The sequence below is a fragment of the Oncorhynchus mykiss genome, chromosome 22 (assembly GCF_057628025.1).
Source record: "Oncorhynchus mykiss isolate SJ-2025 chromosome 22, ASM5762802v1, whole genome shotgun sequence".
Classification (NCBI taxonomy): Eukaryota; Metazoa; Chordata; class Actinopteri; order Salmoniformes; family Salmonidae; genus Oncorhynchus; species Oncorhynchus mykiss.
In genome coordinates this window covers 58,175,591-58,299,118 of record NC_143043.1, presented here as the reverse complement: position 1 = coordinate 58,299,118, position 123,528 = coordinate 58,175,591, and the positions used below count along the sequence as shown (strand labels likewise).

General features: G+C 42.0%; 1 protein-coding gene across 1 annotated transcript; it reads right to left on the bottom strand.

The window, feature by feature from the left end:
• Positions 1-2,666: 2,666 nt before the first annotated feature.
• On the bottom strand, positions 2,667-78,503 carry trpm2 (transient receptor potential cation channel, subfamily M, member 2). Its single transcript, XM_036959447.2, has 33 exons — positions 78,206-78,503; positions 61,209-61,377; positions 60,805-60,985; positions 49,160-49,326; positions 46,371-46,551; positions 45,994-46,055; positions 45,025-45,225; positions 44,806-44,908; positions 43,706-43,827; positions 41,571-41,942; positions 37,112-37,279; positions 36,513-36,645; positions 30,302-30,447; positions 29,752-29,864; positions 29,121-29,225; positions 28,803-28,884; positions 28,470-28,619; positions 28,156-28,274; positions 26,880-27,012; positions 21,249-21,420; positions 15,594-15,774; positions 14,191-14,372; positions 12,375-12,507; positions 9,753-9,840; positions 9,572-9,659; positions 9,280-9,446; positions 8,654-8,715; positions 8,382-8,411; positions 8,204-8,290; positions 7,347-7,425; positions 7,048-7,149; positions 6,231-6,347; positions 2,667-4,399 (listed from the first exon to the last, which is right to left on the bottom strand). Exons 1-33 carry the CDS (start codon positions 78,370-78,372, stop codon positions 4,274-4,276), a joined length of 4,488 nt encoding a protein of 1,495 aa, XP_036815342.1. The 5' UTR covers positions 78,373-78,503; the 3' UTR covers positions 2,667-4,273.
• Between the last annotated feature and the right edge of the window lie 45,025 nt (positions 78,504-123,528).

Sequence of the window (123,528 nt, the reverse complement as noted above, 5' to 3'; positions counted from 1 at the left end):
CTACTGTCTCTATTATATTATGACAGACCAGCTAGACCTACTGTCTCGATTGTATTGTGACAGACCAGCTAAATCTACTGTCTCTATTATATTTTGACAGACCAGGTAGATCTACTGTCTCTATTGTATTATGACAGACCAGCTAGATCTACTGTCCTGATTGTATTATGACAGACTAGCTAGATCTACTTTCTCTATTATATTATGACAGACCAGCTAAATCTACTGTATCTATGTCTCTATGTCTCTATTATATTATGACAGACCAGCTAAATCTACTGTCTCTATGTCTCTATTATATTACGACATACCAGCTAGATCTACTGTCTCTATTATATTATGACAGACCAGCTAGACCTTCTGTCTCGATTGTATTATGAAAGACCAGCTAGATCTACTGTCTCTATTATATTATGACAGACCAGCTAGATCTACTCTCTCTATTATATTATGAAAGACCAGCTAGACCTACTGTCTCGATTGTATTATGACAGACCAGCTAGATCTACTGTCTCTATTATATTATGACAGACCAGCTAGATCTACTATCTCTATTGTATTATGACAGACCAGCTAGATCTACTGTCTCTATTATATTAAGGCAGACCAGCTAGATCTACTGTCTCTATTGTATTATGACAGACCAGCTAGATCTACTGTCTCTATTATATTTTGGCAGACCAGCTAGATCTACTGTCTCTATTATATTATGACAGACCAGTGTCTAGCTGTGGGCTAGTTGTCTAGTGATATTGGTGTCTAGTTGTAGGCTAGTTGTCTAGTGATATTGGTGTCTAGCTGTAGGCTAGTTGGCTAGTGATATTGGTGTCTAGCTGTAGGCTAGTTGACTAGTGATATTGGTGTCTAGCTGTAGGCTAGTCGTCAAGTGATATTGGTGTCTAGCTGTTGGCTAGTTGTCTAGTGATATTGGTGTCTAGCTGTGGGCTAGTTGTCTAGTGATATTGGTGTCTAGCTGTGGGCTAGTTGTCTAGTGATATTGATGTCTAGCTGTCGGCTAGATGTCTAGTGATATTGGTGTCTAGCTATGGGCTAGTTGTCTAGTGATATTGGTGTCTAGTGATATTGGTGTCTAGTTGTCTAGTGATATTGGTGTCTAGCTGCAGGCTAGTTGTCTAGTGATATTGGTGTCTAGTGATATTGGTGTCTAGCTGTAGGCTAGTTGACTAGAGATATTGGCGTCTAGCTGTATTGCTAGTTGTCTGGTGATATTGGTGTCTAGCTGTAGACTAGTTGTCTAGTGAAAATGGTGTCTAGCTGTAGGCTAGTTGTCTAGTAATATTGGTGTCTAGCTGTAGGCTTGTTGTCTAGTGATATTGGTGTCTAGTTGTCTAGCGATTTTGGTGTCTAGCTGTAGGCTAATTGACTCGTGATATTGGTGTCTAGCTCTTGGCTAGTTGTCTAGTGATATTGGTGTCTAGTTGTCTAGTGATATTGGTGTCTAGTGATATTGGTGTCTAGCTGTAGGCTAGTTGTCTGGTGATATTGGTGTCTAGCTGTAGACTAGTTGTCTAGCGATATTGGTGTCTAGCTGTAGGCTAGTTGTCTAGTGATATTGGTGTCTAGCTGTAGGGCAGTTGTCTAGTGATATTGGTGTCTAGCTGTAGGCTAGTTGGCTAGTGATATTGGTGTCTAGCTGTAGGCTAGTTGACTAGTGATATTGGTGTCTAGCTGTAGGCTAGTCGTCAAGTGATATTGGTGTCTAGCTGTTGGCTAGTTGTCTAGTGATATTGGTGTCTAGCTCTTGGCTAGTTGTCTAGTGATATTGGTGTCTAGTTGTCTAGCGATTTTGGTGTCTAGCTGTAGGCTAGTTGTCTCGTGATATTGGTGTCTAGCTCTTGGCTAGTTGTCTAGTGATATTGGTGTCTAGTTGTCTAGTGATATTGGTGTCTAGCTGTAGGCTAGTCGTCAAGTGATATTGGTGTCTAGCTGTTGGCTTGTTGTCTAGAGATATTGGTGTCTAGCTGTAGGCTAGTCGTCAAGTGATATTGGTGTCTAGCTGTTGGCTTGTTGTCTAGAGATATTGGTGTCTAGCTGTGGGCTAGTTGTCTAGAGATATTGGTGTCTAGCTGTTGGCTTGTTGTATATTGATATTGGTGTCTAGCTGTGGGCTAGTTGTCTAGAGATATTGGTGTCTAGCTGTAGACTAGTTGTCTGGTGATATTGGTGTCTAGCTTTGGGCTAGTTGTCTAGAGATATTGGTGTCTAGCTATAGGCTAGTTGTCTAGAGATATTGGTGTCTAGCTGTAGGCTAGTCTTCTAGATATATTGGTGTCTAGCTGTTGGCTTGTTGTCTAGAGATATTGGTGTCTAGCTGTGGGCTAGTTGTCTAGAGATATTGGTGTCTAGCTGTTGGCTTGTTGTATATTGATATTGGTGTCTAGCTGTGGGCTAGATGTCTAGAGATATTGGTGTCTAGCTGTAGGCTAGTTGTCTAGAGATATTGGTGTCTAGCTGTAGACTAGATGTCCGGTGATATTGGTGTCTAGCTGTGGGCTAGTTGTCTAGAGATATTGGTGTCTAGCTGTAGACTAGTTGTCTAGTGATATTGGTATCTAGCTGTAGTCTAGTTGACTATTTATATTGGGGTCAAGCTTAAATGATTCAACACTACTGCGTGGATCGTGATGCCACAGAAATACGGGGTGTTTCTCTCATTTGGAAGCTTTTATTTTCATATTTACCACTGTAAAACATATTTACCACTGCATTTGAAAGAAATAGGAGAATATTGAATTAGCATTATTTAGAGAATTCCCCTCCCCATAGTTTGACATTTGACATCAGAATTTAGGGGAGTTAACATCGCTGAGCCCCCCATAATTCCCACCTTGACTATGTGCATATGTTTTCATTATGGGCTAACTGGTCTAATCGAGTTTGCTTGCTTATATCTGATACGTCAGTACATTGTGGTGGATGAATCAGAATTAGTTGGGTAACATAAATAAGATGTTTTATTTACATAATATGCTTATTCGAGATACTTGTCATTAGAATGTTTCCCTTTGGACTATAGGGTTGGCAGTTGCACTTCTCAGCTAGGGCTCAGTCACTTGGGGCCCAGAGAGGGGAGAGATCAGGCTTGTCTTCATATGTGAATGTATCTGTTAAACCATCTGGTGCTATGCAGAATATCAGAAGGGGAGGAGGACAGAATGGAACATTGTCTTCTTCTTCTTAAACCATGTGAAGGGATGGCGTGATTAATGGGGAACCAATTAATTGTCTCCACAATGTCTGTACGCCAGTCACTCTCTCCTTTTCCCATTGGGGGGAGGAGTATGGCAGTGTCTGGAACCATTGTATGTCCCCTCTGATGTTGCCCTTATCTTGACCTAGTATATGACCTAGAGGCTCACTCCCCTCAGTGAGCTTGTCCAGGAGTGGGGGATTCTTGAGATGGGAGTATCTAGAGTTGACAATTGATATATGCCATTGGATGAGTTGGTGTTTTTGTACTATGAAGTAGCAGGAACGAGATTAGAACCTCGTCTTAGAGAACAAACTGAACAATAATTTATAGCTAATGCTATCTGGCTATGGGATACTCCTTTCTAAAATAAAAAGCCCTTTGTGAAGAGTGGTTTGTCATGTAATTGAGAGGGGTGGATCTTTGCTATAAAAGATCTCAGTTGCCATTATGTTGACACTCTCAACTTTTCATTAGAGAATCGTTGAAAGTCAAATGCTATTGCAAAAGCTTAGTAAGTATTATTAAAGGTGAAGTTTAAGTATAACTCTGACTGGTGTGTGGTTTGTAACTCTCCTCATTTGGTAATACAGGAAATTAATCTACCACAACATTCTGTCCTCTTTTAATCTGAACTTCCACAGTATACACTACATTACGGTATATGTACTATTAAGGCCTATCAAATATATACATATAGTATCTCACAGTGAAGGAAGACATATTTACAAACAGTTCGCTACATCCGCAGTAACATCTGCTAAACACGTGTATGTGACCAATAAAATGTGATTTATATATAGTCCTCCTACATGTCTCATACATTATTATAACTCAACAGTACTCTAACCAGTACAGTGTATCTCAACAGTACTCTAAACAGTGCAGTGTATCTCAACAGTACCCTAAACAGTACATTGTGGGTCCTCTTTCTAGCTAAAAGGTCCTCTGGTGCAGCTAGAAGGTCCTCTGGTGCAGCTAGAAGGTCCTCTGGTGCAGCTAGAAGGTCCTCTGGTGCAGCTAGAAGGTCCTCTGATGCAGCTGGAAGGTCCTCTTGTGAAGTTAGAAGGTCCTCTGGTGCAGCTCGGCCACCCGTCTCAGAGCATCTCTCTGGTAAGAACACATCCTGGTCCTGCTATTCACCTCCGTCCACCGGACCAGCTCCACACAGCCCACGGTATTCTCAGCCTGGAGGGGAGAAAACATATAGTATTCATACTACACGTTACAGTACTAACCCACTGGACCAGCACCACACAGCCCAGACTACTAACTCTAAACCACTGGACAAGCACCACACAGCCCAGACTACTAACTCTAAACCACTGGACCCGCACCACACAGCCCAGACTACTAACTCTAAACCACTGGACCCGCACCACACAGCCCAGAATACTAACTCTAAACCACTGGACAAGCTCCACAGCCCAGACTACTAACTCTAAATCCCTGAACCAGCTCCACAGCCCAGATTACTAACTCTAACCCACTGGATCAGCACCACACAGCCCAGACTACTAACTCTAAACCACTGGACCCGCACCACACAGCCCAGACTACTAACTCTAAACCACTGGACCCGCACCACACAGCCCAGACTACTAACTCTAAACCACTGGACAAGCTCCACAGCCCAGACTACTAACTCTAAATCCCTGAACCAGCTCCACAGCCCAGATTACTAACTCTAACCCACTGGATCAGCACCACACAGCCCAGACTACTAACTCTAAACCACTGGACAAGCACCACAGCCCAGACTAATAACTCTAACCCACTGGACCAGCACCACAGCCCAGACAACTAACTCTAACCCACTGGACCAGCACCACAGCCCAGACTACTAACTCTAACCCACTGGACCAGCACCACACAGCCCAGACAACTAACTCTAACCCACTGGACCAGCACCACACAGCCCAGACTTCTAACTCTAACCCACTGGACCAGCACCACACAGCCCAGACTACTAACTCTAACCTACTGCACCAGCACCACAGCCCAGACTACTAACTCTAACCCACTGGACCAGCACCACAGCTCAGACTACTAACTCTAACCCACTGGACCAGCACCACACAGCCCAGACCACTAACTCTAACCCACTGGACCAGCACCACACAGCCCAGACTACTAACTCTAACCCACTGGACCAGCACCACAGCCCAGACTACTAACTCTAACCCACTGGACCAGCACCACACAGCCCAGACTACTAACTCTAAATCACTGGAACAGCTCCACAGCCCAGACTACTAACTCTAAACCACTGGACAAGCACCACAGCCCAGACTACTAACTCTAACCCACTGGACCAGCACCACACAGCCCAGACTACTAACTCTAACCCACTGGAACAGCACCACAGCCCAGACTACTAACTCTAACCCACTGGACCAGCACCACAGCCCAGACTACTAACTCTCACCCACTGGACCAGCACCACAGCCCAGACTACTAACTCTAACACAACACCAGGGGAAGTAAGGATAGGATATAGCATGTTGTAGGGGATGTGTTGTGGAGTATGGTGTTCTGGAAGGATAGGATATAGCATGTTTTAGGGGAAGTGGTGCCATGTGTGTGTTCTGGAAGAATAGGATATATCATGTTTTAGGGGAAGTGTTTTGGAGTTTGGTGTTCTGTAAGGATAGGATATAGCATGTTATAGGGGAAGTGTTGTGGAATATGGTGTTCTGTCAGGATAGGATATAGCATGTTAAAGGGGAAGTGGTGTCGTGTGTGTGTTCTGTAAGGATAGGATATAGCATGTTAAAGGGGAAGTGGTGTCGTGTGTGTGTTCTGTAAAGATAGGATATAGCATGTTATAGGGGAGTGGTGCCGTGTGTGTGTTCTGTAAGGATAGGATATAGCACGTTATAGGGGAAGTGGTGCCGTGTGTGTGTTCTGTAAGGATAGGATATAGCATGTTATAGGGGAAGTGTTGTGGAGTATGGTGTTCTGGAAGGATAGGATATAGCATGTTATAGGGGAAGTGGTGCCGTGTGTGTGTTCTCACCATGCGGTTGATATCAGCCATCAGTAGACTTCTCCTGTCTAGATGGATGTTCAGGACTGTAGTTTCTACCCAGGCATCGTCTGTGTTCCTGACGTCGTCTACGTAGCCCTCATGGACCTGCAGGACACAGGTACAGCAACTGACCTCAGCTATCACCAGTATCCCTGCACTGGTATTGACCAGTATATAGTGTTTTCGCTGTTTTCTGACTTAGGCCAGGATTCAATCAGATCGCTGGTTATAGTCATTACAGCTTTTAAAGGCATTATTCCCACGTTAGCGGAGACTGCATTCACGGTAAATGCTGCATTTGTCAGCTCATTCTGAAATGACCTTTTCATTTCTAAGGCGGAAACGCTTCAGCAATACAGATTGAATAGAGCACTCAGTGTTAGTTCTGTAATAGATTGATTGAATAGAGCCCTCAGTTTTAGTGCTGTAATAGATTGATTGAATAGAGCCCTCAGTTTTAGTGCTGTAATAGATTGATTGAATAGAGCCCTCAGTTTTAGTGCTGTAATAGATTGATTGAATAGAGCCCTCAGTGTTAGTGCATTCCACCGTGTTGTATCCACCTGCTGTATCCTGTGCACATGACAAATACACTTGGACTTGTTTGAATTTGATTTGACTAGCACAGCTACTAACTAGAATAGTAACATGAGAGACTGTCATTGTAAAGTAATATATTTATTACATTAACGGTTTGGTGCTTGTAGTATACAGTAGAATCTGTGGTCATGTTTCATGGTACCACAACTACCACTGACAGTAGCTATAGGGCTTTTATTAAGCTTGAGGAGCCAGTCAGGTGTACCTTGGTTACCTCTACCACGTTAGTTTTTATCCTGTCATAGATCTTCTGTCCCATAATCCTCAGTAATCTGTCTGGCAGGGGCTCGTCTGATTGGACAGGACCCTTGAAGGAAACAGAAGAGTTTGTCAGTAGGAATCAACACTCTCGGATTTAAGTTCATGTCATAGAACCTCGATCTCCAAGCATCCTCAAATAGAGCATAAAGATGATTATTTCATTATTTGTCGACTAGGTAAAAGGATATTTATCAAAGCACACAAGAGTCCACATACTGTACATTCTGTCCATTCTGTACTCACCCCAGGTAGTGTCCAGAGCCCATCCTCCTGGTCCCAGACCGCCAGGAACTCCAGAGCAGATCTCCCACTGTCTCTCCACCTGTAGATCATCAACAAAAGGTTATTATAATATTATAAACTATTAAAGCAGAGCTCTCAGTAGATCAACAACAACAGGTTATTATAATATTATAAACTATTAAAGCAGAGCTCTCAGTAGATCAACAACAACAGGTTATTATAATATTATAAACTATTAAAGCAGAGCTCTCAGTAGATCAACAACAACAGGTTATTATAATATTATAAACTATTAAAGCAGAGCTCTCAGTAGATCAACAACAACAGGTTATTATAATATTATAAACTATTAAAGCAGAGCTCTCAGTAGATCAACAACACACTGAAACAACACTCTATCCATCCACACACTATCCATCAGCTACATGCACTACTATTGACCAGGGCCCATAGGGCTCTAGTTAAATGTAGTGCACTTCTATTGACCAGGGCCCATAGGGCTCTAGATAAATGTAGTGCACCACTATTGACCAGGGCCCATAAGGCTCTAGTTAAATGTAGTGCACTACTATTGACCAGGGCCCATAGGGCTCTAGTTAAATGTAGTGCACTACTATTGACCAGGGCCCATAGGGCTCTAGTTAAATGTAGTGCACTACTATTGACCAGGGCCCATAGGGCTCTAGTTAAATGTAGTACACTACTATTGACCAGGGCCCATAGGGCTCTAGTTAAATGTAGTGCACTACTATTGACCAGGGCCCATAGGGCTCTAGTTAAATGTAGTGCACCATTTAGGGAAAAGGGTGCCATTTGGAATGCATGATAAGCTGTTATCTATCTGTGGAGCCTCGTACCGTGTGAGGACAGGGTCCAGGATCAGGTTTGGACCCAGACAGGTCAGTGCTCCTCTTCCTTTCATGCCTGTCCTGCCTCCTGGGTTTCTACACACGTTAGATATGACTGATATTAGGCAACAAAACACATTGATTAAAAGATGGTTATAAGCTGTTTCTACGTGTTATGTCTTCATACCTGTAACGCTTTACAGAATCAGGTTCTGATCTGAGGGCGGAAAGCAGAGTGGGATACAAAAGACACAAATAATGTAATGTGGTCCCAGAGGAAGAATTACACTGTGGATTCCTCATCTATCTGCTCCTGACCCAAACAACTCACCCATCTGTCTGATCCTGACCCAAACAACTCACCCATCTGTCTGATCCTGACCCAAACAACTCACCCATCTGTCTGATCCTGGCCCAAACAACTCACCCATCTGTCTGATCCTGGCCCAAACAACTCACCCATCTGTCTGATCCTGGCTGTCTCCATTCAGAACAGGAGGATTGTAAAGGATGAAGTCAACCTGGAACAGAGGAGATGTATTTACTGAAACCATTATAAACACATAACAATATCATTAGAATGATATGTTCAACTGCAGTAACTCAGCTGTGTCTGAAATAGCTCATATTCCTGTACAGTGCCATATGTGCTCTGGTCAAAAGAAGTGAACTATAGGAACAGGGTGCGATTTCAAACACAGCCTTAGTAACTCTACTGTGAGGTAACATAATAAGTATATAGGTAATATTAGTCAGGCACCTCCCAGGGCACCTTCTCCTCTAGGAGTTATAATATTAGTCAGGCACCTCCCAGGGTACCTTCTCCTCTAGGAGTTATAATATTAGTCAGGAACCTCCAAGGGAACCTTCTCCTCTAGGAGTAATACTATTAGTCAGGCACCTCCCAGGGCACCTTCTCCTCTAGGAGTTATAATATTAGTCAGGAACCTCCAAGGGAACGTTCTCCTCTAGGAGTAATAATATTAGTCAGGCACCTCCCAGGGCACCTTCTCCTATTAGGTAATTTAAGTCAGGCACCTCCCAGGGCACCTTTTGCTCTAGGAGTTATAATATTAGTCAGGCACCTCCCAGGGCACCTTCTCCTCAAGAACAGGGAAGCGAGGGATGGTACTGTCAGGGTAGTCCAGACGCCGGGCGTTGACATGGTAAAATGTCTTCTCTCTCTCTGTCTTCTCCTGTCTATGGGGTTCATTGGGTTCACTTTCAGACCTCTTCAGCTTACCAGGTGAGGCTAGATAGATTACACATAGGACAACATGTAAATACAGCTATCTATCTACAGTATTTACTGTATATACGGAAACAGAGTCCAGTGAGAAGGGGAATAATGTTCTACTCCAGAAATCAGGACCTCACCCAGCTGTGGAGCCTCCTCTTTAGAGTGTAGACCCTGAGCTTTGAGGGTGTCCATGATCCACTGGAGAGCTCTGGCTGACTGGGAGACCTGGAGAAGTGATAACAATAGTCCTGAATGTGTTTAAACCGTTATAAACACAGTAAGTCAGAGTGATGGGTAAAGTGATGTGGGGGTCAATACCTGCTCCTCCAGTCTGGTCAATCTATTCACTAAAGCAACCGACCCTGTGGCCTCCTCCCTCTGTAGCAGCTCTGTTATGGTGCAAACCCTGGGGACGAAGACACTGAATCACACAGATCCTAACCCTGGGGACGAAGACACTGAATCACACAGATCCTAACACTGAGGACGAAGACACTGAATCACACAGATCCTAACCCTCGGGACGATAACACTGAATCACACAGATCCTAACCCTCGGGACGATAACACTGAATCACACAGATCCTAACCCAGGGACACACACACACACTGAATCACACAGATCCTAACCCTGGGGACGAAGACACTGAATCATACAGATCCTAACCCTAGGGACGAAGACACTGAATCACACAGATCCTAACCCCGGGGACGAAGACACTGAATCACACAGATCCTAACCCTGGGGATGAAGACACCGAATCACACAGATCCTAACCCTGGGGACGAAGACACCGAATCACACAGATCCTAACCCTGTGGACGAAGACATTGAATCACACAGATCCTAACCCTGAGGGGTGACAATGAATCACACAGATCCTAACCCTGGGGACGAAGACCTTGAATCACACAGATCCTAACCCTGAGGACGAAGACACTGAATCACACAGATCCTAACCCTGAGGGGTGACAATTAATCGCACAGATCCTAACCCTGGGGACGAAGACACTGAATCACACAGATCCTAACCCTGAGGGGTGACAATTAATAACACAGATCCTAACCCTGGGGACGAAGACACTGAATCACACAGATCCTAACCCTGAGGACGAAGACACTGAATCACACAGATCCTAACCCTGGGGGGACACTGATTTTTTAAATTGATTTATTTCACCTTTATTTAACCTGGTAGGCCAGTTGAGAGCAAGTTCTCATTTACAACTGTGACCTGGCCAAGATAAAGCAAAGCAGTGCGACAAAAAACAACAACACAGAGTTACACATGGAATAAACAATAAACAAGCCAATAACACAATAAACAAGTCAATGACACAGTAGAGAAAAGAAAGTCTATATACATTGTGTGCAAAAGGAATGAGGAGGGAGGCAATAAATAGGCGATAGGAGCGAATAATTACAATTTAGCAGATTAACACTGGAGTGATAAATGATCAGATGAACATGTGCAGGTAGAGATACTGGTGTGCAAAAGAGCAGAAAAGTAAATCAATAAAAACAGTATGGGGATGAGGTAGGTAGATTGGATGGGCTATTTACAGGTGAACTATGTACAGCTGCAGCGATCGGTTAGCTGCTTAGATAGCTGATGTTTAAAGTTGGTGAGGGAAATAAAAGTCTCTAACATTAGCGATTTTTGCAATTCGTTCCAGTCACTGGCAGCAGAGAACTGGAAGGAAAGGCGGCCAAATGAGGTGTTGGCTTTGGGGATGATCAGTGAGATATACCTGCTGGAACGTGTGCTACGGGTGGGTGTTGCCATCGTGACCAGTGAACTGAGATAAGGCGGAGCTTTACCTAGCATCGACTTATAGATGACCTGGAGCCAGTGGGTGCACCCGTGACAGGCTCGGAAACCGGATTGCACAGCGGAGAAGGTACGGTGGGATTCGAAATGGTCAGTGATCTGTTTATTAACTTGGCTTTCAAAGACCTTAGAAAGACAGGGTAGGATAGATATAGGTCTGTAGCAGTTTGGGTCTAGAGTGTCTCCCCCTTTGAAGAGGGGGATGACTGCGGCAGCTTTCCAATCTTTAGGGATCTTGGACGATACGAAAGAGAGGTTGAACAGAATAACACAGACCCTAACCCTGGGGGGGGCACTGAATCACACAGACCCTAACCCTGGGGGAGACACTGAATCACACAGATTCTAACCATGGGGGGGAAACTAAATCACATAGATCCTGACGCTGGGGGGGACACTAAATCACATAGATCCTAACCCTGGGGGGTGTGGGGGTCCCAGAATCACACAGACCCTAACCCTGGGAGAGACACTGAATCACACAGATCCTAACCCTGGGGGAGACACTAAATCACATAGATCCTAACCCTGGGGGGTGGGGGGGACACAGAATCACACAAACCCTAACCCTGGGGGAGACACTGAATCACACAGATCCTAACCCTGGGGGAGACTCTGAATCACACAGATCCTAACCCTGGGGGGGACGCTAAATCACATAGATCCTAACCCTGGGGGGTGGGGGGGGACACAGAACCACACAGACCCTAACCCTGGGGAGACACTGAATCACACAGATCCTAACCCTGGGGGGACACTGAATCACACAGATCCTAACCCTGGGGGGGACACTGAATCACACAGATCCTAACCCTGGGGGGGGACACTGAATCACACATATTCTAACCCTGGGGGGGACACTGAATCACACAGATCCTAACCCTGGGGAGTGGGGGACGACGACACTGAATCACATAGATCCTAACCCTGGGGGGTGGGGGGGGACAGAATCACTGGAGAAGTCCTCATTTTCAACCCTACGTGTCAGGCTGTTTGCGCATTCAACAGGCCAGACAAGACCAGTTGGGCTGCAGTTGGAACAGAGTAGTACCCAGGTTGGTCATGTATTGCAGAAAAGACACTTCATAAAAACAGAGCAATAAGTTACTTGTCAGCGGTGTCTGTGGTACGTTGCTCCATGCTCTGGCTCTGCTGCTGTCTGCAGGAGAGAAGGTAGTTATCCTTCATAAAGGATTCCCACGATAATAACTCTTCCTCCTCCACCTCAGGCAGCCTCTCCTCTGGAAAAGAGAGGAGGAGAGTGGAGAGGAGAGAAGAAAGGAAAGGAAGAGAGTGGAGAAGAAGGGAGAAGAGTGGAGATGAGGAGAGAGGAGAGTCAAGAGGAGAGGAGAGAAGGTGTGTGGAGAGGAGAGTCAAGAGGAGAGTCAAGAGGAGAGGAGAGAAGGTGTGTGGAGAGGAGAGTCACAAAGAGGAGAGGGGAGAGGAGTGAGGAGAGGAGGAGAGTGGAGAGGATAGGAGGAGAGTGGAGAGGAGTAGAAAAGAGAGGAGAGGAGGAGAGTGGAGAAGATAGTGGAGAGGAGTGAGAAGAGGAGGAGAGTGGATAGGAGAGGAAAGGAGAATGGTGGAGAGGATAGGAGGAGAGTGGAGAGGAGAGGAGGTGTGTGGAGAGGAGAGTCAAGAGGAGAGTCAAGAGGAGAGGAGAGAAGGTGTGTGGAGAGGAGAGTCAAGAGGAGAGGAGAGAAGGTGTGTGGAGAGGAGAGTCACAAAGAGGAGAGGGGAGAGGAGTGAGGAGAGGAGGAGAGTGGAGAGGATAGGAGGAGAGTGGAGAGGAGTAGAAAAGAGAGGAGAGGAGGAGAGTGGAGAAGATAGTGGAGAGGAGTGAGAAGAGGAGGAGAGTGGATAGGAGAGGAAAGGAGAATGGTGGAGAGGATAGGAGGAGAGTGGAGTGGAGAGGAGGTGTGTGGAGAGGAGAGTCAAGAGGAGAGTCAAGAGGAGAGGAGAGAAGGTGTGTGGAGAGGAGAGTCACAAAGAGGAGAGGAGAGAGGAGTGAGGAGAGGAGGAGAGTGGAGAGGATAGGAGGAGAGTGGAGAGGAGTAGAAAAGAGAGGAGAGGAGGAGAGTGGAGAAGATAGTGGAGAGGAGTGAGAAGAGGAGGAGAGTGGATAGGAGAGGAAAGGAGAATGGTGGAGAGGATAGGAGGAGAGTGGAGAGGAGAGGAGGTGTGTGATGATGAGAGTGGAGAGTAGGAGAGTGGAGAGGAGTGAGGAGAGCAGGAGAGTGGTGATGAGAGAGGAGAGTGGGAAGAACAGAGGAGAGGAGGAGAGAAGGAGAGTGGAGAGGAGAGAGTGGAGAGGAGAGAGTGGAGAGGAGAGATGAGAGGAGGAGAGAGTGGAGAGGAGGAGAGTGGAGAGGAGAGTAGAGGGGAGATGAGAGTGGAGGAGAGGAGGAGATGAGAGAGGAAAGGAGGAGAGTGGAGAGGGGGAGACAAGGAGAGTGGAGAGTGGGAGAGTGAAGAGGAGAGTGGAAAAAACAGTGGAGAGGAGGAGAGACGAGAGGAGATGAGTATAGTGGAGAGGAGGTGAGTGAATAGGAGAGTGGAGAGGAGAGGGTGCAGAAGAGAGTGGAGAGGAGAGGAGGTGTGTGGAGAGGAGAGGAGAGAGGAGGAGAGTGATAATGAGAGGAAGAGAGGAGAGTGAAGAGGAGAGAGGAGGAGAGTGGAGAGGAGAGGAGGAGAATGAAGAGGAGAGGGAAGAGGAGAGATGAGGGGAGTGAAAAGGAGAGAGGAGGAGAGGAGAGACCATATGAAATAGAATAGACTGTATAATATATTTAGGACAGAAGAAAGAGCTAACCAGCTTAACAGTTTGAAGGCAGGTTTCCTGGACACAGACGAAGCCTTGTCTTGAAAGTGACTTTTAGTCCAGGACTAGGCTTCATTTGGATTTTATATATTTCAGGACTCACTGAAGGCTCTGTAACTATTGGGGGGTCTCTGCAGCACTATGCGTCTGATGAAGAGGAAGATGTGGGAGAGGAGGATGAGTGGAGGGGGGGCAGCGGGTCGGCTGTGGTACTCCTTGATCAGTTCATACCGCTGGAATTTCCAGATGGTGTCTGTGTTATCCTGAACCTCCTGGAAAGTATAGCTGGAGGGTGGAGAGGAAGGGGAAGAGGAAGAAAAGAAGAAGAGTGAAACACAGACAATATGATAGAAAGATGATAGAAAGTGCAGAGATTGATTATTGAAAGGATGGATGGATGGATGGATGGTGGATGGATGGATGGAGGAAAGGGTGGATGGAGGAAGGGATGCAGGGAAGGATGGATGGATGGATGGAGGAATGGAGGAATGGATGGATAGAGAAATGGGTCGGTGGGTGGGTGGGTGGGTTTGGTGGGTGGGTGGGTGGGTGGGTGGATGGATGGGGGAATGGATGGATGGAGGAATGGATACATGGCTGGATGGATGGATTGATGGCTGGATGGATGGATTGATGGCTGGATGGATGGATGGATGGATGGATGGATGGATTGATGGCTGGATGGATACATGGATGGATACATGGATGGATACATGGATGGATGGCTGGCTGGCTGGCTACCTGGCTGGCTGGCTGGCTGGCTGGCTGGCTGGCTGGCTGTCTGGCTGGCTGGCTGGCTGGCTGGATACATGGATGGATGGATGGATGGATGGATGGATGGATACATGGATGGATAGAGAAATGGGTTTGGTGGGTGGGTGGGTGGGTGGATGGATGGGGGAATGGATGGATGGAGGAATGGATACATGGCTGGATGGATGGATTGATGGCTGGATGGATGGATTGATGGCTGGATACATGGATGGAGGAAGGGATGCAGGGATGGATGGATGGATGGATGGAGGAATGGAGGAATGGATGGATAGAGAAATGGGTTTGGTGGGTGGGTGGGTGGGTGGATGGATGGGGGAATGGATGGATGGAGGAATGGATACATGGCTGGATGGATGGATTGATGGCTGGATGGATGGATGGATGGATGGATTGATGGCTGGATGGATACATGGATGGATACATGGATGGATACATGGATGGATGGCTGGCTGGCTGGCTACCTGGCTGGCTGGCTGGCTGGCTGGCTGGCTGGCTGGCTGGCTGGCTGGCTGGCTGGCTGGCTGGCTGGCTGGCTGGCTGGCTGGCTGGCTGGCTGGCTGGCTGGCTGGATACATGGATGGATGGATGGATGGATGGATGGATGGATACATGGATGGATACATGGATGGATACATGGATGGATGGATGGCTGGCTGGCTGGGTGGGTGGATGAGTAGCTGGATGGATGGATTGATTGATCGTTTGATTGATTGATTGATGATTGGAACCTACTTGAAGATTGCTATGAGCAGGTTGAGCAGCAGTATGTTGGCAAACAGCAGGTAGACACACAGTAGGATTATAGTCAGCCACTCAGGGAAGGCAGGCATCTTGTCCTCGTTAAGAATAGGACATTTAGGCTTTTGAGACTCTGTACCATTTACACTGCAGGCCTTGATGTCAAACAGGGCATCTGAAGCAGATAGAGGACCCAACATGGATCAATTACATCGATCAACATCAAGTGTGTCAGTCTGTTTTGTCTCTCCTCAAATCAAATCAACTTTTATTTGTCACCAGAAAGTTACAGGTGTACAAATATCATACCCCGAAGGCATGCTAAACTCTCACCATTACAATAACAGGGGAAGTTAGCATTTTATATCATACCCTCAAGACACGCTAACTTCTCATCATTACAATAAGAGGGGAGGTTAGCATTGATATCATAACCCCAAGACATGCTAACCTCTCACCATTACAATAACAGGGGAGGTTAGCATTTTATATCGTACCCCCAAGACATGCTAAACTCTCATCATTTCTGCCCATATCAGATATGTCTATGTCCTAGGAAATGTTCTAGTTACTTGAGTAGCCTGGTCCACATTAGCCTATATCAGCTCAACCGTCCCGCGGGGGGAACACCTACCCCGTAAAGGATAATCATGGTAGCATCCACATTAATGTAGAAGTGTTATTTACCATTGATTTCCATTGGGCACAAAATAATCTGAGACCAAAACAAACAGCAAATGCATCCAACAAGTTAGTAGACTCTAAACGTTTTGGGATGGAGATCATTTTTTAATTTTACCTTTATTTAACCAGGCAAGTCAGTTAAAGAACAAATTCTTATTTTCAATGACGGCCTAGGAACAGTGGGTTAACTGCCTGTTCAGGGGCAGAACGACAGATTTGTACCTTGTCAGCTCGGGGATATGAACTTGCAACCTTCCGGTTACTCTAACCACTAGGATACCCTGCCGCCCCATCATACAGCCCTATGGAAAAAAACAGGGGCTTTCACACAAGGCACAGTGTTATATTCCATGAAGCGAGCATAAAAGGCACTTGGCTAGTTTGGGAGTTCTGCATCGCTGGGCAACTCACGGCTGGGTTTCCCTTTATAATCCAATATCATCTACAAGCGTCGGAGCCGGTGTAATTGGATTCCACCTTCCTCCTGTATTATCCTTCTGCATGTTTGATGTCTCAGCTTTCTTGCATGTGTCCATGTCCATGTTTCCGTCCTTGTAAGCGGTAGCCTTCAGTCCAGTGTGATATTGCCTGTAATCTATGGTTTTTGGTATAAATACGTTGTTATAGTCACTGTGGGGACAACATCATCTATGCACTTATTGATGAAGCCTGTGACTGATGTTGTAAACACCTCAATGCTATCAGACCAATCCCAGAACATATTCCAGTCTGTACTAGCAAATCAGTCTTGTAGACTCGCGTCTGCTTCATCGGATTGAGCTGATTCCTCCTGTTTGAGCTTGGTAAACAGGAAGCAGGAGAATGGAATCATGGTCAGATTTGCCGAAGGGAGGAGGGAAGGCCTTGTATGCAATTCTGTGGGTAGAATAAAAGTGGTCTAGTGTTGCAGGAGACGTTAGTAAAAATGAGGTAGAATGGTTTTAAGTCTCCGCCCACCAGAAATGCTGCCTCTGGGTGAGAGGTTTCTTGTTTGTAAGCCAAAGTGGTGTTGGCTTGTGGAGAGATGTAGACAGCTGTGATAATTACAGATGAGAACATTCTTGGTAGATAAAAGAGTCTACAGGCAAAAGCTCCAGATTTCTTTCACACTGGAAGCAGGGCACCAGATGTTGTTTATGAAGAGGCACACCCCTCCCCCTTTGGACTTGCCCGAGGCCTCCTTTATCCAATCGCGCCGCTGCATGGAGAAACCACTGAGTTCTACGTCCAACTTCTTATGGAATTGTCATGTTTGGCAATGGAGTTGGCAAGAGCACAAACATCTGGACCAGGCTACTCAAACAGGAGCACACACACACCTGGACCAGGCTACTCAAACAGGAGCACAAATACACCTGGACCAGGCTACTCAAACAGGAGCACAAACACATCTGGACCAGGCTACTCAAACAGGAGCACAAATACACCTGGACCAGGCTACTCAAACAGGAGCACAAACCCACCTGGACCAGGCTACTCAAACAGGAGCACAAATACACCTGGACCAGGCTACTCAAACAGGAGCACAAACCCACCTGGACCAGGCAACTCAAACAGGAGCACAAACACATCTGGACCAGGCTACTCAAACAGGAGCACACACACATCTGGACCAGGCTACTCAAACAGGAGCACAAATACACCTGGACCAGGCTACTCAAACAGGAGCACAAACCCACCTGGACCAGGCTACTCAAACAGGAGCACAAATACACCTGGACCAGGCAACTCAAACAGGAGCACACACACACATCTGGACCAGGCTACTCAAACAGGAGCACAAATACACCTGGACCAGGCTACTCAAACAGGAGCACAAACACATCTGGTCCAGGCTACTCAAACAGGAGCACAAATACACCTGGACCAGGCTACTCAAACAGGAGCACACACACACCTGGACCAGGCTACTCAAACAGGAGCACAAATACACCTGGACCAGGCAACTCAAACAGGAGCACAAACACACCTGGACCAGGCTACTCAAACAGGAGCACAAACACATCTGGACCAGGCTACTCAAACAGGAGCACAAACACATCTGGACCAGGCTACTCAAACAGGAGCACACACACACCTGGACCAGGCTACTCAAACAGGAGCACAAATACACCTGGACCAGGCTACTCAAACAGGAGCACAAATACACCTGGACCAGGCTACTCAAACAGGAGCACACACACACACCTGGACCAGGCTACTCAAACAGGAGCACACACACACACATCTGGACCAGGCTACTCAAACAGGAGCACACACACACACATCTGGACCAGGCTACTCAAACAGGAGCACAAACACATCTGGACCAGGCTACTCAAACAGGAGCACAAATACACCTGGACCAGGCTACTCAAACAGGAGCACACACACACACCTGGACCAGGCTACTCAAACAGGAGCACAAACACACCTGGACCAGGCAACTCAAACAGGAGCACAAATACACCTGGACCAGGCTACTCAAACAGGAGCACAAATACACCTGGACCAGGCTACTCAAACAGGAGCACACACACACACCTGGACCAGGCTACTCAAACAGGAGCACACACACACATCTGGACCAGGCTACTCAAACAGGAGCACAAATACACCTGGACCAGGCTACTCAAACAGGAGCACACACACACCTGGACCAGGCTACTCAAACAGGAGCACACACACACCTGGACCAGGCTACTCAAACAGGAGCACAAACACACGTGGACCAGGCAACTCAAACAGAAGCACAAATACACCTGTACCAGGCTACTCAAACAGGAGCACACACACACATCTGGACCAGGCTACTCAAACAGGAGCACACACACACACCTGGACCAGGCTACTCAAACAGGAGCACACACACACACCTGGACCAGGCTACTCAAACAGGAGCACAAACACACCTGGACCAGGCTACTCAAACAGGAGCACAAACACACCTGGACCAGGCTACTCAAACAGGAGCACAAATACACCTGGACCAGGCTACTCAAACAGGAGCACACACACACCTGGACCAGGCTACTCAAACAGGAGCACAAATACACCTGGACCAGGCTACTCAAACAGGAGCACAAATACACCTGGACCAGGCTACTCAAACAGGAGCACACACACACCTGGACCAGGCTACTCAAACAGGAGCACAAATACACCTGGACCAGGCTACTCAAACAGGAGCACACACACACACCTGGACCAGGCTACTCAAACAGGAGCACAAATACACCTGGACCAGGCTACTCAAACAGGAGCACACACACACCTGGACCAGGCTACTCAAACAGGAGCACACACACACCTGGACCAGGCTACTCAAACAGGAGCACAAACACACCTGGACCAGGCTACTCAAACAGGAGCACACACACACCTGGACCAGGATACTCAAACAGGAGCACAAACACACCTGGACCAGGCAACTCAAACAGAAGCACAAATACACCTGTACCAGGCTACTCAAACAGGAGCACACACACACATCTGGACCAGGCTACTCAAACAGGAGCACACACACACACCTGGACCAGGCTAGTCAAACAGGAGCACAAACCCACCTGGACCAGGCAACTCAAACAGGAGCACAAATACACCTGGACCAGGCTACTCAAACAGGAGCACACACACACACCTGGACCAGGCTACTCAAACAGGAGCACACACACACACATCTGGACCAGGCTACTCAAACAGGAGCACACACACACACCTGGACCAGGCTACTCAAACAGGAGCACAAACCCACCTGGACCAGGCAACTCAAACAGGAGCACAAATACACCTGGACCAGGCTACTCAAACAGGAGCACACACACACACCTGGACCAGGCTACTCAAACAGGAGCACAAATACACCTGGACCAGGCTACTCAAACAGGAGCACACACACACCTGGACCAGGCTACTCAAACAGGAGCACAAATACACCTGGACCAGGCAACTCAAACAGGAGCACAAATACACCTGGACCAGGCTACTCAAACAGGAGCACAAACACATCTGGACCAGGCAACTCAAACAGGAGCACAAATACACATGGACCAGGCTACTCAAACAGGAGCACAAATACACCTGGACCAGGCTACTCAAACAGGAGCACACACACACCTGGACCAGGCTACTCAAACAGGAGCACAAATACACCTGGACCAGGCTACTCAAACAGGAGCACAAATACACCTGGACCAGGCTACTCAAACAGGAGCACAAATACACCTGGACCAGGCTACTCAAACAGGAGCACAAACACATCTGGACCAGGCTACTCAAACAGGAGCACAAATACACCTGGACAAGGCTACTCAAACAGGAGCACAAATACACCTGGACCAGGCTACTCAAACAGGAGCACACACACACCTGGACCAGGCTACTCAAACAGGAGCACAAATACACCTGGACCAGGCTACTCAAACAGGAGCACAAATACACCTGGACCAGGCTACTCAAACAGGAGCACAAATACACCTGGACCAGGCTACTCAAACAGCAGCACAAATACACCTGGACCAGGCTACTCAAACAGGAGCACAAATACACCTGGACCAGGCTACTCAAACAGGAGCACACACACATCTGGACCAGGCTACTCAAACAGGAGCAGAAACACACCTGGACCAGGCTACTCAAACAGGAGCACAAATACACCTGGACCAGGCTACTCAAACAGGAGCACAAACACATCTGGACCAGGCTACTCAAACAGGAGCACAAACACATCTGGACCAGGCTACTCAAACAGGAGCACAAATAGAAAAACATAAAAAATAGAAAGACATTTTAAAATAGAAAGACAGCTGCATAGACGATAGGACGGTTGCTATTCATCTCGCACATAATTTGATCGTGCTTCTACATTTGCATTGCTTGCTGTTTGGGGTTTTAGGCTGGGTTTCTGTACTGCACTTTGTGACATCAGCTGATGTAAGAAGGATATAAATATATTTGATTGATTAATTGATTGATCAGTTGACTTACTGTCGATGTTAGAGGGCATATTCCCGAAGATGATAAGGTATGGTTCGTAGATGACGCCCCGGACGATCCAGTCCAGTCTGTCCTCATTGTGGATGAGGATGCCCTGCTTAGCAACGCCGTATGCTACCACCCAGATACTCAGCAGGAACATGAAGAAGAACATGTCCAACATCTGGAGGAGAGGAGAGAGATAACAAGTAGTTTAACACTACATGATGGTCCATAGCAGTCAATTTTACGAGGGGTATTCAAGTAAAATGAGCCATAAATGTTGTTTTTAAGGGATGCATTCAGTATGTTTTTACATACTGGAATGTTCAATTGAACGCAAACGGTGCTTTACTGAACGACCAGTTTAAAAAAGTGGTTGGTTGGGTTGTACAGGAACATTCTGTGGAAACGTGTTGTTGCAAACCATTCAAAGGCGTAGGAAACGTTCAAGCGTACTGAACACACCTCTGCTGTCTCTCTCTCTGTTAAAACGTCTGGTTTCAGAGACCGTCAGAACAGAACTTGAATGGCAGTCTATGGCAGGAGCGGCAAAAACAGATGTTGTTGTTTATTGGCTGATCTCTCAGTCCATCACCATCTTCTAGAACCTCCAACTCTTTGTGGATTTCAAAGAGCGATCAGAGCAAGTAATGGGCTAAACAAGGAAGTGGGTTCGGGAAATTAAAAAGTATGTATCTCAGAAAAAAGTTTGTACATTAAAACTTTACATGCCCAAACTCAGAATCATCTAGAAGAAGATGACACTACAGCGGCCGTTTTACTGACCAATTCTGCTATTTAGTGTAGTTGTTTTTTATGTTGATCTTAACTTTTTTTGTACATCATGTCTCCACCATATTTTCCTATTAACAATAACAGCTTCTGGACATCAGAAAACCACTAACCTCGATTTGGTTGAACTAGTCAGCAGCTCTGGGCGTCCTGCTTTACACCGGACCAGGCCCTAATCCATCCTAAGAGGAAGTGGTGGTGGTGAAAAAGAGGCAGGCGAGGCGGCCTCCTAACAAGATTATGTCGACGAACAAATATACCATTTTTGCCCTCTTTTTCTTTTTTCTTTAGGAATGTGTAACGGTTTTCTTGAGTCGAAGGAGAGGCAGACCAAAACGCAGCGTGGTTATTATTCACGGTTCTTTAATAAAGAAACTATACATGAATAGACTAACAAATAAGAAATGTGAAAAAAACAAAACAGCCCTATCTGGTGCAAACACAGAGACAGGAACAACATATCGATACCGAACTTAGCGTGGACACCCGTTTGACATAGCGTGCTGCAGCCCAGAGCTCCTCAGCTCACTTGATCCACCAACCTCAGCCTTCCAGTGACTTGGATTACAGGCACATGCCACTGCACCCGGCAACGCTGGAGAGGAAGGCTCTGGCAGCGCTGGACTGAGTAGCTCTGGCGCCTCTGGAATGAGGGGCTCTAGACTGAGGGGCGGGAGCTCTGGCAGCGCCGAACGGAAGACTCCGGCTGCGCTGGAGAGGAGGAAGGCTCTAGCAGCGCCGGAGAGGCGGGAGACTCCGGCAGCGCTGGAGAGGAGGAAGGCTAAGGCAGCACTGGACAGGCGGGAGACTCCGGCAGCGCTGGAGAGGAGGAAGGCTCCGGCAGCGCTGGACAGGCGAGGCGCACTGCAGGCCTGATGCGTGGTGCTGGCACTGGTGGTACTGGGCCGAGGACACGCACAGGAAGCCTGGTGCGGGGAGCTGCCACCGGAGGGCTGGTGCGTAGAGGTGGTACTGGATAGACCGGACCGTCTGGAGGTGGTACTGGATAGACCGCGCACTGGAGCTCTTGAGCACCGATCCTGCCCAACCTTCCCCTGTTGAATGCGCCCGGTTGCCCTGCCAGTGCGGCGAGGTGGAATAGCCCGCACTGGGCTATGCAGGCGAACCGGGGACACCGTGCGCAAGGCTGGTGCCATGTAAGCCGGCCCAAGGAGACGCACTGGAGACCAGATGCGTAGAGCCGGCTTCATGGCACTTGGCTCGATGCTCACTCTAGCCCTGCCGATACGCGGAGCTGGTATGTACCGCACCGGGCTATGCACCCACGGTGCCTGCCCGGTCTCTCTCGCCCCCCAGTAAGCACAGGAAGTTGGCACAGGTCTCCTACCTGGCTTCGCCACACATCCTGTGTGCCTCCCCCCCAAGAAATGTTTGGGGCTGACTCTCGGGCTTCCATCCACGCCGCCGTGCTGCCTGCTCATACCAGCGCCTCTCCGCCTTCGCCGCCTCCCAGCTCTTCTTTGGGGGGGCGATATTCTCCAGGCTGTGCCCAGGGTCCTTTTCCATCCAACTCATCCTCCCATATCCAGTACTCCTCGCGCTGTTCTTTAATAAATAACCATGAATAATAACCACGCTGCATTTTGGTCCGCCTCTCCTTCGACACAAGAAATCCGTTACAGAATGTAGTTAAGTAAAAAAATATATAAATAGTCAAGTAAAGTGAAGATATCCCAAAATACGACTTAAGTAGTATTTTAAAGTACTTTTACACCACTGGACATATAATATCTCAAAGGTTTATCCATGTTTATCCGTCTAGGCCGATATCAAGAATTTTGAACATTTCTTCCGCAAAAACAATCAAGCGCTATGTTGAAACTAGCTCTCATGAGGACCGCTACAGGAAAGGAAGACCCAGAGTTACCTCTGCTGCAGAGGATAAGTTCATTAGAGTTACCAGCCTCAGAAATAGAAGCCCAAATAAATGCTTCACAGAGTTCAAGAAATAGACACATCTCAACATCAGCTGTTGAGGAGACTGAGTGAATCAGGCCGTCATGGTCACATTGATGCAAAGAAGCCACGACTAAAGGACACCAATAAGAAGAAGAGACTTCCTTGGGCCAAGAAACCTGAGCAATGGACATTAGACAGGTGGAAATCTGCCCTTTGGTCTGATGAGTCCAAATGTGAAATTTTTGGTTCCAAGCGCTGTGTCTTTGTAAGACGCAGAATAGGTGAATGGATGACCTCCGCATGTGTGGTTCCCACCGTGAAGCATGGAGGAGGAGATGTGATGGTGTGGGGGTGATTTGCTGGAGGCACTGTCTGTGATTTATTTAGAATTCAAGGCATACTTAACCAGCATGGCTACCACAGCATTCTGCAGCGATGCGCAGCTATGCGCCATCCCATCTGGTTTGCGCTTAGTGGGACTATCATTTGTTTTTCAACAGGACAATGACCCAACACACCTCCAGGCTGTGTAAGGGATATTTTAAAAAGAAGGAGAGTGATGTAAGTGGCCTCCCCAATCACCTGACCTCAACCTAATTGAAATGGTTTGGGATGAGTTGGACCGCAGAGTGAAGGAAAAGCAGCCAATAAGTGCTCAGCACATGTGGAAACTCCTTCAAGACAGTTGGAAATTCATTCCAGGTGAAGCTGGTTGAGAGAATGCCAAGAGTGTGCAAAGATGTCATCAGAGCAAAGGGAAGAATCTCAAATATAAAATATATTTTGATTTATTTAACACTCTTTTGGGAACTAGTTAAAAAAGCTAAATCAGATTATTATGTTAATACAGTATCTGAATGTACAGGGAACCCAGCTAAATTCTGGAAAGCTGTTAAATCACTGAAGTGATGTGTCTCCTCTTCTCTCCCATAATAAATTAATTTTGATTCTGGCCCAATTACTGACAAAATGTATATCATTAATGCATTTAATCATCATTTTATCTCTGCAGGCTTTATGTTTCAATGTATTTCAAAGCCAGCTCTTGAAAAGAGTAGTTTGGATGTAGATGGTGAAAATTCACTGATAAAGAAGTCCTGGATGCTTTGTTAACATTAGACATGATAAGATCCCCAGGGGCTGATCATTTGGAGCATCTCTTATTACTGGATCAGTAGCCAACATTTTTTATTTAACATTGTTATCAGGAAGGCATTCGACACTGTTGATCATTATCAAGAGTAGGCCTGGGATATACAGCCTATTTATGGTTTCAGAATTACCTTAGTGACAGAACTCAGGCCATATTGATAGATGGGGATAAACCTGAATTATGTTAGCGACAGAACTCAGGCCACCTTGGTAGATGGGGTTTAATCTGAATTATCTTTGCGATAGAACTCAGGCCATCTTGATAGATGGGGTTAAATCTGAATAATTTTAGCAACAGAACTCAGGCCATCTTGATAGATGGGGTTTAATCTGAATTATCTTCGCGACAGAACTCAGGCCATCTTGATAGATGGGGTTAAATCAGAATTTCTTGAGATTCAAAAGGTGTTCCTCAGGGTTCGATAATGGGTCTATTATTGTTCACGTTGTATATTAATGACATAGGAAACACTGTTAAAACTTGTAACATTCATCTCTATGCAGATGACAGAGTTATGTATTCCTGTGCCACCTCGGTGCAGCAGGCCATTTGTGAACTTCAGCATGACTTTAATTCAATTCAGAAATCACTTACAGATCTTAAATTAGTGTTAAATATAAGTAAAACCAAGCTCATGCTTTTCTCTAGGTCACGGAATGTTGACCCTGAGGACCTGCATATCTGTTCTATGAATGGAGGCCACATTGAGCTGGTTTCTCAATATAAGTACCTGGTTGTCTGGATTGATGACAAGTTGTCCTTTGTAATGCATATAAAACACCTGACTAAGAAGCTAAGATTGTTTTTTTATATCGAAATAAATCATGCCTTATACCCAGACTACACCGCTTGCGTCGCGTGCACGAGAGTTGCAAAATAAATTTAGAAATCTATGTTACTCAATTATTGCACCCACACTGCTTGCACGCGTCAACGAGTGTCTGCGTTGCCAAAGGATAAAATAGAAGTCCTTTCTATTTCTGATGCAGATCGCGCTGCAAGTCCTGCCTCTCCTCATTGGTTTATAGAAGCACGTACCCACGTGTCATCTCCTCATTGGTTATACCCACGTGGGTGATTGAAAGATGAACTGTGTTGCCGGTCGTCGTAGTAATACTATGAAGGTTTAGATGCCGATCACCATGTAAGTACAAAGATGAAAAAGCCTGGAAGGAGGAGAGATGACTATAAAGAATTCGGTTGACCGTTTTATGTGCGGATTAATTGCCAGAGTAGAGGACCTTGTGTATTTCAGGTAAAATAACAACTCAATGTTTATATCCCAGGACAAATTAGCTTGCAACAGCAAGCTAGCTAAATAGGACAAATTAGCTAGCAAGTGCAAGCTAGCTAGCTAAATTGCCATAAATGTTTAATGCTTTTCGACCTGTCCCCAAATTTAATGTAATTGGTTCAGAGTTGGTTTTGATATTTGAATCTGCGTGTTGTGGTCGCGTTTGGTGTAGGGGGACAAAATAATTGTATGCACGATGGCGCACGCGCGCAGCCGTTTTGGGTTCCGTGTTAGTATTAAATATAGAAGAAAGATTGTTCAAACCACGCTTCTCCCTGTATTGGATTTTGGTGGTATTGTTTATATGCTGCACAACCTAAAACCCTTGGTTGCAATCTACCATTCAGTATTATGTTTTATCACAGGGGAATATTTTAGGACTCATCATTGTAGTCTGTATAAAATGTAGGATGTAAACTCTCTGTCTGTAAGAAGAGAACACAATAACATGAAGTTAATGTGTATCAATCCATCCTCTCACCATTCTCCTGACGATGATGATCTTGGGGCCCAGAGTTTTACTGATGATGAATATGGCCATGAGACGAAGACAGAAGATGATGAAGTCGATACACAGGATGACCTTCCCTGCATAGAACAACCTGGTGGTCAGTCTGCAAGTGAAATATACAGTAGATCAGTAGTATGAGATCATCTCTTGATAGACATTAACACTGGAATCCTTAATGGTGAAACTGCCACGGCCATTTGCTGTGTTACATTGCTACTGCACATGGAGCTGTTTCCCCACAGTGGAGTCCATCTTTAACGCTAGCTAGCGTTTCCTACAGTGGAGTCCATCTTTAACGCTAGCTAGCGTTTCCTACAGTGGAGTCCATCTTTAACGCTAGCTAGCGTTTCCTACAGTGGAGTCCATCTTTAACGCTACCTAGCGTTTCCTACAGCAGAGTCCATCTTTAATGCTAGCTAGCGTAACCCTACAGTGGAGTCCACCTTTAAAGCTAGTTACCGTTCCCTACAGTGGAGTCCATCTTTAACGCTAGCTAGCGTAACCCTACAGTGGAGTCCATCTTTAACGCTACCTAGCGTTTCCTACAGCGGAGTCCATCTTTAACGCTAGCTAGCGTAACCCTACAGTGGAGTCCACCTTTAACGCTAATTACCGTTCCCTACAGTGGAGTCCATCTTTAACGCTAGCTAGCATAACCCTACAGTGGAGTCCATCTTTAACGCTAGCTAGCGTAACCCTACAGTGGAGTCCACCTTTAACGCTAGCTACCGTTCCCTACAGTGGAGTCCATCTTTAACGCTAGCTAGCGTAACCCTACAGTGGAGTCCACCTTTAACGCTAGCTAGCGTTTACTACAGCGGAGTCCATCTTTAACGCTAGCTAGCGTTCCCTACAGTGGAGTCCATCTTTAACGCTAGCTAGCGTTTCCTACAGTGGAGTCCAACTTTAACGCTAGCCAGCGTTCCCTACAGCGGAGTCCATCTTTAACGCTAGCTAGTGTTTCCTACAATGGAGTCCAACTTTAACGCTAGCCAGCGTTCCCTACAGTGTAGTCCATCTTTAATGTTAGCTAGCGTTCCCTACAGCGGAGTCCATCTTTAATGCTAGCTACCATTCCCTACAGTGGAGTCTAACTAGCATTCCCTACAGCGGAGTCCACCTTTAACGCTAGCCAGCGTTCCCTACAGCAGGGTCCATCGCAAATGTTAGCTACCATTCCCTACAGTGGAGTTCATCTTAGCGAGCGTTAGAGGAAGAAGAACATGAGGAAGAGGAGGCAGCTCACCTGAAGGCCAGGCCGATGATGAAGAGCAGTATGGACAGAAAGTCTAGAATGTTCCACATGTCATTAATGTACATATCAGCCTTCTTACGGAACCCAAACCCATCTGGGTCATGGAACAGCTGATGGCACAAACAACACATAGTTAATACTGTAGACACATTCATCTTCTAACGTCATACTCGTTTGGCCAATTTATTTAGACTTTAAGTAGAATAGGATGTGTGTGTGTGTGTGTGTGTGTGTGTGTGTGTGTGTGTGTGTGTGTGTGTGTGTGTGTGTGTGCGTGCGTGCGTGCACAGGACATTGTGTCTCACCTGTCGGACCTCCTCACAGACCAATGAGATGAGCCAGACATAGAGAAGCCCCTCCCTCCAGGAGGGCGTGGTCTGGAAGTCGATCATCAGCACCACAGAAAACAGCAGCAGGAAGCTGAAGTAGGACAAGATGTTCCAGTAGAACTTCACCTGTGGGGAGAGGTCAACAGAGGTCAGGGACCAGGTAAGGTTTAACAACAACAGTAGAACTTCACCTGTATGGGGAGACATCAACATAGGTCAGGGGTCAGGTAAGGGTTAACAGCAACAGTTGAACTTCACCTGGAGAAAGATGAACAGAGGTTAGTGTTGAGGGGTTGGGTAAGGGTTTACCTGAGGAGAGGTGAAGAGGCTGACCAGCCGGGTGGAGACTGTCAACGGCTTCAGACCCAGAGGGATCCTGGCAGGGAGGTCACTGAGGGGGCAGACGGCAAAGGTGAGATGTCAGGAGGGAGAGGTCAGGGGTGAGGTGTCAGGTAAGTGTTTATAGCTGCAGAATGTAACTCAATTTGCATCAGAAATGTCAGCCTTTGTCCTTCTAGTGCACTACTTTAATAGGGAATAGGGGGCCATCTTGGAAAGACCCCCAGTCTACTATTATAGGGAAGAGGGGCCATCTGGGACAGACTCTCAGTGTATAATCAGACTCACTGTACAGGATACTTCCTCCTGGTGCAGGCCTGGCTTCCTGTTAATGACTCCATGGTGAGCAGCTCAGCACTCCTCTCTGCCTCTCTCTGGATGGACTCATCACGCCTGGGGGATTAGAGAGGATATTACTCATCCAGACCCAGAACATGTTCAGTGTTTAGTCATTTATACATCCAGTTAGATTCACTTCCCTGAGTGAGCAAGATGGCAGTTCAGTCTTCTACCATTGGGTGTTGCTGCAGCCATGTGGTGTGCCTGAGGTTTTACGACAATCTCTCTCCTCACCCAGACTCTGTCCTCCTATCTCTGGTAAACCACTACATTGTTACAGAGCTGTGGCCAGCAGTACCTACCTGAATCCCAGTAAGCCAGTGTAGATGAGCAGGAAGAACAGCATAGAGTAGCACCCTCCACAGAGGGGTTAGTGGACAGAGGTTAGTTACCTGAATCCCAGGAAGCCAGTGTAGATGAGCAGGAAGAACAGCACAGAGTAGCACCCTTCACATAAGGGTTAGGGGACAGGGTTAGGGGTTAGGGGCCGGGGTTAGGGGACAGGGTTAGGGGCCACGGTTAGGGGCCTGTGATAGAGGTTAGGGCTTAGGGGCAAGGTTAGGGATCAGAGATTAGTTACCTGAATCCCAGGAAGCCAGTGTAAATGAGAGGGAAGAACAGCATACATAGCAGCACCCTCCACAGAGGATTGTCCGCCGCCAGCTCCCCACACCAGATCTGGGTCAGGAGAGCCTGCGGGAAACAGAACGGAAGACTCAGGACCAGATCTGGGTCAGGAGTGCCTGGGGGAGACAGAACAGACGACTCGGGACCAGTTCTGGATCAGGAGAGCCTGGGGGAGACAGAACAGACGACTCAGAACCAGTTCTGGATCAGGAGAGCCTGGGGGAGACAGAACAGACGACTCAGGACCAGTTCTGGATCAGGAGAGCCTGGAGGAGACAGAACAGACGACTCAGGACCAATCACAGAAACAGTGCTACACAACACGCATAAGGGAACACCTGCTTTAGAAACCGTTTAATCCACTTCTACTCCACTAGATCTCACAAGACGTGAGGCAGTGTAAGGAAAATATTTGAGAGAAGTGTAATTAATTAAATACAATTCAAAAGGCTAGTGATAATATAACTGGAGTTACCTGAACCCCATAATGACCTTTGACCTACCTGAACCCCAGAGTGAGCAACAAAGCTCTTGTCATCAGCCTCCAGAGCCAGCCTCAGACAAGTGGTTTGACCCCAGGATGAAGAGATCCGGATTAGCATCCTCTGGGCACGCTCCTCATCACAGCAGTGGCACTCACTGAACACACCTGCGACAACACACACGCACACAGGACATACACTGAACACACCTGACAGACAGGACAAGACCACTCACGGAACACACCTAAGAGAGACAGGACTTGGTCACTCAGTCTCACCACAAGATAACAGGACTGACAGATGGGAGAATAATTTGTAAAATAACAAAGTCTGCTCATTAATTTCCAGTGCTTGACTTGGACTGAAATAGATGTCAGTACTCATTTTTGGTGCCGGTAAAATGTATATTTAGGTGCAGGGCCCAGTTGCATAAAACCCTTCAGAGTTTACCTTAAAAACCTCTTACTTCTACCCCCTCCTTTTTCGAACATTCTGTTAAAAATCGCGCAACTTTTCAGCGTCCTGCTACTCATGCCAGGAATATAGTATATGCATATGATTAGTATGTGTGGATAGAAAACACTCTGAAGTTTCTAAAACTGGTTAAATCACGGCAGTGACTATAACAGATCGTGTGTTTCATTGAAAAACGCAAGAAAAACTGCTCTCTGAAAGCTAAAAATAATTTCCATAAGTCACTTCCACGAGTTGTTAAAAGAGGACAAAATTTAATAACGACCTGCATGCAATTCATACAAATTCCACACGATGTCGCCATTGTCGTCATTTTCAATTGAATTAATTGTTGGAAAATCCATCTATCTGGCATCCGTTTCTTCCAGTCTTCACCCGGATGTTGTTAATGTAGACATTGGCAGCCATTGATTTGCAAACAAGGAGCTATTGAATAGACATCGCCCTGTAATCATTTTGATAGATTATAAACGTTTACTAATACCTAAAGTTGGATTACAAAAGGATTTCGAAGTGTTTTGTGAAAGTTTATCGTCAACTTTTTTAATTTAAAAAAATTACGCAGCGTTTAAAAACGATGTTTTTTTCTGAATGACACAGCTTCCATACAAAGCTATTTTGGGTATATATGGACCAATTTAAACGAAAAAAAGACCCAATAGTGATGTTTATGGGGCATATAGGAGTGCCAAGAAAGAAGCTCGTCAAAGGTAATGAATGTTTTATATTTTATTTCTGCGTTTTGTGCTGCGTCGGATAAGCGGAGTCTCTGTTTACGTCGCATTCAGGCATTTTCAGGTGGTGCATGCTATCAGATAATACCTTCTCATGCTTTCGCCGAAAAGCGTTTAAAAAATCTGACTTGCTGGCTAGGTTCACAACGAGTGTAGCTTTAATTCAATACCCTGCTTGTGAATTTTGATCAAGGTTTGAGTTGTAACGAGTACATTTAGCATTTAGCGTAGCGCATTTGCATTTCCAGGTGTCTACTTGAGACATCTGCGTCTCAAGTAGAATCAAGAAGGAAGGAATTACCTTAATAACTACATGAGTGGAACAATTCATGTATTATGGATTGATTGTTTTGATTGTTGTTATGCTAATGGTGACATGGGTAAAGAATTTGTGTACCAAAGACATTGACACTTTCTCAGCATGTCCTGGTGAATGAAGAGGGCGAACTCTGATCCTGAGAGTGAAACTGACCTATATCCAAATTGCAATTTTTGATGATAATGATAATACTCAGGAACTGTAGCAAGTTTATGCTAATGAGACATAGAGTCCATGGGCATTGCCTTATAAATAGTGAGATCATGATGCTTGTCCTGGGTCATGTTCATTAGGCACTAAAAGGAATAAATCTTATTAAACCTGGAGTCACTACCTGGATTTATCCAACAAGATATGCTAATATTAGTTTCGACAGATGGTGCTATAGGGATGGAAATGGCTGTTTCCACCATGCTAACCAATGGGAGTATGTTCAGTTTCAACATGATTTGTTTCGTACTGATGAAAAATGTGCTCTGACTTAAATTGCTGAGAATTTCTTAACAATATTTTAATGTCTTATTAAAGCTTGTAATTTTCTTTTAAGTTGAGAGAAGTCTCAAAATGGGGGATTGTGGTAGAAAAATTACAACAATGTTTAAAACTGTTTATGCATAGAATAGGTATGATGAGTACTCTCTCATCTGTGTCTACGGGACTGAGTTGGGCCTCTGGGGCTTGAACTGACAGTTGACTTGGTGATAAAACCTAAAGACTGCCTTCCATAGACAAGATGTGGTGGGTCTAACTGAGATAGAGAGAGCGTGGAGGAGTAGAACAAAACTCTCATTGTTCCTAATCATCCTGGCCGGGTTAGGGGTTAAAACAACACTAGGTGCAGATAACCACGAGATGAACCCAAAGTGACTTGTGATGCCCCCTGATCTGCATGGGAGGGGTGGAACCAGCCATGACCGAACATTTTTTATGCTATATAAGAACCAGGATTCCTCTGGGAGGTTAAGCTATGTTCCAATCCCAATACCACAACACACACTACAGACGGTCGACCAGCTTAATTATTAGCAGGCTTCAGGTAAGACCCAAGTGCAGACTGTTTTGAAGTGCAGACTGTTTTGAAGTAACAATGTTTATTGCAACAACAGGGGAAGGCACACGACAGGTCAAGACAGGGCTTTCTCCTATAGAGCTCAATTTTTATGTAATGGTCTGCCTACCCATGTGAGAGACGCAGACTCGGTCTCAACCTTTAAGTCTTTATTGAAGATTCATCTCTTCAGTAGGTCCTATGATTGAGTGTAGTCTGGCCCAGGATTGTGAAGGTGAACGGAAAGGTACTGGAGCAAAGAAATGCCCTTGCTGTCTCTGCCTGGCCAGTTCCCCTCTCTCCACTGGGATTCTCTGCCTCTAACCCTATTACAGGGGCTGAGTCACTGGCTTACTGGTGCTCTTCTATGCCGTGCCGAGGAGGGGTGCGTCACTTGAGCGGGTTGAGTCACTGACATGGTCTTCCTGTCTTGGTTGTGCCGGCCTAGCCCTGTCGAGCTGCATCGGCTCGAGAAGAGGGAAATTGGCAGTCTCCGGAGGCTCTTGGAGGGACTCGGGTAAGGTCGGATCATCTTGAGGACGTAGACGACAAGGACTTCATCAGATGCAAGGTGGGATCCCTGATTGAGGGATTGGAACCACAATCTGATCTCTTCTCCTACGTTCCCGTAGCCGACCATCGATCAAAACAATGCTTCTGGGTCGAACAGGTTCCAGGTTACTACTCTGCTAGCGTGCGGAACTCCACCGCATAGTCTGCCTGAGGGAGTCCTGCCGAAGTAACTTCCGGGTAGCCTCTCTCCCGGACACTGGAGTCTCAAACTTAACTCACCTCCGCCACGAATACCTCCAGACAGAGGCAGACGGCGGATTGTTGCTCCCACACCACCAGGCGAGTGCCCTCCCGGACATCAGCGTAATAATGTACACTATCTTCGAGCAGTCCAAGGGGAATGAAGAAGGCTGCAGCTCGAAACCAAGTGGGCACTGGGAGAGAAAGGCCCAGCAGGTTTTGGAATCTCCATCGTAGTGCTCCGGGGGAAGTAAGAGGGTCCCGGGAAACCGGGATGACGGTGTTGGTAGGCAACCCATGGAATTGGTCCTGCAATGCGTCCGATGTAAAGTCATGACGTTCGGCCTGAACCCTTCCATTAACAGCGAAGCAACTCCTTGTGTCTATTATTGATGGCTCCTTAGGAAGAGATGGCAATGCGGAGCTGGTCCAAGTCTGCTGTGTCAGTCATGGCCAGTTCGTACTATCAGGTTTCAGGTGAGACCCAAGTGCAGACTGTGTTGAAGTAACAATGTTTATTGCAACAACAGGGGCATGCAAACGACAGGTCAAGACAGGCAGGGGTCGATAATCCAGAGTGCTGCAAAGGTACAGGACGGCAGGCAGGGTCAGGAGCAGAGTGGTCAGGCAGGCGGGCTCAGAGTCAGGACAGGCAAGGGTCAAAACCAGGAGGACAAGAAAAAGAGACACTGGGGAAAAACAGGAGCTGAGAAAACGCTGGTTGACTTGAACAAGCAAGACGAATTGGCACAGACAGACAGAAAACACATAAATACCCAGAGGATAAGTGGGGAAGATGGGCGACACCTGGAGCGGGTGGAGACAAGCACAAGGACAGGTGAAACAGATCAGGGCGTGACAATTATTGCAATAATGAATCAATGTTAAATAAAGATTGATTGTTTGAATAATTGTCCAAATCTCTCTCAGTGTACATGAATTTCCACTACACTGTGCTGCACTATACCATCGGTTCATACAGACAGTATGTCTCAGTGCCGTATTGTGTGTCTGTGCTGCACTATACCATCGGTTCATACAGACAGTATGTCTCAGTGCCGTATTGTGTGTCTGTGCTGCACTATATCATCGGTTAATACAGACAGTATGTCTCAGTGCTGTATTGTGTGTCTGTGTTGCACTATACCATTGGTTCATACAGACAGTATGTCTCAGTGATAGAAATAGAATCAATAGAATGGGCGTCCCCATTCACGTTAATGATGGCATAATGGGTGGACCGGCGGCCATTGCGAGTGTACCCATAGGCGCAAAGCACAAAGTAAATGCTAGGTTCAAAATATACAGATTAAACCTGCACTGCGTAACTATGTGTGTACAGATGTTATTGGAGACTGCTTATTGGACCGTAAGTAGCTACAGGAGGGTAGTGTGTACATCACTGGGGCTTCCTGCCATCCAGGACCTCTATACCAGGCGGTGTCAAAATTGTCAAAGATTCCAGCCACCCAAGTCATAGACTGTTCATTATGCTATCGCACGGAAAGCAATACCGGAACGCCAAGACCAAAAGGCTCCTTAATTAATAACAGCTTCTACCCCCAAGCCATAAGACTGCTGAACAGTTATGGAATGGCTACTTGCATTGGCCCCCTTATTTTATTCGGATTTATTCTTTGCACTGACTACTTGTTATTGTTATCTTATTGTGTTACTATTTTTCCTTTAGTTTATTTTGCAAATGTTTTTTATTAAAAAAAAACTGCATTGTTGGTTAAGGGCTCATGCAGTTAATTCAGAAACTATTCAGACCCCTTGACTTTTTCCACATTTTGTTACATTACAGCCTTATTCTAAAATTGATTCAATCAAAAATAATCCTAAAAATGTATTCACAATACTCCATAATGACAAAGCGAAAACAGGTTTTTCAAAATGTAGCATATTTTTAAAACATTAAATATTATTTACATAAGTATTTAGACCCTTTGCTATGAGACTCTAAATTGAGCTCAGGTGCATCCTCTTTCCATTGATCATCTGTGAGATGTTCCTACGACTTGATTGGAGTCCACCTGTGGTAATTCAATTGATTGGACATGATTTAGAAAGGCACACACCTGTCTATGTAAGGTCCCACAGTTGACAGTGCATGTCAGAGCAAAAACCAAGCCATGAGATCGAAGAAATTGTCCGTAGAGCTTAGAGGCAGGATTGTGTCGAGGCACAGATCTGGGGAAGGGTACCAAAAAAACTATGCAGCATTGAAGGTCCCCAAGAACACAGTTGCCTCCATCATTCTTAAATGGAAGAAGTTTGAAAGCACCAAGGCTCTTCCTAGAGCTGGTCACTCAGCCAAACTGAGCAATCAGGGAAGAATGGCCTTGGTCAGGGGGGTGACCAAGAACCTGTTGGTCACTCTGACAGAGCTCCAGAGTTCCTCTGTGGAGATGGGAGAACATTCCAGAAGAAAAACCATCTCTGCAGCACTCCGACAATCAGGCCTTCATGGTAGAGGGGCCAAACGGAAGCCACTCCTCAGTAGAAGGCACATGACAGACCATGAGAAACAAGATTCTCTGATCTGATGAAACCAAGATTGAATTCTTTGGCTTGAATGCCACATCCGGAGGAAACCAGGCAGCATCCCACAGATGTATGATGGTGGCAGCATCATGCTGTGGTTATTTTTTCAGCATCAGGGACTGGGAGACTAGCAGGATCAAGGGAAAGATGAACGTAGCAAAGTACAGAGATATCCATGATGAAAACCTGCTCCAGAGCGCTCAGGACCTCAGACTGGGGCAAATGTTAATATGGACAGTATGTCTTAGTGTGTCGGCTACTGTAGCGATGGTTAATAAGGACAGTATATACTATTGTGTCGGCTACTGTAGCGATGGTTAATAAGGACAGTATATACTATTGTGTCGGCTACTGTACCGATGGCGTGTCTCTCATAGTGTTTGGCCAGTTCTCTCATCTCCTCCGCCTCATCCTCCTCTTCCGCTCCTTCCTCAGCCAGCTTCTTCAGGATCTTACTAGCGGCTAGAGCTGCTGACGTACAGTCCCGGGACTGCACACAATGAACAAACATGTTAAGAGTAATAATATTTATTTCTCTAATCATATATTCTTATTTAGTCTGTTTCAAGCATTTTGCTTTAACTGCAGAATGAATACTTTGGGACAACTGGATAACTAGATAACTGGATAACTGGATAACTAGATAACTGGATAACTAGATAATTAGATAACTGGATAACTGGATAACTAGATATCTGGATAACTGGATAACTGGATAACTGGATAACTAGATAACTGGATAACTAGATAACTGGATAACTGGATAACTGGATAACTGGATAACTGGATAACTAGATAACTGGATAACTAGATAACTAGATAACAAGATAACTGGATAACTGGATAACTGGATAACTGGATAACTAGATAACTAGATAACTGGTTAACTGGATACCTACACCATACAGTCAGTTCCATATTTAGACTGCCCTGCACTGGTTCCTAACCTACTCTACCTGCTCCCAGGCGATCTCAGCCAGCTCTTTCTGGTTCTGCAGGATGGCCCAGAGGAAAAGGTCTCCGCCTGGGTCTCTGAAAGTCTCCTCTCCCCTTTCTGAATCTCTCCCTGGTCCTCTGTCTGGGTCTGGTGAGGCCTGGAGCTCCAGCTGCTCTTTAGGTGGCAGCTAGCACAGAACAGATAGGTGGGTCAGTAGACAGCACAGAACAGATAGGTTGGTCAGTAGACAGCACAGAACAGATAGGTGAGTCAGTAGACAGCACAGAACAGATAGGTGGGTCAGTAGACAGCTAGCACAGAACAGATAGGTGGGTCAGTAGACAGCACAGAACAGATAGGTGGGTCAGTAGACAGCTAGCACAGAACAGATAGGTGGGTCAGTAGACAACTAGCACAGAACAGATAGGTGGGTCAGTAGACAGCACAGAACAGATAGGTGGGTCAGTAGACAGCACAGAACAGATAGGTGGGTCAGTAGACAGCACAGAACAGATAGGTGGGTCAGTAGACAGCACAGCACAGATAGGTGGGTCAGTAGACAGCACAGAACAGATAGGTGGGTCAGTAGACAGCACAGAACAGATAGGTGGGTCAGTAGACAGCACAGAACAGATAGGTGGGTCAGTAGACAGCACAGCACAGATAGGTGGGTCAGTAGACAGCACAGAACAGATAGGTGGGTCAGTAGACAGCACAGCACAGATAGTTGGGTCAGTAGACAGCACAGAACAGATAGGTGGGTTAGTTAGTTAGGTTAGTTAGTTAGGTTAGTTAGTTAGGTTAGTTAGTTAGTTAGTTGGGTTAGTTAGATAGGTTAGTTAGGTTAGTTAGTTAGTTAGGTTAGTTAGTTAGGTTAGTTAGTTAGTTAGGTTAGTTAGTTAGGTTAGTTAGTTGGGTTAGTTAGTTAGTTAGTTAGTTAGTTAGTTAGTAGGTTAGTTAGGTTAGTTAGATATGTTAGTTAGGTAAGTTAGATAGATATGTTAGGTTAGTAACATATTCTGTTTCACGGAATCATGGCTCTCTCCAGATATACTGTCCCCGTCCATATATCCAGCTAGGTTCTATGTACATCGCGCGGACAGGAAGAAAGAAGTCTCCGGGAAAAAGATAAGTGGAGATGTATGTTTTATGATTAACTGCTCATGGTGTGGTTGTGGTAATGTACAGGAACTCAAGTCCTTTAGTTCACCTGACCTGGAATACCTCACCATCAAATGCTGACCGCAACACCTTCCGAAATAATTATCTTCGGTCAACGTCACAGCCGTGTATATTTCTCCTCAAGCCGATACCACGACATCTCTCAAGGAACTACACTGGGCTTTGTGCAAACTGGAAACCGTATATCCCGAGGACGTACTTATTGTAGCGGGGAACTTTAACAAAGCAGATCTGAGTAAATGCTACAGAAATTTTATCAAAACATCGCCTGCGCTACTGGTGCCTCAAAAACTCTCAACCTTTGCTACTCATGCAAAACACCAGTCTCAATGTCAACAGTGAAGAGGCGACTCCGGGATGCAGGCCTTCTAGGCAGAGTTCATCAATTAGCCTTTTAAAATGTTCACCTTGGATTAACTAACACAACGTGGAGTGATTGTTGCTGTTAATGGGCCTCTGTACACCTATGTAGATATTCCATAAAAAATCTGCCGTTTCCAGCTACAATAGTCATTTACAACATTAACAATGTCTACACTGTATTTCTGATCAATTTGATGTTATTTTAATGGACAAAAAAACAAGTTTTTCTTTCAAAAACAAGGACATTTGTAAGTGACCCCAAACGTTTCAACAGTAGTGTGTGTATGTACATAAAAATATATCACTCCTGTCTCCGACAGGGTCTCTATTTTTTAATTCCATTCTTTTACTTTTCAGATTATTTTACTGAACTGTTGGAGCTAGGAACACAAGCTTTATGCTACACCCGCAATCACATCTGTTAAATATGTGTATGGACCAATCATATCTGTTAAATATGTGTATGGACCAATCAAATCTGTGAAATATGTGTATGGACCAATAACATCTGTTAAATATGTGTATGGACCAATCACATCTGTTAAATATGGACCAATAACATCTGTTAAATATGAGTATGGACCAATAACATCTGTTAAATATGGACCAATAACATCTGTTAAATATGTGTATGGACCAATAACATCTGTTAAATATGTGTATGGACAGATAACATCTGTTAAATATGTGTATGGACCAATCACATCGGTTAAATATGTGTGGACCAATCACATCTGTTAAATATGTGTATGGACAGATAACATCTGTTAAATATGTGTATGGACCAATCACATCTGTTAAATATGTGTATGGACAGATAACATCTGTTAAATATGTGTATGGACCAATCACATCTGTTAAATATGTGTATGGACCAATCAAATCTGTTAAATATGTGTATGGACCAATACAATTTCATTTGATTTTGATTTGATTAGGTGGACAGCTATAGAAACCAGACACATATAGTCTCTATAAAGTATATCTAGCCGGCAGCTACAGAAATCAGAGACATGTGACTCACCAGCTGGATTCGGTCTTTGAAATTGTGTTTTTTTACATTGGATAAAAGTAGAGACTCAGCTACAAAATGGTATACCATACACTGCGTTTGATGAACAATGGGAAAGTAATTCTGCTTTGAATGTTGATCAACTTGTAAACACACTTTTGAGAAAATGGCCTTTGAATGTTTTGATACCTAGTGAGCTACCGAGCTCTTCTTTGTCTACACCCATTCAGCATTGTTCAAACCCCCTTAAGCTTTAGCCCAACCCATCTTGTTTCGCTCTCGAAGGGCACACTCGACGCTCTGGCCGATGATTTGTTTACCTCTGGATAACAGGAAAACAGCCTAACCAGCTCTGCTGGCAACAATTTCATTACTCTTTTTTGCCGACGTTTACTGACACCGGCCATATTCAATGGTTGTTGTACACTTTAGCTTAAGACGTGTAGCTACCTAGCTAGGTAAACAATGAACCTAGCTAGGCAAACAACGTGTGAGATCACACACGTCACGTAACATTAGCTAACGAGCCAGCCAGCTAACGTTATCTAGTTAAACAATAATGAACATAGTGCCAAATCACGTATTGACTACACTGCATGAATCTGCTGGGAGCTAACCAACCAGGTTCAATGTTAGCTAGCTAACATTAGGCTCTAACTAGCAAAGCGAACGGCTCCAGGATACGAATAATAACATCATACACAACGTTAGCTAGGGAGCCATCCAGCTAATGTTAGCTAGCTAGCTAACAATACACTTTAGCTTAAAACATGTTGCTAGCTAGCTAGGTAAACAATGAGCCTAACTAGGTAAATAACGTGTAAGATCACACACGTCACGTAACGTTAGCTAATGAGCCAGCCAGTTTACGTTAGCTAGTTAAACAACAATGAACATAGTGCCAAATCATGTCGTTACTATCTTACATGAATCTGCAGAGAACTAACCAACCAGGTTCAATGTTAGCTAGCTAACATTAGGCTCTAACTAGCAAAGCAACCAGTTCTGGGATACGAAAAATAACATCATACACAACGTTAGCTAGGGAGCCAGCCAGCTAACATCAGCTAGCTAGCTAACGGCACACTTTAGCTTGAAATGAAACCACTTTGTCAAAATTATAAACGTGTAATATCTGAAAATGTAACTAGCTAACGCTAGACTATCTTACCTTTATACATCATCGTGCATGATGGACGCGTCTCCCTGTCATGGATGCCATGCCATGGTTGCCCTTAGTTTGAAGATGTAATTCCAGAGACATGTGTTTCCTCCATGTCTTTAGCTATCATAATCTAATTCCACTGATTTAAAAACTTGATCCTCCAGAAAGTGGAGAGCAACACTTATACAGCTCCACTACACAATACATTTTTTTTAAAGCCACGTTTGACAGGATTACCAATACAGACTGACTAGCTCAAATAGACAGAAGCCTTCTGTATGGCAGATCAATCCGAACTTCTCTCGGCATGTCCAGCACACTCATAATCTCAGCCAATCATGGCTAGTGAGAACGTTGTTGTCTTTTTCTGTGGCTTAACCAACAAGGCTCGTCATTTAACAATTTTATTCGTATTTACAGATGGCATACAACTTTGATATTAAGGCACATGAAAGTTCACATGTTCCAGAAGGCATTTTTTTGATAAAATATACATTTAAAAAACATTCAAATGGCTCTCTTGTGAAGTCATTACTTGCGACATACGCCTAGTTTTCTGAAACGGGTCACATATAGTCTCTATAAGGTATATCTAGCTAGCTGCTACAGAAACCATAGACATATAGTCTCTATAAGGTATATCTAGCTGGCAGCTACACGAGACATCTAAATAACTGGCCACAATATTATGACCCCACACCAGATCCACTGCTTCTGTCACCATGGCGATGCTGTCTGACACAGTTTGATACTCACTGTGACAGCGACATCCTCCTTGGGCTCCTTTGGGTACCTGGTGGAGTGCAGGCCAGGCAGGGGGTAGAGGGGCTGGGTGAAACTGCCCAGTAGGTGGCGTATCTCATCCGAGACGTGACTGAGAGAGATGGTCCTCCCTGCAGCACCCCGAGGACTCAGGGTCTGACTACGTCGACTCTTCTCGGTCTGGATGCGCTTGGCTAGGCGGCGTAGGAAGAAGCAGGAAGTGGGCAGCTGGGTGTAGAGGTCACACAGAGTGGTCTGGTCCCCCAGGAACTCTCTCAGACACACTCCGTTCTCCAGGAGCAGCCGGACAAATTGCGGCTTGTGGCCCAGCAGGGCTGAGAACATGGCCTGATGCAGGTCACTGGACTGGACAGGAGAAGAGTGATTTCTTCAACATGATAATACTGTAATCTTGGAATTACCTTTTAAAATATTACATTTTGTCTATTACCATTGACTCAGGCTGTGCAGGTAGACTGTGCAGGTAGACTATGCAGGTAGGCTGTGCAGGTAGGCTGTGCAGGTAGACTATGCAGGTAGACTGTGCAGGTAGACTGTGCTGGTAGACTATGCAGGTAGACTATGCAGGTAGGCTGTGCTGGTAGACTATGCAGGTAGACTGTGCTGATAGACTGTGCTGGTAGACTATGCAGGTAGACTATGCAGGTAGACTGTGCAGGTAGACTGTGCTGGTAGACTATGCAGGTAGACTGTGCTGGTAGACTGTGCTGGTAGACTATGCAGGTAGACTATGCAGGTAGACTGTGCTGGTAGACTATGCAGGTAGGCTGTGCTGGTAGACTGTGCTGGTAGACTATGCAGGTAGACTGTGCTGGTAGACTGTGCTGGTAGACTATGCAGGTAGACTATGCAGGTAGGCTGTGCTGCTAGGCTGTGCTGGTAGAGTATGCAGGGAGACTATGCAGGTAGGCTGTGCAGGTAGCCTTTGCTGGTAGACTATGCAGGTAGGCTGTGCAGGTAGACTATGCAGGTCGACTATACAGGTAGGCTGTGCTGGTAGGCTGTGCAGGTTGACTATGCAGGTAGACTGTGCAGGTAGGCTGTGCTGCTAGGCTGTGCTGGTAGACCATGCAGGTAGGCTGTGCAGGTAGACCATGCAGGTAGGCTGTCCAGGTAGGCTAGTATACATGACAACATTATTATTGATAAGAATATTGGTATTTGTCAAACGGCAAGCGTCAATCGTCATGTCACCAGAATAAGACCCTTGATATTGATTAGAAAGGACTGGATCATTAAGCCGATCACCGTGCACTACCACCCTGTGAAGTTCATCAAGCCCATCACTGTGCACTATCACCACCCTGTGAAGTTCATCAAGCCCATCACTGTGCTCTTTCACCACCCTGTGAAGTTCATCAAGCCCATCACTGTGCACTATCACCACCCTGTGAAGTTCATCAAGCCCATCACTGTGCACTATCACCACCCTGTGAAGTTCATCAAGCCCATCACTGTGCAATATCACCACCCTGTGAAGTTCATCAAGCCCATCACTGTGCACTATCACCACCCTGTGAAGTTCATCAAGCCCATCACTGTGCACTATCACCACCCTGTGAAGTTCATCAAGCCCATCACTGTGCACTATCACTACCCTGTGAAGTTCATCAAGCCCATCACTGTGCAATATCACCACCCTGTGAAGTTCATCAGTTATTTCATCTGTAGCCTAAAAAAACTGCATGGTTTCCCCAAACAAGTTGTAGTGGGAGGACCACACAACATATCATCTCGTGACTTTACTTCCCTATGCTGGTTATTATATTATGATATTTAATAATATATATATTATTATTATATCAACATTTGTATATAAAGGATTTCCATTTCTCACATTATTAATTTTACTGACACAAAAAGATCCCAACATGTCAAATGAACATATTTATACAATTGTACTGAAACTTCCTGTTTCCATCACAGCTGTGACAGTATGACTTCACTCGCATAACAACTGTGTATCTAATTTTATTTATTTTTTAGATCAAATGGTATCCAATTCTATAGTTATGACCTTCTATCATTGCAGTAACTCCCCAAAGGGCTTGGAAGAGCCTCACTGCTTCTTTTACACACGGCTCTGATTGAAAGTTAGTCGAACCTACCTTCCACTGGCTATCCTCAGTGAAGATGTCAGTCTTAGCGATGTCCACTCTGTTCCAGGCTACGGCTAGCTCCAGTTGTCTCTCCCAGCGCTCCATCCCAACAGACTCACTGCTCCTGTTGGCTGGGAGGGGAAGAGGAGAAGAGAGAGAGATAAACCTGGATTAGAACTAGGGCTGTGGTGTTTCCCGGAAGTCTAGACCTTATAACCAAGGCAACCTGGTGCTGATCAGGTTGCGTGTGCAGTTCTAAACTGATATGGAAACCATTCTTCCAATGTGGAATTTAGAAAGTGACTTACTCTGCATAATTTAGCCGTAATGCGAATCCTTAGAGCTTAATATGAGACAGCATTAGTCTGGTAATATGTGACCCCGTGATGCATCAGAATGTCCAGATGAGGCACTCAGATTCTTCTAGATGGCGACGAATGAGACTATTTACAGAACGTCTCAGTCTGAGAGACATCCTAAACTCAATCATCTACTTCAGGAAGTGTCAAGAAGAGTCTAAGCTTTCAACATTAACACACTGTCTGGAAACCAAGCGGACAAAGTGCTGCTCATGTACTCAGCATTAGTAATGTTACTCTGTGACTCAGCAGAATAACCTGTTATTCTGAGGTACTCAGCATTAGTAATGTTACTCTGTGACTCAGCAGAAGAGCCTGTTATTCTGAGGTACTCAGCATTAGTAATGTTACTCTGTGACTCAGCAGAATAACCTGTTATTCTGAGGTACTCAGCATTAGTAATGTTACTCTGTGACTCAGCAGAATAACCTGTTATTCTGAGGTACTCAGCATTAGTAATGTTACTCTGTGACTCAGCAGAAGAGCCTGTTATTCTGAGGTACTCAGCATTAGTAATGTTTCTCTGTGACTCAGCAGAAGAGCCTGTTATTCTGAGGTACTCAGCATTAGTAATGTTTCTCTGTGACTCAGCAGAAGAGCTTGTTATTCTGAGGTACTCAGCATTAGTAATGTTTCTCTGTGACTCAGTAGAAGAGCTTGTTATTCTGTGGGACTCAGCATTAGTATTGTTACTCTGTGACTCAGCAGAAGAGCCTGTTATTCTGAGAAGCCACAAGGCCTGGTTGTTACCTTTGAGCAGCGCCTGGAGAATGGCCACATCAACATCATCGTGGTTGTCTTCACTCATACGGAACACTGTCAGTAGCTGAGGCATCCTGATGATGTCCTGAATCTGGAATAAAGGAATGAAACTTCATTATAAAGTATTCCTTTTAAGAAGGAGCTCCATGTATTTACTAACCATGTGAAACCAGAATGACCGGCTGGTTTAACAAGGCTATGTGTTACCTTCTTTGTCCATTCTATGATCTTGAGCTCTGTGAAGGAGTCATACTCTGGACCGAAGAACTGTTTCATTAGCTGGTGGATGACAGACAGGGTAACCTTGGTAACGGGGAGACCAGCCACATGGGCGACGACGTCCGCAAGTCTCCCTGACCCTTCCAGGATGACACAGGGGGTCCTGTTCAGCATGGCACCGTAGATGGTCTGAGGTGGGGTGATGCGTGAGATGAGAGGTCAGGGGTCTAAGGTCACGGTGCACGAGACCATCCAGTCAGAAGAATACGCTGAAGAAACTAAAGGAATGATTCAACTACTGGCCTGGTCCCCCATTCAGCAACACACACATGATACTCACACTGAGAGTGCCTGGTCCCCCATTCAGCACCACACACATGATACTCATACTGAGAGTGCCTGGTCCCCCATTCAGCACCACACACATGATACTCACACTGAGAGTGCCTGGTCCCCCATTCAGCACCACACACATGATACTCACACTGAGAGTGCCTGGTCCCCCATTCAGCACCACACACATGATACTCACACTGAGAGTGCCTGGTCCCCCATTCAGCACCACACACATGATACTCACACTGAGAGTGCCTGGTCCCCCATTCAGCACCACACACATGATACTCACACTGAGAGTGCCTGGTCCCCCATTCAGCACCACACACATGATACTCACACTGAGAGTGCCTGGTCCCCCATTCAGCACCACACAGAGAGTGCCTGGTCCCCCATTCAGTATCACAGTCTGATGATACTCACACTGAGAGTGCCTGGTCCCCCATTCCGCACCACAGACTGATGATACTCACACTGAGAGTGCCTGGTCCCCCATTCAGTATCACAGACTGATGATACTCACACTGAGAGTGCCTGGTCCCCCATTCAGCACCACAGACTGATGATACTCACACTGAGAGTGCCTGATCCCCCATTCAGCACCACACACATGATACTCACACTGAGAGTGCCTGGTCCCCCATTCAGCACCACACACACTACTGGGATCCTCACTCCACTCTCTGGAGGAGACAGACAGACAGACAGACAGACAGACAGAGGTACTCTGCTTAACTATGTTTCTTGAACTGCATTGTTGGTTAAGGGCTTGTAAGTAAAGCATTTCATGGTATTCGGTGCATGTGGACATTTTGATTTGATTTGATAGACAGAGTCACACAAACACAGACGGGGGACTGACAGCAGACAGCACTGTGAATTACTGACAAACGGTTGATGTGATTCTCATGTTTCTTTAACAAGGACACAAGCACAGAAAGATTAGAGAGAGAAAGAGAGAGAGATATCGATCACAATCAGAGCCCCTCAAGTCGTACCTCTGTTTCCCAGAGGCTGCTGGGAGATTAGTCTCTCTAGCCGGGAGCGTAGTTCTATCTCGACTCCGTAGCATCCGTGTGTTCCATCATCCACCAGCAGGAAGTGGGAGTGGTTGTTGTCCAGACAGGAGAGGTGACCCTGAGACTGCATGTCCAGAGAGTAGTGGGCTGGGAACCGGCCCTGGAGAGTACATTAGAGGTTTGGGGTTAGGGAGGGTTAAGGGTAGAACAGCCCCTGGAGAGTACAGTAGAGGTTTGGGGTTAGGGAGGGTAGAGGTTTGGGGTTAGGGTTAGGGAGGGTTAAGGGTAGAACAGCCACTGGAGAGTATAGTAGAGGTTTGGGGTTTGGATTAGGGAGGGTTAAGGGTAGAACAGCCCCTGGAGAGTACAGTAGAGGTTTGGGGTTAGGGAGGGTTAAGGGTAGAACAGCCCCTGGAGAGTACAGTAGAGGTTTGGGGTTAGGGATAGGGAGGGTTAAGGGTAGAACAGCCCCTGGAGAGTACAGCAGAGGTTTGGGTTAGGGAGGGTTAAGGGTAGAACAGCCCCTGGAGAGTACAGTAGAGGTTTGGGGTTAGGGATAGAGAGGGTTAAGGGTAGAACAGCCCCTGGAGAGTACAGCAGAGGTTTGGGTTAGGGAGGGTTAAGGGTAGAACAGCCCCTGGAGAGTACAGTAGAGGTTTGGGGTTTGGGTTAGGGAGGGTTAAGGGTAGAACAGCCCCTGGAGAGTACAGTAGAGGTTTGGGGTTTGGGTTAGGGAGGGTTAAGGGTAGAACAGCCCCTGGAGAGTACAGTAGAGGTTTGGGGTTAGGGTTAGGGAAGGTTAAGGGTAGAACAGCCCCTGGAGAGTAGAGTAGAGTAGAGGTTTGGGGTTAGGGAGGGTTAAGGGTAGAACAGCCCCTGGAGAGTACAGTAGAGGTTTAAGGTTAGGGAGGGTTAAGGGTAGAACAGCCCCTGGAAAGTACAGTAGAGGGTTTGGGTTAGTGAGGGTTAAGGGTAGAACAGCCCCTGGAGAGTACAGTAGAGGTTTGGGTTAGGGAGGGTTAAGGGTAGAACAGCCCCTGGAGAGTACAGTAGAGGTTTGGGGTTTGGGTTAGGGAGTGTTAAGGGTAGAACAGCCCCTGGAGAGTACAGTAGAGGGTTTGGGGTTAGGTAGGGTTAAGGGTAGAACAGACCCTGGAGAGTACAGTAGAGGTTTGGGGTTAGTGAGGGTTAAGGGTAGAACAGCCCCTGGAGAGTACAGTAGAGGTTTGGGGTTAGGGAGGGTTAAGGGTAGAAGAGCCCCTGGAGAGTACAGTAGAGGTTTGGGGTTAGGGAGGGTTAAGGGTAGAAGAGCCCCTGGAGAGTACAGTAGAGGTTTGGGGTTAGGGAGGGTTAAGGGTGGAACAGCCCCTGGAGAGTACAGTAGAGGTTTGGGTTTTGGGTTAGGGAGGGTTAAGGGTAGAACAGCCCCTGGAGAGTACAGTAGAGGTTTGGGTTAGGGAGGGTTAAGGGTAGAACAGCCCCTGGAAAGTACAGTAGAGGTTTGGGGTTTGGGTTAGGGAGGGTTAAGGGTAGACCAGCCCCTGCAGAGTAAAGTAGAGGTTTGGGTTAGGGAGGGTTAAGGGTAGAACAGCCCCTGGAGAGTGCAATAGAGGTTTGGGGTTTGGGTTAGGGAGGGTTAAGGGTAGAACAGCCCCTGCAGAGTAAAGTAGAGGTTTGGGGTTTGGGTTAGGGAGGGTTAAGGGTAGAACAGCGCCTGGAGAGTACAGTAGAGGGTTTGGGTTAGGGAGGGTTAAGGGTAGAACAGCCCCTGGAGAGTACAGTAGAGGTTTGGGGTTTGGGTTAGGGAGGGTTAATGGTAGGGAGGTGTTATAGGAGGAGGGTTGAATGGAGACAACTTGTATCAGACAGTGTGTCTGTCCTCTTGGCCTTTGAAGTGTCTGGATAAGAGGTGATTAGATTCCACCATATTGTCTGCGTGGCTCTAACCATCGAAAGGTTAGGACCTAAAGGAAGGGTAGAGAGTGATTTGGGAGCTACTCTACAACTCTCTCGCTCTCTCGTCAACTCATATCTCAGCTGTATAACTCAATTCAATTTCAATTCAATTTAAGGGCTTTATTGGCATGGGAAACGTATGTTAACATTCCCAAAGAAAGTGAAGTACATAATAGACAAAAGTGAAATAAACAATAAAAAATGAAAAGTAAACATTACATTCACAAAAGTTACAAAATAAGAAAGACATTATGAACAAATAGTTAAAGAACAAAAGGAAAAATAAATAAACATAAATATGGGTGGATTTGCAATGGTGTTTGTTCTTCACTGGTTGCCCTTTTCTTGTGGCAACAGGTCACAAATATTGCTGCTGTGATTGCACACTGTGGTATTTCCCACTAGACATGATTGGCTGAGATTATGAGTGTGCAGGACATGCCGAGAGAAGAGTTCGGATTGGTCTACCATACAGAAGGCTTCTGTCTATCTGAGCTCGTCAGTCTGTGTTGGTAATCTTGTCGATCCCGGCTTTCTTTAAATGTGTAGTGGAGCTGCATAAGTGTTGCTCTCCACTTTCTGGAGGATCAAGTTTTTAAATCAGTTGAATTAGAGTATGATAGCTAAAGACATGGAGGAAACACCTGTCTCTGGATTACATCTTCAAACTAAGGGCAACCATGGCATGGCATCCATGACAGGGAGAAGGCGACCATCATAAAAAGAGCTCTCTCTCACTCTCTCTCCAGTTCATAATTATCTCAGGGCCACATCCTTGTCTTATACAAAATAACTCTTTCTCCAGTCCTTACCTCAAGGTGTACCAGGGGTCTCCTGTTGTGTATGGCTCCCCAGGTCGCCACTCCAATGGCCACGATTTGCCCCTCCATAGAGCCACTACTGAGGACATATTCCCTCACCGCCTGGCCTACATGCTTCATCACACCTGCATGGGTGCCACCTGTAATGATCCAGGCACCTATAACGAACACAGGTTAACAAGTTACAGATTAACTATGCTCCAGCACAGACCACAGACCACAGGCCATGACAACAGGCCATGACAACAGGCCATGACAACAGGCAACAGGCATGACAACAGATCAGATCATGACAACAGACCACAGACCATGACAACAGACAACAGACCACGACAACATACCACAGACGATGACAACACACAACATGCCATGACAACAGACCACAGACCATGACAACAGACAACCGACCATGACAACAGACCACCGACCATGACAACAGACCACAGGCCACGACAACAAAGCACAGGCCATGTCAACATAACATAGGCCACAACAACAGACCACAATGCCATGTCAACAGACCACAGGCAAAAAGCCATGACAATAGACCACAGACCACAGGCCATGACAACAGACCACAGATCACAGGCCATGACAATAGACCACAGATCACAGGCCATGACAACAGACCACAGACCACAGGCCATGACAACAGACCACAGGCCATGAAAACAAACCAAAGACCACAGGCCATGACAACAGACCACAGGCAACAAGCCATGACAACAGACCAAAGGCCGTGACAACAGACCACAGGACATGACAACAAACCAAAGACCACAGGCAACAGACCATGACAACAGACCACAGACCATGACAACAGACCATGACAACAATCCACAGACCATGACAACAGCCCATGACAACAGACCACAGGCCACAGGAAATGACAATTGACTAGAAGCCATGAAAACAGACCACAGACCATGACAACAGAACACAGAACATGGCAACAGGCCATGACAACAGAACACAAGCAACAGGCCATAACAACAGACCACAGGCCACAACAACAGACCACAGGCCATGACAACGGACCGTGACAACAATCCACAGACCATGACAACAGCCCATGACAACAGACCACAGGCCACAGGAAATTACAACTGACCACAGACCATGACAACAGACCACAGGCCACAGGTCATGACAACAAACCACAGGCCATTGACAACAGGCCATGACAACAGACCACAAGGTCATGTCAACAGACCACAGGCCATGCCAACAGACCACAGGCCACAAGCCATGACAACAGACCACAGACCACAGGCTGTGACAACAGACCTCAGGCCACAAGCCATGACAACAGACCACAGACCATACAACAGACTACAGGCCAGGATAACGGACTATGACAACATTCCACAGACCATGACAACAGGCCATGACAACAGACCACAGGCCACAGGAAATGACAACTGACCACAAGCCATGAAAACAGACCACAGACCATGACAAGAGACAATAGGCCATGACAACAGACTACAGACCATGACAACAGACCACACGCTATGCCAATAGACGACAGACCACAGGACATGACAACAGACCACATACCATGACAACAGAACACATAACATGGCTACAGGCCATAACAACAGACCACAGGCCACAACAACAGACAACAGGCCATGACAATAGACAAGAGACCATGACAACAGACAACAAACCAAAGACAATGACAACAGAGCACAGGCCATGACAACAGACCACAGGACATGACAACAGACCACAGGACATTACAATAGACCACAAACAAGAGGCCATGACAACAGACCACATACCATGACAACAGACCACAGGCCATGAAAACAAACCAAAGACCACAGGCCATGACAACAGACCACAGGCCACAAGCCATGACAACAGACCAAAGGCTGTGACAACAGACCACAGGACATGACAACAAACCAAAGACCAGAGGCAAACAGGCCATGACAACAGACCACATGCCATGACAACAGACCAAATACCACAGGCCACAGGCCATGACAACAGACCACAGACCATGACAACGGACCATGACAACAATTCACAGACCATGACAACAGCCCATGACAACAGACCACATGCCACAGGAAATGACAACTGACTACAAGCCATGAAAACAGACCACAGACCATGACAACAGACCACAGAACATGGCAACAGGCCATGACAACAGAACACAGGCCACAGGCCATAACAACAGACCACAGGCCACAACAACAGACCACAGGCCATGACAATAGACAAGAGACCATGACAACAGACCACAGGCCATGACAGCAGACCACAAGCCATGACAACGGAACGTGACAACAATCCACAGACCATGACAACAGCCCATGACAACAGACCACAGGCCACAGGAAATTACAACTGACTACAAGCCATGAAAACAGACCACAGACCATGACAACAGACAATAGGCCATGACAACAGACCACAGGCCACAGGCCATGACAACAAACCACAGGCCATTGACAACAGGCCATGACAACAGACCACAAGGCCATGTCAACAGACCACAGGCCATGCCAACAGACCACACGCTATGCCAATAGACGACAGACCACAGGACATGACAACAGACCACATACCATGACAACAGAACACAGAACATGGCTACAGGCCATAACAACAGACCACAGGCCACAACAACAGACCACAGGCCATGACAATAGACAAGAGGCCATGACAGCAGACCACAGGCCATGACAATAGACCACAGACCATCACAACAGACCACAGACAACAGGCCATGACAACAGACCACAGGACATTACAATAGACCACAAACAAGAGGCCATGACAAAAGACCACAGGCCATGACAACAGACCACAGGTCATGACAACAGACCACATACCATGACAACAGACCACAGGCCACAGGCCATGTCAACAAACCACAGACCATGACAACAGATTACATGCCATGACAACAGACAAAATACCACATGCCACCGGCCATGACAAAAGACCACAGACCATGACAACAGACCACAGGCCATGACAACAGACCACAGAACACAGGCCATGACAATAGACAAGAGGCCACGACAACAGACCACATGCAGTGACAACAGACCACAAGCCATGACAACAGACCACATGCCACAGGCCATGACAACAGACCACAGGCCATGACAACAGACCGCAGGCCATAACAAGAGACAAGAGGCCATGACAACAGACAAGAGGCCATGAAAACAGACCACATGCCACAGGCAATGAAAACAAACCACAAACCATGACAACAGGACAAAGGCCACAGGCCATGACAACAAACCACAAACCATGACAACAGACCACAGGCCACGACAACAGACCACAGGCTATAACAACAGACAACAGGCCATGACAACAAACCACAGGTCACAGGGCATGACAACAGACAATTGGCAATGACAACAGACCACAGGCCATGACAACAGACCACAGGCCATGAAAACAAACCACAGACCGTGACAAACAGAACACAGGCCATGACAACATACCATAGACCATGACAACAGATTACATGCCATGACTACATACAAAATACCACATGCCACTTGCCATGACAAAAGACCACAGACCATGACAACAGACCACAGGCCATGACAACAGACCACTGGCCATGACAATAGACAACAGACCACAGGCCATGACAACAGACCACAGGCCACGACAACAGACCACATGCCGTGACAACAGACCACAAGCCATGACAACAGACCACATGCCACAGGCCATGACAACAGACCACAGGCCATGACAACAGACCGCAGGCCATGGCAACATACCAAATACCACATGCCACAGTCCATGACAACAGACCACAGACCATGACAACAGACCACACGCCATGCCAATAAACCACAGACCACAGGCCATGACAACAGACCACATGCCACAAGACATGACAACAGACCACATACCATGACAACAGACCACAGAACATGGCAACAGACCATGACAAGAGAACACAGGTCACAGGCCATAACAACAGACCACAGGCCACGACAACAGACCACAGGCCATGACAGCAGTCCACAGGCCACGACAACAGACCACATGCCGTGACAACAGACCACAGAACATGGCAACAGGCCATGTCAACAGAACACAGGTCACAGGCCATAACAACTGACCACAGGCCACGACAACAGACCACAGGCCATGACAGCAGACCACAGGCCATGGCAACATACCAAATACCACATGCCACAGGCCATGACAACAGACCACAGACCATGACGACAGACCACACGCCATGCCAATAGACCACAGACCACAGGCCATGACAACAGACAACATACCACACGCCACAGGACATGACAACATACCACATACCATGACAACAGACCACAGAACATGGCAACAGACCATGACAAGAGAACACAGGTCACAGGCCATAACAACAGACCACAGGCCAAGACAACAGACCACAGGCCATGTCAGCAGACCACAGGCCATGACAACATACCACAGACCACAGGACATGACAACAGACCACAGGACATGACAATAGACCACAGACCACAGGCCATGACAACAGACCACAGGCCATGACAACAGACCACAGGACATGACAATAGACCACAGACCACAGGCCATGACAACAGACCACAGGACATGACAACAGACCAGAGGACATGACAATAGACCACAGACCACAGGCCATGACAACAGACCACAGGACATGACAACAGACCACAGGACATGACAACATACCACAGACCACAGGACATGACAACAGACCACAGGACATGACAACAGACCACAGGACATGACAATAGACCACAGACCACAGGCCATGACAACAGACCACAGGACATGACAACAGACCACAGGACATGACAACAGACCACAGGACATGACAACAGACCAGAGGACATGACAATAGACCACAGACCACAGGCCATGACAACAGACCACAGGACATGACAACAGACCACAGGACATGACAACATACCACAGACCACAGGACATGACAACAGACCACAGGACATGACAATAGACCACAAACAAGAGGCCATGACAACAGACCACAGGCCATGACAACAGACCACAGGACATGACAATAGACCACAGACCACAGGCCATGACAACAGACCACAGGACATGACAACAGACCACAGGACATGACAATAGACCACAGACCACAGGCCATGACAACAGACCACAGGACATGACAACAGACCACAGGACATGACAACAGACCACAGGACATGACAACAGACCAGAGGACATGACAATAGACCACAGACCACAGGCCATGACAACAGACCACAGGACATGACAACAGACCACAGGACATGACAACATACCACAGACCACAGGACATGACAACAGACCACAGGACATGACAATAGACCACAAACAAGAGGCCATGACAACAGACCACAGGCCATGACAACAGACCACAGGACATGACAATAGACCACAGACCACAGGCCATGACAACAGACCACAGGACATGACAACAGACCAGAGGACATGACAATAGACCACAGACCACAGGCCATGACAACAGACCACAGGACATGACAACAGACCACAGGACATGACAACATACCACAGACCAAAGGACATGACAACAGACCACAGGACATGACAATAGACCACAGACCACAGGCCATGACAACAGACCACAGGACATGACAACAGACCGGAGACCATGACAACAGACAACATACCAAAGACAATGACAACAGAGCACAGGCCATGACAACAGACAACAGACCACAGGCCATGACAATAGACCACAAACAAGAGGCCATGACAACAGACCACAGGCCATGACAACAGACAAGAGGCCATGACAACAGATCACAGACCATTACAACAGACAAGAGGCCATGAAAACAGACCACATGCCACAGGAAATGAAAACAAACCACAGACCATGAAAACAGAACACAGGCCACAGGTCATGACAACAAACCACAGACCATGACAACAGACCACAGGCCACAACAATAGACCGCCAGCTACAGGCCATGACACCAGACCACAAGCCATTGCAACAGACAACAGGCCATGACAACAGACCACAGGCCACAGGCCATGACAACAGACCACAGACCACAGACCACAGGACATGACAACAAACCAAAGACCACTGGCAATGACAACAGACCACAGGCCATGACAACAGACCACAGGCCATGACAACAAACCACAGACCATGACAACAGAACACAGGCCACAGGCCATGACAACAGACCACATACCACACGCCACAGGACATGACAACAGACCACATACCAAAGACAATGACAACAGAGCACAGGCCTTGACAACAGACAACATGCCAAAGACAATGACAACAGACCACAGGACATGACAATAGACCATAAACAAGAGGCCATGACAACAGACCACAGGCCATGACAACAGACAAGAGGCCATGACAACAGACCACAGGCCATGACAACAGACAAGAGGCCATGACAACAGACCACAGGCCACAGGCCACAGGCCATGACAACAGACCACAGACCACAGACAATGACAACAGACCACAGGCTATGACAACAGACTACAGGCCATGACAACAGAACACAGGCCACAGGCCATGACAACAAACAAAGATCATGAAAACAGAACACAGGCCATGACAACACACCACAGACCATGAAAACAAACCACATACCATGACAACAGAACACAGGCCATGACAACAGAACACAGGCCATGACAACGCACCACATACCATGACAACAGAACACAGACCATGACAACAGGCCACAGGCCATGACAACAAACCATAGACCATGATAACAGACAAGAGACCATGACAACAGATCACAGACCATGACAACAGACAAGAGGCCATGAAAACAGACCACATGCCACAGGCCATAACAACAAATCACAGACCATGACAACAGACCACAGGCCACAACAATAGACCGCTGGCTACAGGCTATGACAACAGACCACAAGCCATTACAACAGACAACAGGACAAGACAACTAACCACAGGCAACAGACCATGACAACAGACCACAGACCACGGCCCATGACAACAGACCACAGACCACAGACCACAGACCACAGGACATGACAACAAACCAAAGACCACAGACAATGACAACAGGCCAAAGGCTATGACAACAGACTACAGGCCACGACAACAGACAACAGACCATGACAACAGAACACATGCCACAGACCATGACAACAGACCACATACCACACGCCAAAGGACATGACAACAGACCACATACCATGACAACAGACCACAGAACATGGCAACAGGCCATGACAACAAAACACAGGTCACAGGCCATAACAACAGAGCACAGGCCACGACAACAGACCAAAGGCCATGACAGCAGACCACAGGACATGACAATAGACCACAGACCACAGGACATGACAACAGACCACAGGACATGACAATAGACCAGAGACCATGACAACAGACAACATACCAAAGACAATGACAACAGAGCACAGGCCTTGACAACAGACAACATACCAAAGACAATGACAACAGACCACAGGCCATGACAACAGACAAGAGGCCATGACAACAGACAAGAGGCCATGACAACAGACCACAGGCCATGACAACAGACAAGAGGCCATGACAACAGATCACAGACCATGACAACAGTCAAGAGGCCATGAAAACAGACCACATGCCACAGGCAATGAAAACAAACCACAGACCATGACAACAGAACACAGGCCACAGGCCATGACAACAGACAACATACCAAAGACAATGACAACAGAGCACAGGCCTTGACAACAGACAACATACCAAAGACAATGACAACAGACCACAGGACATGACAATAGACCAGAAACAAGAGGCCATGACAACAGACCACAGGCCATGACAACAGACAAGAGGCCATGACAACAGATCACAGACCATGACAACAGACAAGAGGCCATGACAACAGACCACAGGACATGACAACAAACCAAAGACCACAGACAATGACAACAGACCACAGACAATGACAACAGAACACAGGCCACAGGCCATAACAACAGACCACAGGCCATGACAGCAGACCACAGGCCATGACAACAGACCACAGACCACATGACATGACAACAGACCACAGGACATGACAATAGACCAGAGACCATGACAACAGACAACATACCAAAGACAATGACAACATAGCACAGGCCATGACAACAGACAACAGACCACAGGCCATGACAACAGACCACAGACCACAGGCCATGACAACAAACCACAGGCCATGACAACAGACCACAGGCCACAACAATAGACCGCCGGCTACAGGCCATGACAACAGACCACAAGCCATTACAACAGACAACAGGCCATGACAACAGACCACAGACCACAGGCCATGACAACAGACCACAGGCCACAGGCCATGACAACAAACCAAAGACCATGACAACAGACCACAGGCCATGACAACAGACCACAGGCAATGGCAGTAGACCACAGACCACGACAAAACCCCTTAGACCACAGGCCACGACAGCAGACCACAGGCCATGACAACAGAACACAGACCATGACAACAGACCACAGGCCATGACAACAGAACACAGGCCACGGGCCATAACAACAGACCACATGCCATGAGAACAGACCACAGACAATGACATGGCCTATGGTCTGTTGTCATGGCCTGTGGTCTGTGGTCATGACCTGTGATCTGTTATCATGTCCTATGGTATGTGTCACGGCCCCTCTGCAGTGCAGGGTCGTTAGTGATTGGTGCCACCTGGGCTCAGGGTATTTAAACTGCTTCACTAATCTCTCTCTCTCTGCTCCTCCAGGTATGATCCTGTTTTGTTTGTTCCTTTGTAGTTTTACGTAGTTTTCACTCAGCAGATTCACGCATCCCTGCACTTTACATACACCCTACATTATGATACTTTCACACTTTCACACCTTTCACACCTTTTTCTTTGTTTAAAGTCAATAGTTTTTGGTTTATAATAAAGAACCTATTTGATTGGCCTATACCTGTTGCGTTTTTGTAAGCTGTTTTTTTCTGGATCAAACGCGCTTTATAAATGGACATTTTCTATATATATGGACGGAATTAATCGAACAAAAGTACCAATTCTGATGTTTATGGGACATATTGGAGTGCCAACAAAACAAGCGCGTCAAAGGTAATGCATGTTTTATATTTTATTTCAGCATTTTGTTTAGCGCCTGCTATGCTAGTTCATTTGTTTACTGCTAGTGCAGATGGTGCATGCTATCAGATAATAGCTTCTTATGCTTTCGCCGAAAAGCATTTTTAAAATCGGACATGTTGGCTGGATTCACAACGAGTGTAGCTTTAATTGAGTATCTTACATGTGTGATTTAATGAAAGTTTGAATTTTATAGCATTTTATTTGAATCTGGCGCTCTGGCGCTCTTCCCCCAGCTATTGGCTAGTTGAGACGCTAGCGTCTCCCTATCCATAAGAGGTTTTATGGCTCTTGTGTTTGGCACCTGTGTTGGCAGCACCAAATTTTGGGAAACCTTTCAAATTGCAGGTAGACGCCAGTCAAATCGGTGCTGGGGCTGTGCTTCTCCAGGAGAATGATAACTATGTTGAGTGTCCAGTCAGTTTCTTCTCCTGGAAATGTAATAATTATCAGAAAAACTATTCTGTAATTGAAAAGGAGGCTTTAGGTCTTATTTGGGCTTTACAGCACTTCGAGGTCTGTTGGTTCTGGTTTGACACCTTTAACTGTGTTCACTGACCACAACCTACTTATTTTTCTGAGGTCCTTGCAAAATCCCAACCAGCGCCTGATGCGTTGGGCTTTGTTCTTGCAACCATTCAACCTTGATATTAGACACATTAGTGGTAAGGATAATATCATTGCTGATGCTCTTTCCCGTACTCCTTTAACCTAGTTTGTATCTTCTCTCTGCTGACCCCTACAGGCTGTCTGCGCCTCTTTCCTCTTAAATTGCTCCCCAGGTAACAGGGCTGCCGAGTTTGAGGGGCGGACAGTCAGCTGGGGGACACGGGGCTACTGCTAGGAGCCGGGACTGGTATCCTTTTTTTCTTCTTTTTGGGGAACTTTGGATTGTTTTGAATATGTTGGGCTGGAATTTGGGTTGAGGGTGGGACCCTCATTTTAAGGAGGGGGGTGTCACGGCCCCTCTGCAGTGCAGGGGCGGTTCCCAGAGGAGGGTCGTTAGTGATTGGAGCCACCTGGGCTCAGGGTATTTAAACTGCTTCACTCAACACTCTTGTCTCTCTCTCTCTGCTCCTCCAGGTATGATCCTGTTTTGTCTGTTCCTTTGTAGTTTTACATAGTTTTCACTCAGTCATTCACACACACAGATTCACGCATCCCTGCACTTTACATACACCCTACATTATGATACTTTCACACCTTTCACACCTTTTTCTTTGTTTAAAGTCAATAGTTTTTGGTTTATAACAAATAACCTTTTTGATTGGCCTATACCTGTTGTTCGTGTCCCCTCATTTTTGCCACAGGCTATGAGGCGGCCTGTGACATATGTGATCTGTTAGTAAGCACCTCACCCTGTCCATAGCAGATCATCTGGACCCATTGCAGTTGGCCTATAAGGCACAGAGGGGGATGCTACCCTGACCTTGGTGAACATGGTGGCTAGTCACCTTCAACATGCAAAATCATATCATCACAGAGGGGGACTGGGGATGCTACCCTGACCTTGGTGAACATGCTGGCTAGTCACCTTCAACATGCAAAATCATATCATCACAGAGGGGGACTGGGGATGCTACCCTGACCTTGGTGAACATGGTGGCTAGTCACCTTCAACGTGCTAAATCATATCATCACATTTTATTCAGCTTTCAATACAATGCAAATCCACACACTGCTGAAACGACTACTAGACCTGAATGTCAACGGAGGCCTGGCAGGTTGGATCAAGGACTTTATAACTGACAGCCCACAGAGGGTGTGTCCTCTCTCTGATGAACTGACCTGAACACAGGGGCCCCCCAGGGGTGTGTCCTGTCTCTGATGAACTGACCTGAACACAGGGGCCCCCCAGGGACGTGTCCTCTCTCTGATGAACTGACCTGAACACAGGGACGTGTCCTCTCTCTGACCCTGAAAACAGGGGGCCCCCTGGGGTTGTGTCCTTTCACTGTTGTTCTCTATCTACACTAATGAGATTAATATCCGAGGAAACAATGTGAGCCTTTTTAAGTACGTGGATGACATGGCTCTGGTAGGACTCTTTATTAAAGATGCTACGTCAGATGGGGACAGCGATTTTAAAAGAGGCCATAACAACAGACCACAACAACAGGCCACAGGCCATGACAACAGGTACTGACAAAAAACTAAAGCAGCTTCTGCAACAGTACAGCTTCTGTCTAGGTGTGCCCAGAGCAGGGCTCGAACCAGGGACATTCTACACACAACAGCACTCGCCACCCAAAACCAACAGAAGACAGAACCAAAAGTCTGCTACCGGGAAGATAATACGTTCAGGCTTACTGCACCTATAAGGCCAACAGGTCAACATGTAAGTGATACTTGCAAGAGCAGTGTGAAGTTTTTGATTTTCTTTGAGGCTTACTGTGGCCTAAACTAAATACAATTCCGATCAAATATTGCAGGACCTATCTTGTACCTGTAGTTTAGAGTCAGGCAGTCAGGCGAGTCTGTTGTTACCTGTAGTCAGGTCAGTACTGTACCTGTAGTCTGTGCCACTTTAATGAGGCCCCTGCGGAACAGTGCTGTGAGGTGAGGTTTCATGTAGAAGTTCTTGGCCCCTCCGGTGACAGAGATGAGCAGATTGGGAGGAGGGAGCTTCCACTGTTCTGTCAGCAGCTGGTACAGCAGGTCTGGAGAAGTGTCTGAGGAGACACGCACGTACTGGAGAACAGACAGAACGGCACAGAAGACAGACAGACACACAGACACACAGAAGGGCACAGACAGCAGACAGACAACAGACAGACCGACAGAGAGACAGACAGACACAGAACGGCACAGACAGACAGACAGACAGACAGACAGACACATCCATGTATTAACACACAAAATAACACAATGAATAAATCTTAACAAGGATTGACAGAAATTCAGATATTTATACCTTGCCAATCTTCTGTCCAAGGCCACCGAACCAGATGTCTCCATAAGCGTCAGTAGGGACCTCGTGTACGTGTCTGTGTCTGTCCCATGTCTCTCCCAGGTAGTTCTCGGGTTTGATAGAGTCATCAACATGGTGGATCCTCTGGTGACCACACTTACAGATCCCCTTACTGTGGCAGGCAAACAGTACAAAAAAAATAATTTGACAACAAGTCATTAGATAAACTCTCATTAAAAAACAGGTTATTATAGAACATTTCATTAGAGAAAATTTCATTAGAGAACCAATCATTAGAGAACATTTCCTTAGATAACCAGTCAATATAGAACCAGTCATTATAGAACCAGTCAACGTAGAAACTGTCATTATAGAACCAGTCATTATAGAACACATCATTATAGAACTAGTCATTATAGAACCAGTCATTATAGAACACGTCACTATAGAACCAGTCAGTAGAGAACCAGTCATTAGAGAACCAGTCATTAGAGAACCAGTCATTATAGAACCAGTCATTATAGAACACGTCATTAAAGAGCCAGTCACTATAGAAATAGTCAATATAGAAACCATAATTCGCGAACCATTAATTAGAGAACCAGTCATTATAGAACCAGTCATTATAGAACCAGTCAATATAGAACTAGTCAGTAGAGAAACAGTCATTATAGAACTAGTCATTATAGAACCAGTCATTATAGAACCACTCATTAAAGAAAAACTCATAATAGAACCAGTCATTAGAGAACAAGTCATTAGAGAACCAGTTTTTACACATCCACTCATTAGAGAAACAGTCATTATAGAACCAGTCGCTATAGAACCATTCATAATAGAAACAGTCATTAGAGAACCATTCATTATAGAAACAGTCATTATAAAACCATTCATTAGAGAACCAGTCATTGCAGAACCAGTCATTATAGAACCAGTCATTATAGAACAACTCATTATAGAACCAGTCATTATAGAACCATTCATTAGAGAACCAGTCATTACAGAACCAGTCATTATAGAACAACTCATTATAGAACCAGTTATTATAGAACCAGTCATTAGCGCACATGTCATTAGAGAAGCAGTCACTATAGAACCATTCATAATAGAAACAGTCATTAAAGAATCATTCATAATAGAACCATTCATTAAAGAACAAGTCATTAGAGAACCAGTCATTATTGAACCATTCATAATAGAACCATTCATTAAAGAACAAGTCATTAGAGAACCAGTCATTATAGAACCAGTCACTATAGAACCATTAATAATAGAAACAGTCATTAAAGAACAAGTCATTAGAGAACCAGTCATTATAGAACCAGTCCCTATAGAATCATTCATTATGGAACCATTCATTAGAGAAGCAGTCATTAGAGAATCAGTCATTAGAGAACCAGTCATTACAGAACCAGTCATTATAGAACCAGTCATTTGAGAGCCAATATTTATAGAACCAGTCATTACAGAACCATTCATTATTGAAGCAGTCATTATAGAACCAGTGATTACACAACCATTCATTAGAGAAACAGTCATTATAGAACCAGTCACTATAGAACCATTCATAATAGAAACAGTTATTAAAGAATCATTAATAATAGAATCATTCATTAAAGAACAAGTCATTAGAGAACCAGTCATTATAGAACCAGTCACTATAGAATCATTCATTAGAGAAGCAGTCATTAGAGAATCAGTCATTAGAGAACCAGTCATTACAGAACCAGTCATTATAGAACCAGTCATTTGAGAGCCAATATTTATAGAACCAGTCATTACAGAACCATTCATTATTGAAGCAGTCATTATAGAACCAGTGATTACAGAACAAGTCATTAGAGAACAAGTCATTAAAGAACCAGTCATTATAGAACCCGTCATTATAGAACCATTCAAAAAATTACCAGTCATTAAAGAACCAGTCATTACAGAACCATTCATTAGAGAATTAGTCATTATAGAACCATTCATTATAGAACCAGTCATTACACAACCATTCATTACACAAACATTCATTATAGAACCAGTCAATAGAGAACCCATCATTAGCGAACATGTCATTAGAGAACCAGTCATTACAGAACCAGTCAACATAGAACCAGTCATTATAGAACAACTCATTAGAGAACCAGTCATTACAGAACCAGTCAATATAGAACCAGTCATTATACAACAACTCATTATAGAACCAGTCATTATAGAACCAGTCATTACACAACCATTCATTAGAGAAACAGTCATTAAAGAACCAGTCAAAATAGAACCAGTCAAAATATAACCATTCATTAGAGAACAAGTCATTATAGAACCAGTCATAATAGAACAACTCATTATAGAACCAGTCATTATAGAACCAGTCATTATAGAACCAGTGATTATAGAACCAGTCATTATAAAACCAGTCATTACACAACCATTCATTAGAGAACCAGTCATTATAGAACCAATCATGATAGAACCAGTCATGATAGAAGTAGTCATTAGAGAACCAGTCATTAAAGAACCAGTCATTGTAGAACATGTCATTATAGAACCATTCATTATAGAACCAGTCATGATAGAACCAGTCATTACACAACCATTCATTATAGAACCAGTCATTACACAACCATTCATTAGAGAACCAGTCATTAAAGAACCAGTCAATATAGAACCATTCATAATAGAACCAGTCATTTTAGAACCAGTGATTATAGAACCAGTCATTATAGAACCAGTGATTATAGAACCAGTCATTATAGAACCAGTCATTACACAACCATTCATTAGAGAACCAGTCATTAAAGAACCAGTCACTATAGAACCATTCATAATAGAAACAGTCATTATAGAACCATTCATAATAGAACCATTCATTAAAGAACAAGTCATTAGAGAACCAGTCATTAAATGACCAGTTACTATAGAACCATTCATTATAGAACCAGTCATTATAGAACCAGTCATTATAGAACCAGTGATTATAGAACCAGTCATTATAAAACCAGTCATTACACAACCATTCATTAGAGAACCAGTCATTAAAGAACCAGTCAATATAGAACCATTCATAATAGAACCAGTCATTAGAAAACCAGTCATTATAGAACCAATCATGATAGAACCAGTCATGATAGAAGTAGTCATTAGAGAACCAGTCATTAAAGAACCAGTCATTGTAGAACATGTCATTATAGAACCATTCATTATAGAACCAGTCATGATAGAACCATTCATTAGAGAACCAGTCATTAAAGAACCAGTCAATATAGAACCATTCATAATAGAACCAGTCATTTTAGAACCAGTGATTATAGAACCAGTCATTATAGAACCAGTGATTATAGAATCCGTCATTATAGAACCAGTCATTACACAACCATTCATTAGAGAACCAGTCATTAAATAACCAGTCACTATAGAACCATTCATAATAGAACCAGTCATTATGGAACCATTCATTATGGAACCATTCATTAGAGAAGCAGTCATTACAGAAACAGTCATTATAGAACCAGTCATTTGAGATCCAGTATTTATAGAACCAGTCATTACAGAACCATTCATTATAGGAGCAGTCATCATAGAACCATTCAAAATATAACCAGTCATTAAAGAACCAGTCAATATAGAACCATTCATAATAGAAGCAGTCATTACAGAACCATTCATTAGAGAAGTAGTCATTATAGAACAGTGAGAATGTGTAGGTTGATATTTAGCCAACAACCACTTAGGTTAAGATTCTTCCGCTAGTAGCTGCGGGGGGGGGGGGGGGGGGGCTGTTGGCCGGGGCTGGGGTAGCCAGGAGGAAAGCATGGCCAGCCGTAGAGAAATGCTTATTGAAATTTTCGATTATCATGGATTTATCAGTGGCGGCAGTGTTACCTAGCCTCAGTGCAGTGGACAGCTGGGAGGAGATACTCTTGTTCTCCATGGACTTTAGTGTCCCAAAACTTTTTGGAGTTAGAGCTACTGGATGCAAATTTCTGTTTGAAAAAGCTAGCCTTTGCTTTACAATACTGATTGTGTTGGTTCCTGACTTCGCTGAACAGTTGCATGTTGCGGGGACTATTCGATGCTAGTGTAGACCACCTCAGGATGTTTTTGTGCTGGTCAAGGGCAGTCAGTTCTGGGGTGAACCAAGGGCTATATCTGTTCTTAGTTCTACATTTCTTGAAAGGTGCATGCTTATTTAAGATGGTGAGGAAATTACTTTTAAAGAACGATTAGGCATCCTCAACTGACGGGATGAGGTCAATATCCTTCCAGGATACCCAGGCCAGGTCGATTAGAAAGGCCTGCTCGCAGAAGTGTTTTAGGGAGCGTTTGACAGTGATGAGGGCTGGTCGTTTGACCATGGACCCATACGGGATACAGGCAATGAGGCAGTGATCGCTGAGATCCTGATTGAAAACAGCAGAGGTGTATTTGGAGGGCAAGTTGGTCAGGATAATATCTATGAGGGTGCCCATGTTTACAGATTACGGTTGTACCTGGTGGGTTCCTTGATGATTTGTGTGAGATTGAGGGCATCTAGCTTAGATTGTAGGACTGCCGGGGTGTTAAGCATATCCCAGTTTAGGTCACCTAACAGAACAAACTCTGAAGATAGATGAGAGGCAATCCATTCACATATGGTGACCAGGGCACAGCTGGGACCTGAGGGGGGTCTATAACAGGCGGCAACTGTGCAAGCTATCTCTGCAGTATATTGCAACTCCTGCCCCTTTGGCAGTTCTATCTTGATGAAAATGTTGTAGTTGGGTATGGAAATCTCAGGATTTTTGGTGGCCTTCCTAAGCCAGGATTCAGACATGGAAAGGACATCAGGGTTGGCAGAATGTGCTAAAGCAGTGAGTAAAACAAACTTAGGGAGGAGGCTTCTGATGTTGACATGTATGAAACCAAGGCTTTTTGGTTCAACAAATGAGAGCACCTGGGGACACACAGGGCCTGGATTTACCTCCACATCACCCGAGGAGCAGAGGAGGAGTAGGATGAGGGTACGGCTAAAGGCTATCAAAACTGGTCGTCTCATGTGTTGGGGACAGAGAATAAAAGGAGCAGATTTCTGGACGTGGTAGAATAGATTTAGGGCATAATGTGCAGACAGGGGTATGGTGGGGTGCGGGTATAGTGGAGGTAAGCCCAGGCACTGAGTGATGACAAGAGAGGTTGCATCTCTGGACATGCTGGTTATACTGAGTGAGGTCACCACATGTGTGGGGTGGGACAAAGGAGGAATCTGAAGCATGTAGACTGGGACTAGGGGCTCCACTGGGAACTAAAAACAATGATAACTATCCTAAACAGTATACAAGGCATATTGACATTTGAGAGAGACATAAAGCGAGGCATAAAGTAATCACAGGTGTTGATTGGGAGAGCTAGCTAAGACAACAACAGGTGAGACAACATCAGCTAAATCAGCTAAGACAACAACAGGTAAAATGGCAGTGAATGGGCAGAGAGGGTCGGTTAACTACACACAGGGCCTGCGTTCGCGGCTGGGGCCGACAGATAAACAAGGAATAAACAGAAAGGAGTACCGTGATTAATGAACAGTCCAGTAGGCATCAGCTATGTAGCCAAGTGATCATAGGGTCCAGTGAACAGCAATAGATGGAGCAGGGAAGCCGCGGCGTACTCGTTACTACGCTAGCATGCGGGAGACACAGCGTTTAAAGTTAGCAGGCCGGGGTAATTAGAAGCGTCTGCTCCGACGTCTGGCAACGGCCGGTTGAGGGCACAATGGATGGACTTACGTCTGCGGACCAGTCGTGGTGGTACGGCGGGGCGTTGTGTTGACAGAGGGGCCGGGCCAGATGACGAAAGAGGTATTGTAGTTGTAGTAATTTAGTTTACTAGATGCGCCTGGCTCACGGCTAACTGGTGCTAGCTTCGGGACAGGAGCATTAGCCACTATAGCCACTCGGTAGCAGCTAGCTAGCAGCGATGAGGCGTTGCAAAGGTCCAGAGCTTACGGCAAGTATCCGGTGGAGTAGCCGTGTTCGGGAGGCATCGGCTGGTTAGCCGGGTGATCACAGAGTTGGCTGGGAGGTGGGCCTGGCTCAGGGCTAGCTTAGGGGCTGGGTCACACGGTGGCAGCTAGCTAGCTGTGATGATCAGGAGTAATGGTCCAGGGTTTACGGCAGGAATCCGGCATTATAGTGGAGAAAAACAGTCCGAGGCTGTTAGGTATTATCCAGGCTAAAAAAAAGGGTTGGTGCCTGTGCAGAAGGTAAAGACCACTAGCAGTGGCTAACAATGACTAAATAGCTAGTAGCTAATTAGCTGGTTAGCTTCTGATGGAGGCTCTGGCTATAAGGTCTAAAAGAAATAGCAGGTCCATGTCTCATTGAGTGAGGGTTAGGGTTAATTTAAAATAGTGAGAGATTGAAAATAAATTTAAATATATACAAAAAAGACGAAAAAATACAAAAAGTAAAAGAGAGGACAAACCACGTCTGCACTGCTACGCCATCTTGGAAATAATATAATTAATTGATACTTAAAGGTTGATTGTTTGAAGAAATTGAAAGACTCTTCTCCCTTACTTGATTAGGATTTCCACGACAATACGCACACGTACACATGGATTTTGTGTTGTAGATATGTGATAGTGGAGTATGGGCCTGAGGGCACACACTTAGCGTGTCGTGAATTCTGTAAATAATGTATTGCAATGATTTTAAAATTGTATAACTGGCTTAATTTTGCCGGACCCCATGAAGAGTAGCTGCTGCCTTGGCAGGAACTAATGGGGATCCATAATAAACCCCAGGAAGAGTAGCTGCTGCCTTGGCAGGAACTAATGGGGATCCATAATAAACTCCAGGAAGAGTAGCTGCTGCCTTGGCAGGAACTAATGGGGATCCATAATAAACCCCAGGAAGAGTAGCTGCTGCCTTGGCAGGAACTAATGGGGATCCATAATAAACCCCAGGAAGAGTAGCTGCTGCCTTGGCAGGAACTAATGGGGATCCATAATAAACTCCAGGAAGAGTAGCTGCTGCCTTGGCAGGAACTAATGGGGATCCATAATAAACCCCAGGAAGAGTAGCTGCTGCCTTGACAGGAACTAATGGGGATCCATAATAAACCCCAGGAAGAGTAGCTGCTGCCTTGACAGGAACTAATGGGGATCCATAATAAACCCCAGGAAGAGTAGCTGCTGCCTTGGCAGGAACTAATGGGGATCCATAATAAACCCCAGGAAGAGTAGCTGCTACATTGGCAGGTGGGGATCCATAATAAACCCCAGGAAGAGTACCTGCTACCTTGGCAGGTGGGGATCCATAATAAACCCCAGGAAGAGTACCTGCTACCTTGGCAGGTGGGGATCCATAATAAACCCCAGGAAGAGTACCTGCTACCTTGGCAGGAACTAATGAGGATCCATACTAAACCCCAGGAAGAGTACCTGCTACCTTGGCAGGTGGGAATCCATAATAAATACAAATACAGTACAGTTTAATCCTCTAACCCAGTGTACAGAAAAGTAGAATAATCTAAACCAATGTACTATGCAATAGGCGCAGTAGGGCTGGAATTTGATGTTCTTGCTCTTGAGAGAGATCTTCCTCCTGGGTTCCTCCCTTCCGGGTTCCTCCCCGGCTTCTCTATTTAAGTACATGGTCGTGGGATTCAGCCTTTAATGACCCTCCTTGCGTTCACACCTTCTTTACGCCAGAGACTGTTGCTGAGATTGGCCTTTTCTACAATTATACTGTACAATGGCTAAGAGGAGTATACTGTAATAATGAAGGGCACTAGCACAATCCCAAACACTGCAGGATCTGATCGCCGCCACCCAGACCTCAGATGGGGTGGCTTCCATACCCACCTCCCTCGCTGCAGGGACACTCCTCCTACAGCATGCACAATCAGTCAGCTTCCCTGAGGAGCTTAAAGCGCTGAAAGCAGGTAAAGAAGTGGCGAAGGATATGCGTCTTCTCTCTTTTGTCTCAGAGTATGACCAAATATTCAAAGTGACCAGAGTCAGAGGGAGGCTGCACCAAGCAGGAATCTTGGATCCCGATGCTATCCATCCAATTATTCTTGACTCCAGACTCCCTATTACCAACCTCCTCATCAAGAGTTATGGGGAGATGAGGCGGAAGTACTGGATATTTGGAGGACGAGGAGCCCCCACCAATACGCCTGCATGGAATGTCAGAGATGGCGGCTGGAGCAACTGTGCCCAAAATGGGCTTCCTCAAACCCCCCATCTGGTCAACAGGAGTAGATTGCTTTAGGCCCTTTTACGATCAAGCAAAGTCGTCAAGTAGAGAAGACCTGAGGCATTCTTTTCCAGTGCTTGACAACTAGATGCGTCCACCCGGACCTACCGGAGAGTTTGGATACTGAAGCCTTCCTCTTGGCCCTACGGCGGTTTATCTCCTGATGGGGGAAACCCTAGGAGATCCTGGCTGACAGGGGCAAAAACTTCAAGGCAGGAGATGCCAGGTTGGATTAAGCCTTCCAAGCCATGGAACCAACCCTCCAGGATCAACTGATGGACCAAAAATCTCATTCAAATTCATCACTCAAGGAGCTCCTCATTTTGCAGGAACATGGGAGACGGCCTTGTGAGTCTTCCCAAGGGATCAAACTGTCACTGAAACTGTCTTGCAGACTGTCCTGATAAAGGTGGAAGGGATACTGAACTCCAAACCCTTGGGATATCTCTCTTCAGACATCGCTGACCCAGATCCAGTCAGATCAAATCTGCTCTGGATGAGACGCCTCAATTCCTCAAGCCATGTATGCTGATACTAACCTCATAGGCAGACGACAGTGGCGGCATAGCCAGATCTTGGCTGACCATTTCTAGACACGATTCATTCGGGATTACCTACCAAGCCTACAGCACAGAGGGAAATGGCAGAGAGAAATGGCCAGCCTAGACACTGACCAAGTAGTAATGATAGTGGACCCTTAACTGCCTCAAGCTTCCTGGCGGTGGGCCATATTACCAAGACCATGCCTGGGACAGACAGCCGTGCGAAATCAGTGGAGATCCAGGTAAAGAAACTGGCCAGTTGCCTAACTAATTCCTCTCCCTGAGATGGAGCGATGAGCCTTTTGAAGAGTGTGGAATTCAACACATTCCGGGTTGGCTATAGAATGGCCCATGGAGTTAGTGGAATTACCCTTTAATTCATGAAGAACGGCCCATGGAGTTAGTGGAATCACCCTTTAATTCATGAAGAATGGCCCATGGAGTTAGTGGAATCACCCTTTAATTCATGTAGAATGGCCCATGGAGTTAGTGGAATTACCCTTTAATTCATGAAGAATGGCCCATGGAGTTAGTGGAATCTTTAATTCATGGCCACTTGCACAGCTGGGCCCGAACACTTTAATTAGGTCAGGTGGAAATGTCTAAATGACCTAAATGACAGACTGAAAAGAGGGAAGCCTGTACACAGTAAAACTATTCCAAAACAAGTTCTAATCCTCTAACCCAGTGTACAGTATAATCCTCTAACCCAGTGTACAGTACAGTATAATCCTCTAACCCAGTGTACAGTACAATCCTCTAACCCAGTGTACAGTATAATCCTCTAACGCAGTGTACAGTACAATCCTCTAACCCAGTGTACAGTACAATCCTCTAACCCAGTGTACAGTATAATCCTCTAATCCAGTGTACAGTACAATCCTCTAACCCAGTGTAAAGTATAATCCTCTAACCCAGTGTACAGTACAGTATAATCCTCTAACCCAGTGTACAGGATAATCCTCTAACCCAGTGCACAGTATAATCCTCTAACCCAGTGTACAGTATAATCCTCTAACCCAGTGTACAGTATAATCTTCTAACCCATTGTACAGTACAATCCTCTAACCCAGTGTACAGTATAATCCTCTAACCCAGTGTAAAGTATAATCCTCTAACCCAGTGTACAGTACAGTATAATCCTCTAACCCAGTGTACAGGATAATCCTCTAACCCAGTGCACAGTATAATCCTCTAACCCAGTGTACAGTATAATCCTCTAACCCAGTGTACAGTATAATCTTCTAACCCAGTGTACAGTATAATCTTCTAACCCATTGTACAGTATAATCCTCTAACCCAGTGTACAGTACAATCCTCTAACTCAGTGTACAGTACAATCCTCTAACACAGTGTACAGTATAATCCTCTAATCCAGTGTACAGTACAGTATAATCCTCTAACCCAGTGTACAGTATAATCCTCTAACCCAGTGTACAGTATAATCCTCTAACCCACTGTACAGTATAATCCTCCGACCCAGTGTACAGTATAATCCACTAACCCAGTGTACAGTATAATCCTCTAACCCAGTGTACAGTATAATCCTCTAACCCAGTGTACAGTATAATCCTCTAACCCAGTGTACAGTATAATCCTCTAACCCAGTGTACAGTACAATCCTCTAACCCAGTGTACAGTATAATCCTCTGACACAGTGTACAGTATAATCCTTTAACCCAGTGTACAGTATAATCCTCTAACCCAGTGTACAGTATAATCCTCTAACCCAGTGTACAGTATAATCCTCTAACCCAGTGTACAGTATAATCCTCTAACCCAGTGTACAGTATAATCCTCTAACCCAGTGTACAGTATAATCCTCTAACCCAGTGTACAGTACAATCCTCTAACACAGTGTACAGTACAGTATAATCCTCTAACCCAGTGTACAGTACAATCCTCTAACACAGTGTACAGTACAATCCTCTAACCCAGTGTACAGTATAATTCTCTAACCCAGTGTACAGTATAATCCTCTAACCCAGTGTACAGTACAATCCTCTAACCCAGTGTAAAGTATAATCCTCTAACCCAGTGTACAGTATAATCCTCTAACCCAGTGTACAGTATAATCCTCTAACCCAGTGTACAGTACAATCCTCTAACACAGTGTACAGTACAGTATAATCCTCCGAACCAGTGTACAGTACAATCCTCTAACCCAGTGTACAGTATAATTCTCTAACCCAGTGTACAGTATAATCCTCTAACCCAGTGTACAGTATAATCCTCTAACCCAGTGTACAGTATAATCCTCTAACCCAGTGTACACTATAATCCTCTAACCCAGTGTACAGTACAATCCTCTAACCCAGTGTACAGTACAGTATAATCCTCTAACCCAGTGTACAGTATAATCCTCTAACCCAGTGTATAGTACAATCCTCTAACCCAGTGTACAGTACAGTATAATCCTCTAACCCAGTGTACAGTACAGTATAATCCTCTAACCCAGTGTATAGTATAATCCTCTAACCCAGTGTACACTATAATCCTCTAACAATGTGTACAGTATAATCCTCCGACCCAGTGTACAGTATAATCCTCCGACCCAGAGTACAGTATAATCCTCTAACCCAGTGTACAGTATAATCCTTTTACCCAGTGTACAGTATAATCCTCTAACCCAGTGTACAGTATAATCCTCTAACCCAGTGTACAGTATAATCCTCTAACCCAGTGTACAGTATAATCCTCTAACCCAGTGTACAGTACAGTATAATCCTCTAACCCAGTGTACAGGATAATCCTCTAACCCAGTGTACAGTACAGTATAATCCTCTAACCCAGTGTACAGTACAATCCTCTAACCCAGTGTACAGTATAATCCTCTAACGCAGTGTACAGTACAATCCTCTAACCCAGTGTACAGTACAATCCTCTAACCCAGTGTACAGTATAATCCTCTAATCCAGTGTACAGTACAATCCTCTAACCCAGTGTAAAGTATAATCCTCTAACCCAGTGTACAGTACAGTATAATCCTCTAACCCAGTGTACAGGATAATCCTCTAACCCAGTGCACAGTATAATCCTCTAACCCAGTGTACAGTATAATCCTCTAACCCAGTGTACAGTATAATCTTCTAACCCATTGTACAGTACAATCCTCTAACCCAGTGTACAGTATAATCCTCTAACCCAGTGTAAAGTATAATCCTCTAACCCAGTGTACAGTACAGTATAATCCTCTAACCCAGTGTACAGGATAATCCTCTAACCCAGTGCACAGTATAATCCTCTAACCCAGTGTACAGTATAATCCTCTAACCCAGTGTACAGTATAATCTTCTAACCCAGTGTACAGTATAATCTTCTAACCCATTGTACAGTATAATCCTCTAACCCAGTGTACAGTACAATCCTCTAACTCAGTGTACAGTACAATCCTCTAACACAGTGTACAGTATAATCCTCTAATCCAGTGTACAGTACAGTATAATCCTCTAACCCAGTGTACAGTATAATCCTCTAACCCAGTGTACAGTATAATCCTCTAACCCACTGTACAGTATAATCCTCCGACCCAGTGTACAGTATAATCCACTAACCCAGTGTACAGTATAATCCTCTAACCCAGTGTACAGTATAATCCTCTAACCCAGTGTACAGTATAATCCTCTAACCCAGTGTACAGTACAATCCTCTAACCCAGTGTACAGTATAATCCTCTGACACAGTGTACAGTATAATCCTTTAACCCAGTGTACAGTATAATCCTCTAACCCAGTGTACAGTATAATCCTCTAACCCAGTGTACAGTATAATCCTCTAACCCAGTGTACAGTATAATCCTCTAACCCAGTGTACAGTATAATCCTCTAACCCAGTGTACAGTATAATCCTCTAACCCAGTGTACAGTACAATCCTCTAACACAGTGTACAGTACAGTATAATCCTCTAACCCAGTGTACAGTACAATCCTCTAACACAGTGTACAGTACAATCCTCTAACCCAGTGTACAGTATAATTCTCTAACCCAGTGTACAGTATAATCCTCTAACCCAGTGTACAGTACAATCCTCTAACCCAGTGTAAAGTATAATCCTCTAACCCAGTGTACAGTATAATCCTCTAACCCAGTGTACAGTATAATCCTCTAACCCAGTGTACAGTACAATCCTCTAACACAGTGTACAGTACAGTATAATCCTCCGAACCAGTGTACAGTACAATCCTCTAACCCAGTGTACAGTATAATTCTCTAACCCAGTGTACAGTATAATCCTCTAACCCAGTGTACAGTATAATCCTCTAACCCAGTGTACAGTATAATCCTCTAACCCAGTGTACACTATAATCCTCTAACCCAGTGTACACTATAATCCTCTAACCCAGTGTATAGTACAATCCTCTAACCCAGTGTACAGTACAGTATAATCCTCTAACCCAGTGTACTGTACAGTATAATCCTCTAACCCAGTGTATAGTATAATCCTCTAACCCAGTGTACAGTATAATCCTCTAACCCAGTGTACAGTATAATCCTCCGACCCAGTGTACAGTATAATCCTCCGACCCAGAGTACAGTATAATCCTCTAACCCAGTGTACAGTATAATCCTTTTACCCAGTGTACAGTATAATCCTCTAACCCAGTGTACAGTATAATCCTCTAACCCAGTGTACAGTATAATCCTCTAACCCAGTGTACAGTATAATCCTCTAACCCAGTGTACAGTATAATCCTCCGACCCAGTGTACAGTATAATCTTCCGACCCGGTTTACAGTACAGTATAATCCTCTAACCCAGTGTACAGTACAGTATAATACTCTGACCCAGTGTACAATACAGTATACTCCTCCGACCCAGTGAACAGTATAATCCTCTAACCCAGTGTACAGTATAATCCTCTAACCCAGTGTACAGTACAATCCTCTAACCCAGTGCACAGTACAATCCTCTAATCCAGTGTACAGTATAATCCTCTAACCCAGTGTACAGTATAATCCTCTAACTCAGTGTACAGTACAATCCTCTAACCCAGTGTACAGTATAATCTTCTAACCCAGTGTACAGTATAATCCTCTAACCCAGTGTACAGTATAATCCGCTAACCCAGTGTACAGTATAATCCTCTAACCCAGTGTACAGTATAATCCTCCGACCCAGTGTACAGTATAATCCTTTAACCCAGTGTAAAGTATAATCCTCTAACCCAGTGTACAGTATAATCCTCTAACCCAGTGTACAGTATAATCCTCTAACCCAGTGTACAGTACAATCCTCTAACCCAGTGTACATTATAATCCTCTAACCCAGTGTACAGTATAATCCTCTAACCCAGTGTACAGTATAATCCTCTAACCCAGTGTACAGTATAATCCTCTAACCCAGTGTACAGTATAATCCTCTAACCCAGTGTACAGTATAATCCTCTAAACCAGTGTACAGTATAATCCTCTAAACCAGTGTACAGTATAATCCTCTAACCCAGTGTACAGTACAGTATAATCCTCTAACCCAGTGTACAGTACAGTATAATCCTCTAACCCAGTGCACAGTACAATCCTCTAATCCAGTGTACAGTATAATCCTCTAACCCAGTGTACAGTATAATCCTCTAACTCAGTGTACAGTATAATCCTCTAACCCAGTGTACAGTACAGTATAATACTCTGACCCAGTGTACAATACAGTATACTCCTCCGACCCAGTGAACAGTATAATCCTCTAACCCAGTGTACAGTATAATCCTCTAACCCAGTGTACAGTACAATCCTCTAACCCAGTGCACAGTACAATCCTCTAATCCAGTGTACAGTATAATCCTCTAACCCAGTGTACAGTATAATCCTCTAACTCAGTGTACAGTACAATCCTCTAACCCAGTGTACAGTATAATCTTCTAACCCAGTGTACAGTATAATCCTCTAACCCAGTGTACAGTATAATCCGCTAACCCAGTGTACAGTATAATCCTCTAACCCAGTGTACAGTATAATCCTCCGACCCAGTGTACAGTATAATCCTTTAACCCAGTGTAAAGTATAATCCTCTAACCCAGTGTACAGTATAATCCTCTAACCCAGTGTACAGTATAATCCTCTAACCCAGTGTACAGTACAATCCTCTAACCCAGTGTACATTATAATCCTCTAACCCAGTGTACAGTATAATCCTCTAACCCAGTGTACAGTATAATCCTCTAACCCAGTGTACAGTATAATCCTCTAACCCAGTGTACAGTATAATCCTCTAACCCAGTGTACAGTATAATCCTCTAAACCAGTGTACAGTATAATCCTCTAACCCAGTGTACAGTACAGTATAATCCTCTAACCCAGTGTACAGTACAGTATAATCCTCTAACCCAGTGTACAGTATAATCCTCCAACCGAGTGTACAGTATAATCCTCTAACCCAGTGTACAGTATAATCCTCTAACCCAGTGTACAGTATAATCCTCTAATCCAGTGTACAGTATAATCCTCTAACCCAGTGTACAGTATAATCCTCTAACCCAGTGTACAGTATAATCCTCTAACCCAGTGTACAGTATAATCCTCCGACCCAGTGTACAGTATAATCCTCTGACCCAGTGTACAGTATAATCCTCTAACCCAGTGTACAGTATAATCCTCTAACCCAGTGTACAGTATAATCCTCTAACCCAGTGTACAGTATAATCCTCTAACCCAGTGTACACTATAAACCTCTAACCCAGTGTACAGTATTATCCTCTAACCCAGTGTACACTATAAACCTCTAACTCAGTGTACAGTATAATCCTCTAACCCAGTTTACAGTATAATCCTCTAACCCAGTGTACAGTACAGTATAATCCTCTAACCCAGTGTACAGTATAATCCTCTAACTCTAACCCACGATACGATATGTATACGATTCTCACAATTCTACTGTGCCTTCAAAAAGTATTCACATCCATTGACTTTTCCAAAAAGTATGTTTTGTTACAAAGTGGGATAAAAATTGATTTAAATCTATATTTTTGTTAACAATTTACAAAAAAGACTAATGTCAAAGTGGAAGAACATTTTTAACATTTGTAAAACATTTATGAAAAATAAACACTATTTTCTTTAAGTATTCAACCTCCTGAGTCAATATATGTTACAATCACCCTTGGCAGTGATTTATAGCTGTGTCTTTCTGGGTAAGTTTTTATTTTCTAAATTCTTCAAGCTCTGTGAAATTGTTTATTGATCATTGCTAGGCAACCATTTTCAGGTCTTGCCATAGATTTTTAGGCAGATTTAAGTCAAAAGTGGAGAGTGGTATTCAGTAATGTGTTGTATTGAATTTTCCCCAAACATAACACTTTGCATTCAGGACAAAAAGTTAATCGCTTGCCACATTGTTTGCAATTTTATTTTAGTGACATTATTCTGTACAGGTGTCTTTCTTTTCACTCTGTCATTTAGGTTGTGGAGTAACTACCATGTTGTTGACCCATCTTTGTGCTTGAATCTGTGTTTGAAATTCCCTGCTTGACTGAGGGACCTTACAGATAATTGTATGTGTGGGATATAGAGATGAGGTAGTCATTTAAAAAATAATGCTAAACACTATTATTGCACACAGAGTGAGTCCATGCAATTATGTGACTTGTTAAACAAATGCTTACTCCTTACTTCATTTTGGCTTGCTGTAACAAAGGGCTTGAAAACTGATTGACTCAAGACATTTAAACTTCACATTTTTTATTAATTTGTAAATATTTCTAAAAACATAATTCCACTTCGACATTTTGGTGTATTGTGTGTAGGCCAGTGACAAAACATCTAAATGTAATCCATTTAAATACAGGCTTTAACAACTGAATGTGGATAAGGTCAAAGGGTGTGAATACCTACTGATGGCCACTGTACATACAACCCCTGTATATGTATTGTGACTCGATACTGTGATTTTATCGCAATTTGGAGTTCCAAACATATTGCTCACCACGTGTCTGCTGCAGAGGGACAAGCGAGCCATGAGCACATTAGTTTTCATCAGTCATTGGAAATAACATTGTAAAAAGCCTCCCTTTTTAAAAATAAGATGGAGAACAAGCTATGAAGGAAAAATACTGGAGTTTTGGTGCAGCTACAGCCAGCCAGTTCAAAACTAATATTATTCTCAAACAATACGATACCATATATTGTCAGAAATAATATCCTGATACGTAACTGCATAGATTTTTCCCCTATCACTATCACCCAGTGCATAGTACAGTACAGTATTTTCCTCTAACCCATTGTACCGTAGCCTACTTTACCTGTCATCGTCGACGTAGAAGCAACACTCCTTCTTCCTGATGTTGTCTTTGATCCAGGCGGCAAGGGAGCGCTGGGTGGATGTAGAGAGAGAGAGCTTCGAGGTTTTAGCTGCGCTGACGGCCAGAGTCTGAGCCAAGCTGGGCTCCAGCAGCAGAGACTCCCCCATCCTGAGAGAGAAGACAGCGAGGCAAGGAAACAGCTCACTGTCGGCTGGGGCTGGGAGAGAGGAGAGAGCTTCTGCAGTCCGCTACTGTGCCTCCAGCCTAGCTCTCAGCACTGCATTAGTGATGTCACTACAGCTAGACTATAGTGGTGGTGATGCTGCGTAAAGCTGGATTCACACCAAGCAGCTACAGTACTATACAGGAGAATGCTGGAATCACACCAAGCAGCCACAGTACTATAGAGGATAATGCTAAAATCACACCAAGCAGATACAGTACTGTACAGGATAATGCTGGAATCACACCAAGCAGCTACAGTACTGTACAGGATAATGCTGGATTCACACCAAGCAGCTATAGTACTATACAGGATAATGCTGGAATCACAACAAGAAGCTACAGTACTATACAGGAGAATGCTGGAATCACACCAAGCAGCCACAGTACTATAGAGGATAATGCTAAAATCACACCAAGCAGCTACAGTACTATACAGGATAATGCTGAAATCACACCAAGCAGCTAAAGTACAATATGCTACTATACAGGACAGGAGGCAGCTACAGTATGCTACTGTAGAATAGTTTTATTATATTTATTTTAGTACCCCTAACCCTAACCCTACCCCTAATGCTACCCCTAACCCTACCCCTAACCATAACCCTACCCCTACCCTTACCCTAACCATAACCCCACCCCTACCGCTAACCCTACCCTTACCCCTACCCTACCCCTACCCTTACCCTTACCCCTAACCCTACCCTTTAGAGGACACATACAGGCCTAAAGGTCATCACTCAATATCCAGGAACAGGCCTCTATCTGGGCATGACTTTACACACACAAGCCTATTGGCCCACACACACTACCCGGGTTACAGGCCTCTCTCTCCGGGCATGAGAGGACACATACAGGCCTAAAGGCCTTAACTCCCTATCTGGGAACAGGCCTCTCTCTCCGGGCATGAGAGGACACATACAGGCCTAAAGGTCATCACTCGAATTTCCGGGTTACAGGCCTCTCTCTGGGCATGAGAGGACACATACAGGCCTAAAGGCCTTAATTCCCTATCCGGGTTATAATAGAGACAGAAGATCTAGCTGGTATGTCATAATATAATAGAGACATAGAGACAGTAGATTTAGCTGGTGTGTCATAATATAATAGAGACAGTAGATCTAGCTGGTCTGTCATAATATAATAGAGACATAGAGACATAGATACAGTAGTATTAGCTGGTCTGTCATAATATAATAGAGACAGTAGATCTAGCTGGTCTGCCATAATATAATAGAGACAGAAGATCTAGCTGGTCAGTCATAATACAATAGAGACAGTAGATCTAGCTGGTCTGTCATAATACAATCAAGACAGTAGATCTAGCTGGTATGTCATAATATAATAGAGACAGTAGATCTAGCTGGTCTGCCATAATATAATAGAGACAGTAGATCTAGCTGGTCTGTCATAATACAATCAGGACAGTAGATCTAGTTGGTCTGTCATAATACAATAGAGACAGTAGATCTAGCTGGTCTGTCATAATATAATAGAGACATAGAGACATAGATACAGTAGATCTAGCTGGTCTGTCATAATACAATCGAGACAGTAGATCTAGCTGTTATGTCATAATATAATAGAGACAGTAGATCTAGCTGGTCTGTCATAATATAATAGAGACATAGAGACATAGATACAGTAGATTTAGCTGGTCTGTCATAATATAATAGTTAAAGTAGATCTAGCTGGTCTGTCATAATACAATCAGGACAGTAGATCTAGCTGGTCTGTCATAATACAATAGAGACAGTAGATCTATCTGGTCTGTCAAAATATAATAGAGACAGTAGATTTAGCTGGTCTGTCATAATACAATCGAGACAGAAGGTCTAGCTCGTCTGTCATAATATAATAGAGACAGTAGATCTAGCTTGTCTGTCATAATATAATAGAGACAGTAGATCTAGCTGGTATGTCATAATATAATAGAGACAGAAGATCTAGCTGGTATGTCATAATATAATAGAGACATAGAGACAGTAGATTTAGCTGGTGTGTAATAATATAATAGAGACAGTAGATCTAGCTGGTATGTCATAATATAATAGAGACAAAGAGAAAGTAGATCTAGCTGGTCTGCCATAATACAGTAGAGACAGTAGATCTACCTGGTCTGTCATAATATAATAGAGACAGTAGATCTAGCTGGTCTGCCATAATATAATAGAGACAGTAGATCTAGCTGGTCTGTCATAATACAATAGAGACAGTAGATCTAGCTGGTCTGCCATAAAAAAATAGAGACAGTAGATCTAGCTGGTATGTCATAATATAATAGAGACATAGAGACAGTAGATCTACCTGGTCTGTCAAAATAGAATAGAGACATAGAGAGTAGATCTAGCTGGTCTGTCATAATATAATAGAGACAGTAGATCTAGCTGGTATGTCATAATATAATAGAGACATAGAGACAGTAGATCTACCTGGTCTGTCAAAATAGAATAGAGACATAGAGAGTAGATCTAGCTGGTCTGTCATAATACAATAGAGACAGTAGATCTAGCTGGTCTGTCATAATACAATAGAGACAGTAGATCTAGCTGGTCTGCCATAATACAATAGATATAGTAGATCTAGCTGGTCTGTCATAACATAATAAAGACAGTAGATCTAGCTGGTCTGTAATAATACAATCGAGACAGTAGGTCTAGCTGGTCTTTCATAGTATAATAGAGACAGTAGATCTAGCTGGTCTGTCATAATATAATAGAGACAGTAGATCTAGCTGGTATGTCATAATATAATATAGACAGTAGATCTAGCTGGTATGTCATAATATAATAGAGACATAGGGACAGCAGATTTAGCTGGTCTGTCATAATATAACAGAGACAGTAGATCTAGCTTGTCTGCCATGATATAATAGAGACAGTAGATCTAGCTGGTCTGTCATAATACAATAGAGACAGTAGATCTAGCTGGTCTGTCATAATACAATCAGGACAGTAGATCTAGCTGGTCTGTCATATTACAATCAGGGCAGTAGATCTAGCTGGTCTGTCATAACACAATCGAGACAGTAGATCTAGCTGGTCTGCCATAATATAATAGAGACAGTAGATCTAGCTGGTCTGTCATGATACAATAGAGACAGTAGATCTAGCTGGTCTTTCGTAATATAATAGAGACATAGTGACAGTAGATTTAGCTGGTCTGTCTTAACATAATAGAGACATTAGATCTAGATGGTCTGTCATAATATAATAGAGACATAGAGACATAGATACAGTAGATTTAGCTGGTCTGTCATAATATAATAGAGAAAGTAGATTTAGCTGGTCTGTCATAATACAATCAGGACAGTAGATCTAGCTGGTCTGTCATAATACAATAGAGACAGTAGATCTAGCTGTTCTGTCATAATATAATAGAGACAGTAGATCTAGCTGGTCTGTCATAATATAATAGAGACAGAAGATCTAGCTAGTCTGTCATAATATAATAGAGACAGTAGATCTAGCTGGTCTGTCATAATACAATAGAGACAGTAGATCTAGCTGGTCTGTCATAATACAATCGAGACAGTAGATCTAGCTGGTCTGCCATAATATAATAGAGACAGTAGATCTAGCTGGTCTGTCATAATACAATAGAGACAGTAGATCTAGCTGGTCTGTCGTAATATAATAGAGAAATAGAGACAGTAGATTTAGCTGGTCTTTCTTAATATAATAGAGACAGTAGATCTAGCTGGTCTGTCATAATATAATAGAGACATAGAGACATAGATTTAGCTGGTCTGTCATAATATAATAGAGAAAGTAGATCTAGCTGGTCTGTCATAATACAATCAGGACAGTAGATCTAGCTGGTCTGTCATAATACAATAGAGACAGTAGATCTACCTGGTCTGTCAAAATATAATAGAGACAGTAGATTTAGCAGGTCTGTCATAATACAATCGAGACAGTAGGTCTAGCTGGTCTGTCATAATATAATAGAGACAGTATATTTAGCTGTTCTGTCTTAACATAATAGAGACAGTAGATCTAGCTGGTCTGTCATAATATAATAGAGACATAGAGACATAGATACAGTAGATTTAGCTGGTCTGTCATAATACAATCGAGACAGTAGATCTAGCTGGTCTGTCATAATACAATAGAGACAGTAGATCTAGCTGGTCTGTCATAATACAATCGAGACAGTAGATCTAGCTGGTCTGTCATAATACAATAGAGACAGTTGATCTACCTGGTCTGTCAAAATATAATAGAGACAAAGAGACAGAAGATCTAGCTGGTCTGTCATAATATAATAGAGACAGTAGATCTAGCTGGTCTGTCATAATACAATCAGGACAGTAGATCTAGCTGGTCTGTCATAATACAATAGAGACAGTTGATCTACCTGGTCTGTCAAAATATAATCGAGACATAGAGAGTAGATTTACCTGGTCTGTCATAATTTAATCGAGACAGTAGATCTAGCTGGTCTGTCATAATACAATAGAGACAGTAGATCTAGCTGGTCTGCCATAATACAATCGAGACAGTAGATCTAGCTGGTCTGTCATAATATAATAGAGACAGTAGATCTAGCTGGTCTGTCATAATACAATAGAGACAGTAGATCTAGCTGGTCTGTCATAATACAATAGAGACAGTAGATCTAGCTGGTCTGTCATAATACAATCGAAACAGTAGATCTAGCTGGTCTGTCATAATACAATAGAGACAGTAGATCTAGCTGGTCTGTCATAATACAATCGAGACAGTAGATCTAGCTGGTCTGCCATAATATAATAGAGACAGTAGATCTATTTGGTCTGTCATAATACAATCAGGACAGAAGATCTAGCTGGTCTGTCATAATACAATAGAGACAGTAGATCTAGCTGGTCTGTCATAATATAATAGAGACAGTAGATCTAGCTGGTATGTCATAATATAATAGAGACAGAAGATCTAGCTGGTCTGTCATAATATAATAGAGACAGTAGATCTAGCTGGTCTGTCATAATACAATAGAGACAGTAGATCTAGCTGGTCTGTCATAATACAATCGAGACAGTAGATCTAGCTGGTCTGCCATAATATAATAGAGACAGTAGATCTAGCTGGTCTGTCATAATACAATCGAGACAGTAGATCTAGCTGGTCTGTCGTAATATAATAGAGACATAGAGACAGTAGATTTAGCTGGTCTGTCTTAATATAATAGAGACCGTAGATCTAGCTGGTCTGTCATAATATAATAGAGACATAGAGACATAGATACAGTAGATTTAGCTGGTCTGTCATAATATAATAGAGAAAGTAGATTTAGCTGGTCTGTCATAATACAATCAGGACAGTAGATCTAGCTGGTCTGTCGTAATACAATAGAGACAGTAGATCTACCTGGTCTGTCAAAATATAATAGAGACAGTAGATTTAGCTGGTGTATCATAATACAATCGAGACAGTAGGTCTAGCTTGTCTGTCATAATATAATAGAGACAGTAGATCTAGCTGGTCTGTCATAATATAATAGAGACATAGAGACATAGATACAGTAGATTTAGCTGGCCTGTCATAATATAATAGAGAAAGTAGATCTAGCTGGTCTGTCAACATATAATAGAGACAGTAGATCTAGCTGGTCTGTCATAATACAATCGAGACAGTAGATCTAGCTGGTCTGCCATAATATAATAGAGACAGTAGATCTAGCTGGTCTGTCATAATACAATAGAGACAGTAGATCTAGCTGGTCTGTCGTAATATAATAGAGACATAGAGACAGTAGATTTAGATGGTCTGTCTTAATATAATAGAGACAGTAGATCTAGCTGGTCTGTCATAATACAATCGAGACAGTAGATCTAGCTGGTCTGCCATAATATAATAGAGACAGTAGATCTAGCTGGTCTGTCATAATACAATAGAGACAGTAGATCTAGCTGGTCTGTCGTAATATAATAGAGACATAGAGACAGTAGATTTAGATGGTCTGTCTTAATACAATAGAGACAGTAGATCTAGCTGGTCTGCCATAATATAACAGAGACAGTAGATCTAGCTGGTCTGTCATAATACAATAGAGACAGTAGATCTAGCTGGTCTGTCGTAATATAATAGAGACATAGAGACATAGATACAGTAGATTTAGCTGGTCTGTCATAATACAATCGAGACAGTAGATCTAGCTGGTCTGCCATAATATAATAGAGACATAGAGACAGTAGATTTAGCTGGTCTGTCTTAACATAATAGAGACAGTAGATCTAGCTGGTCTGTCATAATATAATAGAGACATAGAGACATAGATACAGTAGATTTAGCTGGTCTGTCATAAGATAATAGAGAAAGTAGATCTAGCTGGTCTGTCATAATACAACCAGGACAGTAGATCTAGCTGGTCTGTCATAATACAATAGAGACAGTAGATCTAGCTGGTCTGTCATAATATAATAGAGACAGTAGATCTAGCTGGTATGTCATAATATAATAGAGACATAGATACAGTAGATTTAGCTGGTCTGTCATAATATAATAGAGACAGTAGATCTAGCTGGTCTGTCATGATATAATAGAGACAGTAGATTTAGCTGGTCTGTCATAATATAATAGAGACAGTAGATCTAGCTTGTCTGTCATAATATAATAGAGACATAGAGACATTGATACAGTAGTATTAGCTGGTCTGTCATAATATAATAGAGAGAGTAGATCTAGCTGGTCTGCCATATATAATAGAGACAGAAGATCTAGCTGATCTGTCATAATACAATAGAGACAGTAGATCTAGCTGGTCTGTCATAATATAATAGAGACAGTAGATCTAGCTGGTCTGTCATAATACAATCAAGACAGTAGATCCAGCTGGTATGTCATAATGTAATAGAGACAGTAGATCTAGCTGGTCTGCCATAATATAATAGAGACATTAGATCTAGCTGGTCTGCCATAATATAATAGAGACATTAGATCTAGCTGGTCTGTCATAATACAATAGAGACAGTAGATCTAGCTGGTCTGTCATAATATAATAGAGACATAGAGACATAGATACAGTAGATTTAGCTGGTCTGTCATAATATAATAGAGAAAGTAGATCTAGCTGGTCTGTCATAATATAATAGAGACATAGAGACATAGATACAGTAGATTTAGCTGGTCTGTCATAATATAATAGAGAAAGTAGATCTAGCTGGTCTGTCATAATATAATAGAGACATAGAGACATAGAGACAGTAGATTTAGCTGGTCTGTCATAATATAATATAGACAGTAGATCTAGCTGGTCTGCCATAATATAATAGAGACAGTAGATCTAGCTGGTCTGTCATAATACAATAGAGACAGTAGATCTAGCTGGTCTGTCATAATACAATAGAGAAAGTAGATCTACCTGGTCTGTCATAATATAATAGAGACAGAAGATCTAGCTGGTATGCCATAATATAATAGAGACATAGAGACAGTAGATTTAGCTGGTCTGTCATAACATAATAGAGACAGTAGATCTAGCTGGTCTGCCATAATATAATAGAGACAGTAGATCTAGCAGGTCTGTCAAAATACAATAGAGACAGTAGATCTAGCTGGTCTGTCGTAATATAAAAGAGACACAGAGACAGAAGATTTAGCTGGTCTGTCTTAACATAATAGAGACAGTAGATCTAGCTGGTCTGTCATAATATAATAGAGACAGTAGATCTAGCTGGTCTGTCATAATACAATAGAGACAGTAGATCTAGCTGGTCTGTCGTAATATAATAGAGACACAGAGACAGTAGATTTAGCTGGTCTGTCTTAACATAACAGAGACAGTAGATCTAGCTGGTCTGTCATAATACAATCGAGACAGTAGATCTAGCTGGTCTGTCATAATACACTCGAGACAGTAGATCTAGCTGGTCTGCCATAATATAATAGAGACAGTAGATCTAGCTGGTCTGTCATAATACAATAGAGACAGTAGATCTAGCTGGTCTGTCATAATACAATAGAGACAGTAGATCTAGCCGGTCTGTTATAATACAATAGAGACAGTAGATTTAGCTGGTCTGTCATAATATAATAGAGACAGTAGATCTAGCTGGTCTGCCATAATATAATAGAGACAGTAGATCTAGCTCGTCTGTCATAATACAATAGAGACAGTAGATCTAGCTGGTCTGTCTTAATATAATAGAGACACAGAGACAGTAGATTTAGCTGGTCTGTCTTAACATAATAGAGACAGTAGATCTAGCTGGTCTGTCATAATATAATAGGGACAGTAGATCTAGCTGGTCTGTCATAATACAATAGAGACAGTAGATCTAGCTGGTCTGTCGTAATATAATAGAGACACAGAGACAGTAGATCTAGATGGTCTGTCATAATATTATAGAGACAGTAGATCTAGCTGGTCTGTCATAATACAATAGAGACAGAAGATCTACCTGGTCTGTCAAAATATAATAGAGACAGTAGATCTAGCCGGTCTGTCATAATACAATAGAGACAGTAGATTTAGCTGGTCTGTCATAATATAATAGAGACAGTAGATCTAGCTGGTCTGTCATAATATAATAGAGACAGTAGATCTAGCTGGTCTGTCATAATACAACAGAGACAGTAGATCTAGCTGGTCTGTCGTAATATAATAGAGACACAGAGACAGTAGATTTAGCTGGTCTGTCTTAACATAATAGAGACAGTAGATCTAGCTGGTCTGTCATAATATAATAGAGACAGTAGATCTAGCTGGTCTGTCATAATACAATAGAGACAGTAGATCTAGCTGGTCTGTCGAAATATAATAGAGACACAGAGACAGTGGATTTAGCTGGTCTGTCTTAACATAATAGAGACAGTAGATTTAGCTGGTCTGTCATAATATAATAGAGAAAGTAGATCTAGCTGGTCTGTCAAAATATAATAGAGACAGTAGATTTAGCTGGTCTGTCATAATACATTCGAGACAGTAGGTCTAGCTGGTCTGTCATAATATAATAGAGACAGTAGATCTAGCTGGTCTGTCATAATACAATAGAGACAGTAGATCTACCTGATCTGTCAAAATATAATAGAGACAATAGATTTAGCTGGTCTGTCATAATACAATCGAGACAGTAGGTCTAGCTTGTCTGTTATAATACAATCGAGACAGAAGGTCTAGGTGGTCTGTCATAATATAATAGAGTCAGAAGATCTAGCTGGTATGTCATAATATAATAGAGACATAGAAACAGTAGATTTAGCTGGTCTGTCATAATACAATAGAGACAGTAGATCTAGCCGGTCTGTTATAATACAATAGAGACAGTAGATTTAGCTGGTCTGTCATAATATAATAGAGACAGTAGATCTAGCTGGTCTGCCATAATATAATAGAGACAGTAGATCTAGCTGGTCTGTCATAATACAATAGAGACAGTAGATCTAGCTGGTCTGTCTTAATATAATAGAGACACAGAGACAGTAGATTTAGCTGGTCTGTCTTAACATAATAGAGACAGTAGATCTAGCTGGTCTGTCATAATATAATAGGGACAGTAGATCTAGCTGGTCTGTCATAATACAATAGAGACAGTAGATCTAGCTGGTCTGTCGTAATATAATAGAGACACAGAGACAGTAGATCTAGATGGTCTGTCATAATATTATAGAGACAGTAGATCTAGCTGGTCTGTCATAATACAATAGAGACAGTAGATCTACCTGGTCTGTCAAAATATAATAGAGACAGTAGATTTAGCTGGTCTGTCATAATACAATCGAGACAGTAGGTCTAATTTGTCTGTCATAATACAATCGAGACAGAAAGTCTAGCTGGTCTGTCATACTATAATAGAGACAGAAGATCTAGCTGGTCTGTCATAATATAATAGAGACATAGAGACGTAGATAGAGTAGATTTAGCTGGTCTGTCATAATACAATAGAGACAGTAGATCTAGCCGGTCTGTCATAATACAATAGAGACAGTAGATTTAGCTGGTCTGTCATAATATAATAGAGACAGTAGATCTAGCTGGTCTGTCATAATACAGTCGAGACAGTAGATCTAGCTGGTCTGTCATAATACAATAGAGACAGTAGATCTAGCTGGTCTGTCATAATACAATCGAGACAGTAGATCTAGCTGGTCTGCCATAATATAATAGAGACAGTAGATCTAGCTGGTCTGTCATAATACAATAGGGACAGTAGATCTAGCTGGTCTGTCGTAATATAAAAGAGACACAGAGACAGTAGATTTAGATGGTCTGTCTTAACATAATAGAGACAGTAGATCTAGCTGGTCTGTCATAATATAATAGAGACAGTAGATATAGCTGGTCTGTCATAATACAATAGAGACAGTAGATCTACCTGGTCTGTCGTAATATAAAAGAGACACAGAGACAGTAGATTTAGCTGGTCTGTCTTAACATAACAGAGACAGTAGATCTAGCTGGTCTGTCATAATATAATAGAGACATTGAGACATAGATACAGTAGATTTAGCTGGTCTGTCATAATATAATAGAGAAAGTAGATCTAGCTGGTCTGTCAGAATATAATAGAGACATAGAGACATAGAGACAGTAGATTTAGCTGGTCTGTCATAATATAATAGAGGAAGTAGATCTAGCTGGTCTGTCATAATACAATCAGGACAGTAGATCTAGCTGGTCTGTCATAATACAATAAAGACAGTAGATCTACCTGGTCTATCAAAATATAATAGAGACAGTAGATTTGGCTGGTCTGTCATAATACAATCGAGACAGAAGGTCTAGCTGGTCTGTCATAATATAATAGAGACAGAAGATCTAGCTGGTATGTCATAATATAATAGAGACATAAAGACAGTAGATTTAGCTGGTATGTCATAATACAATAGAGACAGTAGATCTAGCCGGTCTGTCATAATACAATAGAGACAGTAGATCTAGCTGGTCTGTCATAATACAATCGAGACAGTAGATCTAGCTGGTCTGCCATAATATAATAGAGACAGTAGATCTAGCTGGTCTGTCATAATACAATAGGGACAGTAGATCTAGCTGGTCTGTCGTAATATAAAAGAGACACAGAGACAGTAGATTTAGATGGTCTGTCTTAACATAATAGAGACAGTAGATCTAGCTGGTCTGTCATAATATAATAGAGACAGTAGATATAGCTGGTCTGTCATAATACAATAGAGACAGTAGATCTACCTGGTCTGTCGTAATATAAAAGAGACACAGAGACAGTAGATTTAGCTGGTCTGTCTTAACATAACAGAGACAGTAGATCTAGCTGGTCTGTCATAATATAATAGAGACATTGAGACATAGATACAGTAGATTTAGCTGGTCTGTCATAATATAATAGAGAAAGTAGATCTAGCTGGTCTGTCAGAATATAATAGAGACATAGAGACATAGAGACAGTAGATTTAGCTGGTCTGTCATAATATAATAGAGGAAGTAGATCTAGCTGGTCTGTCATAATACAATCAGGACAGTAGATCTAGCTGGTCTGTCATAATACAATAAAGACAGTAGATCTACCTGGTCTATCAAAATATAATAGAGACAGTAGATTTGGCTGGTCTGTCATAATACAATCGAGACAGAAGGTCTAGCTGGTCTGTCATAATATAATAGAGACAGAAGATCTAGCTGGTATGTCATAATATAATAGAGACATAAAGACAGTAGATTTAGCTGGTATGTCATAATACAATAGAGACAGTAGATCTAGCCGGTCTGTCATAATACAGTCGAGACAGTAGATCTAGCTGGTCTGTCATAATACAATAGAGACAGTAGATCTAGCTGGTCTGTCATAATACAATCGAGACAGTAGCTCTAGCTGGTCTGCCATAATATAATAGAGACAGTAGATCTAGCTGGTCTGTCATAATACAATAGAGACAGTAGATCTAGCTGGTCTGTCGAAATATAATAGAGACACAGAGACAGTGGATTTAGCTGGTCTGTCTTAACATAATAGAGACAGTAGATCTAGCTGGTCTGTCATAATATAATAGAGACATAGAGACATAGATAGAGTAGATTTAGCTGGTCTGTCATAATATAATAGAGAAAGTAGATCTAGCTGGTCTGTCAGAATATAATAGAGACATAGAGACATAGAGACAGTAGATTTAGCTGGTCTGTCATAATATAATAGAGGAAGTAGATCTAGCTGGTCTGTCATAATACAATCAGGACAGTAGATCTAGCTGGTCTGTCATAATACAATAGAGACAGTAGATCTAGCTGGTCTGTCATAATACAATCGAGACAATAGCTCTAGCTGGTCTGCCATAATACAATCGAGACAGAAGGTCTAGCTGGTCTGTCATAATATAATAGAGACAGAAGATCTAGCTGGTATGTCATAATATAATAGAGACATAAAGACAGTAGATTTAGCTGGTATGTCATAATACAATAGAGACAGTAGATCTAGCCGGTCTGTCATAATACAGTCGAGACAGTAGATCTAGCTGGTCTGTCATAATACAATAGAGACAGTAGATCTAGCTGGTCTGTCATAATACAATAAAGACAGTAGATCTACCTGGTCTATCAAAATATAATAGAGACAGTAGATTTGGCTGGTCTGTCATAATACAATCGAGACAGAAGGTCTAGCTGGTCTGTCATAATATAATAGAGACAGAAGATCTAGCTGGTATGTCATAATATAATAGAGACATAAAGACAGTAGATTTAGCTGGTATGTCATAATACAATCGAGACAGTAGATCTAGCCGGTCTGTCATAATACAGTCGAGACAGTAGATCTAGCTGGTCTGTCATAATACAATAGAGACAGTAGATCTAGCTGGTCTGTCATAATACAATCGAGACAGTAGCTCTAGCTGGTCTGCCATAATATAATAGAGACAGTAGATCTAGCTGGTCTGTCATAATACAATAGAGACAGTAGATCTAGCTGGTCTGTCGAAATATAATAGAGACACAGAGACAGTGGATATAGCTGGTCTGTCTTAACATAATAGAGACAGTAGATCTAGCTGGTCTGTCATAATATAATAGAGACATAGAGACATAGATAGAGTAGATTTAGCTGGTCTGTCATAATATAATAGAGAAAGTAGATCTAGCTGGTCTGTCAAAATATAATAGAGACAGTAGATTTAGCTGGTCTGTCATAATACAATCGAGACAGTAGGTCTAGCTGGTCTGTCATAATATAATAGAGACAGTAGATCTAGCTGGTCTGTCATAATACAATAGAGACAGTAGATCTAGCTGGTCTGTCGTACTATAATAGAGACACAGAGACAGTAGATTTAGATGGTCTGTCTTAACATAATAGAGAAAGTAGATCTAGCTGGTCTGTCAGAATATAATAGAGACATAGAGACATAGAGACAGTAGATTTAGCTGGTCTGTCATAATATAATAGAGGAAGTAGATCTAGCTGGTCTGTCATAATACAATCAGGACAGTAGATCTAGCTGGTCTGTCATAATACAATAAAGACAGTAGATCTACCTGGTCTATCAAAATATAATAGAGACAGTAGAATTGGCTGGTCTGTCATAATACAATCGAGACAGAAGGTCTAGCTGGTCTGTCATAATATAATAGAGACAGAAGATCTAGCTGGTATGTCATAATATAATAGAGACATAAAGACAGTAGATTTAGCTGGTATGTCATAATACAATAGAGACAGTAGATCTAGCCGGTCTGTCATAATACAGTCGAGACAGTAGATCTAGCTGGTCTGTCATAATACAATAGAGACAGTAGATCTAGCTGGTCTGTCATAATACAATAGAGACAGTAGATCTAGCTGGTCTGTCGAAATATAATAGAGACACAGAGACAGTGGATATAGCTGGTCTGTCTTAACATAATAGAGACAGTAGATCTAGCTGGTCTGTCATAATATAATAGAGACATAGAGACATAGATAGAGTAGATTTAGCTGGTCTGTCATAATATAATAGAGAAAGTAGATCTAGCTGGTCTGTCAAAATATAATAGAGACAGTAGATTTAGCTGGTCTGTCATAATACATTCGAGACAGTAGGTCTAGCTGGTCTGTCATAATATAATAGAGACAGTAGATCTAGCTGGTCTGTCATAATACAATAGAGACAGTAGATCTACCTGATCTGTCAAAATATAATAGAGACAATAGATTTAGCTGGTCTGTCATAATACAATCGAGACAGTAGGTCTAGCTTGTCTGTTATAATACAATCGAGACAGAAGGTCTAGGTGGTCTGTCATAATATAATAGAGTCAGAAGATCTAGCTGGTATGTCATAATATAATAGAGACATAGAAACAGTAGATTTAGCTGGTCTGTCATAATACAATAGAGACAGTAGATCTAGCCGGTCTGTTATAATACAATAGAGACAGTAGATTTAGCTGGTCTGTCATAATATAATAGAGACAGTAGATCTAGCTGGTCTGCCATAATATAATAGAGACAGTAGATCTAGCTGGTCTGTCATAATACAATAGAGACAGTAGATCTAGCTGGTCTGTCTTAATATAATAGAGACACAGAGACAGTAGATTTAGCTGGTCTGTCTTAACATAATAGAGACAGTAGATCTAGCTGGTCTGTCATAATATAATAGGGACAGTAGATCTAGCTGGTCTGTCATAATACAATAGAGACAGTAGATCTAGCTGGTCTGTCGTAATATAATAGAGACACAGAGACAGTAGATCTAGATGGTCTGTCATAATATTATAGAGACAGTAGATCTAGCTGGTCTGTCATAATACAATAGAGACAGTAGATCTACCTGGTCTGTCAAAATATAATAGAGACAGTAGATTTAGCTGGTCTGTCATAATACAATCGAGACAGTAGGTCTAATTTGTCTGTCATAATACAATCGAGACAGAAAGTCTAGCTGGTCTGTCATACTATAATAGAGACAGAAGATCTAGCTGGTCTGTCATAATATAATAGAGACATAGAGACGTAGATAGAGTAGATTTAGCTGGTCTGTCATAATACAATAGAGACAGTAGATCTAGCCGGTCTGTCATAATACAATAGAGACAGTAGATTTAGCTGGTCTGTCATAATATAATAGAGACAGTAGATCTAGCTGGTCTGTCATAATACAGTCGAGACAGTAGATCTAGCTGGTCTGTCATAATACAATAGAGACAGTAGATCTAGCTGGTCTGTCATAATACAATCGAGACAGTAGATCTAGCTGGTCTGCCATAATATAATAGAGACAGTAGATCTAGCTGGTCTGTCATAATACAATAGGGACAGTAGATCTAGCTGGTCTGTCGTAATATAAAAGAGACACAGAGACAGTAGATTTAGATGGTCTGTCTTAACATAATAGAGACAGTAGATCTAGCTGGTCTGTCATAATATAATAGAGACAGTAGATATAGCTGGTCTGTCATAATACAATAGAGACAGTAGATCTACCTGGTCTGTCGTAATATAAAAGAGACACAGAGACAGTAGATTTAGCTGGTCTGTCTTAACATAACAGAGACAGTAGATCTAGCTGGTCTGTCATAATATAATAGAGACATTGAGACATAGATACAGTAGATTTAGCTGGTCTGTCATAATATAATAGAGAAAGTAGATCTAGCTGGTCTGTCAGAATATAATAGAGACATAGAGACATAGAGACAGTAGATTTAGCTGGTCTGTCATAATATAATAGAGGAAGTAGATCTAGCTGGTCTGTCATAATACAATCAGGACAGTAGATCTAGCTGGTCTGTCATAATACAATAAAGACAGTAGATCTACCTGGTCTATCAAAATATAATAGAGACAGTAGATTTGGCTGGTCTGTCATAATACAATCGAGACAGAAGGTCTAGCTGGTCTGTCATAATATAATAGAGACAGAAGATCTAGCTGGTATGTCATAATATAATAGAGACATAAAGACAGTAGATTTAGCTGGTATGTCATAATACAATAGAGACAGTAGATCTAGCCGGTCTGTCATAATACAATAGAGACAGTAGATCTAGCTGGTCTGTCATAATACAATCGAGACAGTAGATCTAGCTGGTCTGCCATAATATAATAGAGACAGTAGATCTAGCTGGTCTGTCATAATACAATAGGGACAGTAGATCTAGCTGGTCTGTCGTAATATAAAAGAGACACAGAGACAGTAGATTTAGATGGTCTGTCTTAACATAATAGAGACAGTAGATCTAGCTGGTCTGTCATAATATAATAGAGACAGTAGATATAGCTGGTCTGTCATAATACAATAGAGACAGTAGATCTACCTGGTCTGTCGTAATATAAAAGAGACACAGAGACAGTAGATTTAGCTGGTCTGTCTTAACATAACAGAGACAGTAGATCTAGCTGGTCTGTCATAATATAATAGAGACATTGAGACATAGATACAGTAGATTTAGCTGGTCTGTCATAATATAATAGAGAAAGTAGATCTAGCTGGTCTGTCAGAATATAATAGAGACATAGAGACATAGAGACAGTAGATTTAGCTGGTCTGTCATAATATAATAGAGGAAGTAGATCTAGCTGGTCTGTCATAATACAATCAGGACAGTAGATCTAGCTGGTCTGTCATAATACAATAAAGACAGTAGATCTACCTGGTCTATCAAAATATAATAGAGACAGTAGATTTGGCTGGTCTGTCATAATACAATCGAGACAGAAGGTCTAGCTGGTCTGTCATAATATAATAGAGACAGAAGATCTAGCTGGTATGTCATAATATAATAGAGACATAAAGACAGTAGATTTAGCTGGTATGTCATAATACAATAGAGACAGTAGATCTAGCCGGTCTGTCATAATACAGTCGAGACAGTAGATCTAGCTGGTCTGTCATAATACAATAGAGACAGTAGATCTAGCTGGTCTGTCATAATACAATCGAGACAGTAGCTCTAGCTGGTCTGCCATAATATAATAGAGACAGTAGATCTAGCTGGTCTGTCATAATACAATAGAGACAGTAGATCTAGCTGGTCTGTCGAAATATAATAGAGACACAGAGACAGTGGATTTAGCTGGTCTGTCTTAACATAATAGAGACAGTAGATCTAGCTGGTCTGTCATAATATAATAGAGACATAGAGACATAGATAGAGTAGATTTAGCTGGTCTGTCATAATATAATAGAGAAAGTAGATCTAGCTGGTCTGTCAGAATATAATAGAGACATAGAGACATAGAGACAGTAGATTTAGCTGGTCTGTCATAATATAATAGAGGAAGTAGATCTAGCTGGTCTGTCATAATACAATCAGGACAGTAGATCTAGCTGGTCTGTCATAATACAATAGAGACAGTAGATCTAGCTGGTCTGTCATAATACAATCGAGACAATAGCTCTAGCTGGTCTGCCATAATACAATCGAGACAGAAGGTCTAGCTGGTCTGTCATAATATAATAGAGACAGAAGATCTAGCTGGTATGTCATAATATAATAGAGACATAAAGACAGTAGATTTAGCTGGTATGTCATAATACAATAGAGACAGTAGATCTAGCCGGTCTGTCATAATACAGTCGAGACAGTAGATCTAGCTGGTCTGTCATAATACAATAGAGACAGTAGATCTAGCTGGTCTGTCATAATACAATAAAGACAGTAGATCTACCTGGTCTATCAAAATATAATAGAGACAGTAGATTTGGCTGGTCTGTCATAATACAATCGAGACAGAAGGTCTAGCTGGTCTGTCATAATATAATAGAGACAGAAGATCTAGCTGGTATGTCATAATATAATAGAGACATAAAGACAGTAGATTTAGCTGGTATGTCATAATACAATCGAGACAGTAGATCTAGCCGGTCTGTCATAATACAGTCGAGACAGTAGATCTAGCTGGTCTGTCATAATACAATAGAGACAGTAGATCTAGCTGGTCTGTCATAATACAATCGAGACAGTAGCTCTAGCTGGTCTGCCATAATATAATAGAGACAGTAGATCTAGCTGGTCTGTCATAATACAATAGAGACAGTAGATCTAGCTGGTCTGTCGAAATATAATAGAGACACAGAGACAGTGGATATAGCTGGTCTGTCTTAACATAATAGAGACAGTAGATCTAGCTGGTCTGTCATAATATAATAGAGACATAGAGACATAGATAGAGTAGATTTAGCTGGTCTGTCATAATATAATAGAGAAAGTAGATCTAGCTGGTCTGTCAAAATATAATAGAGACAGTAGATTTAGCTGGTCTGTCATAATACAATCGAGACAGTAGGTCTAGCTGGTCTGTCATAATATAATAGAGACAGTAGATCTAGCTGGTCTGTCATAATACAATAGAGACAGTAGATCTAGCTGGTCTGTCGTACTATAATAGAGACACAGAGACAGTAGATTTAGATGGTCTGTCTTAACATAATAGAGAAAGTAGATCTAGCTGGTCTGTCAGAATATAATAGAGACATAGAGACATAGAGACAGTAGATTTAGCTGGTCTGTCATAATATAATAGAGGAAGTAGATCTAGCTGGTCTGTCATAATACAATCAGGACAGTAGATCTAGCTGGTCTGTCATAATACAATAAAGACAGTAGATCTACCTGGTCTATCAAAATATAATAGAGACAGTAGAATTGGCTGGTCTGTCATAATACAATCGAGACAGAAGGTCTAGCTGGTCTGTCATAATATAATAGAGACAGAAGATCTAGCTGGTATGTCATAATATAATAGAGACATAAAGACAGTAGATTTAGCTGGTATGTCATAATACAATAGAGACAGTAGATCTAGCCGGTCTGTCATAATACAGTCGAGACAGTAGATCTAGCTGGTCTGTCATAATACAATAGAGACAGTAGATCTAGCTGGTCTGTCATAATACAATAGAGACAGTAGATCTAGCTGGTCTGTCGAAATATAATAGAGACACAGAGACAGTGGATATAGCTGGTCTGTCTTAACATAATAGAGACAGTAGATCTAGCCGGTCTGTCATAATACAGTCGAGACAGTAGATCTAGCTGGTCTGTCATAATACAATAGAGACAGTAGATCTAGCTGGTCTGTCATAATACAATAGAGACAGTAGCTCTAGCTGGTCTGTCTTAACATAATAGAGACAGTAGATCTAGCTGGTCTGTCATAATACAATAGAGACAGTAGATCTAGCTGGTCTGTCGAAATATAATAGAGACACAGAGACAGTGGATATAGCTGGTCTGTCTTAACATAATAGAGACAGTAGATTTAGCTGGTCTGTCATAATATAATAGAGAAAGTAGATCTAGCTGGTCTGTCAAAATATAATAGAGACAGTAGATTTAGCTGGTCTGTCATAATACAATCGAGACAGTAGGTCTAGCTGGTCTGTCATAATATAATAGAGACAGTAGATCTAGCTGGTCTGTCATAACATAATAGAGACAGTAGATCTAGCTGGTCTGTCATAATATAATAGAGACAGTAGATCTAGCTGGTCTGTCATAATACAATCGAGACAGTAGATCTAGCTGGTATGTCATAATATAATAGAGACAGTAGATCTAGCTGGTCTGCCATAATATAATAGAGACATTAGATCTACTCGTCTGTCATAATACAATAGAGACAGTAGATCTAGCTGGTCTGTCATAATATAATAGAGACATAGAGACATAGATACAGTAGATTTAGCTGGTCTGTCATAATATAATAGAGAAAGTAGATCTAGCTGGTCTGTCATAATATAATCAGGACAGTAGATCTAGCTTGTCTGTCATAATACAATAGAGACAGTAGATCTACCTGGTCTATCAAAATATAATAGAGACAGTAGATTTGGCTGGTCTGTCATAATACAATCGAGACAGAAGGTCTAGCTGGTCTGTCATAATATAATGGAGAGAGTAGATCTAGCTGGTCTGTCATAATATAATAGAGACAGTAGATCTAGCTGGTATGTCATAATATAATAGAGAAAGTAGATCTAGCTGGTATGTCGTAATATAATAGAGACAATGAGACAGTAGATTTAGCTGGTCTGTCATAATATAATAGAGACAGTAGATCTAGCTGGTCTGTCCTAATATAATAGAGACATAGAGACATAGATACAGTAGATTTAGCTGGTCTGTCATAATATAATAGGGTAAGTAGATCTAGCTGGTCTGTCATAATACAATCAGGACAGTAGATCTAGCAGGTCTGTCATAATACAATAGAGACAGTAGATTTAGCTGGTCTGTCACAATACAATCGAGACAGTAGGTCTAGCTGGTCTGTCATAATATAATAGAGACAGTAGATCTAGCTGGTCTGTCATAATATAATAGAGACAGTAGATCTAGCTGGTATGTCATAATATAATAGAGACAGAAGATCTAGCTGGTATGACATAATATAATAGAGACATAGAGACAGTAGATTTAGCTGGTCTGTCATAATGTAATAGAGACAGTAGATCTAGCTGGTCTGTCATAATATAATAGAGACAGTAGATGTAGCTGGTATGTCATAACGTAATAGAGACAAAGAGACAGTAGATTTAGCTGGTCTGTCATAATATAATAGAGACAGTAGATCTAGCTGGTATGTCATAATATAATAGAGACATAGAGACATAGAGACAGTAGATTTAGCTGGTCTGTCATAATATAATAGAGAAAGTAGATCTAGCTGGTCTGTCATAATATAATAGAGACATAGAGACATAGAGACAGTAGATTTAGCTGGTCTGCCATAATATAATAGAGAAAGTAGATCTAGCTGGTCTGTCTATAACAATAGAGACAGTAGATCTAGCTGGTCTGTCATAATACAATAGAGAAAGTAGATCTACCTGGTCTGTCAAAATATAATAGAGACATAGAGACATAGAGACAGTAGATTTAGCTGGTCTGTCATAATATAATAGAGAAAGTAGATCTAGCTGATCTGTCATAATACAATAGAGACAGTAGATCTAGCTGGTCTGTCATAATACAATAGAGAAATTAGATCTACCTGGTCTGTCAAAATATAATAGAGATAGTAGATCTAGCTGGTCTGTCATAATACAATAGAGACAGTAGATCTACCTGGTCTGTCAAAATATAATAGAGACAGTAGATCTAGCTGGTCTGTCATAATATAATAGAGACATAGAGACACAGATACAGTAGATTTAGCTGGTCTGTCATAATATAATAGAGAAAGTAGATCAAGCTGGTCTGCCATAATATAATAGAGACAGTAGATCTAGCTGGTCTGTCATAATACAATAGAGACAGTAGATCTAGCTGGTCTGTCGTAATATAATCGAGACATAGAGACATAGATACAGTAGATTTAGCTGGTCTGTCATAATATAATAGAGAAAGTAGATCTAGCTGGTCTGTCATAATATAATAGAGACATAGAGACACAGATACAGTAGATTTAGCTGGTCTGCCTTAATATAATAGAGACAGTAGATCTAGCTGGTCTGTCATAATACAATAGAGACAGTAGATCTAGCTGGTCTGTCATAATATAATAGAGACAGTAGATCTAGCTGGTCTGTCATAATACAATCGAGACAGTAGATCTAGCTGGTATGTCATAATATAATAGAGACAGTAGATCTAGCTGGTCTGCCATAATATAATAGAGACATTAGATCTACTCGTCTGTCATAATACAATAGAGACAGTAGATCTAGCTGGTCTGTCATAATATAATAGAGACATAGAGACATAGATACAGTAGATTTAGCTGGTCTGTCATAATATAATAGAGAAAGTAGATCTAGCTGGTCTGTCATAATATAATCAGGACAGTAGATCTAGCTTGTCTGTCATAATACAATAGAGACAGTAGATCTACCTGGTCTATCAAAATATAATAGAGACAGTAGATTTGGCTGGTCTGTCATAATACAATCGAGACAGAAGGTCTAGCTGGTCTGTCATAATATAATGGAGAGAGTAGATCTAGCTGGTCTGTCATAATATAATAGAGACAGTAGATCTAGCTGGTATGTCATAATATAATAGAGAAAGTAGATCTAGCTGGTATGTCGTAATATAATAGAGACAATGAGACAGTAGATTTAGCTGGTCTGTCATAATATAATAGAGACAGTAGATCTAGCTGGTCTGTCCTAATATAATAGAGACATAGAGACATAGATACAGTAGATTTAGCTGGTCTGTCATAATATAATAGGGTAAGTAGATCTAGCTGGTCTGTCATAATACAATCAGGACAGTAGATCTAGCTGGTCTGTCATAATACAATAGAGACAGTAGATTTAGCTGGTCTGTCACAATACAATCGAGACAGTAGGTCTAGCTGGTCTGTCATAATATAATAGAGACAGTAGATCTAGCTGGTCTGTCATAATATAATAGAGACAGTAGATCTAGCTGGTATGTCATAATATAATAGAGACAGAAGATCTAGCTGGTATGACATAATATAATAGAGACATAGAGACAGTAGATTTAGCTGGTCTGTCATAATGTAATAGAGACAGTAGATCTAGCTGGTCTGTCATAATATAATAGAGACAGTAGATGTAGCTGGTATGTCATAACGTAATAGAGACAAAGAGACAGTAGATTTAGCTGGTCTGTCATAATATAATAGAGACAGTAGATCTAGCTGGTATGTCGTAATATAATAGAGACATAGAGACAGTATATTTAGCTGGTCTGTCATAATATAATAGAGACAGTAGATCTATCTGGTCTGTCATAATATAATAGAGACATAGAGACATAGAGACAGTAGATTTAGCTGGTCTGTCGTAATATAATAGAGACATAGAGACAGTAGATTTAGCTGGTCTGTCATAATATAATAGAGAAAGTAGATCTAGCTGGTCTGCCATAATATAATAGAGAAAGTAGATCTAGCTGGTCTGTCTATAACAATAGAGACAGTAGATCTAGCTGGTCTGTCATAATACAATAGAGACAGTAGATCTAGCTGGTATGTCGTAATATAATAGAGACATAGAGACAGTATATTTAGCTGGTCTGTCATAATATAATAGAGACAGTAGATGTAGCTGGTATGTCATAACGTAATAGAGACAAAGAGACAGTAGATTTAGCTGGTCTGTCATAATATAATAGAGACAGTAGATCTAGCTGGTATGTCATAATATAATAGAGACATAGAGACATAGAGACAGTAGATTTAGCTGGTCTGTCGTAATATAATAGAGACATAGAGACAGTAGATTTAGCTGGTCTGTCATAATATAATAGAGAAAGTCGATCTAGCTGGTCTGTCATAATATAATAGAGACATAGAGACATAGAGACAGTAGATTTAGCTGGTCTGCCATAATATAATAGAGAAAGTAGATCTAGCTGGTCTGTCTATAACAATAGAGACAGTAGATCTAGCTGGTCTGTCATAATACAATAGAGAAAGTAGATCTACCTGGTCTGTCAAAATATAATAGAGACATAGAGACATAGAGACAGTAGATTTAGCTGGTCTGTCATAATATAATAGAGAAAGTAGATCTAGCTGATCTGTCATAATACAATAGAGACAGTAGATCTAGCTGGTCTGTCATAATACAATAGAGAAATTAGATCTACCTGGTCTGTCATAATATAATAGAGAAAGTAGATCAAGCTGGTCTGCCATAATATAATAGAGACAGTAGATCTAGCTGGTCTGTCATAATACAATAGAGACAGTAGATCTAGCTGGTCTGTCGTAATATAATCGAGACATAGAGACATAGATACAGTAGATTTAGCTGGTCTGTCATAATATAATAGAGAAAGTAGATCTAGCTGGTCTGTCATAATATAATAGAGACATAGAGACACAGATACAGTAGATTTAGCTGGTCTGCCTTAATATAATAGAGACAGTAGATCTAGCTGGTCTGTCATAATACAATAGAGACAGTAGATCTAGCTGGTCTGTCATAATATAATAGAGACAGTAGATCTAGCTGGTCTGTCATAATACAATCGAGACAGTAGATCTAGCTGGTATGTCATAATATAATAGAGACAGTAGATCTAGCTGGTCTGCCATAATATAATAGAGACATTAGATCTACTCGTCTGTCATAATACAATAGAGACAGTAGATCTAGCTGGTCTGTCATAATATAATAGAGACATAGAGACATAGATACAGTAGATTTAGCTGGTCTGTCATAATATAATAGAGAAAGTAGATCTAGCTGGTCTGTCATAATATAATCAGGACAGTAGATCTAGCTTGTCTGTCATAATACAATAGAGACAGTAGATCTACCTGGTCTATCAAAATATAATAGAGACAGTAGATTTGGCTGGTCTGTCATAATACAATCGAGACAGAAGGTCTAGCTGGTCTGTCATAATATAATGGAGAGAGTAGATCTAGCTGGTCTGTCATAATATAATAGAGACAGTAGATCTAGCTGGTATGTCATAATATAATAGAGAAAGTAGATCTAGCTGGTATGTCGTAATATAATAGAGACAATGAGACAGTAGATTTAGCTGGTCTGTCATAATATAATAGAGACAGCAGATCTAGCTGGTCTGTCCTAATATAATAGAGACATAGAGACATAGATACAGTAGATTTAGCTGGTCTGTCATAATATAATAGGGTAAGTAGATCTAGCTGGTCTGTCATAATACAATCAGGACAGTAGATCTAGCTGGTCTGTCATAATACAATAGAGACAGTAGATTTAGCTGGTCTGTCACAATACAATCGAGACAGTAGGTCTAGCTGGTCTGTCATAATATAATAGAGACAGTAGATCTAGCTGGTCTGTCATAATATAATAGAGACAGTAGATCTAGCTGGTATGTCATAATATAATAGAGACAGAAGATCTAGCTGGTATGACATAATATAATAGAGACATAGAGACAGTAGATTTAGCTGGTCTGTCATAATGTAATAGAGACAGTAGATCTAGCTGGTCTGTCATAATATAATAGAGACAGTAGATGTAGCTGGTATGTCATAACGTAATAGAGACAAAGAGACAGTAGATTTAGCTGGTCTGTCATAATATAATAGAGACAGTAGATCTAGCTGGTATGTCGTAATATAATAGAGACATAGAGACAGTATATTTAGCTGGTCTGTCATAATATAATAGAGACAGTAGATCTATCTGGTCTGTCATAATATAATAGAGACATAGAGACATAGAGACAGTAGATTTAGCTGGTCTGTCGTAATATAATAGAGACATAGAGACAGTAGATTTAGCTGGTCTGTCATAATATAATAGAGAAAGTAGATCTAGCTGGTCTGTCATAATATAATAGAGACATAGAGACATAGAGACAGTAGATTTAGCTGGTCTGCCATAATATAATAGAGAAAGTAGATCTAGCTGGTCTGTCTATAACAATAGAGACAGTAGATCTAGCTGGTCTGTCATAATACAATAGAGACAGTAGATCTAGCTGGTATGTCGTAATATAATAGAGACATAGAGACAGTATATTTAGCTGGTCTGTCATAATATAATAGAGACAGTAGATCTATCTGGTCTGTCATAATATAATAGAGACATAGAGACATAGAGACAGTAGATTTAGCTGGTCTGTCGTAATATAATAGAGACATAGAGACAGTAGATTTAGCTGGTCTGTCATAATATAATAGAGAAAGTAGATCTAGCTGGTCTGTCATAATATAATAGAGACATAGAGACATAGAGACAGTAGATTTAGCTGGTCTGCCATAATATAATAGAAAAAGTAGATCTAGCTGGTCTGTCTATAACAATAGAGACAGTAGATCTAGCTGGTCTGTCATAATACAATAGAGAAAGTAGATCTACCTGGTCTGTCAAAATATAATAGAGACATAGAGACATAGAGACAGTAGATTTAGCTGGTCTGTCATAATATAATAGAGAAAGTAGATCTAGCTGATCTGTCATAATACAATAGAGACAGTAGATCTAGCTGGTCTGTCATAATACAATAGAGAAATTAGATCTACCTGGTCTGTAAAAATATAATAGAGATAGTAGATCTAGCTGGTCTGTCATAATACAATAGAGACAGTAGATCTACCTGGTCTGTCAAAATATAATAGAGACAGTAGATCTAGCTGGTCTGTCATAATATAATAGAGACATAGAGACACAGATACAGTAGATTTAGCTGGTCTGTCATAATATAATAGAGACAGTAGATCAAGCTGGTCTGCCATAATATAATAGAGACAGTAGATCTAGCTGGTCTGTCATAATACAATAGAGACAGTAGATCTAGCTGGTCTGTCGTAATATAATCGAGACATAGAGACAGTAGATTTAGCTGGTCTGCCTTAATATAATAGAGACAGTAGATCTAGCTGGTCTGTCATAATACAATAGAGACAGTAGATCTAGCTGGTCTGTCATAATATAATAGAGACAGTAGATCTAGCTGGACTGTCATAATACAATCGAGACAGTAGATCTAGCTGGTATGTCATAATATAATAGAGACAGTAGATCTAGCTGGTCTGCCATAATATAATAGAGACATTAGATCTACTCGTCTGTCATAATACAATAGAGACAGTAGATTTGGCTGGTCTGTCATAATACAATCGAGACAGAAGGTCTAGCTGGTCTGTCATAATATAATGGAGAGAGTAGATCTAGCTGGTCTGTCATAATATAATAGAGACAGTAGATCTAGCTGGTATGTCATAATATAATAGAGAAAGTAGATCTAGCTGGTATGTCGTAATATAATAGAGACAATGAGACAGTAGATTTAGTTGGTCTGTCATAATATAATAGAGACAGTAGATCTAGCTGGTCTGTCCTAATATAATAGAGACATAGAGACATAGATACAGTAGATTTAGCTGGTCTGTCATAATATAATAGGGTAAGTAGATCTAGCTGGTCTGTCATAATACAATCAGGACAGTAGATCTAGCTGGTCTGTCATAATACAATAGAGACAGTAGATTTAGCTGGTCTGTCACAATACAATCGAGACAGTAGGTCTAGCTGGTCTGTCATAATATAATAGAGACAGTAGATCTAGCTGGTCTGTCATAATATAATAGAGACAGTAGATCTAGCTGGTATGTCATAATATAATAGAGACAGAAGATCTAGCTGGTATGACATAATATAACAGAGACATAGAGACAGTAGATTTAGCTGGTCTGTCATAATGTAATAGAGACAGTAGATCTAGCTGGTCTGTCATAATATAATAGAGACAGTAGATCTAGCTGGTATGTCGTAATATAATAGAGACATAGAGACAGTATATTTAGCTGGTCTGTCATAATATAATAGAGACAGTAGATCTATCTGGTCTGTCATAATATAATAGAGACATAGAGACATAGAGACAGTAGATTTAGCTGGTCTGTCGTAATATAATAGAGACATAGAGACAGTAGATTTAGCTGGTCTGTCATAATATAATAGAGACCGTAGATCTAGCTGGTCTGCCATAATATAATAGAGACAGTAGATCTAGCTGGTCTGTCATAATACAATAGAGACAGTAGATCTAGCTGGTCTGTCGTAATATAATAGAGACATAGAGACAGTAGATTTAGCTGGTCTGCCATAATATAATAGAGAAAGTAGATCTAGCTGGTCTGTCATAATATAATAGAGACATAGAGACATAGAGACAGTAGATTTAGCTGGTCTGCCATAATATAATAGAGAAAGTAGATCTAGCTGGTCTGTCTATAACAATAGAGACAGTAGATCTAGCTGGTCTGTCATAATACAATAGAGAAAGTAGATCTACCTGGTCTGTCAAAATATAATAGAGACATAGAGACATAGAGACAGTAGATTTAGCTGGTCTGTCATAATATAATAGAGAAAGTAGATCTAGCTGATCTGTCATAATACAATAGAGACAGTAGATCTAGCTGGTCTGTCATAATACAATAGAGAAATTAGATCTACCTGGTCTGTCAAAATATAATAGAGATAGTAGATCTAGCTGGTCTGTCATAATACAATAGAGACAGTAGATCTACCTGGTCTGTCAAAATATAATAGAGACAGTAGATCTAGCTGGTCTGTCATAATATAATAGAGACATAGAGACACAGATACAGTAGATTTAGCTGGTCTGTCATAATATAATAGAGACAGTAGATCAAGCTGGTCTGCCATAATATAATAGAGACAGTAGATCTAGCTGGTCTGTCATAATACAATAGAGACAGTAGATCTAGCTGGTCTGTCGTAATATAATCGAGACATAGAGACAGTAGATCTAGCTGGTCTGTCATAATACAATAGAGAAAGTAGATCTAGCTGGTCTGTCAACATATAATAGAGACAGTAGATCTAGCTGGTCTGTCATAATACAATCGAGACAGTAGATCTAGCTGGTCTGCCATAATATAATAGAGACAGTAGATCTAGCTGGTCTGTCCTAATATAATAGAGACATAGAGACATAGATACAGTAGATTTAGCTGGTCTGTCATAATATAATAGGGTAAGTAGATCTAGCTGGTCTGTCATAATACAATCAGGACAGTAGATCTAGCAGGTCTGTCATAATACAATAGAGACAGTAGATTTAGCTGGTCTGTCACAATACAATCGAGACAGTAGGTCTAGCTGGTCTGTCATAATATAATAGAGACAGTAGATCTAGCTGGTCTGTCATAATATAATAGAGACAGTAGATCTAGCTGGTATGTCATAATATAATAGAGACAGAAGATCTAGCTGGTATGACATAATATAATAGAGACATAGAGACAGTAGATTTAGCTGGTCTGTCATAATGTAATAGAGACAGTAGATCTAGCTGGTCTGTCATAATATAATAGAGACAGTAGATGTAGCTGGTATGTCATAACGTAATAGAGACAAAGAGACAGTAGATTTAGCTGGTCTGTCATAATATAATAGAGACAGTAGATCTAGCTGGTATGTCATAATATAATAGAGACATAGAGACATAGAGACAGTAGATTTAGCTGGTCTGTCATAATATAATAGAGAAAGTAGATCTAGCTGGTCTGTCATAATATAATAGAGACATAGAGACATAGAGACAGTAGATTTAGCTGGTCTGCCATAATATAATAGAGAAAGTAGATCTAGCTGGTCTGTCTATAACAATAGAGACAGTAGATCTAGCTGGTCTGTCATAATACAATAGAGAAAGTAGATCTACCTGGTCTGTCAAAATATAATAGAGACATAGAGACATAGAGACAGTAGATTTAGCTGGTCTGTCATAATATAATAGAGAAAGTAGATCTAGCTGATCTGTCATAATACAATAGAGACAGTAGATCTAGCTGGTCTGTCATAATACAATAGAGAAATTAGATCTACCTGGTCTGTCAAAATATAATAGAGATAGTAGATCTAGCTGGTCTGTCATAATACAATAGAGACAGTAGATCTACCTGGTCTGTCAAAATATAATAGAGACAGTAGATCTAGCTGGTCTGTCATAATATAATAGAGACATAGAGACACAGATACAGTAGATTTAGCTGGTCTGTCATAATATAATAGAGAAAGTAGATCAAGCTGGTCTGCCATAATATAATAGAGACAGTAGATCTAGCTGGTCTGTCATAATACAATAGAGACAGTAGATCTAGCTGGTCTGTCGTAATATAATCGAGACATAGAGACATAGATACAGTAGATTTAGCTGGTCTGTCATAATATAATAGAGAAAGTAGATCTAGCTGGTCTGTCATAATATAATAGAGACATAGAGACACAGATACAGTAGATTTAGCTGGTCTGCCTTAATATAATAGAGACAGTAGATCTAGCTGGTCTGTCATAATACAATAGAGACAGTAGATCTAGCTGGTCTGTCATAATATAATAGAGACAGTAGATCTAGCTGGTCTGTCATAATACAATCGAGACAGTAGATCTAGCTGGTATGTCATAATATAATAGAGACAGTAGATCTAGCTGGTCTGCCATAATATAATAGAGACATTAGATCTACTCGTCTGTCATAATACAATAGAGACAGTAGATCTAGCTGGTCTGTCATAATATAATAGAGACATAGAGACATAGATACAGTAGATTTAGCTGGTCTGTCATAATATAATAGAGAAAGTAGATCTAGCTGGTCTGTCATAATATAATCAGGACAGTAGATCTAGCTTGTCTGTCATAATACAATAGAGACAGTAGATCTACCTGGTCTATCAAAATATAATAGAGACAGTAGATTTGGCTGGTCTGTCATAATACAATCGAGACAGAAGGTCTAGCTGGTCTGTCATAATATAATGGAGAGAGTAGATCTAGCTGGTCTGTCATAATATAATAGAGACAGTAGATCTAGCTGGTATGTCATAATATAATAGAGAAAGTAGATCTAGCTGGTATGTCGTAATATAATAGAGACAATGAGACAGTAGATTTAGCTGGTCTGTCATAATATAATAGAGACAGTAGATCTAGCTGGTCTGTCCTAATATAATAGAGACATAGAGACATAGATACAGTAGATTTAGCTGGTCTGTCATAATATAATAGGGTAAGTAGATCTAGCTGGTCTGTCATAATACAATCAGGACAGTAGATCTAGCTGGTCTGTCATAATACAATAGAGACAGTAGATTTAGCTGGTCTGTCACAATACAATCGAGACAGTAGGTCTAGCTGGTCTGTCATAATATAATAGAGACAGTAGATCTAGCTGGTCTGTCATAATATAATAGAGACAGTAGATCTAGCTGGTATGTCATAATATAATAGAGACAGAAGATCTAGCTGGTATGACATAATATAATAGAGACATAGAGACAGTAGATTTAGCTGGTCTGTCATAATGTAATAGAGACAGTAGATCTAGCTGGTCTGTCATAATATAATAGAGACAGTAGATGTAGCTGGTATGTCATAACGTAATAGAGACAAAGAGACAGTAGATTTAGCTGGTCTGTCATAATATAATAGAGACAGTAGATCTAGCTGGTATGTCGTAATATAATAGAGACATAGAGACAGTATATTTAGCTGGTCTGTCATAATATAATAGAGACAGTAGATCTATCTGGTCTGTCATAATATAATAGAGACATAGAGACATAGAGACAGTAGATTTAGCTGGTCTGTCGTAATATAATAGAGACATAGAGACAGTAGATTTAGCTGGTCTGTCATAATATAATAGAGAAAGTAGATCTAGCTGGTCTGCCATAATATAATAGAGAAAGTAGATCTAGCTGGTCTGTCTATAACAATAGAGACAGTAGATCTAGCTGGTCTGTCATAATACAATAGAGACAGTAGATCTAGCTGGTATGTCGTAATATAATAGAGACATAGAGACAGTATATTTAGCTGGTCTGTCATAATATAATAGAGACAGTAGATGTAGCTGGTATGTCATAACGTAATAGAGACAAAGAGACAGTAGATTTAGCTGGTCTGTCATAATATAATAGAGACAGTAGATCTAGCTGGTATGTCATAATATAATAGAGACATAGAGACATAGAGACAGTAGATTTAGCTGGTCTGTCGTAATATAATAGAGACATAGAGACAGTAGATTTAGCTGGTCTGTCATAATATAATAGAGAAAGTCGATCTAGCTGGTCTGTCATAATATAATAGAGACATAGAGACATAGAGACAGTAGATTTAGCTGGTCTGCCATAATATAATAGAGAAAGTAGATCTAGCTGGTCTGTCTATAACAATAGAGACAGTAGATCTAGCTGGTCTGTCATAATACAATAGAGAAAGTAGATCTACCTGGTCTGTCAAAATATAATAGAGACATAGAGACATAGAGACAGTAGATTTAGCTGGTCTGTCATAATATAATAGAGAAAGTAGATCTAGCTGATCTGTCATAATACAATAGAGACAGTAGATCTAGCTGGTCTGTCATAATACAATAGAGAAATTAGATCTACCTGGTCTGTCATAATATAATAGAGAAAGTAGATCAAGCTGGTCTGCCATAATATAATAGAGACAGTAGATCTAGCTGGTCTGTCATAATACAATAGAGACAGTAGATCTAGCTGGTCTGTCGTAATATAATCGAGACATAGAGACATAGATACAGTAGATTTAGCTGGTCTGTCATAATATAATAGAGAAAGTAGATCTAGCTGGTCTGTCATAATATAATAGAGACATAGAGACACAGATACAGTAGATTTAGCTGGTCTGCCTTAATATAATAGAGACAGTAGATCTAGCTGGTCTGTCATAATACAATAGAGACAGTAGATCTAGCTGGTCTGTCATAATATAATAGAGACAGTAGATCTAGCTGGTCTGTCATAATACAATCGAGACAGTAGATCTAGCTGGTATGTCATAATATAATAGAGACAGTAGATCTAGCTGGTCTGCCATAATATAATAGAGACATTAGATCTACTCGTCTGTCATAATACAATAGAGACAGTAGATCTAGCTGGTCTGTCATAATATAATAGAGACATAGAGACATAGATACAGTAGATTTAGCTGGTCTGTCATAATATAATAGAGAAAGTAGATCTAGCTGGTCTGTCATAATATAATCAGGACAGTAGATCTAGCTTGTCTGTCATAATACAATAGAGACAGTAGATCTACCTGGTCTATCAAAATATAATAGAGACAGTAGATTTGGCTGGTCTGTCATAATACAATCGAGACAGAAGGTCTAGCTGGTCTGTCATAATATAATGGAGAGAGTAGATCTAGCTGGTCTGTCATAATATAATAGAGACAGTAGATCTAGCTGGTATGTCATAATATAATAGAGAAAGTAGATCTAGCTGGTATGTCGTAATATAATAGAGACAATGAGACAGTAGATTTAGCTGGTCTGTCATAATATAATAGAGACAGCAGATCTAGCTGGTCTGTCCTAATATAATAGAGACATAGAGACATAGATACAGTAGATTTAGCTGGTCTGTCATAATATAATAGGGTAAGTAGATCTAGCTGGTCTGTCATAATACAATCAGGACAGTAGATCTAGCTGGTCTGTCATAATACAATAGAGACAGTAGATTTAGCTGGTCTGTCACAATACAATCGAGACAGTAGGTCTAGCTGGTCTGTCATAATATAATAGAGACAGTAGATCTAGCTGGTCTGTCATAATATAATAGAGACAGTAGATCTAGCTGGTATGTCATAATATAATAGAGACAGAAGATCTAGCTGGTATGACATAATATAATAGAGACATAGAGACAGTAGATTTAGCTGGTCTGTCATAATGTAATAGAGACAGTAGATCTAGCTGGTCTGTCATAATATAATAGAGACAGTAGATGTAGCTGGTATGTCATAACGTAATAGAGACAAAGAGACAGTAGATTTAGCTGGTCTGTCATAATATAATAGAGACAGTAGATCTAGCTGGTATGTCGTAATATAATAGAGACATAGAGACAGTATATTTAGCTGGTCTGTCATAATATAATAGAGACAGTAGATCTATCTGGTCTGTCATAATATAATAGAGACATAGAGACATAGAGACAGTAGATTTAGCTGGTCTGTCGTAATATAATAGAGACATAGAGACAGTAGATTTAGCTGGTCTGCCATAATATAATAGAGAAAGTAGATCTAGCTGGTCTGTCATAATATAATAGAGACATAGAGACATAGAGACAGTAGATTTAGCTGGTCTGCCATAATATAATAGAGAAAGTAGATCTAGCTGGTCTGTCTATAACAATAGAGACAGTAGATCTAGCTGGTCTGTCATAATACAATAGAGACAGTAGATCTAGCTGGTATGTCGTAATATAATAGAGACATAGAGACAGTATATTTAGCTGGTCTGTCATAATATAATAGAGACAGTAGATCTATCTGGTCTGTCATAATATAATAGAGACATAGAGACATAGAGACAGTAGATTTAGCTGGTCTGTCGTAATATAATAGAGACATAGAGACAGTAGATTTAGCTGGTCTGTCATAATATAATAGAGAAAGTAGATCTAGCTGGTCTGTCATAATATAATAGAGACATAGAGACATAGAGACAGTAGATTTAGCTGGTCTGCCATAATATAATAGAGAAAGTAGATCTAGCTGGTCTGTCTATAACAATAGAGACAGTAGATCTAGCTGGTCTGTCATAATACAATAGAGAAAGTAGATCTACCTGGTCTGTCATAATACAATAGAGACAGTAGATCTAGCTGGTCTGTCATAATACAATAGAGAAATTAGATCTACCTGGTCTGTCAAAATATAATAGAGATAGTAGATCTAGCTGGTCTGTCATAATACAATAGAGACAGTAGATCTACCTGGTCTGTCAAAATATAATAGAGACAGTAGATCTAGCTGGTCTGTCATAATATAATAGAGACATAGAGACACAGATACAGTAGATTTAGCTGGTCTGTCATAATATAATAGAGACAGTAGATCAAGCTGGTCTGCCATAATATAATAGAGACAGTAGATCTAGCTGGTCTGTCATAATACAATAGAGACAGTAGATCTAGCTGGTCTGTCGTAATATAATCGAGACATAGAGACAGTAGATCTAGCTGGTCTGTCATAATACAATAGAGAAAGTAGATCTAGCTGGTCTGTCAACATATAATAGAGACAGTAGATCTAGCTGGTCTGTCATAATACAATCGAGACAGTAGATCTAGCTGGTCTGCCATAATATAATAGAGACAGTAGATCTAGCTGGTCTGTCATAATACAATAGAGACAGTAGATCTAGCTGGTCTGTCGTAATATAATAGAGACATAGAGACAGTAGATTTAGATGGTCTGTCTTAATATAATAGAGACAGTAGATCTAGCTGGTCTGTCATAATATAATAGAGACATAGAGACATAGATACAGTAGATTTAGCTGGTCTGTCATAATATAATAGAGAAAGTAGATCTAGCTGGTCTGTCATAATACAATCAGGACAGTAGATCTAGCTGGTCTGTCGTAATACAATAGAGACAGTAGATCTAGCTGGTCTGCCATAATATAATAGAGACAGTAGATCTAGCTGGTCTGTCATAATACAATAGAGACAGTAGATCTAGCTGGTCTGTCGTAATATAATAGAGACATAGAGACATAGATACAGTAGATTTAGCTGGTCTGTCATAATACAATCGAGACAGTAGATCTAGCTGGTCTGCCATAATATAATAGAGACAGTAGATCTAGCTGGTCTGTCATGATACAATAGAGACAGTAGATCTAGCTGGTCTGTCGTAATATAATAGAGACATAGAGACAGTAGATTTAGCTGGTCTGTCTTAACATAATAGAGACAGTAGATCTAGCTGGTCTGTCATAATATAATAGAGACATAGAGACATAGATACAGTAGATTTAGCTGGTCTGTCATAAGATAATAGAGAAAGTAGATCTAGCTGGTTTGTCATAATACAACCAGGACAGTAGATCTAGCTGGTCTGTCATAATACAATAAAGACAGTAGATCTAGCTGGTCTGTCATAATATAATAGAGACAGTAGATCTAGCTGGTATGTCATAATATAATAGAGACATAGATACAGTAGATTTAGCTGGTCTGTCATAATATAATAGAGACAGTAGATCTAGCTGGTCTGTCATGATATAATAGAGACAGTAGATTTAGCTGGTCTGTCATAATATAATAGAGACAGTAGATCTAGCTTGTCTGTCATAATATAATAGAGACATAGAGACATTGATACAGTAGTATTAGCTGGTCTGTCATAATACAATAGAGACAGTAGATCTAGCTGGTCTGCCATAATATAATAGAGACAGAAGATCTAGCTGATCTGTCATAATACAATAGAGACAGTATATCTAGCTGGTCTGTCATAATATAATAGAGACAGTAGATCTAGCTGGTCTGTCATAATACAATCAAGACAGTAGATCCAGCTGGTATGTCATAATGTAATAGAGACAGTAGATCTAGCTGGTCTGCCATAATATAATAGAGACATTAGATCTAGCTGGTCTGCCATAATATAATAGAGACATTAGATCTAGCTGGTCTGTCATAATACAATAGAGACAGTAGATCTAGCTGGTCTGTCATAATATAATAGAGACATAGAGACATAGATACAGTAGATTTAGCTGGTCTGTCATAATATAATAGAGAAAGTAGATCTAGCTGGTCTGTCATAATATAATAGAGACATAGAGACATAGATACAGTAGATTTAGCTGGTCTGTCATAATATAATAGAGAAAGTAGATCTAGCTGGTCTGTCATAATATAATAGAGACATAGAGACATAGAGACAGTAGATTTAGCTGGTCTGTCATAATATAATATAGACAGTAGATCTAGCTGGTCTGCCATAATATAATAGAGACAGTAGATCTAGCTGGTCTGTCATAATACAATAGAGACAGTAGATCTAGCTGGTCTGTCATAATACAATAGAGAAAGTAGATCTACCTGGTCTGTCATAATATAATAGAGACAGAAGATCTAGCTGGTATGCCATAATATAATAGAGACATAGAGACAGTAGATTTAGCTGGTCTGTCATAACATAATAGAGACAGTAGATCTAGCTGGTCTGCCATAATATAATAGAGACAGTAGATCTAGCAGGTCTGTCAAAATACAATAGAGACAGTAGATCTAGCTGGTCTGTCGTAATATAAAAGAGACACAGAGACAGAAGATTTAGCTGGTCTGTCTTAACATAATAGAGACAGTAGATCTAGCTGGTCTGTCATAATATAATAGAGACAGTAGATCTAGCTGGTCTGTCATAATACAATAGAGACAGTAGATCTAGCTGGTCTGTCGTAATATAATAGAGACACAGAGACAGTAGATTTAGCTGGTCTGTCTTAACATAACAGAGACAGTAGATCTAGCTGGTCTGTCATAATACAATCGAGACAGTAGATCTAGCTGGTCTGTCATAATACACTCGAGACAGTAGATCTAGCTGGTCTGCCATAATATAATAGAGACAGTAGATCTAGCTGGTCTGTCATAATACAATAGAGACAGTAGATCTAGCCGGTCTGTTATAATACAATAGAGACAGTAGATTTAGCTGGTCTGTCATAATATAATAGAGACAGTAGATCTAGCTGGTCTGCCATAATATAATAGAGACAGTAGATCTAGCTCGTCTGTCATAATACAATAGAGACAGTAGATCTAGCTGGTCTGTCTTAATATAATAGAGACACAGAGACAGTAGATTTAGCTGGTCTGTCTTAACATAATAGAGACAGTAGATCTAGCTGGTCTGTCATAATATAATAGGGACAGTAGATCTAGCTGGTCTGTCATAATACAATAGAGACAGTAGATCTAGCTGGTCTGTCGTAATATAATAGAGACACAGAGACAGTAGATCTAGATGGTCTGTCATAATATTATAGAGACAGTAGATCTAGCTGGTCTGTCATAATACAATAGAGACAGTAGATCTACCTGGTCTGACAAAATATAATAGAGACAGTAGATTTAGCTGGTCTGTCATAATACAATCGAGACAGTAGGTCTAGCTTGTCTGTCATAATACAATCGAGACAGAAAGTCTAGCTGGTCTGTCATACTATAATAGAGACAGAAGATCTAGCTGGTCTGTCATAATATAATAGAGACATAGAGACGTAGATAGAGTAGATTTAGCTGGTCTGTCATAATACAATAGAGACAGTAGATCTAGCCGGTCTGTCATAATACAATAGAGACAGTAGATTTAGCTGGTCTGTCATAATATAATAGAGACAGTAGATCTAGCTGGTCTGTCATAATATAATAGAGATAGTAGATCTAGCTGGTCTGTCATAATACAATAGAGACAGTAGATCTAGCTGGTCTGTCGTAATATAATAGAGACACAGAGACAGTGGATTTAGCTGGTCTGTCTTAACATAATAGAGACAGTAGAGCTAGCTGGTCTGTCATAATATAATAGAGACATAGAGACAGTAGATTTAGCTGGTCTGTCTTAACATAATAGAGACAGTAGATTTAGCTGGTCTGTCATAATATAATAGAGAAAGTAGATCTAGCTGGTCTGTCAAAATATAATAGAGACAGTAGATTTAGCTGGTCTGTCATAATACATTCGAGACAGTAGGTCTAGCCGGTCTGTCATAATACAATAGAGACAGTAGATTTAGCTGGTCTGTCATAATATAATAGAGACAGTAGATCTAGCTGGTCTGTCATAATATAATAGAGATAGTAGATCTAGCTGGTCTGTCATAATACAATAGAGACAGTAGATCTAGCTGGTCTGTCGTAATATAATAGAGACACAGAGACAGTGGATTTAGCTGGTCTGTCTTAACATAATAGAGACAGTAGAGCTAGCTGGTCTGTCATAATATAATAGAGACATAGAGACAGTAGATTTAGCTGGTCTGTCGTAATATAATAGAGACATAGAGACAGTAGATTTAGCTGGTCTGTCATAATATAATAGAGACCGTAGATCTAGCTGGTCTGCCATAATATAATAGAGACAGTAGATCTAGCTGGTCTGTCATAATACAATAGAGACAGTAGATCTAGCTGGTCTGTCGTAATATAATAGAGACATAGAGACAGTAGATTTAGCTGGTCTGCCATAATATAATAGAGAAAGTAGATCTAGCTGGTCTGTCATAATATAATAGAGACATAGAGACATAGAGACAGTAGATTTAGCTGGTCTGCCATAATATAATAGAGAAAGTAGATCTAGCTGGTCTGTCTATAACAATAGAGACAGTAGATCTAGCTGGTCTGTCATAATACAATAGAGAAAGTAGATCTACCTGGTCTGTCAAAATATAATAGAGACATAGAGACATAGAGACAGTAGATTTAGCTGGTCTGTCATAATATAATAGAGAAAGTAGATCTAGCTGATCTGTCATAATACAATAGAGACAGTAGATCTAGCTGGTCTGTCATAATACAATAGAGAAATTAGATCTACCTGGTCTGTCAAAATATAATAGAGATAGTAGATCTAGCTGGTCTGTCATAATACAATAGAGACAGTAGATCTACCTGGTCTGTCAAAATATAATAGAGACAGTAGATCTAGCTGGTCTGTCATAATATAATAGAGACATAGAGACACAGATACAGTAGATTTAGCTGGTCTGTCATAATATAATAGAGACAGTAGATCAAGCTGGTCTGCCATAATATAATAGAGACAGTAGATCTAGCTGGTCTGTCATAATACAATAGAGACAGTAGATCTAGCTGGTCTGTCGTAATATAATCGAGACATAGAGACAGTAGATCTAGCTGGTCTGTCATAATACAATAGAGAAAGTAGATCTAGCTGGTCTGTCAACATATAATAGAGACAGTAGATCTAGCTGGTCTGTCATAATACAATCGAGACAGTAGATCTAGCTGGTCTGCCATAATATAATAGAGACAGTAGATCTAGCTGGTCTGTCATAATACAATAGAGACAGTAGATCTAGCTGGTCTGTCGTAATATAATAGAGACATAGAGACAGTAGATTTAGATGGTCTGTCTTAATATAATAGAGACAGTAGATCTAGCTGGTCTGTCATAATATAATAGAGACATAGAGACATAGATACAGTAGATTTAGCTGGTCTGTCATAATATAATAGAGAAAGTAGATCTAGCTGGTCTGTCATAATACAATCAGGACAGTAGATCTAGCTGGTCTGTCGTAATACAATAGAGACAGTAGATCTAGCTGGTCTGCCATAATATAATAGAGACAGTAGATCTAGCTGGTCTGTCATAATACAATAGAGACAGTAGATCTAGCTGGTCTGTCGTAATATAATAGAGACATAGAGACATAGATACAGTAGATTTAGCTGGTCTGTCATAATACAATCGAGACAGTAGATCTAGCTGGTCTGCCATAATATAATAGAGACAGTAGATCTAGCTGGTCTGTCATGATACAATAGAGACAGTAGATCTAGCTGGTCTGTCGTAATATAATAGAGACATAGAGACAGTAGATTTAGCTGGTCTGTCTTAACATAATAGAGACAGTAGATCTAGCTGGTCTGTCATAATATAATAGAGACATAGAGACATAGATACAGTAGATTTAGCTGGTCTGTCATAAGATAATAGAGAAAGTAGATCTAGCTGGTTTGTCATAATACAACCAGGACAGTAGATCTAGCTGGTCTGTCATAATACAATAAAGACAGTAGATCTAGCTGGTCTGTCATAATATAATAGAGACAGTAGATCTAGCTGGTATGTCATAATATAATAGAGACATAGATACAGTAGATTTAGCTGGTCTGTCATAATATAATAGAGACAGTAGATCTAGCTGGTCTGTCATGATATAATAGAGACAGTAGATTTAGCTGGTCTGTCATAATATAATAGAGACAGTAGATCTAGCTTGTCTGTCATAATATAATAGAGACATAGAGACATTGATACAGTAGTATTAGCTGGTCTGTCATAATACAATAGAGACAGTAGATCTAGCTGGTCTGCCATAATATAATAGAGACAGAAGATCTAGCTGATCTGTCATAATACAATAGAGACAGTATATCTAGCTGGTCTGTCATAATATAATAGAGACAGTAGATCTAGCTGGTCTGTCATAATACAATCAAGACAGTAGATCCAGCTGGTATGTCATAATGTAATAGAGACAGTAGATCTAGCTGGTCTGCCATAATATAATAGAGACATTAGATCTAGCTGGTCTGCCATAATATAATAGAGACATTAGATCTAGCTGGTCTGTCATAATACAATAGAGACAGTAGATCTAGCTGGTCTGTCATAATATAATAGAGACATAGAGACATAGATACAGTAGATTTAGCTGGTCTGTCATAATATAATAGAGAAAGTAGATCTAGCTGGTCTGTCATAATATAATAGAGACATAGAGACATAGATACAGTAGATTTAGCTGGTCTGTCATAATATAATAGAGAAAGTAGATCTAGCTGGTCTGTCATAATATAATAGAGACATAGAGACATAGAGACAGTAGATTTAGCTGGTCTGTCATAATATAATATAGACAGTAGATCTAGCTGGTCTGCCATAATATAATAGAGACAGTAGATCTAGCTGGTCTGTCATAATACAATAGAGACAGTAGATCTAGCTGGTCTGTCATAATACAATAGAGAAAGTAGATCTACCTGGTCTGTCATAATATAATAGAGACAGAAGATCTAGCTGGTATGCCATAATATAATAGAGACATAGAGACAGTAGATTTAGCTGGTCTGTCATAACATAATAGAGACAGTAGATCTAGCTGGTCTGCCATAATATAATAGAGACAGTAGATCTAGCAGGTCTGTCAAAATACAATAGAGACAGTAGATCTAGCTGGTCTGTCGTAATATAAAAGAGACACAGAGACAGAAGATTTAGCTGGTCTGTCTTAACATAATAGAGACAGTAGATCTAGCTGGTCTGTCATAATATAATAGAGACAGTAGATCTAGCTGGTCTGTCATAATACAATAGAGACAGTAGATCTAGCTGGTCTGTCGTAATATAATAGAGACACAGAGACAGTAGATTTAGCTGGTCTGTCTTAACATAACAGAGACAGTAGATCTAGCTGGTCTGTCATAATACAATCGAGACAGTAGATCTAGCTGGTCTGTCATAATACACTCGAGACAGTAGATCTAGCTGGTCTGCCATAATATAATAGAGACAGTAGATCTAGCTGGTCTGTCATAATACAATAGAGACAGTAGATCTAGCCGGTCTGTTATAATACAATAGAGACAGTAGATTTAGCTGGTCTGTCATAATATAATAGAGACAGTAGATCTAGCTGGTCTGCCATAATATAATAGAGACAGTAGATCTAGCTCGTCTGTCATAATACAATAGAGACAGTAGATCTAGCTGGTCTGTCTTAATATAATAGAGACACAGAGACAGTAGATTTAGCTGGTCTGTCTTAACATAATAGAGACAGTAGATCTAGCTGGTCTGTCATAATATAATAGGGACAGTAGATCTAGCTGGTCTGTCATAATACAATAGAGACAGTAGATCTAGCTGGTCTGTCGTAATATAATAGAGACACAGAGACAGTAGATCTAGATGGTCTGTCATAATATTATAGAGACAGTAGATCTAGCTGGTCTGTCATAATACAATAGAGACAGTAGATCTACCTGGTCTGACAAAATATAATAGAGACAGTAGATTTAGCTGGTCTGTCATAATACAATCGAGACAGTAGGTCTAGCTTGTCTGTCATAATACAATCGAGACAGAAAGTCTAGCTGGTCTGTCATACTATAATAGAGACAGAAGATCTAGCTGGTCTGTCATAATATAATAGAGACATAGAGACGTAGATAGAGTAGATTTAGCTGGTCTGTCATAATACAATAGAGACAGTAGATCTAGCCGGTCTGTCATAATACAATAGAGACAGTAGATTTAGCTGGTCTGTCATAATATAATAGAGACAGTAGATCTAGCTGGTCTGTCATAATATAATAGAGATAGTAGATCTAGCTGGTCTGTCATAATACAATAGAGACAGTAGATCTAGCTGGTCTGTCGTAATATAATAGAGACACAGAGACAGTGGATTTAGCTGGTCTGTCTTAACATAATAGAGACAGTAGAGCTAGCTGGTCTGTCATAATATAATAGAGACATAGAGACAGTAGATTTAGCTGGTCTGTCTTAACATAATAGAGACAGTAGATTTAGCTGGTCTGTCATAATATAATAGAGAAAGTAGATCTAGCTGGTCTGTCAAAATATAATAGAGACAGTAGATTTAGCTGGTCTGTCATAATACATTCGAGACAGTAGGTCTAGCCGGTCTGTCATAATACAATAGAGACAGTAGATTTAGCTGGTCTGTCATAATATAATAGAGACAGTAGATCTAGCTGGTCTGTCATAATATAATAGAGATAGTAGATCTAGCTGGTCTGTCATAATACAATAGAGACAGTAGATCTAGCTGGTCTGTCGTAATATAATAGAGACACAGAGACAGTGGATTTAGCTGGTCTGTCTTAACATAATAGAGACAGTAGAGCTAGCTGGTCTGTCATAATATAATAGAGACATAGAGACAGTAGATTTAGCTGGTCTGTCTTAACATAATAGAGACAGTAGATTTAGCTGGTCTGTCATAATATAATAGAGAAAGTAGATCTAGCTGGTCTGTCAAAATATAATAGAGACAGTAGATTTAGCTGGTCTGTCATAATACATTCGAGACAGTAGGTCTAGCTGGTCTGTCATAATATAATAGAGACAGTAGATCTAGCTGGTCTGTCATAATACAATAGAGACAGTAGATCTACCTGATCTGTCAAAATATAATAGAGACAATAGATTTAGCTGGTCTGTCATAATACAATCGAGACAGTAGGTCTAGCTTGTCTGTTATAATACAATCGAGACAGAAGGTCTAGGTGGTCTGTCATAATATAATAGAGTCAGAAGATCTAGCTGGTATGTCATAATATAATAGAGACATAGAAACAGTAGATTTAGCTGGTCTGTCATAATACAATAGAGACAGTAGATCTAGCCGGTCTGTTATAATACAATAGAGACAGTAGATTTAGCTGGTCTGTCATAATATAATAGAGACAGTAGATCTAGCTGGTCTGCCATAATATAATAGAGACAGTAGATCTAGCTGGTCTGTCATAATACAATAGAGACAGTAGATCTAGCTGGTCTGTCTTAATATAATAGAGACACAGAGACAGTAGATTTAGCTGGTCTGTCTTAACATAATAGAGACAGTAGATCTAGCTGGTCTGTCATAATATAATAGGGACAGTAGATCTAGCTGGTCTGTCATAATACAATAGAGACAGTAGATCTAGCTGGTCTGTCGTAATATAATAGAGACACAGAGACAGTAGATCTAGATGGTCTGCCTTAATATAATAGAGACAGTAGATCTAGCTGGTCTGTCATAATACAATAGAGACAGTAGATTTAGCTGGTCTGTCATAATATAATAGAGACAGTAGATCTAGCTGGTCTGTCCTAATATAATAGAGACATAGAGACATAGATACAGTAGATTTAGCTGGTCTGTCATAATATAATAGGGTAAGTAGATCTAGCTGGTCTGTCATAATACAATCAGGACAGTAGATCTAGCTGGTCTGTCATAATACAATAGAGACAGTAGATTTAGCTGGTCTGTCACAATACAATCGAGACAGTAGGTCTAGCTGGTCTGTCATAATATAATAGAGACAGTAGATCTAGCTGGTCTGTCATAATATAATAGAGACAGTAGATCTAGCTGGTATGTCATAATATAATAGAGACAGAAGATCTAGCTGGTATGACATAATATAATAGAGACATAGAGACAGTAGATTTAGCTGGTCTGTCATAATGTAATAGAGACAGTAGATCTAGCTGGTCTGTCATAATATAATAGAGACAGTAGATGTAGCTGGTATGTCATAACGTAATAGAGACAAAGAGACAGTAGATTTAGCTGGTCTGTCATAATATAATAGAGACAGTAGATCTAGCTGGTATGTCGTAATATAATAGAGACATAGAGACAGTATATTTAGCTGGTCTGTCATAATATAATAGAGACAGTAGATCTATCTGGTCTGTCATAATATAATAGAGACATAGAGACATAGAGACAGTAGATTTAGCTGGTCTGTCGTAATATAATAGAGACATAGAGACAGTAGATTTAGCTGGTCTGTCATAATATAATAGAGAAAGTAGATCTAGCTGGTCTGTCATAATATAATAGAGACATAGAGACATAGAGACAGTAGATTTAGCTGGTCTGCCATAATATAATAGAGAAAGTAGATCTAGCTGGTCTGTCTATAACAATAGAGACAGTAGATCTAGCTGGTCTGTCATAATACAATAGAGACAGTAGATCTAGCTGGTATGTCGTAATATAATAGAGACATAGAGACAGTATATTTAGCTGGTCTGTCATAATATAATAGAGACAGTAGATGTAGCTGGTATGTCATAACGTAATAGAGACAAAGAGACAGTAGATTTAGCTGGTCTGTCATAATATAATAGAGACAGTAGATCTAGCTGGTATGTCATAATATAATAGAGACATAGAGACATAGAGACAGTAGATTTAGCTGGTCTGTCGTAATATAATAGAGACATAGAGACAGTAGATTTAGCTGGTCTGTCATAATATAATAGAGAAAGTCGATCTAGCTGGTCTGTCATAATATAATAGAGACATAGAGACATAGAGACAGTAGATTTAGCTGGTCTGCCATAATATAATAGACAAAGTAGATCTAGCTGGTCTGTCTATAACAATAGAGACAGTAGATCTAGCTGGTCTGTCATAAT

What these genes read in the sequence shown, in the direction of transcription:
- trpm2 (XM_036959447.2), bottom strand. Translation starts at nt 78,372, where the DNA reads ATGGGGGAGTCTCTGCTGCTGGAGCCCAGCTTGGCTCAGACTCTGGCC. An exon ending in TATGCCCTCTAACATCGACA is followed by an intron (nt 15,775 to 21,248) that starts GTAAGTCAACTG and finishes TATCTGCTTCAG; the next exon opens with ATGCCCTGTTTGACATCAAG. An exon ending in GATTCTGTAAAGCGTTACAG is followed by an intron (nt 8,291 to 8,381) that starts GTATGAAGACAT and finishes TAACGTGTGTAG; the next exon opens with AAACCCAGGAGGCAGGACAG.